This window comes from Bufo bufo, chromosome 2 (assembly GCF_905171765.1).
Source record: "Bufo bufo chromosome 2, aBufBuf1.1, whole genome shotgun sequence".
Taxonomy (NCBI): domain Eukaryota; kingdom Metazoa; phylum Chordata; class Amphibia; order Anura; family Bufonidae; genus Bufo; species Bufo bufo.
The window spans coordinates 678,983,784-679,127,962 of NC_053390.1; the positions used below are offsets into that span (position 1 = coordinate 678,983,784).

General features: G+C 43.1%; 1 protein-coding gene across 1 annotated transcript; it reads left to right on the plus strand.

Annotated features, from left to right (window-relative positions):
• Positions 1 to 31,571: 31,571 nt before the first annotated feature.
• On the plus strand, positions 31,572 to 109,167 carry ANXA10 (annexin A10). Its single transcript, XM_040419896.1, has 12 exons — positions 31,572 to 31,688; positions 37,373 to 37,454; positions 58,019 to 58,113; positions 67,811 to 67,924; positions 73,400 to 73,490; positions 76,799 to 76,878; positions 79,154 to 79,207; positions 84,094 to 84,187; positions 96,102 to 96,197; positions 99,164 to 99,222; positions 103,105 to 103,227; positions 109,099 to 109,167. The coding sequence occupies exons 1-12, from the start codon at positions 31,572 to 31,574 to the stop codon at positions 109,165 to 109,167; spliced, it is 1,074 nt and encodes a 357-aa protein (XP_040275830.1).
• Positions 109,168 to 144,179: the final 35,012 nt, after the last annotated feature.

The following is a 144,179-nucleotide window of genomic DNA, read 5'->3' on the forward strand; positions in this document are numbered from 1 at the left end:
AAGGCATTTTCAGGAGATCTGGTGATGTACCTGGCTCTCCTTAGGGCTGCTAGGCTGAAGTTTCCGCCCAGCAGTGTATTATTGTAAATAAAAAAGCCCTTGCCCTGCGCGATCCAGCGCAGGGCAAGGGAGCACATCGGAGCATTACATGCTCCGATGCTAAAATCAGGGGGGCTGCCTGGGTGAAAATATGGGTATGTCCGGGTTCAGATCTGAACCCGGACAACCCCTTTAAAGTGAAATTTTAATATAAAAAAAGGACTGTGCGTACAAACAATGGGGTTATCATAGAAAATATAACATACATTATACAGACATATACATACAGTGCAAAATAACAGTTTGTAAAATAAAAGGGATAAAAACAGAACTTAATACATTACGCGACGGTTAAGTCCGGTTGCCTGGGGAAGAAGAAATATTGGTCAGTCCATCAAACTAGTAATCCCCAAAGAAATTACAGTTTACTTTTCTCCCTGCATGTGTTAAAAAGGGTCAGTATCATCCCCCCATCATCCCCCCCCCCCCCCCCACACACACACACACACACCTGTGAAGTCAGAGGAGGCCAGGGAGTATGGTAATGACCTTTTATGACAGTTTTTACTACCACTTTCTGGAAGCCAAGTCTGCCTCAAACTGTTTATATAGAAATATCTTTTCTGTCCTAATGTCCCGCACACTTGCGTACTAAACATGGCGGAGGTAATAGCAGGATAGCTGTAGTTATCTAATTGCTCCCTGTTACTGAGCTGGGATCTATTTGATTTTGATACCATGGAAGCATATACATGGTCTGAGTTCTAAGGAGGAAGCACGTGGCTCAAATATGGATTTGTCCACGTATTTCTTTGATGTATATTGCAAAATAGGGGTTTCATGTGTGACCTCGGTGGAAAGGATACTAGCCTTTTCCTGACCGCTCTAACGGTTCTGGTCTGTATAACGTTGGTATGTGACATATTCACATTTTATGATGGGGTCTCGGGTTTCTGTGAAGTTGTTCCATCATACTGGTTTTTATTGCTACAATCTCCGGACCTGTCTCTGGAAAGGACATGGAAGCGGTGATGACCCCTACAGGAATGTAAAGGGAGGGGTTGCCTACTACTAACAATAATTTTAATATCTGGATCCCTCTATCACCACAAGGCACAACACTAATGATGCATGTAGATATGGATGACATTTAGGCCCCTTTCACACGGGTGTTGAGGGAAAATGTGCGGGTGCGTTGCGGGAACACCCGCGATTTTTCCGCGCGAGTGCAAAACACTGTAATGCGTTTTGCACTCGCGTGAGAAAAATCACGCATGTTTGGTACCCAAACCCGAACTTCTTCACAGAAGTTCGGGCTTGGGTTAGTTGTAGTGTAGATTGTATTATTTCCCCTTATAACATGGTTATAAGGGAAAATAATAGCATTCTCAATACAGAATGCTTAGTAGGTGATCAATTGAGGGTTAAAAAAAAAATTAAAAATTAACTCGCCTTCTCCTCTTGTTCACGTAGTTCCCGGTCTCTTCTTTAATGATGAACTGTGGGCTAAAGGACCTTTGGTGACATCAGATCACATGCTCCAATCACATGGTCCATCACCGTGGTGATGGACCATGTGATTGGAGCATGTGATCTGACGTCACCACAGGTCCTAGCCGGTAGTTCATCATTAAAGAAGTAAAGAAGAGACCAGAACTACGCGAACAAGAGGAGAAGGTGAGTTAATTTTTATTTATTTTTTTTAACCCTCAATTGATCACCTACTAAGCATTCTGTATTCAGAATGCTATTATTTTCCCTTATAACAATGTTATAAGTGAAAATAATACAGTGAATAGACTGTCACCTAGCAACCATGCTTGAAAATCGCACCGCATCCGCACTTGCTTGCGGATGCTTGCAATTTTCACGCAACCCCATTCACTTCTATGGGGCCTGCGTTGCGTGAAAAACGCCGAATATAGAGCATGCTGCGATTTTCACGCAACGCACAAGTGATGCGTGAAAATCACCGCTCATGTGAACAGCCCCATAGAAATGAATGGGTCGGTATTCAGTGCGGGTGCAATGCGTTCACCTCACGCATCGCATCCGCGCGGAATACTCGCCCGTGTGAAAGGGGCCTTAAAGGGAGGATTCTGGAGGTATCTGTTCCCCATTGTGGCTGGGAGACTGGAACTTCAAAAGATTAGGGACACCAACAAAGGAGGAAAAAATGACACCCTCTTCGGTGCAGGCTCCCACAGACCATGGAATTATGTTTCTGTTCTACAGTTTATTATTTATATTATGTCTCAAATACAACTCGTTTCAAGGAACAATAGTCCCCTTTGTCAAGTACCAATGTAAATTTCCCGTCGCCTCCTGTTACTTGAGAAAGGGAAAATTTGTTCCCTGAAACACGTAATTTCGGGGTCTGTGGGAGCCTGCGCAGGAAAGGGTGTCATTTTTCCTCTGGATTTGTGTGTGGTCTACATCTTTCTGACATACTAAAATACACCATATTAAAAATAAATCCTTTTTAGGGTATGTTCACACGACAGATTTAGAAAATCCGCAAATTCAGTCTTTGTGGGTGTTTTTCAGCACATTTTTTGCATGGTTTTTCACATGTTTTTGATGTGGTTTTTGAATTATTTTTATTTTTTTGTTTACTTTAGTTGAAAACTGCATTTTCAGCTCATGTTTTTTGCTGTGGATCTACTCCAAAAAGCATGCAAAAAACATGCGGACATGTACGGAGCTATTTTTGATGCTTTCCATTCATTTCAATGCAGATTCTGCCCCAAGATACGGAATGCTGCGTCTTTTTTCCATGTGGCTTCCCATTGAAATTACCAGGAGGCTGTTTTGACCCATTTTTGAGCTGATTTGGAATTCGCAATACTCTGTATGTACTGGCCCTTACTATTTTCCTTTTCATCCTGAAGTTGATCATTATTATTATCAGCCATACTTTTTTAATAAGCATGCATTTCTTTGGAGTCAAAGATACAGTCACAATACAATTTGTCATAAGATTAATTATTAACCAACTCCTTTTCACTGGACTTGAGGCTTGATTGGTTGGTTTCATATCTGTCATAGGTAAAGCAAAGATTACATTTTATTTGCACTATTTGTACAAAATTAGTTTGTTACTTGGGCATGATTGATCGTTTGGCACACATACCTGGTACCAAGAAGTGCTTTCTTTTGTTTTAGGCAAACAAAATATGATACGTGTGTCAGATAATGAGGGTGGAGTCGGCACCTTCCATTCATAGGTTTCCACCACGCCTGCCACAGTCAGAGCCTGTACGTGTATTCATCTCTTCACTAGCTGCACAAGACAACCAAGGCCACAATGTTCTCTGGGGGCTATGTAAGTTGCACTATTGATAACATACTGTACATCTGAATAACATGCCTTTAAGTCTGCATCTGAATATCTAATAATCATAATGGGGGGGAGGGTCTTTTAAGAATAGTGTCCTGTGTAACAAGTCTGACAATCTCACACATGAATCAGAGGAAAGGCTATAAAATCGGTCTCTCCACTTGCACAAGGTACACCATTATTTTGTAAATGGAACTGCCATACTCTGATCATGCATATATTGCTGACTGTGACTATGCAACCACAACCCCTTTATAAGGATATAGCATATTATTGGAGTTTTTGGAATTTGGGTTAAACATGGAACGATACGAGTATGGCTGATGTTCCGATTTTTGTAACCTGTTTTTTCTTGCTTTATTTATACACATTTTCCACTGTGTCTATCAGAAGTGCAAATTGTATATATGAGTTATTTTTATACATAATGTCTTATTTTTAGCATTTTTGTCAACATGGTTATATCTAAACGTAATTCTTTACATATCTTAATGATTCTATGTACAGAGGTATGCCATTGTGCGCGCCAACTTCTATAAGGGTGAGGGGAGGAGCAGAAACATGAAAATAAGTGCAGAATAGTGCATATAACTGACAGAAACAGAGCTGAACAGACTCCATTAACTACAAGTTCGTTCAGTTTTCATTCAGAATTCAGGTATTTTTACGGACAGAGAAAGTCCTGCATGCAGGACTTTTTTGTCCGGTCTTTTTGATGAAATCTGTCATGGAGGGCCCAAACAGAGCCTCCAATGCACATATGAACAAGCCCTAAGCTATACTATAAAATCATAGATGTACTGTATGTTAGAAATTGTATAGCATGACAACATTTATGAAATTGGAGCCTTTGCAAAACAATAAAAAAAATAATCTATCGATCTAGACACTATGGGTAACACCACCAGGCTTTTTCTACAGTGGCTTTTATTATGAGGCCCAATTTGGTTCTGATGTTAAGGACCCTATTTTTTACAATGTCACCCATAACAAAAGGCCTAATGAAAAATGTACCGGTATCCATGCATTTATCCATTGTTATCTCTTTTACCTTTAAATAAAAGCCTACTGGATACTTAGTAGCCAATTACGGTAGATATTATAAATTAGTTATTATTTATTTAAATTATTGTTAATTATATTAATATTAAATTATTAAATGTTAAATTTTGCTAGAGAAAATTAACATTGTCCCAAGCCTACTAGATAATTATATGTACAGTCTATAGGAATCTATTAGGAGCTTGTGTATACTTGTGCATTTTTCGTCAGTGAGTTTGTGCTTCAATAATGTAATTAAAAACTTCAATATAAATCAGGCTGCATAATTTCAGGCTTCTGTGTACACAAACTGTATGAAGGTTTACCCAAAGACTAGGCTGCATTGGAGGATTTTCTAGAATAACAAGTAAAAAATGAAATTTTAATTAAAGTTAGCAGCAACACTTACTATATGGATACCCATATACTTTCAGGGTTTGATCAGGTTTTTCATGCAGTTTTGAAGCCAAATCTAGGTGTGGATCATAAAGTATGAAGGACAGGTTATACTTCTCTTCTTATTTGAATCCACTCCTTAACCTTAACAAAACCTGATCGAAACCTGAACGTGTACTGACAGCCTAAAGATATGAAATATTTGATGATAAGTCCTTTCAGTCGGCCATATCAACAGCATACTGTAAGGTAAATGCACTTTCTAATGGGTTTGGTAGACAATGACTTTGTGATAAGCTTTGTCTGCAAATACAAGTATAGCTAATCAGCAGTTATGACGACATTTAGTATGAAATTATGTAACAAATATCTGCCTATGTGAAATGATTTCTAATTGGCAAATTAGTGTGACAATACTAATAGTCTGAAACTGAAAAAAAAATGTTAGGTAGTAGGTAGGTAGTTCTATGCTATTCTTCCAAAAACTAAAAAAGGACGACAAATGTGAAAAATTTAGAATATATGAATAAATAATCAAATTAACAAATTATCTGCTGAATGAACTAAGGATGGCCATAATACTAAGAGTGGGTTCACACTAGCATAAGGGATTCCATTATGGCTTTCCGTTATAACATGGCATAACAGAAAATAGCGGAATCCATAAGACGGAAGGACGGATCTGTTCTTCTGCCTATAGACTTGTATGACGGAATTCAAAACGGAAGCCTTTAAAAGTCTTAATAGAAGTCTATGGGAATCAAAACGGATCCGTCTGGGTCCCGTTATGCAAGAAGGAAAACAAAGTCCTGTCGACAGGACTTGCATAACGGGACCTGTCTTGCATAACGGGACCCAGACGGATCCGTTATGCTTTTCCATAGACTTCTATTAGGACGGAAAGCAAACGAAATGCCTTTTAAAGGCTTCCATTTTGCATTCTGTCTGGGTATTCCGTTATTTTCCGTTATAACCATGTTATAATGGAAAGCCATAACGGAATCCCTAACGCTAGTGTGAACCTACCCTAAGATAGCTGTGGGCCGACAGGTCTTTCTTTCAAATTCCCCATACACATGCAAGCTCCTCTTGGCTGAGCACGCATGTGTTCTCAATGAAGAGAACAAAAGATTGGGCATGTTTAAATACAACAGACCAACCCTTCTTCCCTCCCACCATTGAGAGAAAGACAACCCCATACACGTTAAGTGATTGGATGATCCTGCTAAAATTGATGGATTCGGCCAATATTCATCTAATAAGAATGGTCACTTGGTCACCTTAACAAACAGTCACAAAACTCCTAAAGGCTACTTATCAGGGGATTTGTAGTTTGTGCCTATGACACTGGCTGACCTGTTACATGTGCGCTTGGCAGTTGGAGGCATCTGTGTTGGTCTCATGTACATATGTGTCTGCATTACTGAGAAAAATGAAGTTTTAATATATGCAAATGAGCCTCTAGGAGTAAAAGGGACATTGTCGGTACATTCTAGAGGCAAAGCAGTCTCTGCAACTGCCGCACCCTCTCTACTTTGATTGACTAAGCGCAATGCCATTTACACTGACTGACCCTGTAAAAGTGCAGAGAGAGCAGAGCCTCTAGGTGTAATGGCAATGCCCCCTGTTGCTCCTAGAGACTCATTTGCATTTATTTAAACATATTTTTTCTCAGCAATATGGGCACATATGAACATGGGGCCAACACAGATGCCTTCAGCTGCCAAGCGCACATGTAACAGGTCAGTCAGTGTCATAGGTGTCATAGTGTCACAGATGCCCTTTACCCATTCCCAACTGCCTTATGCATATACATGTCGGCTATCGAAACTTTAAAGATGGCGCCCACTTGCAAGTGCAGCAGGCACCATATCGGATAGGTGTCTGCTGTTTCAAACAGCAGTCACCCTGCGCTAGTCTATGCAATCAACAATAACGTAAATCACATACATTCAACCCCTCAAAAGACACCAATGCTAATTTTATATGGGCAAATTATCCCGCTTAGTCAAAAAATAAAAAATTGGAGCTTGTAATATAAATCTTATTGTAATTGTTGCCTTTTTTCCATCTCTCTGGCAGCAATGTTAAGAGGTTTCTATTACACTTGCTATGGCAAGCATAGATCTCTACTGTAATACTGTTTCTTTTTTAAATATAATATATAAGAAAAGTTCCTTGGACATGGCCAAAACGAAAACCTCCATTGTTTACATTGCTGGTTGCATTCAGGGAACCAGAAAATAATGTGCAATAGAAGTAAGGCTTATATTACACAGTGACACTTCATGAATAAATGGCTTCATTTATAGAAATACGGAGCCCCCATAAAGAGCAATTCTGCAAAAAATGCATGTCACACTGCACAATTCTCTCCATATTAATGGCCCGCAGAGCTCTGTTTATCCTGCTGAGCTAATCCCCATATAAACACGTTCTACAATAATGTTCTTATAGAAAAATCTTTCTGAAAGCTGCCAAATACCATGCATGAAAGGTAGCCACATTTCAATGAGAAGTTATGAATCTCATTCAGTGCACTCTGAAATTTAAAGGTCCTACTGCAGATTATTTTTTTTTTTAAACCACAATATCTCAGTATTTTTTTTTTTTTACAGCATTACGGCCAATATTTTTTCATAGGAAACAGAAGGGAAAAAATGTACCAATTTTCTACTTTTTCCTGCAGTTTTTTGGTAAAGTGAACAACTGAATAAGGAAAGGGGTTTTTATAGTGTAAAAGCAAAGCTACGTGTATCTAACAGATTGGTGCAGCGGGATCATAATCTCATAACCGTAGACTTGGATTGTACAAACAACAAAGCTGTGAATGCTCCTGTTTTTCCACAGAACAGAAAAATGAGAGTTGCTTTTTGTCTGACAAATGAAGATAAATGAACAATTTTAACTTTGATTTTGAAAAATAAAAATTAAATGGATCTTTGAAAACGATATTGAAACATGATGTGAACCAAACCTGAATCTATGAACACGTGTGTGCAGATGCAGAACGAGCTAAAGGATTCAAAATTTGTACAGTATTTCTGTACTCAGGCCTTAGGCGCACGTTGTTGGCTGATTTCTGCATTTCGTCCTTTATTTTCAAGTCTTGCTTTGACTGACATCCCTGACTGTAGACCTGCATCTTTTCTTTGGGTTTAAAACAGGTGTTAGGCTGGCGTCACACATACTGTAGGTTCTTTTATGGCATTTTTTCGGTAAATTGATGTCTTTGGTGCATTTCTTTCCTGGATTTCTTTGCAGTTTTTAGGCCAGCTACAGATGTGACATACAAGTCTATGAGAAATATTAAACACAGCACATACAGACATTTTTCATTGTGGTGTTTTTAGTTTTTTTTTTAACAATGCTTTCTTCCCATACAGCATCACAAAGGAATTGAAATTACAGGGGGGTACATACTTTCTTCTAATAAATAGGTTAGGCATTCACAAAACACCATTAAAGGTTGTGTCACTTCAGTAAATGGCATTTATTATGTAGAGAAAGTTAATACAAGGCACTTACTAAGGTATTGTGATTATCCGTATTGCTTCCTTCGCTGGCTTGATTCATTTTTCATCTCATTATATACCGCTCATTTCCATGGTTACAACCACCCTGCAATCCATCAGTGGTGGTCATGCTTGCACACTATGTGCTGGCCATTCCGTTCTGCAAATAGCGGAATGCACACTGCTGCACACCGCAAAACACCCAATGGTCGTGTGCATGAGCCCTTAGTTTTAGTTATGGGCCAGATCCGACACTTCAGTTATTTCCGTTCTTGAGTTTCTATAACAACAATGAGAAAGCAGCCTAAGGGCTCATTTACACGAACATAAGGGCTGGCCATTCATATGCAAATGCAACAATTTTCTTACATAGAAGCATACGTGAGTGAATCACAGGCAGGTGCTGCCAGGCAGCAGGGGGCAGACCCCCCCACCCCCCCTGTATTTAACTCATTGGTGGCCAGTGCGGCCGCCCCCCCATCCCCCCTCTGTTTTTAACTCATTGGTGGCCAGTGCGGCCGGCCCCCCCCCCCCCCCCCCCTGTTTTTAACTCATTGGTGGCCAGTGCGGCTGGCCGGCCCCCCTCCCTCCCCCCCCCTGTTTTTAACTCATTGGTGGCCAGTGCGGCCGCCCCCCCCTCCCCCCCTAATTAAAATGACCGACCCCCCATCATTGGTGGCAGCAGAGAGTTCCGATCGGAGTCCCAGTTTAATCGCTGGGGCTCCGATCGGTTACCATGGCAGCCAAGACGCTACTGCAGTCCTGGCTGCCATGGTTACTTAGCAATTTTAGAAGCATTATACTTACCTGCGATGTCTGTGACCGGCCGGGCGCTCCTCCTACTGGTAAGTGAAAGGTCTGTGCGGCGCATTGCTTATAGCACAGACCTTTCACTTACCAGTAGGAGGAGCGCCCGGCCGGTCACAGACATCGCAGGTAAGTATAATGCTTCTAAAATTGCTAAGTAACCAATGTTTCCCTATGGGCATGGTTCTCACCTGAGCGTTTTACAGCGTGTACGAACGCGCTGTAAAACGCCCTATGCCCCAAAAAGTACAGGAGCTTCTTTGGGGCATATTGTCGCGCGTACTGTGGCAGCTTTTATTGGATTAATCACACAAACGCGCGTACTACGCACGTTTCCAAAATACAAAAACGCCCCAAAATACGCCTCAAAAACGCCCGATAAAAACGCCCGATAAAAACGCCTGTAAAAAGCGCTTATCGAATACGCTCAGGTGTGAACCCAGCCTCAAAAATTAAAACCAATGGAACCATAAACCTATCCATCAAAATCTACACTGCAAAAGCCATATGGTGCTCATCTCTTTTTGAGTCCTGCCATGTGCCCCCACAGCAGTTCACCACCACATGTGGGGTGTTCCCGTATTCAGGAGAAAATGGGTAACAAATTATGGGGTGCTTTTTCACCTGTTACCCCTTGTTAAAATGAAAAATTTGGGGCTAAACAAAATTTTATTGGAAGAAACTAAACTTTTCATTTTTACAGCCAAGTGTTTCCAAATTCCGTAAAGCGCTTAGGGGGTCAAAGTGCTCAGTACCCCCATTAATATATTCTTTAAGGGGTGTCGTTTCCAAAATGGGGTCACTTTTTGAAGGTTTCCCCTGTAGGGGTATGTCAGGGTCTCTTCAAATACAAAATGGTGCCTAAAAACCATTCTAGCGAAATCTGTCTCCAAAATCCATATGGTGCTCCTTTACTTCTGACAACTGCCACGTGCCCATAGAGCAGTTTACCGCCACATATGGGGTATTTATGTAAACTGCTGAATCAGAGTAATATATATTGAGGTTTATTTTGCTGTTACCCCTTGCTGTGTTGCAATAAAAAAATGATTAACATAAAAGATCTACCAAAAAAGTGAAATTTTGAAATTTCACCTCCATTTTCCTTTAATTCTTGTGGAACATCTCAAGGGTTAACAAAGTTTGTAACATCAGTTTTGAATAACTTGAGGGGTTTAGTTTCAAAAATGGGGTCATTTATGGGTGGTTTACATTACATAAGCCCCTCAAAATCACTTTATATCTGAATTGGTGCTTAAAAAATGGTTTTGGAAATTTTGTTGAAAATTTGAAATATACAGTACAGACCAAAAGTTTGGACACACCTTCTCATTCAAAGAGTTTTCTTTATTTTCATGACTATGAAAATTGTAGATTCACACTCAAGGCATCAAAACTATGAATTAATGTGGAATTATATACATAACAAACAAGTGTGAAACAACTGAAAATATGTCATATTCTAGGTTCTTCAAAGAAGCCACCTTTTGCTTTGATTACTGCTTTGCACACTCTTGGCATTCTCTTGATGAACTTCAAGAGGTAGTCCCCTGAAATGGTTTTCACTTCACAGGTGTGCCCTGTCAGGTTTAATAAGTGGGATTTCTTGCCTTATAAATGGGGTTGGGACCATCAGTGGCATTGAGGAGAAGTCAGGTGGATACACAGCTGATAGTCCTACTGAACAGACTGTTAGAATTTGTATTATGGCACGAAAAAAGCAGCTAAGTAAAGAAAAACGAGTAGCCATCATTACTTTAAGAAATGAAGGTCAGTCAGTAAGCCGAAAAATTGGGAAACCTTTGAAAGTAAGGGCTATTTGACCATGAAGGAGAGTGATGGGGTGCTGCGCCAGATGACCTGGCCTCCACAGTCACCGGACCTGAACCCAATCGAGATGGTTTGGGGTGAGCTGGACCACAGAGTGAAGGCAAAAGGGCCAACAAGTGCTAAGCATCTCTGGGAACTCCTTCAAGACTGTTGGAAGACCATTTCAGGGGACTACCTCTTGAAGCTCATCAAGAGAATGCCAAGAGTGTGCAAAGCAGTAATCAAAGCAAAAGGTGGCTACTTTGAAGAACCTAGAATATGACATATTTTCAGTTGTTTCACACTTGCTTGTTATGTATATAATTCCACATGTGTTAATTGATAGTTTTGATGCCTTCATAGTCATGAAAATAAAGAAAACTCTTTGAATGAGAAGGAGTGTCCAAACTTTTGGTCTGTACTGTAGCTTCTAAACTTCTAGCATCCTAAAAAAATTAAATGACATTTACAAAATTATGCCAACATAAAGCAGACATATGGGGAATGCTGATTGATAACCATTTTATGAGGTATTACTATCTGTCTTAAAAGTAGAGAAATTCAAATTTAGAAAATACATAAAGATGAAATATATCGACTCAAATTTACCACTGTCATGAAGTACAATGTATCACGAGAAAACAGTCTCAGAATGGTTATTGCCACATAAAGTAACACTTGCAAAAAATGGCATGGGCAGGAAGGTGAAAACTGGCCTGGGGTAGAAAGGGGTAATGGTGGATGTGCCTGTGGTTGAGAGAACAACAATGAATTGGAATGACAGCAAGAGGTGAACCTCTGCACGGATGGCGTGTAGTGGTCCATTCTGTACTGGTGTTCCATTGACCTCACACCATTGCTCTCAAAGGCTATCATAGTGCACACCAAGACGGCAGTGGAGGATAGAATGGAGGTCTATCCTCTTCAACGATGAGTCCCACTTTTGTCTTGGAAACAATAATAGCCAAAGATTGAGATGGAGAGCATATGGACCACGTCAAGAGGAGGCCTTCACAAAGTAGCGCCACACCAGTCCTAATCTCTGGATTATGGTGTGGGGAGCTGCCAGCAGCGTATCTTGATGATTTGTGTGCCCAAGTGCATTCAGCAAAGCAGAACATTGTATTTCTGCAAGGGGCGCTCATATGTACTTGATACTGAATTAATCAAAATGTTTTGAATATTTTGTTTCCTTTCTTATCATTTGTTCCCTTTACGTCACATGACCATTTGACATGATGCAATGGAGAAGGTCACAACTCCGACCAGCGATTGGCTGCAGCTTCGTCAAAATGGAAGTTGACATCATGGGAGTGCAGCGGGGGCAGCCAAGGTCGAGCACAGAAGGAGAGGAGTGCCAGTTCCAGGAACTGTTAAATAGGCTCCTTTTCGCAGGTCTACCCTAGAAGGGGAGTGCACAACTACTTTAAAGAATTACTCTCAAAAAACTTTAGAATTTGGCACTTTATTAATAATAAAGTATAGTTATTCACTCTTTTATGGTTCCTTGATGTACTACAGTATGTGACAAGCACTTAGACTCACGGAATCTTCCAGTGTCTAATGTGTGAACTAGTCTCTAGTCATTCCAATGAGACTAATATTGTGTTACAATAAAAAGTGTTTCCCCCCATCAATCTGCACTCAATACCCCATAATGAGAAAGTCAAAACAGAATTCAAGAATTTAGCAAATTTATTAAAAAGGGAAAGACTAACATTTTGCATGGGCCTCCCATTTCTCTTGATCATTGTTCAGATATTTATATACCTTGATTGGAGTCCAAAATATATGTCTATATAAGGTCTCACAGCTGACAACACATATCAGAGCAAAAACCAAGCCAGGACGAGGAAAGAATTGCCTGTAAAACTCAGAAATAGGACTGTGTGGAGGCACAGATCTGGGGAAGGGTACAACAATATTTGAAAGTTTCAAAGAGCACAGTAGCCTCCATAATTCATAAATGGAAGAAGTTTGGAACAACCAGGACTCTTCATAGAACTGGCTGCCCCACCAAACTAAGTACAGTAATTGGGAGAAAAGGACTCAATGGCTGAGTTCCCTATATCCTGTTCGCAGATGAGAGAAACTTCCAGATAAGCAACCATCACTGCAGCATTCCGCCAATCTGGGCTTTATGGCAGAGTGGCCAGAAAGAAGCCTCCGTCTGGAGTTTGCAAAAAAGGAACATATAGGACTCTCATACTGTGAGAAACAAGATTATAATGTCTAATGAAACCAAGATTGAACTTTTTGGAATCATCACTAAGAATCATATCTAGAGAACACCAAGCACTGTTCATCACCTGCCATATGTCACAGTCGTTACCTCTGGCTGTGACCTTCCGTCCTTGCTCGTTCGGCGCTCCTCGCTGAATATTCGTTCCTGTGTTATTTGTGGTTCTTTATGGGTTAACTCCCCTGTGTGCTTATTAGGAGTTAATCCTCTCTGTCTGCTGCATGGGTGTGGCTTCTCTGCTGCACCCATGGAACCTGTATATAAGGCTGAGGTTTCCTCAGTTCTGGGTCAGCTCTCCTGGTGTGTGTTGTCTTGTCCTGCTCCTTGTTTGTACTCACTCTCCCATGTTGCTGACCCATGGGATCCGTGTCTGTCTGTCTGTGCTCTGTGGGTTTCCTACTTGTTCATTCCCGTCCTCTTTGATGTCCTCTTTCCTGTGTTTCTGTTATCTGCTCTGCCAGTTATGTTTTAGTTACCTTGTGTGTATTCATGTCTCTGTTCAGCAAGCCCTTGCTGCACCTTTCTTTGCAGCAGAGTGCCATGGGTAAGGCCATGCAGTTTACTACTGGTGGAGCAAGTTCTTCTCTGCTCATTGTCACTCCTGTTTCCTTGCTATGTACTCCTGCTTGTGTTATTAGTTGCCCTGTTTGTATTTGCCTGTCTATGTTATGTATGCCTATGTGCCGTCGGTACCTTCTGGTACCTGTTGTCCATTCGTTCCTGCTGTCACTGTCTAGTTCACGCTCCAGAGTCGACCCTGGCAACTTCCTGCTGCAAAGCCTAACCCTACCATCTGGGGCTCTAGTGAATACCAGGAGTTGTTTAGTCATGCCCCTCTGGAGTATTACTAGACAGTGGCGCAGTGGGGGGTTTTCTCCCACTGTGCTGACGGTACATAGAGCTCATGTTTTGTCTGTGCTGCCTTCCCTGGTGCAATAAACTCTTGTGTGTCTGTACCTGATTTCTGTTTGTTTATTGCTTGACGACGCGGTGGTCTCTCCTGGGACCTCCAACTCGTGACACCATACCTACAGTAAAGCATGATAGTAGCAGCTAGAGATGAGCGAATCAAAGCTGAAGAAGTGGAATTCACAACGAATGCGAATTTCCTCGTGCTTCGTGGTAACGAATCGCATTTTTCCTAAAATGGCTGCTGCACGTGTGAGGACATGTAGAAATGCGGAATCCTCTGGTAATGTGGAATCACCTATAATGTCATGCATGCATGCAGTGAATCAGAAGCCAGCCCTGTGATGTCACAGCCCTATAAATACAGCAGCCATCTTGGACTCCAACATTTTCCAGCGTTCTGAGTGCAGGGACGGACGTGAGAAGGCGCTAGGGACAGCAATAGGAAAAACCTGATTGTCAAAAGAAAAACGGAAAAAAAACGATTTATAAGTGCAGGGAAAGTATAGGGAGGAATCATTGCATAGCATCTTAGTGCAGGGAGAGACGTGAGAAGGCGCTAGGGACAGTGCTAGAAACGCGATTTACAAGTGCAGGGAAAGATTATTTAGGGATTCAAATAGCCATTATACAGCTGAAACTAATTAAAATCAGCCTATGGGGCAGACAGGCTAATCAGGAGTGCACGACTCGCTGGAGTGCCACACCTCTAGTGCTGTAAATCTGCAAAAAAAGGGGGGTTAGTCAGCACTTCCCAATGTGCAGGTGCACACTGCCATGACTACAAACAAAGAGAAAAAAGACAGCACTCTGCAAACCAGATAAAGTAAAATAATGCCATAGTCACAAAAAACATTCAAGTGCTAATGCTACACTTATTTATAAAGTGAGATGCTTGGAAAATGCATTTTGTACAAAACCATTTGAGTCCAACTGCCAAACGTCAAGGCGATCTCTGTAATCTTAATTAGTTTCAGTATAAAGCTGTGGCCTGCTCTCACTACATTCATTGGAAGCCATCTGGGGCCAGGAGAGGTAAGGAGTGGGCTCGGCATGCATGTTGGTACCTGCATCCCCTGGAAGTAATGGAGGCCTTTATGACACTAAAAATGGTAAAAGGCAGAGTGGACCCAGCATGCATGTGGAACCAACTCTTCTTGAACTTTATGGTGGCCATTATGGCGCATAACAGGTAGTATTTAGTGTTAGGTTCCTGTCTTACAGAGATCGCCTTGACGTTTGGCTCAAATGGTTTTGTACAAAATGCATTTGCCAAGCATCTCACTTTATAAATAAGCGTAGCATTAGCACTTGAATGTTTTTTGTGACTATGGCATTATTGTACTCTATCTGGTTTGCAGAGTGCTGTTGCATTGTCTTTTTTCTCTATGTTTCTAGCCATGGCAGCGTGCATCTGTGCATTGGGATGTGCTGACTAACCCCGCTTTTTTTTTTTTTGCACATTATACAGCTCTGTCATTCCAGCAGTTTGTTCTTGGGGTGCAAGTGTTATGTTGAAAAGCCTTTAGTGGCTTATAACTGTGGAAAAAGAAAAATATATTCTCAGTTTACTTCTGCAGTTATATGTTGTGAAAGCGTTTAGTGGCGTATTTCAGTACAAACAGAAAGATATATACGCAGTTCACTTCTGCAGCTATATGTGGTGAAAGCATCCAACGGCGCAGAAGCTGAACGTGCTCCTGTCCAAGTTGCTGGTGCTGCAGTCCCTCCCTTTCTAAGTGGTGGACTCTGTACCTTTCAGAGAACTGATGGCTTAGGCCGAGCCGAGGTGAAGAGTCCCAAGCCGTCTATTCTTTGCCAAAAAGGCAGTAACAGCCCTGCACAAATATGTAGAACAGAAGATGGGACAGTCCTTGACTCTGTCGGTGTCTGCCAAAGTGCGGAGTGCAGCGCCGACGTGTGGAGCTGTAACTATGGTCAGGGACAATACATGTCCTTTACGGCCCACTGGGTGAATGTGGTTCCTGAACAGCCACACCAGCAACTTGGCCAGGTCACGCCACTTCCGCCTCCACGTTCTCATGCCGTTGGTCCTGCGACAATGCCTGCCTCTGTCTCCTCATCCTCTACCATGTCCTCAGCCTCCACTGCAGGGACAAGTCACAGTGCCCCTCCAGCATACCACATGTGCAGGGCACGACGGTGTTAAGCTGTTTTGCACCTGGTTAGCTTTGGCGAACGGAGTCACACAGGGGAGGAACTGCTCCATGTAATTCATCAAATATTGAATCGTGGCATTCTCCGCGACAACTAAAAATCGGAACCATGGTGACCGACAATGGGAAAAACATGGTGTCGGCGCTGCATCAAGGAAGGCTGAGCCATGTGCCCTGCATGGCACACATGTTTAATCTGGTTGTCAAGCGGTTCCTGAAGTCTTCCGCCCATCTGCAAGACATTCTAAAAATGGGCAGGAAACTTTGCATGTACTTTAGCCACTCTTACACCGCAAAGCACCCCCCCCCTCTTGAGCTGCAGTGGCAGAACGGCATCCCCCAACATAGGCTGATATGTGACGTTTCCACCAGTTGGAATTCCACCCTCCATATGTTGGACCGACTATACGAACAGAGAAAAGCCATCAACGATTTCTTGATGATGCAAGCAGATAGGAGTACTCCCCTGTGTAACTTCGATGTCAGCCAGTGGCAGATCATGCGTGACACCTACCGTTTGCTCAGGCCGTTTGAGGATGCCACATTATTATTTGTGAGTCACCAGGACTACGGGATGAACAACGTCATTCCACTGCTTCATGTCCTGGGACAGATTGTGGTAATAATGGTCAGGGCAATGGAGAAGTGACGTCTAAATCTCACAGCCACATGAGCCCTGTGGGGGCTGAACTGGAGGAGGAGGAGGAGGACATTAATGCACAAGCAATGTGTAGTGAAATGGGTGGTTTTTCTACTCAGGTGACAGGAGAGGAGGAGCAGGAGCAGCCAGAGGAGCTACAGGACGATGAGGAAGACGAGACCGAGGACCCAGACACACCGTGGCAGTATGCAGTGGAGATGGAGGCAGGGAGTCCCTCCTAGTCACTTGCACAAATGGCCCGATGCATGCTCACTTGCTTGCATAGTGACAGCCGAATTGTGACCATTCGGCAGAGGGATGACTTCTGGCTCTCCACCTTGTTGGACCCTCGCTACCGGTCCAAAATGGGGGCCTCTTTTACACCCACTGAGAGGGAGGACAAACTGAAATACTACAGAGACATCCTATGTAGTCAGTTGGCCACTGCCTATCTATGCCAGCGTCCATCCTCTTGCAGGTTTGACCTGGGGGGCCCTCTGCACTCACGTTTAACTGCCATGGCTGCTGGGGAAGGGTGGGGTGGCAGGAGCAGTACCAGCTCCATCAGCAGCAGCTTCAGACTACAGTCACTGATGAGTAGCTTTTCTTCACCCGCATAGTGAAGAAACTACTCACCAGCAGCAGCAGGTAGACCTGGAGCAGGACCTGAACCAGCAGGTGGAGGCATACTTGGACAGCACCATGCCAACCCACACTGACTATGCCAACCCACACTGGACTACTGGGCAGCCAAACTGGATTTGTGGCCGCTAATAGCAGAGTTTGCCCTGATAAAGCTGGCCTGCCCGGCCAGTAGTGTGGCATCAGAGCGGGTGTTTAGTACGGCGGGGGCCACAGTTACCCCGAGGAGAACTCGCCTGTCCACCTAAAATGTGGAGAGACTGACCTTTGTCAAGGTGAATCAGGCATGGATCAGCCAGGATTTCAACCCACCAATGCCTGATGCATCAGATTACATCATCCATGCCGCTTCACCCAAACCTTGAAAAAAGACAGATTTCTTCTGGCTACCTGCCTCATCTACTACTTTGATGCTGCCAACCGCCTGATGCCACACATCTGATGCCAAATGCTCCTTCTTTCATACACCTTCTCAGCAGGTACTGGCATTGCCACCCACCTACCCACTCTGTCACGGGTCACTTTGTGGTCTCCTGATGGTGCTGCTGCCATATCCACACTATGTCACCTTGCCACTTTGTGGTATCCTCCTGATGCTGCTGCTGCTTCCATATCCACACTATGTCACCTTGCCACTCTGTGGTATCCTGGTGCTGCTGCTACCATATCCACACTATGTCATCTTGCCACTCTGTGGTATCTGGGATGCTGATGCTGCTGCCATATCCACACTATATCACCTTGCCACTCTGTGGTATCCTGATGCTGCTTCCATATCCAAACTATGTCACCTTGTCACCCTGTGGTATCCTCCTGCTGCTGCTGCTATATCCACACCATGTCACCTTGCCACTCTGTGGTATCCTCCTGATGATCCTGCTGCCGCCAACTCCAGACTCTGTCATTGTGCCACTTGGTGGCCTTCTCCTGATGCTGCCAACTCCATACTCTGTCATTGTGCCACTCGGTGGCCTCCTCATACTACCGCCAACTCCAGACTAGGTCATTGTGCCACTCGGTGGCCTTCTCCTGATGCTGCCAACTCCATACTCTGTCATTGTGCCACTAGGTGGCCTTCTCCTGATGCTGCTTCTGCCGCCACCTCCAGATTCGGTCATTGTGCCACTGGGTGGCCTCCTCATACTGCTGCCAACTCCAGACTCGGTCATTGTGCCACTCGGTGGCCTTCTCCTGATGCTGCTGCTGCCACAACCTCCAGACTAGGTCATTATGCCACTCAGTTCATTGTTGTATAGGTGAAGCACCGCACACCATTGCTGCTGGTGCCCGCAAGGACTTGTAAGTCGTAGTAAAAAAGTAGGAAATTGCAGTACACAGTTTCTTTTGTCTGCAATTAGTTATTTATTATATTACATCATATAAAGTTCATGATCCAGTTCCTTCTACAAGGGTTTTACAGTAATCACATATATAAGAAATAGCACCCGGACATTTCGGACAGTGACGGCCTTCCTCAGCGGTCTATTATCATAGTGTGTCTGCTGTTCTGAATAAAAGCACAAAATCTCTGTATAGGAAATAAGTCCCCTCAAGCGCTGCAAATCCTAAGACAATGTGGGAAAAAAGTCAGTTGAATAAAATGATAAAAGAAAGGATTGCGCTACAAGAGAAGATTCTTTTGAATAAGAAAATAGGAACATTCAAAAGACTCTTCTCTTGTAGCGCAATCCTTTCTTTTATCATGTCTGCTGTTCTGGGTTAGTGCTGGATCACCTAGTGCCGCTCGGTGGCCTCCTAATACTGCTGCCAACTCCAGACTCGGTCATTGTGCAACTCGGTGGCCTTCTCCTGATGCTGCTGCTCCCGACTCAAGACTTTGTCATTGTGCCACTTCAAGACTTTGTCATTGTGCCACTCGGTGTCCTCCTTATACTGCTTCCACCTCCAGACCCTGTCATAGGTCCACTCTGTGGACTTCTCATGCTGTTCCCACCCTCCCCATTTGATGACTGGTCCACTATTTTGTCTTTCGGCCTGGCTGACATCATCATTTATTTGACCTTTCTTCTGATGTGTCAGAAGGAGGGAAAAATGAGATGCACAACGGATCCTGTCTGTGTAGCAGCTATAAGGCCTGTTTGATCCCATCAGAATTGGCTTATGATTTGGTAGCCAAAAGCAGGAGTGGGTACAAAACACAGAAGACATGCAAATATCCCATTCACGTGTCATCTCTGTTTTAGATACACTGCTGTATTTTTTTGCATTAGCAATACTGATGGATTATTGAGCAAAGGCTGACCGAGTGAAGGCGTATGCTCCACAGACAGGATCCATTTTTTGTGTGTTATTGTTTTGACGGATCAGAGGAAGGGCAAATTAATCAGTGACGTCAACACAAACTTACTGCTCACACCCTCTCCACTCTGTCAGGGGGGCTCTACTTGTATAAGCGCTTAATAGAACAGGTTCTGTAGACATGTATGTGGAATCAGCTGACGAGGGTGTAAAAGGACTGCTAGTGATGATCGAGCATGCTCGGCCGAACACCAGTTCGGCTCAAGCATCTCGATGCTCTGCACATGGCGGTATTCAGCCGAATACCGAATGTGCTCGAGCGCAATGCTCGAGTCTCCACCCCGCACGTTTCTTGGCTGCTACACAGCCAATAAATGTGCAGGTAAGTACTGCCATCACTGTAATGCCATAGCCATGTTGCGCTATATAGCACCAGATGACACATGTTCGGCTCATTCTTAGTAAGGGAGCGCCGTGCTGAAGAAGGGACAGACAGTGTAGGGAGTGATTTAAGATTATTTTTACCACCAAAACTTTTCAGAGACCCAAAAGTCCTTTTAAGGACTATTGTGTATGGCAGCAGCAATCTATATTTTTAGCGCAACCTGCGCTAAATTGCTAAAACTTTACAGACCCAAAAAATCCTTCTAAGGGCTATTGTGTGTGGCAGCAATATCTATTTTTAGTGCATCCTGAGTTAAATAGCTTACAATAGTTAGGCAGCTGCAGACAGCGACATTAGCTGCGCCATATCTTCAGTGTAAAGTGTGTGCATTAAAAAATATATGTTACATCCAGTGTACTTTTTCCGTAGACGGTGTCCATTGCGGACAGTGACATTAGCTGCGCCACATCTCCAGTGTGAAGTGTGCGCATCCCAAAAATATCTGTGACATCCAGTGTATTTTTTCCGTAGACAGTGTCCGCTGCGGACAGTGACATTAGCTGTGCCACATCTACAGTGCAAAGTGTTCGCTGAAAAAATGTATCTGTGACATCCATTGTACTTTTTCAAAAGACGGTGTCCGCTGCGGACAGTGACATAACCAAATGCCACATCTGCAGTGTAATGTGCGCTGAAAAAATGTATCTGTGACATACAGTGTACTTTTTCCGTAGACGGTGTCTGCTGCGGACAGTGACATTATAGGAGTAACAGTGGCTACACCTAATGAGTAGATACGGATATGGTGCTCACTCCGCAACCCACCCCAAGTTGCCAAGAGAAAAATATATGATCTAAAATGACTGTTGGAGGGCACACAAAAAAATCTGGTTCAACACAGACTTAAATGAATAAAAATATTTTTAAAGAACATGGAATCCTAGAGTATATAAATACACCATAGATATTAAAAACAAACTGTACCACACATATAATTGGTGACAATATACCCAGATCACCATGCACACATATATCTGAGGTGTATATATAAAAATGTATATGTAATAAATAGAGCACGTGTAGTTGCGCCACAATTGAAGCGCATAAGTCGACAGTATATGTAATCCAAATAATGCTGAGTCTCTTATGATTTGCCACTAGAAAATATATCCTTTGTGACATATACAGTCAGGTCCATAAATATTTGGACATCAACACAATTGTAACATTTTTGGCTCTATACACCACCACAATGGATTTGAAATGAAACGAACAAGATGTGCTTTAACTGCAGACTGTCAGCTTTAATTTGAGGGTATTTACATCCAAATCAGGTGAACGGTGTAGGAATTTCAACAGTTTGCATATGTGCCTACCACTTGTTAAGGGACCAAAAGTAATGGGACAATTGGCTTCTCAGCTGTTCCATGGCCAGGTGTGTGTTATTCCCTCATTATCCCAATTACAATGAGCAGATACAAAGTCCAGAGTTTATTTCAATTGTGCTATTTGCATTTGGAATCTGTTGCTGTCAACTCTCAAGATGAGATCCAAAGAGCTGTCACTATCAATGAAGCAAGCCATCATTAGGCTGAAAAAACACACCAAACCCATCAGAGAGATAGTAAAAACATTAGGCGTGGCCAAAACAACTGTTTGGAACATTCTTAAAAAGAAGGAACGAACTGGTGAGCTCAGCAACACCAAAAGACCCGGAAGAACACGGAAAACAACTGTGGTGGATGACCGAAGAATTCTTTCCCTGGTGAAGAAAACACCCTTCACAACAGTTGGCCAGATCAAGAACACTCTCCAGGAGGTAGGTGTATGTGTGTCAAAGTCAACAATCAAGAGAAGACTTCACCAGAGTGAATGAATACAGAGGTTTCACCACAAGATGTACTATTGATGAGCCTCAAAAACAGGAAGGCCAGATTAGAGTTTGTCAAACGACATCTAAAAAAGCCTTCACAGTTCTGGAACAACATCCTATGGACAGATGAGACCAAGATCAACTTGTACCAGAGTGGTGGGAAGAGAAGAGTATGGAGAAGGAAAGGAACTGCTCATGATCCTAAGCATACCACCTCATCAGTGAAGCATGGTGGTGGTAGTGTCATGGCGTGGGCATATTTGACTGCCAGTGGAACTGGTTCTCTTGTATTTATTGATGATGTGACTGCTGACAAAAGAAGCAGGATGAATTCTGAAGTGTTTCGGGCAAAATTATCTGCTCATATTCAGCCAAATGCTTCAGAACTCATTAGACGGCGCTTCACAGTGCAGATGGACAATGACCCAAAGCATACTGCAAAAGCAACCAAAGAGTTTTTTAAGGGAAAGAAGTGGAATGTTATGCAATGGCCAAGTCAATCACCTGACCTGAATCCGATTGAGCATGCATTTCACTTGCTGAAGACAAAACTGAAGGGAAAATGCCCCAAGAACAAGCAGGAACTGAAGACAGTTGCAGTAGAGGCCTGGCAGAGCATTACCAGGGATGAAACCTAGCATCTGGTGATGTCTATGCATTCCAGACTTCAGGCTGTAATTGACTGCAAAGGGTTTGCAACCAAGTATTAAAAAGTTAAAGTTTGATTTATGATTATTATTCTGTCCCATTACTTGTGGTTCCTTAACAAGTGGGTGGCACATATGCAAACTGCTGTAATTCCTACACCGTTCACCTGATTTGGATGTAAAAACCCTCAAATTAAAGCTGACAGTCTGCAGTTAAAGCACATCTTGTTCGTTTCATTTCAAATCCATTGTGGTGGTGTATAGAGCCAAAAATGTTATAATTGTGTCAATGTCCCAATATTTATAGACCTGACTGTAGTTGCGTATTTTAAGGAGATTAAACCATTCGTCCTTAGAGTGATGTCAACACTTAGCAATTTTGGTTGATTCACTAAGAGGTCATATCTCCATATCCGTGGCTATCTGTGAAGAAATAGGGAAGCACGTGCCTCTGCAATTGCTGTTGTTTGTATATTAGCAGTCATACATATAGAGTGACGTATACAAAAAGTATCCTCCTATATATTGTAATATTTACGGCTTTACACCGCATATATCAGATGACAAAGTAAAAAGCAGACTTGGTCTCCTCACAGTTCAAACAGCACTCCGTGGTCTACTTCTTACACTCAAGTAGATAACTTCTTACACTCAAGTAGATAAAAATACGGACACATACACACAAAGATCTTTAGTGTATGTTACCAGTCCGATGGGTGTTGCGGCTGCACAGTCTGAGTCTCACTGTGAGATGAGAAGTCGGCGTTGAGTCGTTCAGTGTAGAGTCGCACAGTGTTCACACTACGTGGCGACCCACGTGTGCTAAGGTTGATCACGTGACGACTTGTCTGTCAGCAATTGCGCCGTAGTGTGCCGTAATACCAGCCTCTGAATGGTTGGATGTGGGAGGAAAGGAAAGCCAAGGATATTATTTGTTAATTATAGGTCTTTGCTGTGAGTCTTTGCTGTATTAGCTGCCTTTTTTCTCTTACTGTATACCAAACGCATTTAGGAACTTAACTGTTCCTTCTTCAGTGGTTAACCGTGTACCTTTTCAATAGACGGTGTCCGCTTCTGACAGCGACAATACCAGTGCCACATCTGCAGTATAACGTGTGTGCTGAAAAAATGTATCTGTGACATCCAGTGTACTTTTTCAAAAGACTGTGTCCGCTTCTGACAGTGACATAACCAGTGCCACATCTGGAGTGTAACATGTGCGCTGAAAAAATGTATCTGTGACATACAGTGTACTTTTCCCGTAGACGGTGACAGTGACATTACCTGTTGTACCTCTCCTGTATAACGTTTACTCATCCCAAATACCTTTGACATTGCCTGTAATTTTTCATTAGCCGCTGGTGACAGCATTGACATCATATGCTGGATATCTCCTGTGTGACGTTTCCATATCCCAAATACCTTTTTAAATTTGTTTGCGCATACACTTCCAAATCCTACACTACTGTACGTGTGACAGACTTTCAATCATATATAACATTTAATATGAAGAAGGCGAGCAGTAAGGGACGGGGCAGTGGCCGTGATGCTGATGGTGCACGCAGAGGCCTTGGCTGCTGCCAGAGCGCAAAAAAAACAACCATCCACAATACCTAGCTTTATGTCCCAGTTTGCAGGGCGGCGCAGGACACCACTCTTGAAGTTAGACCAGTGTGACCAGGTGGTCGGTTGGATTGCAGCAGATAATGCTTCCAGTCGGTTAAGCACCACCCTGTAATCCACCAAGTCCAGTCTCAGTAGCCAAGAGTCTGCTCAACCCAATCCAATCTTCCCCTGTGTTACGTCCTGGCCAATCCCCTGTCGAAGGCGCAGGCCCGGATGCTTCCCGCCCTACACCTGGACCTTCACAAGCACATCAGCGACCACATCCACTTCCGTGTCCAAGCGCAGCGTACAAATGTCCTTACCCCAGGCATTTGAACGCAGCACCAATACCCAGCCACCCACCCACCCACAGGCCATAGCACTAAATGTGCAGATTTCAAAATTACTGGTCCTGGAAATGTTGCAATTCAGGCTTCTGGACACCGAGGCCTTATGCAGCCTGATGTCGGTGGCATTACGCAGTATCCAGCCGCCACTATTTTTCAAGGTGTGCCATGCCCGCCTTACACCAACATGTGCCCTCACAACGCAGATACTGGGAAGGTTCACTTAACAATGGACACATGGACAAGTGCTTTCGGCCAGGGACTCTACATTTCCCTGATGGCACACTGGTTGAATGTTGTGGCAGCCGGGAGCGAGTCATACCCAGGGATGGCACAGGTGCTACTGACAGCAAGGATTGCGGGCCCTACGTCAATCAGGGTTTCCGCCAGCACCTACATTAGTGGCTCCAACTCCCACTTCTCCTCCTCCGCCTCCTCCTCCACTTCCATCTCCGAATTATTCACATGCAGCACCAGTCAGTCATCAGTCGGTAGCTGGAAGCAGTGGGGAAGCGGCAACAGGCCGTGCTGAAGCTGATATGCTAAGGGCACAAACAGCACACCGCTGCAGAGCTGCGGCAGGGGATAAGAGGCCAGACTGCGCTGTGGTTCTCGCCACTCAACCTAGAACCAGGCATGGTTGTGTCTAATAATGGCCAGAACTTGGTGGCGGCTTTGGAGCTCGGCAAGCTCACACACATCCCATGCCTAGCCCACGTCTTAAACTTAGTGGTTCAGCGGTTTCTCAAAACCTACCCCAAATTTTCTTGAGCTACTGGTGTAGGTGGGCAGCGTGTGTGCACATTTCCGCAAGTCATCGACAGCTTCAGCTGGTCTGTCAACACTGCAGCAGCGCTTGAAATTGCCAGCTCACCGGCTGTTGTGCGACGTGAGCACGTGGTGGAACTCGACGTTCCATATATTAGCCAGGCTTTGTGAGCAGCAGAGGGCAATAGTGGAATACCAGCTGCAACATAGTCGTTGCCTTTCCAATCAGCTTCCGCTATTCACAAGCGAGGAGTGGGCATCCCACTTCTGTGTCTACTCAAACGCTCACTGCTCACAATTACGGATGAGCACCCGAGCACTTTGGTGCTCGATCAACACTAAGGACTGTGCTTATTCTTGACACTAACATCGACCTGTAAGGCTGAATTGATACTTCAGTTATTTGGTCAGTTTTGGCCCCGTGACTGCCCAAATAAGTGAAGTATGCAGTGATTCTGAAAGAGCGACGCCTGTCATCTGCATGTCATACTGACTCACAGTATGATTTCACAACCACAGCAAACTCCCTTTGCATGTTACTGCAATGCACAGTGTTCTACACCCCTATAAAGGCTGTCTATAGCCCGGAAAAAGCCATTTTTTAAATTTAATTTGCCACAAATAAATTCGGATCAAAGCAAAAAAATAAATAAAATTCGGCGAACCGGCCAAATCGAATTTTTTTTAAATTCGCTCATCTCAAGTAGCACCTTTATGGTGTGGAGTTTTTTTCAGTGGCTGGGTTGAGGGAAAGTTGAATGGAGAAAAGTACAGGAAGATTCTTAATGAAAATCTGATCTAGAGCGCCTTAGACCTCAGACTGGACAGAAGATTCACTTTCCAAAAAGATAATAACCCTAAGCACGCAGCCAAGACAATGCAGGAATGGCATAGGGACAACTCTGTGAATGTCCTTGAGTGGCCCAGGCAGAGCCCTGATTTGAACCTAATCGAAGATCTCTGGAGAGACCTGATAATAGCTGTCCACCGACTGTCCCCATCGAACCTGACAGAGTATAAGATGATCTGTAGAGAATAATGCCAGAAAATCTCCAATTCCAACTGTGCAAACCTTCTGGCATCATATCCACGAATACTGGGGGCTGTAATGGCTGCCTAAGGTGCTTCAACTAAGTACTAAGTAAAGAAAAGAAAGATGGGACAATATGGTTTTGCATACATTTTTGGTGTCAACCTCAGCTTGTTTCAGCACAGTCTTTATCCAGGTGTCCCCTGGTTGAAGGCTGCTCTAAAGCACACTTTGGAGTTGTTAAAGCTGCTCTCAATCAGAGCCAAATGTATTTGCTCTACTGCTCCAAATTGTCTTAATCTTAGGATTTCACATGCATGGAAGAAACAGCACTGATACCAGGCAGGGTCAAAGCAGTTCTCGTTTATTATAGGAAGTTAAGCAGTATATATGTACATCAGAGGGGGCATCCCCCCTGAGGCTCGTGGCATCGTTCCTTTGGCTAGAATACATAAACAAAGAAATAGAGAACACTTAGCTTCTGCACATTGTGCACTATTTTACAACCTTTGGTATGCGAACCATGTAAACATCTAGGTGGCAGCACCATATTGTAATGGCTTTACACTAACATCAGTACAGCATACATCATATATGACACATCAAGGAGGAGGGTCCTCTTGGGTAGGGCGAAACCTTTGTGCCTTGGTCTCAACTCGAATACATAAGGCATTGTCCGAGAGAGGGAGGATAAGGGGGCCATCTTGGTTGATCAAGAATGATATCCACATCTCTATCAGTTCCCCCTTGGATCTCATTCTTTCCCTAATCTAAGTAGGTTCTACAATCTGTCCCATTGCACCTGTTGGTTGTTTCACCACTTTGGAGACAACCTATTGCTATTGGATAGGCTCCCTCGTAATGGAAATATACAATTGGAAGTCAGATTCTTACCTATCCCTAATACAGAATATATGGGGGCGATGTTGAGTGGTGGATGCTTAGTTAGGTTTCAGTCTTCAACTTCTCGATTATTGTGAACATAAAAAACTATTAATACTGAGAATCTTTGGGTAATACTATTCATGTGCCACTGGGCTGGAAGTATCGGACTGCAACAGCTTTGTTCTTCCTTTTACACAACTTTTTCATGTCGTAGAAACCTTTTTTTACTATATCATTTGAAATCCATATTCTTTGAGTCAGGATCAGCAGTCACACAAGGGGGAACAAGAAACATCATCCTTTCAAGTCTCCAGACTCAACATTTTCTTGCAATGACCGGCATAGATCCAATTTGAGCTTCACTGATGTGCTTGTGGTCAACAACACTTGGAATGGACCATCAAACCAGGGTTTGAGGACTTTTCTAACGTGTCTTTTTACCACCACCCAATCTCCAGACACAAGTGGGTGGGTTCCTGGTGCTTTACATTTGGAAGTGAAGCAAAAACTCGAGAATGTATTTTAGTCAAATGCTTGTGCAAACTAATCACATATTCTGTCAGACAACCATGCTGCATCTGGAGCTGCTGTGGGAAATACAATCCTGTCCTAGGGGTTGACCCAAAAAGGACCTTATAGGGACTAAGGCCTGTCTTACGGTTAAGGGTATACCTTACTGAATAGAGGGCTACTCTGTCCATGGCTTACCAGTCTCTGCCATGGCTTTTTGAATCTTTAACTGTCCTGTTCAGTTCTTTTTTCCCTACCCTACCGCTGCTTTGTGGATGGTATGAAGCATGTTCTACACCCAAAACCTTCATCATCTCCTGCATCACTTCACCTGTGAAGTGAACACCTCTGTCACTTTCAATGGTCTTAGGTACCCCATACCTGCATACAACTTCGGACATAATCTTCTTTGCTGTGGTCTTAGCTACCGCTTCTGGCCATCCTGAAAACAAGTTATCACACACCAATACATACTCATACACGCCCACCTTGGGTAGTTGAATGTAGTCTGCAAGCGTTGAAACAGATACAAAGGGCAAGATGTGTGTTTATAGGGTACCTTAACCACCTGCCCACGTTGTTCTGGGCACAAATAATACTGGTGTGTCACTCCATGGGTTGCCTGTGCCATCGTGGGGTAGAGAGACCTGGGAAGGCAGAGTTTCCCTTGGAACTGTATTAGGCCTTCCTCATTTGCAGTCCCTCCTTTTGACATCCACTACTCCCTTTCTTCCTTTCCCACCTGGTTCTGTAAGGTCTTAAGAACTTCCAGGGAGACAGGAGGAGTTTTTTCAGGGACCTGAGCTGTGTCCACTAAGGCAGGGGTCTGCCTTGGCAATTTGGCAGCTATTGTTGCAACCTGATCTGCCTTGGCTTTTCCCTTTGCCTCCTCCGAGTCTGTTTTACAGTGGCCTTTTGTTGTTATCACCACCACTCAAGTTAGCAAAATGAGGGCTTCCATTAGAGACCTCACCACTTCCCCATTTTGATGGTTTTACCTGAAACGGTCAGGAAGTCTCTGGCTTTCCAAATGGGCCCATAGTCATGGGCTGTCCCAAAGGCATACCTGAAATCAGTTTAAATGTTGGCTATTTTTCCATCTGCATATCTGCAAGCAGGGCCGCTGATAGAAATCATGGGGCCCCGTACAGCATACATGACGGGGCCCCCTTCAGCTCCACCCCCTGATCCCTCCTTCAGCCACACCCCTGGCCCCGCCCTTGGCCCCTCCCCAGACGCCGCCTTGAAACAACATGCAGATTTGTCTACAAGTGATATTTATGGCGCTGGGGGGTTGTCTGTGAATGGCGCTGTTATGGAGGGGATCTGTGAATGGCACTGTTATGGAGGGGATCTGTGAATGGCACTTTTATGGAGGGGATCTGTGGATGGCACTGTTATGGAGGGGATCTGTGGATGGCACTGTTATGGAGGGGATCTGTGGATGGCACTGTTATGGAGGGGATCTGTGGATGGCACTGTTATGGAGGGGATCTGTGGATGGCACTGTTATGGAGAGGATCTGTGGATGGCACTGTTATGGAGGGGATCTGTGGATGGCACTGTTATGGGGGGATCTGTGGATGGCACTGTTATAGAGGGGGATCTGTGGATGACACATACCGTATATAGCATCTTATGCTATGTGTCATCCACAGATACCCCTCCATAACAGTGCCATTCACAGATACCCTCCATAACAGTGCCATCCACAGATCCCCCCCATAACAGTCATCCACAGATCCCCCCATAACAGTGTCATCCACAGATCCCCCCATAACAGTGTCATCCACAGATCCCCCCCATAACAGTGTCATCCACAGATCCCCCTCCATAATGGTGCCATCCACAGATCCCCCCCATAAGTGTCATCCACAGACCCCCCGGCCCCCCCCATAAGTGTCATCCACATGACAGACCCCCCCCCCATAACAGTGCCATCCACGGATCCCCCGCCCTCCCTATAACAGTGCCGTCATGACGTCATCCATATAGATCCCCCCCCGCCACTCACAGTAGTATACATTAATAAATCGGTGCAGCCGTGCAGGCTGCAGACAGTAACTTTAATTTTAGCACAGGCACAGCGCTCATCTCTTTACTAAAATACTACCTTACATTCAGCTCCTGCCTCCTCCCTCCACCCTCCAGCCTCCAGTAACAAGTGCGGACGGCAGCGCTCACTCACTGACGTCACGCGCCTGCGCCGCCTAGTGGGAGGAGCAGGCGTGTGACGTCAGTGAGTGAGCGCCGCCCCCACACTGCCTGCTGTTACTGGAGCCAGCCCACTGACAGCAAAAAAATTAAAATGGCTCGGGAGTCGGCAGCCCGGGCCCCCCTGCCAGCCGGGCCCGGTACAACTGGGCCAGCTGTACTGGCCTATCAGCGGCCCTGTCTGCAAGCCATCTCCAGAGCCCTTAGCTCTGCTTTTTAGGCAGACATGTGCGGTGTTAATGACTATGCTTTTTTAGTGTCTTGTTTAGTCACCACTGCCCAACCTGTGTAGTATCTGCCATCCTGGCCATACCTCAATCCATCCACAAAGAGCACATGATCTGAGTTATCTAATGGCTGATTTACCATATGGTCAAATCCCGCTGTCTCTCATGACATCATCTGCAAACACAACAAAAAAGGTCCCAGCAGACGTTCTTGCTTTCAATCAGTTATATTCTTTTATTGTAACTACAAAGTAATAACAGGACGCGTTTCGGCCCGTCCAGCCTTTCTCAACTGCATGATGCAAAGATTTTTGGGTTGTACTTGCATGACGATAGATGTAATAGCATGAGGAGCAAGCACTGTCACTTTGTGGTTCAGGACTATCTCAGAGCTTTTATCAAGCATGGTTTGTACAACTGCTACAGCTCTGATGCAGAAAGGGGCACCTCTGGCCACGGGGTGAAGACGGGCTGAATAATATGACACATGGCGTTGTTGCTAGGCATCCAGTTAGGTGAGGACAGCTGAGGCATGGCCATTCACTTCTGTAAAATACTATCTAAATGTATTAATCTGATCTGGCCCAGTGCAGGGAGCACAAAATTGCCAGCTTTTGGCGTAAAAGGCATCTACCACCTCATCTGTAAGGTGGAAAGGACTAAAGGACAAACAACCATAAAGAGGCTGCATCAAACATGCGTATCCAAGGTCTGCAATAAGAAACAGGGCCAAAAAGTGTCCTCAGTGCATTCATGTTTCTGGGCAAAGGGATGTCCTCCACAGCTTTGTTACGTTCTGGGGTGAGATATTTAATCCCAGGAAGGTAACAGTAATGCAGCAAAACTGAAGTTTTGTTTTTGACACCTAGCAGCCATGATCAGCCTAAAAGGACAAGAGTGACAGGGAAGCCTGTACACAGATGTCCCTGGAGGGGCAGCAGAACAATAAGTCATCAACATATTGCAGGAGAACAACCTCTGGATATAGTGGTACTGAAAAAAAAACATTTGCCAAATCAATCACAGTGGAGTGGGTAGAGGTAGCAGGAACCTCAGCCAACAAGGTGTGGATTGGACACAATGGGGGTGTTAAAAACTGTGGCTTCAATGACAGCATGTAGGTCATGTACCATACGGTACTGGATGGGTTTGCCCTTCTCACTTTTCTTTTTCACAGGGTACAAAAGAGTGTTATAAGGGGATACAATCTCCTTGATAACCCCCCCCCCCTTATTTTTTTTTAAAGTCTCGAACTGTTTGAGATATGGCATCTGACTGTGCCATACTCAAGAGATACAACAGCTTCCTCGGAAGTGGAACACCAGTTTTCATCTCCACTTCCACAGGAGGGACTGGAAGCTTGACAACATCCATGAGTCCAGTAGCCCACAGATGGCCCGACATTCCCGCAAGCAGGGCTTCCGTCTTATCTTCTGGGAGTACTGACAAAGTTCCTGGTCATTGAGGGCACCTGTTGGTTTCGTAGTGCCGTCCTCCTGGTATGAGATGCTCGCACGTACTTTTGCAAGCAAGTCTGCACCCAGGAGGCAACAAGGGGTGTTATCACTGACCAGCAACCGGGCAAGCACTTTTTGGTTAAGGGCAAATCTAACACGGATGGGTTCTGTTAAAAGGGCATTGTACTACTTTCCCATCCACTCCTACACAAGGACGGGTGTCCGTGGAGATTAATTCAGGGGAGGACATATTTGCTGTGCACAACTGTCTGGACGGGACTACTTCTTGATCACCTAGAGTAAGGGATATCATTGGGGCACCGATAATGGATTTCCTGTTTCCTAATCTTGGTCTAACTTTTCCCCCTCACCTATCTTTCTGTCGTCCTCACTGCCTCATGGGTGTCTGTGGAGATGGACAGTGATCCGGGCACGGTCAACACAGAATACGATCCTCTTGTGTGGTGTGGACGAGGAGTACCACACGCAGCACAACTCTCTCTCCAATCTGGGTTCTGGGTCCCGCAGACTCTGTAGGTCCATTTCCCAGGACCATTATAGGGTGGCAGACTTACTTTTTCCTTTCTCTGTTGGAGAGGTGATTTAACATTATCATGATAACATTCATAACAATACTTCCCACTTTCTCTGTCTCTTCACCTCCTCTATACACTTTCCTCACTACTCACAGCCAGACTTCTGCCTATTCTGTGAGTTTGTTATCTTTCAGCCACCCTTTATTTCCCTACATGCTTTTCTTTCTACTCTGGATTCAGTTCACCATCGGGTGTGTGTGTGGCCGGACGTTGGATTAGTTAAGATTTCCACTGGTGAGGAAGTTACCTCAGTTAAGATGGCTGCTGGGGGTGCGGTAGGGTCTCTCAGCGCCATCTTGGAAGGTAGCATCATACATTTCTGTCCAACCAAATTTCTTATACTTAATTATTTTCATGTTGATGCTTGCATTGGTTTTCATAATATCTAGAAAAGAATGTTGTAAATTGAAGGCTGAATGTCCTGTGTTCACTCCTGTGAGAAACTTTGTAATAATTTCACTCCTTTTTGGCCTAAAGCCAGAGCACACACCTCCCTGTGTCTCTGTGATGATTTCTTTCATTCTTGACTTAACTCTTAATTTGGCCTCGTCATTAGTAGAGGTGATTTCGCTCACAGACATAACAAATAACAGACATAACATTCAACACAGAACAGACATAAAGAAGCATTTCCCATACATTAACACACACACAAGTCTTTGAGCTTATTAACAAATAATATTTTCTGGAGCTCCATACACAAACACTCAGTACCTCACACACATTGCCTTGTTATTATCTCTTAGTATTGCAGACATTGTACTCTCTATCACACATTCCAATATCGTGATGTCACTCCACTCACAGCTGCTGCCCCCACTGTCTCCCTTCATACACCTCAGCCATCAGCTGTGGGTCGGTATATTCACCGGGCAACAGAGACACGGTACCTCCCATGGTACACAGACAGACAAGACACGACACTCCCTGAGATGGATGGCAGTCACAACCGAACTTGACTCTTGACAGCCCTTCCTCCCAGGGGAGACACACAATCAACAAGTATATAATACAAAAAAGCCGGCACATCCCCCTTTTTAACAACAAGCAGGGCTCACCTCTACTGGCAGGATTTTTCCCTGGCTCCCACATCTGGTCTGCCAGTCGGGTGTCACCGCCAGCTCTCTGAGAAGGTCTGACAGACGTTCTTCTGTACCTCTTGCATGATGTTCTTTGTTTTGGTTTCACTTTGTCATCTCTTTTCCTTCTCCCAGCTGTCACCTTTTTACACTGATTGCCTCCCTTTATATTCCCTCCCATACTGCCTGACTTTGCGGTTTATACTACTTCCTGGATTGTATTCACTGCTGGAGGTTGCAACTGCTGATTCCTCAGATAAGTCTTTTCCCTTTATTTGTGTTTCCGTGCTGGCTTGATTCTAGGTGACCCTGACTCCCCCCGTATTAAGTGCAGGGAGCCGGTGGTCGTGTCCCCTCACTATTATAGGGTTTTCAGGTGTAACACAGTCGAGGTACGAGCGCATGCAATCGTCTATCATAAAGACCTTTGCATGGGCATAGCAGTCAGGGAGAGCTCTAGGGGTTTTATAGGGCTCACCCATATGTTCCTTAGTTTGGGATCAAGTCGGATGTTTATTTATAACTTCCAGTTTTCTGCAACACCATCCGTGACACCGGGACTAATCCATCTGCCACAGCCTCTGGAGGGTCTCTAAAGATTCCCAAGTTCAGGCAGAAATTTATTGTAGTCCCTCCCCCCTCCCCGGAGCTCCTTGAGCTCCCCTCCCCTGCCAGGGAATTTATCTTGCTCTGCTTAGTTGTTAACTGTGAAGGTGCCTGACACAAAAACACAGAAAAGAAGTATCCACAGTAGAGAAAATCTTCCTTCTCAATCTAAGGTTCTAAGGACTCGAGATTTCAACATCAGCCAAAGCTGCTTACAGTGTAACCATCATCCAGCAGAACAGACAGCCGTGACTTAGCGAAACAAAGCAACGAGAGGCAGGCAAGAAAAACAAGCTTTCTTACCCTCTCTTGGGGCCGCAGTCCCCTTCTGAAGTTCCTTTCATTAGGTCTCGGAGGCCATCTACGTCGGCTACCAATGTTACGTTCTCTCGAGCCCCACGTTGGGCACCAAACTGTTAAAGCTGCTCTTAATCAGAGCCAAATGTATTTTCTCTACTGCTCCAAATTGTCTTAATCCTAAGATTTTATATGCATGGAAGAAACAGCACTGATATCAGGCAGGGTCAAAGCAGTTCTCGTTTATTAGATGCAGTTAAGCAGTATATATGTACATAAGAGGGGGCATCCCCCCTGAGGCTCGTGGCATTGTTCCATTGTCTAGAATACATAAACAAAGAAAGAGATAACATTTAGCTTCTGCGCATTGTGCACTATTTTACAACCTTTGGTATGTGAACTATGTAAACATCTAGGTGGCAGCGCCATATTGTAATGGCTTCAGTTCCCACTAACATCAGTACAGCATACGTCATATATAACACAACAAGGAGAAGGATCCTCTTGGGTTCTGAGTTAGATCCATCCTAGCATCAGAAGACATCATGGGCATGGTATCCTTCCATTATGGTGTATTACTTTCTTATCCAGGATTTTGACTTTATGGGTCTAGACCAGCAAGATGCTTGTACATATGAGTGTGCTTTAGACAAGATATTGCAATGTTAATTTATGCTGTCTGCAGTGGGCTTCTATTGTTGATCATACTGCTTATATTACTGTTGACATCTCTGCATAACTCAGAACATATCTATGATTTTTTTTATATATATATATATATATATATATATATCATCTATTGTCATACCATTTAGGATTTTGTAGGCTATTGGTTTTATGGCTGATCCCCATAATATGTATCCTATGTATAAAGTTCTTTGGAAAGTCATCAACCAAGGTCTTTTTGCGTTTGGAAAAATCTAATACTTCAGAGACCCTGTAAGTTAAGAGCTCACACATTTACAGCTTTCACATGTGACATGTTCAGCTGGGGCCATATGTACACCTCTACGTTAAAGGGGTTGTATGGATGTAGCATTATGGGGATAGTGAACAAAATACTGAAAAGTGAATAACTTTATAATATATTTTAGTTTAAAATCTGGACTCTCACAGGATGTTAGAAAATAGTGTTATATATGGAGTACTTACTTTGCCATACATAGCCCATAAAGCTGCCCCTCACTCAGCTGAATTTACCGTGCATAGCAGTCACTATTTGGATGGCATTCCAATGATTCTGTAGCCACGCCACTTTAATTATTTAATTGCGCATTGTAATGGAATAAGTGTTCCATGTTACATTGCGGGTTATTTATGCAGATGTAAATGTATTAATACAGATGTAAATGTGACATTGTAGTTACCTTTCTCAGCATGTTAAGAATCAACTGTGATTGGTATAATGTACTTTAAGCAATGGAGGCAAATGTCGCATTGACTGCTATGCTCCACTGCACTTTTTTATTTGCACTTCTAAAATGTTTTCCATTATTCTAGTAAATTACACGTACACCTTTCTTTGGCTTTTATACTCCTGAGTGTTTCGCGTAAAGGTCAGTAATCAGTAAAGTAATGGATAGTTGTCCGTCCATCTGTCATTCTAATAATAAACCGATTGCAAGATATAGAGTACACAGAAGGGTTTTCACAATAATATGAATTGTGAATCCACTAAACAATGTTGTAACCTAGTAACCCCTTTAACACTACCATTTAGGCCCCTAATTTCTATTTTTTCTATCAAAATTGGGATTTGCATCCAAATTAACTGTAGATAAATGGTTCCTGGTGTTAGAGTTATGTAGCAGACAATATTGTAACACCTCTGGCAGGATACCCTGTTAGCATAGGTAGGATACCATTAGTGTAGCTCTCCGTTCCTCATGATAGTGGCTGCTTTTTTATATTTTATATTTATAGTTTTATAAATGGAATGACCAATATTAACTCATTTCTTCAAGTAGGCCTATGACTTTTCTTTCTGACACACTACCTGTCACGGCTTGGTGGTAGTTTGCCGTGACACTTTTGCCGAACATGCTGGTTGCTGGTGCCAACGAGTTGTATTGCATGCGTGAGCTCTTTCCCTTTTAGGCTGTTGCCCTTCCTTTCTGGTGTGCATGGGGTTAAGGTGTGAGCAAGGTGGAGCTGGGTGTGGTTTCAGGTCTCTTCATATACTGTTGCTGTGAGACTGAGATAATGGTTATGTCTGCCTTTGTATGAGAAGGAGCTTGCTCCTTTCTTGGATGCTATCTGAGGGGGTTTTTTTTGTTTTGTTTTTTCGTTTTTTTATCAGATTAGACCACCAATTGTTCATCAGACTCCAATCCTCATCAAACCTAAAATCAGACACCCATTCCTCATTAGACCTCAGATCAGACCCCATTCCTTATCAGACCTCAGATCAGACCCCCAAATTAGATCCCATTCATTATTAGACCTTAGATCAGACCATCATCAGACCTCAGATCAGACACTCATTCTTCATTAGACCTCAGATAAGACCCCTATCAGACATAAAATAAATGGCATGTCCCTCCTGTTTTGGACGGCACTGCCACTTTACAGACCCAGCAGCTGTTCATGCACTCACCACTCCGTGGTCATCTCTGGCTGGGAAATGGTTGCATGATGAAGGTGTTACACAGGATTGAATCCGATTTCTTAAGTGCCTGCATAATTAATACAGAAAATGGAAGATGGCCACTAGAGAATTAGATGCCTTGATGGCCTTATAGATGTCCTACCTCTTTGGAAAATGTAGTTTGCTAATGGCTACTCCTTCCTACTATTCCCTACTTTGTTCCACCATGTCAACTAATGGGACAGCTAGAGAAAGTCTCCAGTGTGAGAGCTATAGTATCTGTTTCAACTGCGATAGCTAGATTTTGTGTGGGCTATGCTTAACCAATGTACCATAGAGAAACAGTGCACCATTCTTGTTTAGATGTATTTTGTTCATTTTAAACTGTGAAATCTCCCTTGTTTTCTTGTGTAATTATTCTTTATATTTTAAAATATCAGCAGGTCCAGGGGACAATATTTCCAAACCCCAACTGTGATCCAATGATGGACGCACAGCTCATTGGAGGAGCTATACAAGGATTCGGTCTGTATTATATTGTAATGTTCACATAATTTTACACAACAAACTGTCATACACTCCAACATTTCAAAATGAAAATGGTACAAGCCTCCACCACATATACACACAAAAACTTTTACACGTGCTAAGATGCTAAGCATATCAGGGAATATGCTCCTTGTTTTCAGGATGTAGGTGGCGACTAGAGATGAGTGAAGTTTTGGAAAACTTGTTTTCGTTGCTTCGCCGAATTGTACCCAAAAATCTGCTTTGTGACTAATTACTTTGTCACGAAGCGCATTTTTTTATAAGTAGCGGGTGCAATGACAGGGAGCTGTGATAGCGCCGCTTCCTATCATTGTATCCCTCAGATGCCATGTTCATACATGATAAAAGATGAAAAATTTCAGTCCTGTACCATCAAAATGGGTACAATTGGAGGGTCTGAACAGAGCACCTGAATTAAAGGAAATGTGTCAACAGAAAAGTCACATTTTTATGTTAAACTTAATTTTAGAATTTTTGCTGATTTTTTTTCCATGTCATTATCCAGATATAAAAAAAAAGTATATACTGGTAATCCTGCAAATTTCACACTGGCCACTAGGCCTAATAATAGGTCATGATTAACTTTTCTGTATAGATAACTTTTCAGTAGCTATTATTATAATCACCGGCAGAATTACAATGGCAAGTAATACCTCTATATAGATAACACAGAAATAAACATTCACAATAGGTGATATCACAGCTTATCAGCTCCCTCCTGACCTCGGCACAGGTCACAGAGCATGCCTAGAAAGCTCTCCCTTAGGCCTCTTTCACAGGGGCGAGTTTTCCGCGCGGGTGCAATGCGTGTGGTGAACGCATTGCACCCGCATTGATTCCGGACCTATTCATTTCTATGGGGCTGTGCACATGGGCGGTGATTTTCACGCATCACTTGTGCGTTGCGTGAAAATCGCAGCATGCTCTATATTGTGCGTTTTTCACGCAACGCAGGCCCTATAGAAGTGAATGGGGCTGCGTGAAAATCGCAAGCATCCACAAGCAAGTGCGGATGCGGTGCGATTTTCACGCATGGTTGCTAGGAGATGATCGGGATGGGGACCCGATCATTATTATTTTCCCTTATAACATGGTTATAAGGGAAAATAATAGCATTCTTAATACAGAATACTAAGTAAATTAAGGATGGAGGGGTTAAAAAATAAATAAATAATTAAACTCACCTTATCCACTTGTTCGCGCTGCCCGGCTTGTCCTCTTTCTTCTTATTTGATGACCTGGGAGGAAAAGGACCTTTGGTGACGTCACTGCGCTCATCACATGGTCCATCACAGAATCCACCACCATGGTGATGGACCATGTGATGAGCGCAGTGACGTCACCAAAGGTCCTTTTCCCCCCAGGTCATCAAAGAAGAAGAAAGAAGAAAAGCCGGGCAGCACGAACAAGTGGATAAGGTGAGTTTAATTTTTATTTTTAATTTTTTTAACCCCTCCATCCCTAATTTACTTAGCATTCTGTATTAAGAATGCTATTATTTTCCCTTATAACCATATTATATTGGAAAATAATAAAATCTACACAACACCTAACCCAAACCCGAACTTCTGTGAAGAAGTCCGGGTTCGGGTCTGGGTACTAAACATGCCGATTTTTCTCACACGCGTGCAAAACGCATTAAAACGCTTTGCACTAGTGCATTTTTCCGCAAAGCACCCGCATCCTATCCGGCCCTCACCAGAAATGTAAAAAAAATATATATATGTTTAACATAAAATCATGATTTAAGTAGGCCATTTTCTGATGACACATTCCTTTTCCTTGTATTTGCTTTATGCTCTTATTGTTGGGCAGTCCATAATATACATATTTGACAAAAATTAGCACAGTCTCTAGTGCTATTCTTTCCATGAGAAATACTGAATCCCTGCCGGAATCCTGATGGATCCCATAATAAGTCAAAGGTATTTATCCAGATTATTTGAGAAACAGGTCCATCATAGTTGTCATGAACAATAGTCATGATTGCAAAAAAAAATCTCCCCCATATGTTTGGTATTGCCGCGTTTGTAACGACCCAGACTACATAAATATCATGTAAATTATCCTCTACGGTGAACGCCATAAAAAAAAATTTTTAAAAGACAGAATTGCTAATTTATTCTTAGTTGCCACCGAAAAAACGTAATAACAAGCGATCAAAAAGCGCCATTTATTCCAAAATGATACCAATGACAAATACAAGTTGTCTCACAAAAAGCAAGCCCTCACACAACTCTATATAAATAAAAATAAAAAAGTTATGGGTCTTGGGAAGCGGCAATGCAAAAACATTTTTTTCTTAAAAAAAAAGGGGTTTTATTGCAAAAAAGTAGTAAAACTGAAAAAAAAAACGGTATGTATTTTGTATCACTGTATCGTAGTGACCCAGAGAATAAAGATATTATGTTATTTATACTGAAAAATGAACACCATAAAATTTATAACGTAAAAACGCAGTGGCAGTATTGCTGTTTTTCCCATCTCCCTCCCAGAAAGAGTAATAAAAGTTAATCAGAAAGTTATGTGCAGTACGCCAGTCCTGCAGGGTAAGCGAATGTGAGGTCACGGGGGTCAGTTAGCAGACCGAGGGTTACTCTTGGTACTTACAATTTGTAGAAGACCCTGGGCAGGCGTACAGCAGTGATGGAGAGGCTGGCACATGGATCCTCTGGGGCACTCTCTGTATATAGGGACCAGGCCGGGTGGTAGGTGAGGTGCCCTGGGTGTTGGAAGTTTAGTGTGCCGGTGGCAAGATCCCTTATAGTTCGTGACGCCAGTGCCTGTAACGGTGGCACACCAATTTGTTGTAGGAATAATTGAGGTACACACAGTTGTAGTGAACCAGAACTCCTTTTTACTGAACAGTTCAACTATTTACAGGCTTCAGATAAAGTTCCATATGCAGGATAATGGTATCAGGCAGGCGTGACATAAATGACAGGTAAAATCCTAGCAAGATAACTCAGAGGGAATAAACTCACAGATTAGGCTGTACTTTCTGCAGAATCCTGTCTGACTTTCTCCAAGGCCCGGATGCCTAATAGCTGGCTTTATCCTTGGGAGGGGAACCTTCCTCAGGTATGAATCCACTTGCTGCAAATAGCCTTCTGCCTTACAGCTTTCTACTTTGCTGGTTAAAATTAGCACTGCTCTGTACTTTGTAAGATGCAGGATAACTTCAGGAGGGAACCTCTTCTCCTGGACTAACTTCTGAGCTTTGCTTACTCAGGACTTCAGGCAGGCTAGACTGAGCTACTTAGCCACCTGGACTGGACTGAACTAACTCTTCCCTGTCTGGGCCTAACTATATATACTACACCCCTAGCAGGCCTGGTACACAGGAAATAACATTAAATTATACATTACAATGCAATATAAAATACAATAGCAATTTCCCACAGGAGGTGGGGCAACATGACCCTTAGTAGTGCCCACCGTTACGTAGTGGGACACTACATATGTGTACCACAAAATGGCCATTAAAAACTACAACTTGTCCTGCAAAAAACAAGCCCTCATAAAGCTATATAGACGGAAAAATAAAAAAAGTTATAGCTCTTGGAACGCAACAATGAAAAAAGGAAGAAAAATGCTTGGTCAGTAAGGCCCAAAACACGCTGGTCACTAAGGGGTTATTCCTTCTATAAGTTATGAATCGAAAAAAGCAAAGGTGGTGAGCTCACCTGAGGCCAATCAAGGATGCATGGGCGACGCCGGGAACCTAGGCGTGAAGGTACGTATCCAGATAAAGAAAAAAGAAAGTCCAGCTTCCAAATAATGTGGAATCTTTTAATAATTCAGTGCGATAAAAACCAAAAGCAATCCAGGTCTACGCGTTTCGGATCCTACAGTATAGATCCTTTCTCATGACCATGAGTAAGGATCTATACTGTAGGATCTGAAATGCGTAGACCTGGATTGCTTTTGGTTTTTATTGCACTGAATTATTAAAAGATTCCACGTTATTTGGAAGCTGGACTTTCTTTTTTCTTTATCTGGATAGGTTATGAATGAACTGCTAACAGTTTACAGTGAAGGTCCAGCTGAGTGTTTTCAGTAGGGGGTGTGTCCCTGCACAGTCTTACAGCACTAATTGGTTAGTGTCATACTGTTTGGGGACACACCCACAACTGGTAACACCCAGTTGGACCTTCATTGCAGACCACTATCAATTAGAATAATGAATGGTACAACATAGATTCATAAGAATAGATGCTCCAGAATTATTATTACATGAGGAATGAAAGCATTTGCTAAAAGTGACATGTCAGGGGAGGGGACAAGTCCTCTTTAATGATAGATATTGCAATGAAACAATCAATGATACAAATAGTGTTGATCGCAAATATTCTAATCGTGAATTTTTATTGCGAATATTGGCAATTCGAGAATTCGCGAATATCAAGAATATAGTGCTATATCTTCGTAATCGCGAATATTCTAGATTTTTTTTTTTCATCAGTACCCTTGATCCCTCACTGCTTCTTGCTTGTGGGCCAATGAGTAGACTGCAATATCTTTGACTTTAGGAGTAGTGTTGATAGCGAAATTTCGTATTGCGAATTTATATTGCGAATTTTCCGATTGCCAACTTTTGCAATCAAGAAAATAATGACTGGAGATCACGAATTCTCAAATTTGCGAATATTCGCCTAAATATTCACGAAATATTGCAAATTTGAATATTGCCCCTGCCGCTCATCACTTTTAGTAAAGTCTTCATTTCAGCACCCACTTCATTTCATCAGCACAAGATGCCTATCAATAATGACTCTGAAATGGGTCTTACTTTAATTGTTTCTGTTATTTAGTGCACTTTTTTGATAAGTGATCATTTTAAGCACTTTAACAACTGTTCCACACAACACTCCATCTACAAGGAATTTAATCGAGTTTAATTACTAGCCACTGTATGCTTAAGGCAAAAATGTTGCTCATCTGAGATACATTCAGTTTATAGTTTAAATGATGCATCTACATTGAATTTTAATCGGGTATATACGAATACTAGGCAGAGTTATAGGCAATTATAAATTTAGACATCTCATTAGCAATTTATTCTCAGCACAGATCAAAAGTTGTGAGCTATAAATTAACCAGCTATTCTTTTATGCAAAGATAAATGTGAACGTACAGTATATACTAAATTTACTGCAACACAATCTGATGTCTGCACTGCATAAACTATCCTGCGCACAGTGCGCTCTCAATCATTATTGCAAATGGTACAAGAAGAGGCATTTTGTTACTTACCTTCCTCCTTAATTTCTTCCAATCTACAGAATGACTTTGCTCTCTACTATGTTTCACTATATCATTTTGATCAAGGGAGAACTTTATAGGTCGTACTATGAAAGATTAAAGTTTATGCAGCTTTAGGCCTCAATTATGCATTTAATCTTCCACAGGTAAGAGCACTGTAAACTGCATCTTACCGAGTAATTGTCCTAATTTAAACCAAGGTTCTGCACACTTTAAAGCATCGTTCCTCAACTCCAGTCCTCAGGGCCACCTGCCGGTCAGGATTTGAGAATATCCCACAGAATGAATACCTGTGGTAAGTCCTGATGCATTGACAATAACTATATCACCTGCTCAATATCAAGGAAACCTTGAAAACATGGCCGGCAGGTGGGCTCTGTGGACTGGAGTTGAGGAACACTGCTTTAAAGGGGATGTATCATCAGGGAATGACATTGTTTAAATCAAGCTTTTATGTTAAACATATTTACTAAAAATGTTAAACTTTGCTTCTGCTTGACGAAAGGTGTGGTCCCATGGGGACACATAAAAGTCCGATAGATGCAGTTCCCACCACTGGTATCCACCTTTTTACAAGAACCATAGTGAATGGAAAAGTGGCTGCCTACACGTGACTCCCTCCATTTTCTGCTCTGAAACTTTCAAAAGTAGCTGCATAACAATGCCCCTTCTGGAGACAGGTTCCATAGGTTGGACAAGCACCCAACAGACATTTTTATGGCATATCCACTAAAGCCTGTATTAGAAATTCTGAGACTCAAAGGAAAAATTTAAATATTTTTAACAAAACAGCGATTTTCGCACCTGTGATAGTTTCCAGCAATCATTCAAAAAATCATTCGATTCTTGCTGATTCTGATCTTTCATCATGCTTAAAAATTGGCAGTCATTAAGCTTATATCTGAGCATATCATAAGTCGTCCCCTGCTTTCTTTGTGTGTAATATGTGCATTGACGAATGATTAGCGAGTTTATACAGATCGAATTACTGATTACTACAGCGATCATTGCTCTGTGTAATGTCAGCGCTTTCAAATGCCTGCGCGTCGCTAACTATTCAATCATCATTTGTACAAAATGTACTTGTCTAATACTTCCCTAAATGTCCAGATGGAAATACTATCATGATAATGTGATCATATTATCAGTTATCATATTATCATTAGAGAGTGTTGTAGAAATATTAATAGTTGTAATCTGCTCGCATCAAACTTTGTGTAAAGAAATAGGTAAATCCCTCTTCCCTCAGCCACAGTCAGAGACAGACCCAGGTGTTACCATCTTGATTGAATTCTTGCTGAGCAACTCCTCCCGCCCTGCTCAGTGTGTGTCTTTTATTTACTAACAAAAGGTGTAAAAGGGGCTGGCCCAAGACAAGGATACAGGAAGTGATGACATACAGGAAGTGATGACATAGGAAGACAAGACACCATCATTTAGAATAACCTAGCTAGCTAACAAACACATGTATACTATAACCACTGGAGCGAACTTTATCTAGCCTTGCTCAGTGATCAATGCCAGATAAAATTACTATGATCCTCATGCATGTTTATTTACAGGACAACGTCATTATCTCCAGCGGCTGATCAGGTGCACTAGAGACAACAAACGCACGTTCCTTTTATACAGGACATACACAGGAAGATATCCACTCCAATGGTTTACCCTGACACTGAGAGACATGATGACAATACACAATATATTAAATACACATCCTAATAAAATTTCCACAACAAGAGTAAAGGTGAATTTACACACCCAGATGAGCAGCAGATTGTTGAAAAGGAAGCTTTCCTTTCCGACAGTCGGCTGCTCGCTCAGTGGAGGCGCAGTGATCACCTCCACAGTATGAGGATGAGCAGCTGCTATTGTGATCACTCGTCCTCATACATGTCGGGGGTTAATAATTAAATTAAGAATTATTAATTATGGTCATAAAAATAATTAACCATAAAAAAAAAAATTGTAAAATTTGTCATAAATTCTTAAAATCATGACCTGGTGAATTGTAGACAACCTAATTGATACAATTCACATCTGAGTCCGACTATTTCCTCAGATAAATAAGTTCTTTTTGACGTGAGATGACGTTAATGATAAACATGTAGTTCTGCATTATACAATAATACACAGGTATAAAAATATGCAGATTTATTGGTTACAAGGTTATAAACATATATAAGTAAATAAACACAATGATACATGCAAATGAATATATATAGCGTTAATATAAAGCATTACAAGCTTAACAATACATGTGAGTGGAAATAACTTGTCACATTATAACCAAGATATTATTAGATTAGGAGGATATCAAAATATGAACATAAGTTATATACATCACTTCTGTTCAGATAATGCTATATACATTGCATATGCTAAATACATTCTGCCCCTCCTAACCAACTACACATCACATGACTTCAAGATGGGCAAATCCATTCAAGGATATAACTTAGAAGAGACAACTGTATCCTTCCGCCCCATCCTGGACAATTTTCACATATATAACTTTGGTAAGACTTTTAAGACAAATAACAGGGATCTAGGATCTTGCTACACCATATCTTAAATGGGAAAAACTTGAAATAAGTCTTTCCTGTGGGAATCCATCACTTAGCTTGGCGAAGAATGTTCTATCAATAGGAAGGCTCTTGTGACCCGAAACGTCGCAAGTTTGCCATATTATGGGTGAATAAATTGTTTATTTCACTATCATTTTGGAGTGCAGTCCGACTTCTTCCGTCTCTACAATACTTGGGGTATTGCCGCTGCCCTTTGCTGGACGTTGCACCCACACCTTGGCTGGTGCTCCCGCTGGATTTTCTCCTTCTTCTATATATATATATATATATATATAAGCAATCATTTAATGCTTTTCTAGATTATGAGTCTAGATTCTTCTGCAGGCAGAATGAAGTCTCACAATATCCTAAAGACTACATCTCAATATGGAGATAATCAATTAATTTAATTATTTATTTGCCAATCTAGATGGTATAATTTCACCCACACTATCAAATTAGTCTTAATAAAATGAAATATAATTTTCTGTGTCTCTTACCAAGTCCTAGTAGGAATCTTACTTCTGCTCCTAGGAAAGCTGGGTGGTCCATCATAGCACATCTCACCATGGCTTTCATCTTGATAGACCCCTCTAGAGAGCGCAACTTTTCTTTTTTCCCCTTCCCTTCTACCTTCTGTGTATGGCTTATGATCACAAACTTATCAGACACACCTTCCTAGTTTGGAACTTTCAAATCATTGTCGGATGGGCGTGACCATTGATAAAAAATGTGACATCATAACCCTACCCAGAATGCACTTTTGCTACTGTTGTAATGTCATCTACTCATACCTAGGTGGCACTGCTGTGTAAGCTATTTGCATCATAGTACAGTCGTGGCCAAAAGTTTTGAGAATTACATAAATATTGGAAATTGGAAAAGTTGCTGCTTAAGTTTTTATAATAGCAATTTGCATATACTCCAGAATGTTATGAAGAGTGATCAGATGAATTGCATAGTCCTTCTTTGCCATGAAAATTAACTTAATCCCAAAAAAAACTTTCCACTGCATTTCATTGCTGTCATTAAAGGACCTGCTGAGATCATTTCAGTAATCGTCTTGTTAACTCAGGTGAGAATGTTGACGAGCACAAGGCTGGAGATCATTATGTCAGGCTGATTGGGTTAAAATGGCAGACTTGACAAGTTAAAAGGAGGGTGATGCTTGAAATCATTGTTCTTCCATTGTTAACCATGGTGACCTGCAAAGAAACGTGTGCAGCGATTATTGCGTTGCATAAAAATGGCTTCACAGGCAAGGATATTGTGGCTACTAAGATTGCACCTCAATCAACAATTTATAGGATCATCAAGAACTTCAAGGAAAGAGGATCAATTCTTGTTAAGAAGGCTTCAGAGCGTCCAAGAAAGTCCAGCAAGCGCCAGGATCGTCTCCTAAAGATGATTCAGCTGCGGGATTGGAGTGCAACCAGTGCAAAGCTTGCTCAGGAATGGCAGCAGTCAGGTGTGAGCGCATCTGCACGCACAGTGAGGCGAAGACTTTTGGAAGATGGCCTGGTGTCAAGAAGGGCAGCAAAGAAGCCACTTCCCTCCAAAAAAAACATCAGGGACAGATTGATCTTCTGCAGAAAGTATGGTGAATGGACTCCTGAGGACTGGGGCAAAGTCATATTCTCTGACGAAGCCTCTTTCCGATTGTTTGGGGCATCTGGAAAAAGGCTTGTCTGGAGAAGAAAAGGTGAGCGCTACCATCAGTCCTGTGTCATGCCAACAGTAAAGAATCCTGAGACCATTCATGTGTGGGGTTGCTTCTCATCCAAGGGAGTGGGCTCACTCACAATTTTGCCCAAAAACACAGCCATGAATAAAGAATGGTACCAAAACACCCTCCAACAGCAACTTCTTCCAACAATCCAACAACAGTTTGGTGAAGAACAATGAATTTTCCAGCACGATGGAGCACCGGCACGGAGGCACATAAGGCAAAAGTGATAACTAAGTGGCTCGGGGACCAAAACGTTGACATTTTGGGTCCATGGCCTGGAAATTCCCCATATCTTAATCCCATTGAGAACTTGTGGTCAATCCTCAAGAGGCGGCTGGACAAACAAAAACCCACTAATTCTGACAAACTCCAAGAAGTGATTATGAAAGAATGGGTTGCTATCAGTCAGGAATTGGCCCAGAAGTTGATTGAGAGCATGCCCAGTCGAATTGCAGAGGTCCTGAAAAAGAAGGGCCAACACTGCAAATACTGACTCTTTGCATAAATGTCATGTAATTGTCGATAAAAGCCTTTGAAACATATGAAGTGCGTGTAATTATATTTCACTACATCACAGAAACAACTGAAACAAAGATCTAAAAGCAGTTTAGCAGCAAACTTTGTGAAAACTAATATTTGTGTCATTCTCAAAACTTTTGGCCACGACTGTATAAAGGGTTAACTTATGTAAGTCTGAATAAAATGTATTTTATACATTTGACCTTAGAAGCTTTAATTCAAAGCTATAGTGATTAATTCTGACACTTGTAGCAATTAGAGACAGACCTCTAGGCGTCTCTCTGAATGTTTCTCACACTGTTGATTTATGGATCATAATAGTATGAATGCCCTTTGTTTTCTCACAGAGATATCAGTACCTCCTCTGTCATACCAAAGATGTGATTGTTACAAAACACACATCTTTACAGACACTCTTTTAGAGACAAATATTCTCCTAATGAGAAATATATATAATATACTGGATACATGTTGTCTTCGTAACATATAACAATATAATATAAACAAATATATATATGTCCTACTGATTGTCTTATGCTAAGGACTAACTAAGGCTCATTAAATGAATACATGAATATTAGATATTTTGCTTCATTAATAAATACCTAATTGTATAGGTAATTATCACCAGCTGCATAGAGCTTATCTTTATCTCCCGTCATAAATTTATAAGTAGACAAGGAGGATTCTTCTCAGACTGGTACATTCATGAGAAGAATAACACTAGAAACAGAAACCTTTGTACGACCTTACTTTGGCCTACTCAAGATATACAAAATTGTAAATATATTCGAGCATGACTCTTAAAGGCAATGAACATCCATCTTGACTAGAATGAATTGGATATCACTGCATTTACCTATGAAAAGGCACAACATACAGCCGCAGGCAGCAAATCACTGTTTAGGCTGCACAATCTGCTCCCCAGAAACAATAATTTATGTGCCTGCAAGAACGACAGGATCAACCGCTGAACAAGTGTTTTGCTTGTTCATGAGGTGATCAGTAGCACCCTTACACGGGCAGGTTGTCGGGAATGAGCATTCGCAGGGACGTTTGTTCCTGATAATCTGCCCAATAATGCGCCCATCTACAACCACCTTTACACGGGCCAACAATTGAACAGATCATCGCTGACAAGCGTTACTAGTAACATTCGTTAGGGATTATCTGGCAGTGTAAATTTAGCCCACAGAATGAATGCCACAAAAAAATAAAATAAAACACAGAATTGCTATTTTTTGCTTTTTCAGAAACATGTGCCCCAACATTACAATGATTTAATCTACCGAAACTAACCAAAGTAACCAAACAACCAAATGTTGGCAATTACTGTAACTTCTGATTTAGGGTGGGTTCACATCAGCGTTATGTATTCCATTATGGCTTTCCGTTATAACATGGTTATAATAGAAAATAACGGAATCCATAAGACAAAACGGAAGCCTTTAACCCCTTAGGGACCGGGCTCATTTTCACCTTAAGGACCAGGCCATTTTTTGCAAATCTGACCAGTGTCACTTTATGTAACATAGTAACATAGTACATAAGGCCGAAAAAAGACATTTGTCCATCCAGTTCGGCCTGTTATCCTGCAAGTTGATCCAGAGGAAGGCAAAAAACCCTGTGAGGTAGAAGCCAATTTTCTCCACTTTAGGGGAATAAAAAATTTCTTCCCGACTCCAATCAGAATAACTCCCTGGATCAACGACCCCTCTCTAGTAGCTATAGCCTGTAATATTATTACGCTCTAGAAATACATCCAGGCCCCTCTTGAATTCCTTTATTGTACTCACCATCACCACCTCCTCAGGCAGAGAGTTCCATAGTCTCACTGCTCTTACCGTAAAGAATCCTCTTCTATGTTTGTGTACAAACCTTCTTTCCTCCAGACGCAGAGGATGTCCCCTCGTCACAGTCACAGTCCTGGGGATAAATAGCTGATGGGATAGATCTCTGTACTGACCCCTGATATATTTATACATATTAATTAGATCTCCCCTCAGTCGTCTTTTTTCTAAAGTGAATAACCCTAATTTTGATAATCTTTCAGGGTACTGTAGTTTCCCCATTCCAGTTATTACTTTAGTTGCCCTCCTCTGAACCCTCTCCAGCTCTGCTATGTCTGCCTTGTTTACAGGAGCCCAGAACTGTACACAGTACTCCATGTGTGGTCTGACTAGCGATTTGTAAAGTGGTAGGACTATGTTCTCATCACGGGCATCTATGCCCCTTCTGATGCAACCCATGTGGTGATAACTTTAAAACGCTTTGACTTACCAGGCCATTCCTGAGATAGTTTTTTTTCATCACATATTGTACTTCATGACACTGGTAAAATGGAGCCAAAAAAATTCATTTTTATTTCTAAAAAAATACCAAATTTGCTCAAAAATTAGAAAAATTAGCAAATTTCCAAGTTTCAATTTCTCTACTTCTATAATACATAGTAATACCTAAAAAATAGTTATTACTTTATATTCCCCATATGTCTACTTCATGTGAGGATCATTTTGGGAATGACATTTTATTTTTGGGGGACGTTACAAGGCTTAGAAGTTTAGAAGCAAATCTTGAAATTTCTCTGAAATGTTCAAAAAACAACTTTTTAAGGACCAGTTCAGTTCAGGTCTGAAGTCACTTTGTGAGGCTTACATAATAGAAACCTCAAGGTATTCAAAACTGATTTTAGAAACTTTTTTAACCCTTTAGATGTTCCACAAGAATTAATGGAAAATAGAGATACAATTTCAAAATTGCACTTTTTTGGCAGATTTTCAATTTTTATAATTTTTTTCCAGTTACAAAGCAAGGGTTAACAGCCAAACAAAACTCAATATTTATGGCTCTGATACTGTAGTTTACAGAAACACCCCATATGTGGTCGTAAACCGCTGAACGGGCACACGGCAGGGCGCAGAAAGAAAGGAATGCCATACGGTTTTTGGAAGGTAGACTTTGCTGGACTGGTTTTTTGACACCATGTCCCATTTGAAGCCCCCCTGATGCACCCCTAGAGTAGAAACTCCAAAAAAGTGACCCCATTTTAGAAACTACGGGATAGGGTGGCAGTTTTGTTGGTACTAGTTTAGGGTACATATGATTTTTGGTTGCTCTATATTACACTTTTTGTGAGGCAAGGTAACAAGAAATAGCTATTTTAGCACCGTTTTTATTTTTTGTTATTTACAACTGTGGCGAAACCAACCTCGCCACTGGGTTTTGGAGAGGACTGGCTGCTGGCCTCTTGCCCCTGGATTATGGGCCATATACTAACTTTTAAACCCCTGAACCTATTCAAGTGAATTTTGGATAGGTTTGTCCCCAAGTTATACTGTTTAAATTGATGTTAGTTATATGTATGGCCAATGTAAACTCACAAAGTTGTAACAATTTATAATAAGTGTAACTTGTCAGCTTGGGAGGAAAATGCTGGGTGTGTTTCTATTGTGCCATTGTCCCATTGTGTGTTTAAATGGTGATGTCTGTTCTGTTGTCCTCACATGTGTATTGGCGATCTCCCTTTGTCCTCAGAGATAATTGGATTGCTCCTCAGGTTGTCTCCGGGACAGAGAGGAGGAGACCATGATGCATTGTGGGGATATGTTGTATCTGTCCTATGTCACAGTCTTCATTCTGGTCCTCTGGGGGCGTGAACGATTGGTTGCTGTAGTTACATTGTATGTGTTGTAAATTACTGATTGGTTGTATTTCAAACCCCTGTGGGCAGTACTATGTTTGTGGTTTATGAATAAAAGAGGCTGTACGTGAAGTACAGTCAGACCACTGCTTGACCCTCAACACGGAGCCTTGTCTCGTTATTGGGGGGATTCACTGTATGCTGTTAGAAGACCGATTGGCAGAAGTGTAAGCTGATTCCTGTTTGTCTGCTACCAGCTATTCGTGAGGTTCCAGTTTGGAGTGCTACTTTGTATCCAGTTCGGGAGTTTGGTGTATCCTGCATTAGCTGTGCCTGTCTCTCAGAAAGGGGCTTATCGCCTAAACGGATTTTAACCCCTTGTCTGCTGAAACGGTCCGTTACAACAACATTTAGCTGACAGGTTAGATCATGTGGTATTTTTATAGACCAGGTTGTCACGACACGGCGATACTTAATATGTATACAATTTATTTATTTTTTATGTAAGTTTTACACAGTGATTTCACAAAAATCATGTTTTAGTGTCTCCATAGTCTGAGAGCCATAGTTTTATCAGTTTTTGGGCGATTATCTTGGGTAGGGTATGATTTTTGCGGGGATGAGATGAGATTTTTACGGTATTCACCTGAGGGGTTAGGTCATGTGATATTTTTATAGAGCAAATTATTACAGACGCGGCGATACCTAATATGTATACTTTTTTTTATTTATGTAAGTTTTACACAATGATTTCATTTTTGAAACAAAATCATGTTTTAGTGTTTCCATAGTCTGAGATCCATAGTTTTTTCAGTTTTTGGGCGATTATCTTAGGTAGGGTATAATTTTTGCAAGATGATATGACGGTTTGATTGGCACTATTTTGGGGTGTGTATGACTTTTTGATCGCTTGCTATTACACTTTTTGTGATGTAAGGTGACAAAAAATGGCTTTTTTTGCACCGTTTTTATTTTTATTTTTATTTTTTTACGGTGTTCACCTGAGGGGTTAGGTCATGTGATATTTTTATAGAGCAGGTTCTTACGGACGTGGAGATACCTAATATGTATACTTTTTTTTATTTACTTAAGTTTTACACAATAACAGCTTTTTTAAAACCAAAAAAATTATGTTTTAGTGTCTCCATATTCTGAGCCATATTTTTTTCATTTTTTTGGTGATTGTCTTAGGTAGGGGCTCATTTTTTGCGGGATGAGGTGATGGTTAGATTGGTACTATTTTGGTGTTTGCTGTTGTACTTTTTGTGATGTAAGGTGACAAAAAAATGGTTTATTTAGCACTTTTTAAAAAAAATTTTTTACGGTGTTCGTCTGAGGGGTAAGTCATGTGATATGTTTATAGAGCTGGTCAATACGGACGTGGCGATACCTAATATGTCAACTTTTTTTTTTCCTAATTTTTACCAATTTTTTTTAACTTTATTTTGGCAAAATGACGTTTTTGTTATTTTTACTTGAAACTTTCAATTTTTTGGGGGGGGACTTTATTTTTTCAACTTTTTTTTTTCACTTTATTTTTTTTCCCTCTTTGGGACTTCAACTTTCGGGGGTCTAATCCCCTTTACAATGCATTCCAATACTTCTGTATTGGAATGCATTCGCTGTATGAGTAATACAGTGTGTATTACTAATACAGCTTCCGCCGATGCCTAAGGAAGGGATCGCGCTGCCTTCCATGCCATCGGGTCCCCCCTACAGCCGCATGGGGAGGACCCAATGGCACCGCCGCCCCTCGCCGCCGCAACATGTAAAAGCCGCAATGATTCGACCTGCGGTTTGCGGCAATTGCCGACACGTGGGGGTCACAGGATCACCCCCCGCGCGCATTGTCCCCGGGTACGTCATGTGTACGTCATTGTCCCCGGCATTACGTTTTGATCCTCCATAATACAAGTCTATGGGCAGCATAACGCATCCATTATGCAAGAGTCCAGTCCTGCACAACGGAAACTAGGACGGATCCGTTATGCTGCCCATCCACTGAGGAAGGGGTCATTCAGAGAACCCCGAAACGCGTATGGTTAAACACCTTGTACCGGCATGCTGGAACAGTAGCTCCCCTGGACTTTTGAAACTGAATAGCTGTGATTGAGAGCGACGAACACCGGAGGAATTCCTGCAAAAAAAGCCACAAACATAGTTTTCGTGAGCGGATATCCAGGTGACATCGTGCCCACAGCGTATCTCTTCAGGTCCGGACGTAGGATAAGGACATACCGGCCAGGTAAAACAAAGCAACATAGTTGCTCAATTAGGTGGGACGCCACCGTTGTGCACAATTGCACTTTGTTATTACTGACTAAAGACCGACGAGTGTTCATAAGACTTTGTTACAAAGCATGGGATTGCGTTTTCTCTTAGACTGGAACAATGACTGCAGTATTTAAAATTTAAACCGCATTTGCCATTTTAGAATATATGCCTACCATTGCTGCTATTTGATCAGTGTCTTTGAGTGAATTTAAGTGATTTTATTGTATTTTTTTATATTTTAATGGTATATTTTATTGTTATATTCTATTACTATTGTGGGAATATCCCTTAAATAAATAGTTTGATCAATTTACTCCATATTTGAGTGCCTGGTTTAACCTTTATATTTTTGCAACTTCTGTATTGGAATGCATTGGCTGTATGAGTAATACAGTGTGTATTACTCATACAGCTTCCGGCCTGTGAGGTCACAGGAAGGCAGCGCCGATGCCTAAGGAAGGGATCGCGCTGTCTTCCATGCCATCGGGTCCCCCCTACAGCCGCATGGGGAGGACCCAATGGCACCGCCGCCCCTCGCCGCCGCAACATGTAAAAGCCGCAATGATTCGACCTGCGGTTTACGGCGATCGCTGACACGTGGGGGTCACAGGATCACCCCCGCGCGCATTGTCCCCGGGTACGTCATGTGTCCGGAACAGGTTAAGAGGCATTACGTTTTGATCCTCCATAATACAAGTCTATGGGCAGCATAAAGGATCCATTATGCAAGAGTCCAGTCCTGCACAACGGAAACTAGGACGGATCCGTTAAGCTGCCCATAGACTTGTATTTTGACGGAATGCAAAACGGAAGCCTTTAAAAGGCATTTTGTTTTGCTTTCTGTCATAATAGAAGTCTATGGGAATCATAACGGATCCATCCCATTTCCGTTATGCAGAACGGAGAAAAAAGTCCTGTCAACAGGACTTTGTTTTCCGTCTTGCATAATGGGAACTAGACGGATCAGTTGTGATTCTTATAGACTTCTGTCTTATGGATTCCGTTATTTTCCGTTATAACCATGTTATAATGGGAAACAATGATGGAATCCATAATGGTGATGTGAACCCACCCTTACTTGTTTAAGGTAATTTCTACATTTCAGGTGGAAATCTCCTTAAGGCCTCTTGCAAACGAACGTATTTTCTTTCCCTGTCCGTTCCGGGGTTTTTTGCGGACCGTATGCGGAACCATTCACTTCCATATGTCCTTATTTCCATTCCACAAAAAATAGAACATGTCCTATTATTGCCCACATTACAGACAAGGATAGTACTGTTCTATTAGGGGCCAGCTGTTCCATTCCGCAAAATAGGGAATGCACACGGATGTCATCTGTATTTTTTGTGGATCCGTTCTTTGCGGACTGCAAAATACATACGGTTGTGTGCAAGAGGCCTAAAGCTACTGCATAATCTTTATTTTCTTTAATCTAAATATACTAGATGAATGGATGGATAGATATGATATAGATATAGAAATAGATATGATGTAGATAGATAGATATTCGAATTCAAGATATTTCCTGAATTTTTGGCCAAATATTCGCCATAAATTAGCAAATTCGAGAATTCATGATCTCCAGTCATTATTTTCTTGATTGTGAAAATCGGAAATGTAATATTTTCGTGATAAAATTTTGCGATTAAAATATTCGCGATCAACACTAAGGGGTAGGCAACTTTCCGATATTCGCGATAAAAATTTGTGATTCGAATATTCGCACTTATCATTAATAGATAGATATGATGTAGATAGATAGATAGATAGATAGATAGATAGATAGATAGATAGATAGATAGATAGATAGATAGATAGATAGATAGATAGATAGATATGATTATCACTGAGACTCTGGTTAGCACTGGGGTCTAGGGGCAAAATCTGCATGGAGGTTCATTGTTCTTTATGTGCCTGTATACATTATTAATTAGTAGTTTGTAGAGATGCATATGTGAATGAGCTCTGTACTTGTATATTCCTTCTGGCCTTGAGAGGTCAATCACAATGGCTACACTGAGCACTACTGAACCCTAGTTTTAGCAGCTCAATTCCCTTTCTGCCACCCCCACATAAGCAAAGGCAATGTTTAGAAGAAAAACATGTTCCTGTTAAATAATTCTAATAGGTGAATCACAATGATCAGATGCTTATTTATAAATCTGGATGAGAAACAATACTCTTACAAATTGTCACAAAGAAGCAGAAAGTGAGTGAATGGTTACTATGGAGCCTATTCACTACGTATAGCAAGGCTGTACTGTATATATGAGTACCATGCCTTTGTGATGGTGTGATGGGGAGAACAGAGTATTTACCATTTCTCGAACAAGATTCAAACAAGGGATACTTTCCTTTCTTTTATTTCTTTCCTCTTGCAGTCAAGGCTCACCCAAGGCCAAAGCAGCTGTGACAACTGTTCAATATATGTACAAATCATAACATTTTCCATAATATTTACACTAGTTATTCACTTTAATTAAAGAAATTAGATCTTGACTTTTGTCTGTAGAGTGTACTGATAGATTTTTAATATTCAGAGTAGTGTAACGGGGGGTTAATAGGAAGGACACCTTGGTACTGTATGTTTCTTTAGGGTCACAGTCACACTTGTGTACACTTGGCAGAAATTTCCTTGCAGAGTCATATGTTGACCATCTGGATGTTTTAAGTCATTTGGTGGTCTGCAAGTACTGTAGTTAAAATGTAGACAGACCTTGGACCTCCAATCTAAAGATGCACCAATTTTCAAAAATGAGTGGCTCATGCTGGATGTAAACTTGGTGAATGGCTAAAGGCTATTATCCACCTTTACACCAACTAGTGGTTGGCCTACTTTGCAACAAAAAAATTTGTGACACAGTCTTGGTGCATGTTGTTGCATCTTAAGTCATGTCCCTTTTCCACCAAGCCACCCTACTTGTCAAGCTAGAAGACTGAAATGGGCAAGCTAGGCACACAGAGCATTATTCTATTTGCTTCATAAATAGGTCTAAAACTTGATGGAACATTATCATCCAGAGATGTGCTTTATTACAGTCACATGGACATGGTAAGGGTCCATTCACGCGTCCGTAAGTGTTCCGCGGGTCTTCAAAACACAGACACTGGTAATGTGCATTCCGCAATTTGCAGAACGCACATCGCCGGCACTATAATAGAAAATGCCTAATCTTGTCCGCAATTGCGGACAAGAATAGGACATGTTCTATTTTTTTGCGGAAACGGAAGCACGCATGTGGAAGTGCGGATCCGCAAATGCGGATGCGGACAGCACATTCCGGCCCCATTGAAAATGAATGGCTCCATTCACACGTCCGCAAATGGGTCTGCATCCGTTCCGCAATTTTGCCGAACGGGTGCGGACCCATTCATTCTCTATGGGGACGGAATGGATGCGGACAGCACACAGTGTGCTGTCAGCATCCGCATTTGCGGAGCGCGGCCCTGATCTTCAGGTCCGCAGCTCCGCAAAAGATAGAACATGTCCTATTCTTGTCCGCAGCTTGCGGACAGGAATAGGAATTTCTATAGGGGTGCTGGGCGGGTGTGTTGCGGATCCGCAATTTGCGGGTCCGCAACACACCACGGACGTGTGAATGGAGCCTAAACCAGTATCTGGAGATGACTCCTATGGTAGGGTTTTCTAGGGTTGCTATATGTACATTGGTCATTGTGCAGAGAGAGAGAATGATGTGCACTGTGACCATTGTAAATAGTGGATCCTGCTTGTAGCTTAATAATATTATAATCTTGCCCTGTGATGATAATGAGATGACTGCTGATAAGTAAACTCTACAGAACAGGAAATATCAGTCTATTCTAGTGATCTGTGGTCAGTATGTTTACTATATCTGCAGTTCCATTAAAAACCAGATAATGATTTCACAAAATATTGTACCAAATTAATAAGCTTTGTACAATAACCTAACTTTTGTAAATGTCATGGTGTCTATAGCAAAACATAAAACTGCCATAAAGGCTTGTGGGGAAAAACTAGTAAGAATACTCAGTAATGATGGGGAGTAACGATATGTACAGCACACGCTTTTTCTGTTACTAATTGTGAATAAGGGCTTGTTCACACGAACGTGTGAAGCCCATACCCGTGCTGTGGACCTCAAATTGCGGGGGGCACGCGCATGGGGATCGCAGACCCACTTGAATGGGTCCGCGATCCTTCCGTTCCGCAAAAAGATAGAGCAAGTTCTATCTTTTTGCAGTGCGGAAGCACGGAACGGAACCCCAGAAAGCACTCTGTAGTGCTTCCGTAGAGTTCCGTTCTTCCGTTCCGCATCTCCGAATTTGCAAACCCATTGAAATGAATGGGTCCGCATCCGTAATGCGGAATGGCCACGGAACGGTGCCCGTGTATTGCGGATCCGCAAATGCAATCCACAATACGGCAATGGGCATCACACATTAGTGTGAACGAGCCCTAAGAAAAAGGCCACATGGAGAAAAGTGCAGTCGCGCAGAATCATATACGGTGAATGATAACTTTGATGAAGTGATATCTAAAGTTAACTATGTTATTCCTCTCCAGGTTGCGACAAGGACGTCTTGATTGATATTCTTACCCAACGCAGCAGTGCACAAAGAACTATGATTGCAGAGGCCTATGGCGGTTTGTATGGCAAGGTATAGAATATCTAAATATCTGGTATTTTCATAGAATTATGAATTTCTTTAAAATTGGGGGTTAATTATCATTTTTTATAACCAAGATGTTTTTCATACATGATAATCGGACATGAAGGTATACACTTTCCAAATTAGGGCTCATGCATACGACCGTATGTATTTTGTGGTCGGCAAAACACAGATCCGCAAAAATACGGATGACGTCCTTGTGAATTTTGTGGAACAGAACAGCTGGCTTCTAATATAACAGTCCTATCCTTATCCATAATGTGGACAATAATAGGACATCTTCTATACAGACATACGGACATACAGAAATGGAATGCACATGGAGTAACTTCAGGTTTTTTTTTTTGCGGATGCATTGAAATAAATGGTTCCGCATAAGGTCCGCAAAATAAACGTAACGGACACTGAAAGAAAATACATTAGTGTGCATGAGTCCTTAAAGGGTTTCTACCACCAGAAATACTGTTATGTAGCTGACTGACATTAGCGATTCGCACTACATAACAGTGTGTTTCTAACATTAGTCCCTGCAGCCGTTTTTGTTAAAAAAGCACTTTTGTTATATGCTAATGAGCCTCTAGGTGCTATGTGGGCGTAGAATCAGCACCTAGAGGCTCCGTCTACTCACCCTTTATCCCGCCCAGGTACTCTGTTCTGCCCGCCCCGCTCCTCTTGATTGACGAAATCCCGATCCTGCGCCGTTCACTTCTGTTTTCTGTGCAGGCGCAGTGAGTGAAGGCCGCTCTCCTGATGCCGGCTTCCTCACTGTGACGTAGTCGGCGCAGGCGCAGTGAGGAAGCCGGCATCAGGAGAGCGGCGTTCACTCACTGCGCCTGCGCCGAATACAGAAGTGAACGGCGCAGGATCGGGATTTCGTCAATGATGCGGTGGATCGTGCCATCAATCAAGAGGAGCTGGGCGGGATAAAGCGTGAGTAGACGGAGCCTCTAGGTGCTGATTCTACGCCCACATAGCACCTAGAGGCTCATTAGCATATTATAAAAGTGCTTTTTTTTACAAAAACGGCTGCAGGGACTAATGTTAAAAACATACTGTTATGTAGTGCTGACATCAGCGCATCGCCAATGTCAGTCAGCTACATAACAGTATTTCTGGTGGTAGAAACCCTTTAAACAGATTCTTCTACGCTAAGAAGGTGGTCACACAAAGGCCCTGAATGACGAATGTGTCTGCTCCTAGGATCTGTCTAGAGTGCAGACATTATGCGCAATTTGGCACAACTAGGGTTTGTACGACTTTTTCCAACTTGCTCAAAAAGGGATGAAGCCTCAACAGAAAGGGCAATTCTGGGGTAAAATTGTATCTGAAAGTAAGCCAACCAGCAGTCGGTATGGAGTTAGGCTACATGCACACGAACGTTGTTTGTTTCCGTGTCCATTCCGTTTTTTTTGCGGATAGGATGCGGACCCATTCATTTCAATGGGTCCGCAAAAAACGCAGACAGCACACCGTGTGCTGTCCGCATCAGTATGTCCGTTCCGTTGCCCCGCAAAAAAAAATAGTGCATGTCCTATTTTTTTTTCATTTGCGGACAAGGATAGGCATTATTACAATGGATCCGCAAAAAAACGGATGCCATACGGAACGTCATCCGTTCTTTTTGCGGCCCGCAAAACACATACGGTCGTGTGCATGTAGCATTAGACAAGTGTCTAACCCTACACCACATTTATCATCCATTCTGACCACTGTGATAAATCAGGTGCAGGTCTAGACAGCAAAGGTTTACACCATCTGCCCCATAGTGTTTTTCAGAAAAATATGGTGTTTTTTTTTAAATAAAAACAATTGCAGTCAGATGTTAGGCTACTTTCACACTTGCGGCAGAGAGATCCGGCAAGCAGTTCCGTCGCCGGAACTGCCTGCCGGATCAGGCAAAATGTATGCTAACTGATGGCATTAGTAAGACTGATCAGGATCCTGATCAGTCTTAAAAATGCCTGATCAGTCGAAAAAATGCATTGAAATGCCGGATCCGTCTTTCCGGTGTCATCCGGCAAAAACGGATCCGGCATTTATTTTTTCACCTTTTTTTCAGTCTGCGCATGCGCATACCGGAAGGACGGATCCGGCATTCCGGTATTCTGAATGCCGGATCCGGCACTAATACATTCCTATGGGAAAAAATGCCTGATCCGGCATTCAGGCAAGTCTTCAGTTTTTTTAGCCGGAGATAAAACCGTAGCATGCTACGGTTTTCTCTTTTGCCTGATCAGTCAAAACGACTGAACTGAAGACATCCTGATGCAAACTGAACGGATTACTCTCCATTCAGAGTGCATGGGGACATACCTGATCAGTTCTTTTCCGGTATAGAGCCCCTGTGACGGAACTCTATGCCGGAAAAGAACAACGCAAGTGTGAAAGTAGCCTTAGCTGTAAGACAATAGCAAAAATAAAATGTGCTACAAACAGTACATTTTAGTGCAATTTTCTTCACTTTTGGGGTGTTTTTTTGGGGTGTCACTAGTGTATTTTTTTTCCAAATGCAGCTCTAAGTGGGCACTTTTTAATGTGTTTTCCCTTAACTTTCTCTATAGAATGAGAAAAAATGCAAGAACAGGCATATAAAATATATGAAAAAATGCTTGCAAAAAACACATCAATGTCATGGTGCTTTTATAAGTATAAGGCTACATGCACATGACTGTATTTTTTCACGGTCCGCAAAACGGGGTTCCGTTGTTCCGTGATCCGTTTCCATTTTTGTTTCCGTGTGTCTTCCTTGATTTTTGGAGGATCACCAGACATGAAAATTTTAAAAAATCTAAGTCAAGTTTGCCTTGAAAATGATAGGAAAAAAACGGACACGGATCACGGACGCGGATGACAATCTTGTGTGCCTCCGTGTTTTTTCACGGACCCATTGACTTGAATGGGTCCGCGAACCGTTGTCCATGAAAAAAATAGGACAGGTCATATTTTTTTGACGGACTGGAAACACGGATCACGGACGCGGATGACAAACTGTGCATTTTCCAAGTTTTCAACGGACCAATTGAAAGTCAATGGGTCCGCAGAAAATCACGGAAAACGGAACAACGGACACGGAACACAACAACGGTCGTGTGCATGAGGCCTAAGGCTACATGCACACGACCGTATGACGTTCCGTATGGCATCCGTTTTTTTTGCGGATCCATTGTAATAATGCCTATCCTTGTCCGCAAACTAGAAAAAAATAGGACAAGCACTATTTTTTTTGTAGAGCAACGGAACGGACATACTGATGAGGACAGCACACGGTGTGCTGTCCGCGTTTTTTGCGGACCCATTGAAATGAATGGGTCCGCATCCTATCAGCAAAAAAAACGAAACGGACACGGAAACAAAATACGGTCATGTGCATGAGGCCTAATAAAAAGTTCCAATCTACTTTCTGGATCAGTTCTTCGTGATTTTCAAGAGCTCTGCTTGCAGTCATTCATTATGAATCTTCACTGTCCACTCCATGGTCCATCTGATAATCACACAGATGTATGGCTTATTAGAAGGCACAGCGCTGGTAACTGTACCGTAAGGCCTCATGCACATGTTTTTTGCGTCCGCAAATTGTGCGTCCGCCCAAAAAAACGGATGTGGCATATGTTTTTTTTTTGGAGGATCCGTTTTTTTCCACAGATCCCTTGTAATAAATGCCTATCCTTGTCCGCAAATGTGAAAAAAGTAGGACATGATGAGGGGAAACACGGACAACGGACGCGGAACACAAACGGATGAACTATCAGAATTTTTTTGCTCACCCATTGAAATGAATGGGTCCCCATCCTATCCGCAAAAAAAATGGAACAGAGGCCGAGAAAAACAACTGTCGTGTGCATGAGGCCTAAGGGCTCTTTCACACAAGTGGATCCCGTGCGTGTCATCCGCAGCGTCAATGAGAGCCAAGCCGCGCTCCGGACAGCAGAGACACGGAGCAGTAACATGACGGATAACGCTCCGTGCCTCTTTGATCTTTTTGCTACAAAATCACGGTGACAACTTTATCTCACTGTGATTTTGTAGTAAAAAGATCAGAGTCACGAAGCGTTATTATCAATCATGTTACTGCTCCGTGTCTCTGCTGTCCGGAACGGGGCTTGGCTCTCTTTGACGCAGCGGATTCCACTCACAGGATCCACTCGTATGAAAGAGCCCTAAGGGTTTGTTCACATGTAGCATAAACGCTAAGGATGTTCTGCAGCAAAATTGTACACAGACAGTCTGCAGCGTTTTACAGTAGCATCAAAGTAAAGCAGATGTCATCCAAGAAATCCATAGTGGAAATTAACCTGTGGTGTGGATTTGAAATACGTGACATGCCAATTTGCATAGCATAGCGTGAAATCTGCTGCAAATCCACAACTCATGCAGATTGTGTTGCAGATTAAATCCAAATTTTACTCCCAAAAATAGTCCCATGTGGATGTACCCTAAGGCCTCTTGCACACAAACGTTTTTTTTTTCCGTTAAAGTTCCGTTTTTTGGGTTCCGTTTTTTGGGTTCATTTCAATGTATCCGCAAAAAAAACGGTAGGTACTCCGTATGCCTTCCGTTTCCGTATATTTCCGTTTTTCCGTTCCCTTCAAAGATGGAACATGTCCTATTATTGTCCGCATAACGGACAAGGATAGTACTGTTCTATCAGGGGCCGGCTGTTTCGTTCCGCAAAAAAATTGGAAAGCACACGGATGTCATACGTATTTTTTTGCGGATCAGTTTTTTGCGGACCGCAAAATACTGAAAAACACATACGGTCGTGTGCAAGAGGCCTAACTGCGATGTGCCTCACACAAGTGTGATGATATGACCCCTGGGAGTAAATAATAAAATTAAATAAAGGGGTTCTCATGACTAATGTAAAAAATTAAAACCAGACGTCATCTAGTACATGACAATCCCTTTCCAACAAAGCCGGAACCAGCCCTGTACCTGACATGGATCCAGAGATCTCCACATTCACTGCTCCAATTGTTCTGCTAAGTTAAGAGAACTGCATGTCGGCTCTTAGCTTGGCGGAGCCGGCGGACGCAGGAGCCCACTCCGCTCAGCTAATCCTGGCATAGTACATGGGTACAGGAGATAGTAATCATCCAGAGAGCATGGCCAGGATCAGCAATGCGCGCTCCTGCCCGTACTGTCAGCAGTGTACAGAGAACAGAGTTTTAAGCACACCAGTGAATGGGGCGCTTTAGGTAGGAAAAAGAGTAGGAAAAATAGAAAATTCACTAATAAAGTATATTAGCGTTAGTTTCATTAGGGCATTAGGGAGCACATATTGAAAGTTTAGATAAAGGTTTAGTTACTCTTTAAGGCTATAGCGCCATATCTTGATACAGATTGTGTGTATCAGTACAATGTTTTATGCAATTCATTGACAGAATATCTATATAGTGAACAGAGCTGGCAACATCGAATTAAGTAACTGGTACACTGTAAGTAGTGCTGTAGAGATTGCCTCCGTATTTGACAAGATTAATGGAAAAATCAAATATAACTGAAGTTTGGTACAAATTTCATTCTGAGTGCACTGTAGCTGCGCATAAACTGCCAATTACATACACATTGCTGGCAGTATAAAAGCAATAAACGGACACATTACAGCACGCTGCACTCACAGAGCGTATCTTCTCTGTGTGATACAGTCCTTACTACAGAAAATCTAGCGAGTATATTACCTCCGTAGGAATCATTTGGAGATTTTTTATAATCTGGCTGCTATAGGCATGAAAATCTGAGTGCAGAAGAAAATGGATATATACAGTATATAGATAATTGATAGGACACATGTAAAATTATAGCAAAAACAATAGTAAGGCAATGAACGTACAATAGTAAAAAATATTGTGGGGCATTTACTAAAGACTGGGGTTTCACACGTTGGTGTTAGTTAAATGCCTCTTAATAAGGCCTCTTGCACACGACCGTATGTCTTTTTCTGTAGTTTGCGGTCCGTTTTTCAACGATCCGTTGTTTAGTTTTTTTGTTTCCGTTTCGTTTCCGTTCTGTAGTTCCGCAAAAAATCTCCGTATGGTTTCCGAATGCTATCCATTTTTTGCGGATCGCAAATGGAAACATTAAATTTGTAATCATTACTGTAACGTACAGTAATGTTTTTAAACAGTAAACACATGTGCAAAGTGGGCATGGATCCGCAAAAAACAGATGACATACGGATGTGTTCTGTATGCATTCCGTATGTTTTGCGGACCCATTGACTTGAATGGAGCCACGGATCGTTATTTGCGGGAAATTAATAGGACAAGTTTTAACTTTTAGCGGAATGGATATACGGAAACGGAATGCATACGGAGTACATTTGTTTTTTTTTGTGGAACCATTGAAATGAATGCTTACGCATACGGACCGCAAACGGAACCCACAAAAACGGAACGGAAATGGAAAAATAAACGTTTGTGTGCAAGAGGCCTAAATCTGTTGCATTTTGTGCTGTCAGTATGCCAGAACAGAAATTGACACCTGACAGGAGAAAAGGTCTGATGTAAAGTGTGCCAGATTTCTGGTGCACATATTATTAAATGAGTCGGGCCTCTGAGGTTCTGCCCATGTCCAGCCTCCTCCTGCCCACGTTCCACCCACTTTTTGGAAAACTGACAAGAGTGTGTCAAAAAAGGCCAAAATTTTTACTGTTTGCATATATCTTAGTGTCTGCAAGGTGCTGTTGCCTTTTTTGGGTGTTTGCTATAGGACTGCAGTCACTGAAGATGTGTTTGGGTTAATTTTACTTTATTTGGAGGTTCTGATGAGTGTGAAGCCACACAAGACTACGTTGACGTGATTGTGGTGTGGTGATGAACTGCACAGCATGATTTTGCCTGGAAACAACTGTTTCAAACCAAAAAGCTGAACTACTAATAGTAATGGTGGTGTTTCGGAGGTGGAACCACACAAAAAGAAAAAACTAGTGCCATGCTCTATCCATTTCTTCTAGGGGAGATAAACTCAGGCATCATATGGGGCCCACCTTCTGGCTCTGTAGTGCTGGGTGTTGCTGTGTAGCTTCTGGCTCTGCTGTATGTGTGAGGCCTAAGAGCACAGTAATCACTAATGATTCTGATGATATTTATAATCATTAGTGATCATTGTTAAGGGTATGACCACACAGAGTGATTGTGCCATGGTTGCAACTAGAGATGAGCGAATCGAAGTTGACGAAGTGGAATTCGAGCCGAATTTCAGGAAAAATTGCATTTGCACCGAATCCGAATTTCCTCACGCTTCGTGGTAACGAATCGCATTTTTTCCTAAAATGGCTGTTGCGCGTGTGAGGACATGGAGCAAAGAACTCTGGGAAGGTGGGATCACCCATAATGCCATGCATGCAGCCAATCAGCATTATTCAAGCTGTAGGAAAAGGATAGGGAGGAATCATTCCACAGCATTTATGTAGAACAGGGTTCAGTAGGGGAGGTTACAGCCTGGGCAATAGGAACAATCCTATTACACCTTGCTGCACTGACTGGGGACCCAAATTGCCATTATACAGATCTGTAATTCCAGCAAACAGTTTATGTTATTGGGGTTCAAGTGCTGTTTGATACAGCCGTTAATCGTGTATTAGTAGCAAAATAAAAATATATTTGCCGTTCAGCGGTGCAGTTATATGTTCTAAAGCCTTCTGTGGCGTGTATAAGTAGAAAAAAAATAAGGGCCCATTTGCCGTTCAGCAGTGCAGTTATATGTTCTAAAACCCTTTTTGTCGTGTATTAGTGGCAAAATAAATATATATTTGCCGTTCAGCGGTGCAGTTATATGTTCTAAAGCCCTTTTTTGTGTGTATTAGTGGGGGGGGAAAGGGCTTATTAGCTGTTGTGTGGTGTGGTGAAGTGAGAAATGTGGATGCTCAACAGACAGGATCTGTTTTTTGGGGGTTATTGTTCTAACGGATCAGAGGAAGGGCAAAATAATCAGGACGTCAACACAAACTTACTGCTGACACCCTCTCCACTCTGTCGGGGGGCTCTACTTGTATAAGCGTTTAATAGAACAGGTTCTGTAGGCATCTATGTGGAATCAGCTGACGACGGTGTAAAAGGACTGCACTTCTTCTTGACGCTAACATCGACCTGCAAGGTTGAGTTGATACTTCAGTTATTTGGTCAGTTTTGACCCCGTGACTGCCCAAATAAGCGAAGTGTGCAGTGATTCTAAGGGTCCATTCACACGTCTGTGTGTGTTTTGCAGATCCACGGATTCGCAAAACAAGGACATCGCCGACACTTAATAGAAAATGCCTAATCTTGTCCGCAATTGTGGACAAGAATAGGACATGTTCTATTTTTTTCGGGAACGGAATTGCGTACCCGGAAGCGCGGGTCCGCAATTCCGTATCCGGGCAGCACATCGTGCTGCCCCATAGAAATGAATGGGTCCGCGATTCCGTTCCACAAAATGCGGAACGAAATTGTGGACGAGTGAATGGACCCTAAGAGCGACGCCTGTCATCTGCATGCCATACTGACTCACAGTATTATTTCACTACCACAGCGGACTCCCTATGCATGTTACTGCAAGGCACAGTGTTCTACACCAATATAAAGGCTCTCAGCAGCCAGGAAATAGCCATTTTTTTGCGCAATTTGCCACAAATAAATTCGGATCTAACCAAATTTTTTCAAAAAATTCGACGAACCGGCTGAATCGAACTTTTGAAAAATTTGCTCATCTTTAGTTGCAACGTAGTCGCACTGCAGTTGAGCACCGCATGATCACGGGCTCCAATTAATTAATTTGGAACTCACTGGGTAGTCCAGGGATGGCCAACCTGAGGCTCTCCAGCTGTTGCAAAACTACAACTCCCAGCATGTCCAGACTGCCTACAGCTATCAGCCTACAGCAGGGCATTGTGGGAGTTGTAGTTTTACAACAGCTGGAGAGCCGCAGCTTGGCCATGCTTGGTGTAGTCAGTCTGCATTGTTAATTGCCACGTGGTACTGCAGGTGTCATACAGTGTGGTACTAATTAGTTAATCGGCGCACACTGCCATATCGTTTGGTCATACCCTTAGTCTATAACATGAAAAATAATCATCACTAGCTGATGGAAATCTACTCCATCAGTCTATGTACTTGGGGTACAGCCACCCTAAAACTCTGCCGATTTTTCAAAGTGGAGTGGCGTGGGGAAAATCTACAGCCCTTGCGGTAAAAGCATTTGAAAAAACCTCATCCACACAATGCAGAAAGTATCGTCAGTGAAATCTGCATATAACTTGACAAGCAGTGCAGATGTTTGACAACACATCAATTTACGCTGCAAATTTCCACTGTGATTTTCACCCTTTGAAATGCAGCACATTTACACTCTGTAGCCCGCAGTAATATCCACAGGATTGGTGCAGATTTTGCCAATGCGGATTTTCGTCCGATGCACTGGATTTTATGCTACGGTCTACAAATAATCTGCAGTGGATGCCCATGATATGAACCATCTACATGGGGAAAAGGCAGACATATGATGGAAAATATTAATTCATGTATGCCATTTTCTCTTCCATTTAGTGCTTGGATTGAAACTTAAAAATGAAGAAAAAACAAAACGTTGTTTCAGCTCACAGACTGGTTTAGGTCACTGGCCAGGACTTGTCTGAGCAATAATTGTTCTCTGTAACTGTTGTCACATGGAGATTACAACTTTTTAATTGATTATTTTATTTTTTTCAAAGAACTTGCTTGAAGAGTTGAGAGAAAAACTGGATGGCCATTTTAAGGACGTTATGGTTGGCTTGATGTACTCTCCACCAGCCTTTGACGCCCATGAACTATGGCATGCTATGAAGGTAATACTACCGGTCACAATGTAACCAATATTCTTTACTTTTTAATCTAAAGCTGAAATACTTAGTTTCACATTTATTATGTAATTTACACCTTATCTGAGTGGGAGATTGTACAGGTTAAAAAGTTGCATCAAAATTTGTGGCACGTTTTTGCTAGAAAAATGGGCACGTGCGAGCAGTAAGGATAGGTTCTTAGATAGGTTCTTGTAAGGACAGTTTTTTGGAGCAAGTTCTGAGGCACATTTTCCTTCAGGTTTTTCAGGGAAAACCAGAAGTGGATCCAGCAGGAAGAAGTATAAGGCTACATTCACACGTCAGTATTTTTCTATATCCCGATTTTCGGTCCGTTTTTTGCGGATCCGTTGTTCCTGAAAATGTTTCCGTATGTCCGCAAAAAACGGAAACGTATAAATTTCAATAAGCAAATAAAGTTGTTTGGATTTCTTTGAAAAAAAATAGAAAAAAAATAAGTGAATAAAAGTTTATAAAATAAAAATGTAATTTCCAGGAACGGAATCCGCATAAAACGGATGACATACGTAATGACATACGAATGTCTTCCGTTTTTTGCGGATCCATTGACTTTGTATTGTACCAGGATCCGATTTTTGCGGAAAAGAATAGGACAAGTTTTATATTTTTTCGGACATGCGGAAAGGAACAACGGAAACGGACAGCACACATTGTGCTGTCCGATTTTTTCCAGGACCCATTGAAAATGAATGGGTACAGAACTGGTCCAGATCTGTTCCGCATAAAACGAAACAGATCAGGAAAGAAAAAACGGACGTGTGAATGGACCCTAAGTCTTTCCTTTATATTTCTGATTTCTTCTGAATCCACTACTGGCTATAGCTGAAAAACCTGAAGTAGAATCGGCCTCCAAAAAACTCTGTGTGAAACTGCCCTAAAGTACTTTTAGGGTACGGCTACATAGTCAGGTTTCCTGATGCAGTTTTAGAAGACAAAACCGAAGTGAATTCAAAAAAAGAGGAGAAGTTGTATCTGTCCTTATCTCTCCTTTTAAGATGCACTCCTGATTTTGCCTTCCAAAACTATATGTAGAAATGTGACCGTGTGGCCGTTTTTAACACTGGCATTACAGAAATCCGGCAGACTGTTCCAGCAGTGGTATTTGTCCAGCCAATTCTCTGCAAATCTGCCGGGTTGTGTCCGGATCTCTGCCGCTCCCCATTATAGTTAATGGAGATGGGGCATTCAGGTGCCGGATCCAGAGAGCTCCAGTAGGCTGTTCCCTGCCGCAACAGCCAGCTGGATCTCTGTAACGCCAATGTGAAACAGGGCTTAGGCTCTTTGCCGGCAAGATAATTTGAAGCGCACCAGATATGTTATGACTTGTTTTTAAAAAATTATGCACAATTCTTGCCATTATCCTATCCAATTTCAGCATTATTAATAAATGTGGGCCATAAGGTTTAACATAATCCAAGCATTATCCAAGAGGACCTATTAGCATTGAGCATATTAAGCTATACAGTACGACAGTAGGGAGAAGGCACATATCATTAAACAAGCACAAAGTTACTTTTGGAAGTATAATAACTTTGAATTCAGTCATTTTGTTATGACAGTACAGCTCATGAGATCAGCCATCTTGTGACTGGCAGCTCATTGTACATACAGGACGCGCCCCTACATGCCAGGCTTGTGTACTCTGTAGTCACAGTAGTCAAAGCCTCTTATCAGTGTCACAGCTCATAGCCTACTTGTTGCTCCTGTGCCCCTGTATCTAATCCCATGATAATTCAGGTGGGCTTAGATATACAGTAGCCCTGTCACATATGATACTGTGCTGCTAGTCTGGTGTTTAATCCTATGACATTTGAGAAATTGCTACTTATCCAGTATATATAAACCTATCTTTGACATCATGAGATTAGATAGATTTGCAGAGTATCACACATGATACATTGGATGGACACTAATCCTATTAAGGCCTCTTTCACACGACCGTTTTTTTTTTCCGTTTACGGGCCGTTTTTTGCAATTCCGTATAAGGTCCGTATACCGAACCATTCATTTCAATGGTTCCGCAAAAAAAAAAAAGTACTCCGTATGAATTCCGTTACTGTATTTCCGTTTTTACGTTCCGTTGAAAGATAGAACATGTCCTATTATTGCCCGCAAATCACGTTCCGTGGCTCCATTCAAGTCAATGGGTCCGCAAAAAAACAGAACACATAGGGAAATGCATCCGTATGTCTTCCGTATCTGTTCCGTTTTTGCGGAACCATCTATTGAAAATGTTATGCCCAGCCCAATTTTTTCTATGTAATTACTGTATACTGTATATGCCATACGGAAGAACGGAAAAACGGAAACAAAAAAACGGAACAACAGATCCGTAAAAAACAGACCGCAAAACACTGAAAAAGCCATACGGTCGTGTGAAAGGGGCCTAAGGGAGAGTTCACACGTCCGCAATTTCGTTCGCAAAATGCGGACGCATTCATTCCTATGGGGCAGCAACACGGAATTGTGGACCCGCACTTCCGGGTCCGCAATTCCGTTCCCGAAAAAAATAGAACATGTCCTATTCTTGTCCGCAATTACGGACAAGAATAGGCATATTCTATAGTGCCGGCAATGTGCGGTCCGCAATGTGCGGTCCGCAAAATGCGGAACGCACATTGCCGCTGTCCGTGTTTTGCGGATCCGCGGTTCCATGGATCCGCAAAACACATTGCGGATGTGTGAATGGAGCCTAATTGTGAGGCTGTGCTGCTCCTCCCATGTATCATATCTAATAATAATTGATACTGTGCGGCTTAACTGGTGTGTGCACATAAGTCTATCATTTAGATAGACTTGTGATACTGTGCCATTGTATCTAATCCTATCATGTGATACTGTCTGCTGAGCTGCTGTATCCAACCATAGCATGTGTGATATTCCTATATGTGTTAAAACCCATACTTTAAACATATAGGGGAACATTTATTAAGACCAGCGATTTATACACTGGTCTTAATGCCGCATGGCATGGGTGGGGAACATACTGTGACTTTTCCCCACCCTTGACGCTTTCCTGACAGGTCTAAAAAAGATGGGCGTGGTGTGGGGGCGGGGAAGAGGGCCGACTGGCACGCCCGTCTCATTCATAATTTTGCATGCCAGTTTTTGGAATACAAAATTATTTAAATTTACGCCAGCAATGGAGCTAACGTAGATTTTAGATTGTCGCATGTCCTGCTGGAGGAAGCGACAACGTTATGTAGAGGCCTGCACCTCCACCTAACTTTGGCGCTTCCTTCAGCAGTGCAGGCACAATTAAGACTAAGCATCTAAGTCTTAATAAATGTGCCCCTATTTATCTATAAGATGCCTAAAGGTAGCAAGAATAGCGATCAGATAGCCCTGGAAGTGTGGTAATGCTGCAAGCTGCTCACTAAGGCCTCATGCACACGACCGTTGTTGTGTTCCGTTCCGCAAAATGAGGTTCCGTTGTTCCGTGATCCGTTTCCGTTTTTGTTTCCGTGTGTCTTCCTTTATTTTTGGAGGATCACCAGACATGAAGGAAAGTAAAAAAAAGTCTAAGTCAAGTTTGCCATGCAAATGATAGGAAAAAAACGGACACGCGGACGCGGATGACAATCTTGTGTGCCTCCGCATTTTTTCATGGTCCCATTGACTTGAATGGGTCCGCGAACCATTTTCCGTGAAAAAAATAGGACAGGTTATATTTTTTTGACGGACTGGAACCACGGATCACGGACGCGGATGACAAACGGTGCATTAGCCGAGTTTTCAACGGACCTATTGAAAGTCAATGGGTCCGCAGAAAATCACGAAAAACGGAACAACTGACACTGAATAAAACAACAGTCGTGTGCATGAGGCCTTAGTCCTCTGACCGTTACATGAGGGGAACGCTCTTGGAGGAGAAACCTGTCAATCAGCAGCTCCTCTCCAATCAGGATCGCTGACAGGACCCTCCTCTTGAAGCAGCGCTCACCATCCTTCCAGTGGAATAAAAAATCAGGTAATAGCACATCTCAAACTATAATTCTGGGACTCTTTTGCCCTCATTTTTAGAAATCTCCCCCTTTATGTGTTGAAATTCAATCTATTGTGCAGAACAGAGAATACAGACACTGCTGCATCCATTTGCACATGAGATAACCAAAAAACAAGGCCCATACAACGAAAAACCATGCGTGGTAACATATCTACAAAACCAAACTACAAACACCACACATATAGTGCAAAATACATCTTTATTGTGTCTCATTAAAAAGACATACATTGCCAAAACTGACCCATTCACACATGTTGAGACACTTTAACCATTATTATTTACAAAAGGTCCAAAGGACCAATAATTGTCTCTTAGCTCCATGTGCTACTAGTTTCTCATCCTAAAACGTAACGTTTTATTTCTTATCATAAAATCATGCCTCTAATTTTCATGTGGTTTAAAACTATCAGCTGTGCCACCCTAGTGACTGCTAGTTGCCCTATAGAATAGACTAGCGCTATTTGTTTGCGGTGCAATGTGATCAATAACGGTGTGGAACAGTACTGTCCGCACCCTTTTAACTAGAGCCTTCTAAGAGAAACTAGTAGCACATGTAGCTAAGAGACAATTATTGGTCCTTTGGACCTTTTGTAAATAATCATTAAAAAGACATACAGCACATAAATATTGACAATAATAAAAGATCAGTGCAGAAGGAACTGAAAGAGTGATACCCCCCAGTCACTTGGTCCCATTGTATGTCCCATTTATAAACATATCATTATTGCAATATGGTAATAAGGCCCTCCCACATAAGTATAAATCGCATCTCCCACCATACAAAGTACCTCATTCATCCATATATGTGGTATTACAATCCATTCCCCAATATTCTATCATGCCATACCACTTGTAAGTACACTTGGGCATCACACAACCAAAAAGTTGTCACAATCCACCCAATTGGGATTTAGTTTGCCTCCTTTGAACGAGGCTTAATAATGTAGCATGAAAAGAGTACAATTCATAGCTGGTACGGAGGTAAAAGCGCATACAGACCAGGAGCTGGGGGGGACAAGACAGACCCCAACGTACGTTTCGGCGCGCTTCTTCTGGGTAAACTTTGTAAACGTTTTGATTCATTTACAGAGAACCCCTTAAAATCTGGAAAATTCTTGTATGTGGGCCATCAGTCAAGGTAACAATTTACGTCATCCCTAGTGTTCCTAGGGCAAAAGAACAGCATATGAATGACTATAATGAGCAGCGACTGTGTCACCATATTGTCATAGGGAATCATATGCCTTCTTTTTCTCAGAAAACAGTCTCATTAAAATGTATAATTCAAGCCCATCTTAAACTGAGTGTCCCTAATTAGTCATCTGAAGGGGTGGGTTTATATGTGCACAGAACATCATGGCATTATACACTTTGTAAAAAGCATTTAATTTGTTTACTTATGTCACGTCTTTTTCACTCCACGCACTTGTTTACAGGGAGCTGGCACCGATGAAAATTGCCTTATTGATATTTTAGTTTCAAGAACAAGTTCAGATATATTTCAGTTGAAGGAAGCCTATTTATTGCGTGAGTATTCCTTTAGTCACAAAATTCGGAACTAATTAGATCGCGGTTGTATTGTCTACGATGTAACGTTCACAGCCGAAACAAACCCATTATTTTTGCACAATTTATCAAAGAGTGAACTGAAGCTGTGGTTGGGTTTGTTAAATGTATATATAGATATATCCTAATGTTATTTGCTCGTAAATAAAACAGAAACAGGAAAAAAAAACATGAGAACAGACCCTAATAATGGCCTATTAGACGGAGAGATTATGGTTTAGATTTTCGTATAATTGCATGAATTTGAGAAATTAGGGTACGGCCATACAGTCGGGTTTCTGGATGCAGTTTAGGAAGCAAAAATCAAGAGCGGATTGTAAAAGGAGAGAAAGTATAAGGTCTCTTCCAGACGAGCGAGTTGTACACTCCGGACTCGGAGCGTGAGTATAAGGCCTTTTGCAAGCGACCGTATGCCCTCCGTGAGCGGGCCATATGTCCCAGAGCGGCAGACATCGTTTGCACGGGATTGCACAGCATCATAGGTTACTATGATGCTGTGCGCATCAAGCCGCCCGCGGGACTATTGTCCTGCACTCAAATGATATTATGATATTAGTAACCTATAATGCTGTGCGTTCCTGTGAGCACGATGTTTGCCGCTCCGGGACATATGGCCCGCTCACGGAGGGCATATGGTCGCTTGCAAGAGGCCTTATACTCACGCTCCGAGTTTGGAGTGTACAACTCGCCTAACACAGCTCCCGTCCTGAACTCCCAGCACAGCCGGGGTCGCATAGCATTATATTGATTTATGATGATGCTATGTAACCCTTAGAGGTCTGGAATGTATTGGATAACACTGACAGCATTATGTCAGTGTTATCCAATACATTCCAGAACTGTAAGGCCCCTTTCACACGGGCGAGTATTCCAAGCGGGTGAAATGTATGAGTGGAACGCATTACACCCGCACTGAATCCTGACCCATTCATTTATATGGGGCTGTGCACACGAGCGGTGATTTTCACGCATCACTTGTGCGTTGCGTGAAAATCGCAGCATGCTCCTCTTTGTGCATTTTTCACGTAACGCAGGCCCCATAGAAATGAATGGGGTTGCGTGAAAATCGCAAGCATCCGCAACCAAGTGCGGATGCGGTGCGATTTTCACGCACGGTTGCTAGGTGACGATCGGGATGGGGACCCGATCATTATTATTTCCCCTTATAACATGGTTATAAGGGAAAATAATAGCATTCTGAATACAGAATGCATAGTAAAATAGGGCTGGAGGGGTTAAAAAAATAATAATTTAACTCACCTTAATCCACTTGTTCGCGCAGCCGGCATCTCTTCTGTCTTTATCTGTGAGCAATAGGATCTTTGACGTCACTGCGTTCATCACATGGTCCATCACATGATCCATCACCATGGTGATGGATCATGTGATGAGCGTAGTGACGTCATCAAAGGTCCTATTGCTCACAGATAAAGACAGAAGAGATGCCGACTGCGCGAACAAGTGGATTAAGGTGAGTTCAATTATTATTTTTTTAACCCCTCCAGCCCTATTTTACTATGCATTCTGTATTCAGAATGCTATTATTTTCCCTTATAACCATGATATAAGGGGAAATATTACCATCTAAAATATTACAACTAACCCAAACCTGAACTTCTGTGAAGAAGTTCGGGTCTGGGTACCACAGTCGGTTTTTTATCACGCGCGTGCAAAACACATTGCACCCGTGCGCTAAAAACTGAACATCGGAAAGCAATCGCAGTCAAAACTGACTGCAATTGAGTACCTACTCGCGCGGGTTTGCCGCAATGCACCGGAACGCATCCGGACCTAATCCGGACACGCTCGTCTGCAAGGGGCCTAAGGGTTACATAGCATCATAAATCAATATAATGCTATGCGACCCCGGCAGTGCTGGGAGGTCAGGACGGGAGCTGTGTTATACTCACGCTCCGAGTCCGGAGTGTACAACTCGCTCATGTGAAAGCGGCCAAAAAGACAGCGACATGTTCTCCTCTTTTTTTTTTTTTATTTACAGATTTTGTTATTATCGTTGCATGTATTAGCGTGTAACAATCAAATGAAAAGCAATAAATTGTTTTTAGTGCACTGAACTAATCTGCAAATGTCAGTCACCATCACATCCCCTCATCTAATCAGAAATCGGTTGTTAGTAGTGTAAAAGCTCTAGGGGAGGCCGTGCAACAATTGCAGAAATGAACGAACTGTAAAATAATTAGTGATTGTTTTGTGTAAATGAACAACTTTTATACAGAAACGACAAAAATTTTTAAAAATATCTGTCCGTTTAATAGGACCCTAAGTGATCAACACAAGGAAGGGCTTGTATGCCCGAAACGTGTAAGCAACAGTGGTTTTAATATTTTTCTACTATGTTCTTAGTCAATAAAATAATTTGTTTTTATTTGAGTCCCGGATCCATCCATGTTTTTCCAACACAAAGGTTGGTTTGTCCTGTTGTAGTAGAGCTAGGTTCACATCTACAATATAATTACATTTATCAGAGTTGGTCTAAGAACAGAAAAATGAAGCAAATTGGAACAAGCACTAGATCCGTCATATGACAGATATCACCAGCACCCGAGGGACCCCACAGGGTCCGTTATTTTTTATTATTATTAATATTAAAGTTTTGTTTAGTTTTTTGCTGTTTTGGCTAATAGGAGAGCAGACCTATCCCCACAGAACTCTGCCCTTCTGCACAAAAGGCTATTTTATTCAAAGATTTACATAAAAAGGTCAAAAAATAAAAGCAGGACAAAACAACACTACAAGGTCCACAATGAAATGCAAAAATATAAATTTGGGTAACATGAAACAGACTTCCTTAAATGAACAATCATAGAGTTTACTTTGCTGTAGCTTCTTATAAAACACAGGCATATGGCTTTTGTACATTTCGGATACTTTGATCCTTTTTTCTATTATTTTGCATGTCTAAGGGGCCTCCGTGCAGCTAAACAAATGTATACATGCAGGCATCAAAGCCATAAGAGAGATAAAAAAAAAGATTAAAGCCCCCCAAAAAAGCGTGATTATTCAGCTTTGTGTAACCCAAATGCTAGAGAAGGGAGCTAATTCTACTGTGGGGGTCTGCTTTGTGCTGGTTTCAGTACAATCTGATGAGTCTTAGATATTTCATGAATATCTGCCTGAAACTGTTCCTCACAGAAACCTTTCTGGTGACGTGCTCGGCACTTCAGATGTTTGATTAAACGCAATGGATGTTTTCACAGAACACATGCATGACATTTAAAATAACATGCCACCATTTGTTTCCTTTGTAGAATATGGCAACAATTTGGATCAAGAGATTTATTCTGAAACCTCAGGGCATTTTAGAGATGCTTTAATAAACTTAGCCCAGGTACTGTATAATGTATCCTACTCCAGATGGTAAACTAGATACTGGACATAGGCAACACGTGAAACATAAAAACACTATTAGAGTTTTTCTCACATAAACTTGGCTCTGGCATTCTTTTAAGGGCTCTTTCTGGAAATCACACTCCGTGAGCGTGATCCTCCGTTCTGGACACTGCTCGTCTTGCAGGAGCGCACAGCATTATACTGAGTTATAATGCTGTGTGCCTCTGCCCGATGTTCTTGCTACAGAATCATAGTGACAGCTTTATGTCAGTGTGATCCTGCAGAAGGAAAGTCCAGAACCGAGGATCACGCTCACAAACGGAGTGTGATTTCTGGACTGCACACGCTCTTGTGAAAAAAAAAAAATCTAAAATAATCACAAGCGTTTTTTTTTTCCGCCTGTGGTTTTTGATGTTTTTTTTTTCTAGCGTGGAGTGCAGGAGGAAGGGGGGGGGGAAGTGTCAGCTGTCAGGAGGGTTCAAGATCAGTGATGGCCAGTTCGTATTGTTCGCCCGCGAACATATGCGGGCTGCCATCTTTTTTCACAAGCCCGGTGAGGCACAGGTAAGCCCTTACCGTGCCTGTGCGCGAGCCGGTCTAAAAACAAGTGCGGTCAGCGGGAGACGGCAGTTCCGAGAACAGCCACCGGGGGCCTTCATCGGGCTGTTCTCGGAACTGCCTGCTCCCGGTGACCGCATTTGTTTTCAGACCGGCTCGCGGCACAGGCACAGGTGAGGGCTTACCTGTGCTTCGCCGGACTTGTGAAAAAGATGGCAGCCCGCATATGTTCGCAGGCAAACAATGCGAACTGGCCATCATTGTTCAAGATGCAATGAGCTCTTCCATCAATACAGACAGAAGCGCTCATTGCTAGAGCACTGGGGAGCTGGCAGTCATTTCACTTACTGACCGCTTATCAGCCTCTGACCAACCCCCCCCCCCGCGCGCACGCGCACGGGTGTGATGCGTTAAGTGAATGCATGGCACCCGCACCCGCACTGAATCCTGAACAATTCATTTCAATGGGTCTGTGTACATGAGCGTTTTTTGTCACGCATCAGTTTTGCATTGCGTGAGAATCGCAGCATGTTCTATATTCAGTGTTTTCACGCAGTCCTGGCCTCATAGAAGTGAATGGGGCTTCAGTGAAAAACGCATTGTATCCGGATGTAGTCTGGATGCAATGCGTTTTTCACTGATGGCTGCTAGGAAATGTGGTTTGTAAACCTTCACTTTTTTTTTCATGCGTGTGAAAAAACGCATCAAAACTGATAGCACACGTGTGGAAAAAATGGAACCACTGAACACAATTGCAGACAAAACTGACTGACCTTGCTTGGGAAATGGTGTGAGTTTCCCTGAACACATCCTGACACAATCCGTATCGTTCGTGTGAAAGAGTCCTTAGGTTTGCAAGCTTTATCCTATGATTTGGTGGGGTGCGGCTTCATGAGAAGGGCGTGGCCTAATATGCAACATTTTGCACCAAAATGACACCACTATTCTGATGCAACCAAAAGCTAGCATAAAGTTAGACAAAAGTGTCTAGCTGTGTGCCATCTACAGGATAAGGAAATCTGCCCCAATACAGATATATTGCCATCTATTGGTAGAAACATCTAATGTATTGTGTTAGTTCTGAAAAATGCATTCCTTTGAGAAAATATATATAATCAAAGCACTAATGTTACATCTAGCAATAGTGATAAATCTATGGTAACGCTGCTATGATTACATTCTGTCTAACTAAACTAACCTCATTTGGTGTTGGCTAACTGATACTGGACATCTCCTTCTATCAAATGCAAGACTAAATCATTATGGAGGTATCTTTCAATGTCCTTATGCTTTGCGTGAGGGACATTAAACCAGAAAGACACTGTTGCATTTAATCTATAGCCTCAGTAACAATAAAACAGACACTATTTGCCAGCCACTTGCCTTTGCCTATATTGGTTCCAGTACCTCCTCCTCAACCTTAGTCATGACAAAGCCTCCACAGATTTGCCCTCTCTCGCTATGGGTACATGTCTACTGTGATAACATAAATATTAAAACTCATTTCCACGTTCAATTTTTTGCTGCAGTTTTTTAAGCCAAAGCCAAGAACAGATCATAAGTGGACACAAGCCTTCTTCGCTTTCTGGATCAGCTCTTTTTTTGGGCTTCAAAAACTCCACAAAAAACCTGAATGTGGAAACCCAGCTTAAAACTGATGTTTCTAAAGTCGAGTATGGGTAGATTGATACATGTATATTATCTCTGTCTTATAGGGAGTAAGAGAGGAAGGATATGCAGATCCTGGAATGGCAGCTCAGGATGCCATGGTATGTGAAGAGCAGTACTTGTCTGACACTCACTTTCCTGATTCTTATTTTACTGTTTAAATATCCTTTTAAATTTTGGCTGCAATATTAAAGTGTAACTGTCATTATTTTTTTATTTTTGTAATGTATAGGGGCAGTGATTCTGAACATTTTTGTAACATGCTTTAATTACTGAAATCTGAAAAATAGCTCTAAAGTGGCCCATTTTGAGTCTTAGCAACACTCCTCTGTCTATAACACGGTCAATGTTGAGTGAGTCTCCACACTTATGTAAACAGAAGACAGAGGAGCATTGCTAAGGCTCAAAATGGGTCACTTTAGAGTTATTTTTCTAATAGAAATGTACGATTTCAGTACTTTAACCTGTCAACAGAAGTCAATTGATTTCAGGTACCAGCAGGTGATTTTATTGTACACTACATAGAGTAAAACCAAATTAAAACACAGGAAGAAACCCTGCATAGTTATTCAGCCTTTCCTAATAATAGGTCATCAATATTAGATCAGCACCCTTGCCACATGCCAGTAAAAGTATGGGCATTCTGCAGTAAGAACAGTGTGTAGATCAATTGGTGCAGGCTAAACTGAGATGTAAGTCTAGCAGATTATGTGTTCTTTGCCCTATGCCCTCTCCAAGGAGGGATGGACTTTATGGCAGTGAATTCCCTGGTTACTCTCACCTGGAGTAGTCAAGTGATGCAGAAACAGCATATGTTGTCCAGTAACAGGTAAAGGTCAGCAACAGAAGGTCATCAGAAGTACAGGGTGGGCCATTTATATGGATACACCTTAATAAAATGGGAATGGTTGGTGATATTAACTTCCTGTTTGTGGCACATTAGTATATGTGAGGGGGGAAACTTTTCAAGATGGGTGGTGACCATGGCGGTCATTTTGAAGTCGGCCATTTTGAATCCAACTTTAGTTTTTTCAATAGGAAGAGGGTCATGTGACACATCAAACTTATTGGGAATTTCACAAGAAAAACAATGATGTGCTTGGTTTTAAAGTAACTTTTTATTTTTTCATGAGTTATTTACAAGTTTCTGACCACTTATAAAATGTGTTCAATGTGCTGCCCATTGTGTTGGATTGTCAATGCAACCCTCTTCTCCCACTCTTCACACACTGATAGCAACACCGCAGGAGAAATGCTAGCACAGGCTTCCAGTATCCGTAGTTTCAGGTGCTGCACATCTCGTATCTTCACAGCATAGACAATTGCCTTCAGATGACCCCAAAGATAAAAGTCTAAGGGGGTCACTGGATATGCGAAATTGCTACATGATGATGTGTTTCTCTCTTTATGCACTGAAGCTGGCACGTTCCCTGAGTTTTTCCAGCAAGATGGTGCACCCACCACCACATTATGGGTGTCAGGTCCGAGCATTCCTAGATGAACAGTTTCCTGGAAAGTGGATTAGTCGTCGTGGGCCAGTTGAATAGCCCCCAAGGTCTCCCGATCTGACCCCCTTAGACTTTTATCTTTGGGGTCATCTGAAGGCAATTGTCTATGCTGTGAAGATACGAGATGTGCAGCACCTGAAACTACGGATACTGGAAGCCTGTGCTAGCATTTCTCCTGCGGTGTTGCTATCAGTGTGTGAAGAGTGGGAGAAGAGGGTTGCATTGACAATCCAACACAATGGGCAGCACATTGAACACATTTTATAAGTGGTCAGAAACTTGTAAATAACTCATGAAAGATAAAGTTACGTTAAAACCAAGCACACCATTGTTTTTCTTGTGAAATTCCCAATAAGTTTGATGTGTCACATGACCCTCTTCCTATTGAAAAAACAAAAGTTGGATTCAAAATGTCCGACTTCAAAATGGCCGCCATGGTCACCAGCCATGTGGAAAAGTTTCCCCCTCACATATACTAATGTGCCACAAACAGGAAGTTAATATCACCAACCATTCCCATTTTATTAAGGTGTATCCATATAAATGGCCCACCCTGTACAATATCAGGAGTATGCATGAAGGACTTTCGTCTCCGCTCAAAAATCATGTTCTGAGCGGACACTGAATGGACCCCATTATAGTCTATGGGGTCTTTAGGCTCTGTTACGCTCAGTTAGGTCTCGGTTATCTGCAGAATCCGTCCTTTCCATTCTCCTGCTCCTCAACGGAGCCGGAGAACAGAAAGGAGAAACAGTGATGTGAAAGGAGCCTAAGTCTTGAACAAACCAGAGTCCAAACAATGAAACAAAAAGCTTCAATAGTCAAATAAGCAAAGCAATAAACAGGTCAGAGAAGTCAAAGAGTCAGCAACAATCAGGAATTAAAGGGCTTTTCCAAGACTTTACTACTGATGACCTATCCTCTGGATATATCATCAATATCTGATATGTGGGGGTCAGACACCCTGACCCCCACCGATCAGCTGTTTGAGAAGACACCAGCACTTGTAGCTTAGCCTTGACCATGTGATGTCATGTTCATTGGTCACATGATCTAGGTGTAGCTCAGCCTCATTGGAGTGAATGTGGCAGAGCTGCGATATCATCTTCAGACATTGGCTGCCTTGACAGAGCTGGACTGGAGTCTGGTGCAGACATAAGTAGAAGAGGTGTCGGGTTCCTGGACAAATGAGCAATAGATGCTGGAAGCTGTAAATGACTTTGTATGGTGAGGTAGGGGCTTCTTCAGGGTCTTGCATAGTGCATACAGTAGAGTACCAGAAAAATAAAATGGAGTTGCCGCTCAACAGGTGTCCAAAGTAGCAGCTCATCCAGGCACAGACAGGAGGCATTACAGAACATTTAGTACTGCAGAGGATCTACTAGACAACCAATAGAGGTGTGTTATCAGTGAAATGGCCATGTGGATTTGTTGGATCGGAGTCTGAGACATTGTATGTCGAGTCTAGTTTCAACTTATGATGGCTCAGAAAAGACCATTGTATGTTAAAAATATTGTATCCTGCAGCCATTGTATCTTGAGGGACCACTTTTATACACAATCAGAAATATTCAACCCCGCCTTCCAAAAAATGTAAGGATTTATAAGGTAAAGTTTTTTCAAAGAGCAAGATTCTGCTTTGGATGACTTCTTTATGAGTTGAGTTATAAATTCAACAAGAAAATGCATGATGTAGTATTTATGTGTAACAGTAGATTTTGCCATGTCAGTTATTCAACCCCTATATAAGGGCTCATGCACACGAACGTATTTTCTTTCCGTGCCCGTTGTGTTTTTTTTGCGGCCCGTATGCGGAACCATTCATTTCAATCGGTCCACAAAAAATAACGGAAGATACTTTGTGTGCATTTCGTTTCCGTATGTCCATATGTCCGTTCCGCTTCACGTACAAGGATAGTACTGTTCTATTAGGGGCCAGCTGTTCTGTTCTGCAAAATACAGAATACACACGGATGTCATCCGTATTTTTTGCGCATCTGTTTTCTGTGGACCACAAAATACATACGGTTGTGTGCATGAGCCCTAATACTGTTGATTTTAAAGCTTTCCGGCAGTTTTTATGGCCTAAAGTGGAGTTAAAACTTAATTTACCCCTTTGCGACCTCCTCAATATATGTACGGCGGAAGTCGCGTCTTTAAACAAGGCACCCATCTGCGTGCAGCAGGCGCCATAGCCGCTTAGCTGAGTTTCTGCTTAGATGCTTTGATCAAATGTGACCACGGCATCTGAGCAGTCCAGAAGTGGGAGCCTCATGCTGGGTATAAGAAGGTTTCCCAAAAATGTAAAATTCCAGGAGACGCCATTGGGAGCATTATAAGAAAGTTTAAAACTTATGGAAGGCTGAAAACCTGCCTGGCTGTGGAAGAAAGCCCAAAATTTCATCAAGAGCCCATAGCAACTTAGAATAACTAAGAAAACCCAACTACAGGATGACATGTTGAAGGCTGGTAAAAGTGCTTAAGTGGCAAGTATAAGAAGTGTACTGAATAAACAAGGATTTCATGTCCGTACTCCACAAGGAACATCAAAAGTCAACTAGAATATGTCAGGAGGAATTTGGATAAGACTGTAGAGTTTTGGGAGACAGTTCCATGTACTGATGGAACCGAATTGGAACTGTTTGGATTTATGGACCAGCAGCATGTCTGGCGTGTGAAAGGCCAGGCTTATGACCAGAAGAATATAATCTCCACAGTCAAGCATGGAGGTAGGTCACTGATGATGTAGGGCTGTTTTTCTGCACAATCTTGATTGTGTACCTGGCATCATGGATTACCAGAAATACTAGGCCATTTTAAAGAGGAGCAAGATGCCTTCTGTTGACAAATTAAACCTTGGTGATTAATGGACTTTCCAGCTCGACAATGATTCCAAGCACACCTCCAAGTCAAACAAAGGTTGGTTGGGAAAAAGATCCTCAAACGTCCTGGAGTGGCCTTCTTAGTCACCAGATTTAAATCTGATTGAAAATCTTTGGCGTGTAAAGAAGGCAGTTGGAACACGGAAGCCAGCAAACATCACTGAGCTAGAGGCTTTTGCACATGAAGAATGGGCAAAGATTCCAATTGAGAGATGTAAAAAGCTTGTTAATGTTTGTTAGAAGTTATAAAAGCTAAAGGATGCTCCACAAAGTACTGAATCTGGGAGTTGAATAAATGTTTTTTTGTCATTTATTGTCATTATCTTTCATCAACATCACTATAATGTATTTTGAGGTGAGGGGATTAAATATTTCTGATTGTAACTTACATCGTAATAGCTTCAGTCTTGGAAGCACCATTGTTCTTGAAGACATTTTCAATTCAATTTTGGATGATCATTCTATGTAATAAGAAAACTTATCTTATATATTGTGAAGCTTCTCAGGTAGTATATAAAATTGGTTCATGTTCTAATGAATAAAAATAGCCTCCACTTAAATAGCATAAAGTTTATCATACTTTCTGTAATGTTCCAGGTTCTGTGGGAAGCATGTCAAAGAAGAACAGGGGAGCACAAAAACTTGATGCAAATGATCTTATGCAATAAAGGCTACCAGCAGTTATGGATGGGTAATGTTTCCTTATTATGGTACATCTAGATAACAATTTGCTTTTAGTAACATAGTAACATATCGGGTCATTTATAAAATTGGTGTAAAGTAGAACTAGTTGCCCATAGCAACCAATCAGATTCCAACTTTCATTTTCCAAAGGAGCTGTCAAAAATGAAAGCTGGAATCTGATTGGTTGCTATGGGGACTAAGCAAGTTCTACTTTACTCCAGTTTGATAAATGACCCCAATAGTTTATAAGCCTGAAAAAAAAACATACGTGCATCCAGTTCAGCCTGTAAACCCCCAAGTTGATCCAGATACAATTTTCCTCATTTTAGGGGGGAAAAAATTCCATCCCGACTCCAATCAGGCAATCAGAATAATCCCTGGATCAACGACCTCTCCAGAAATCTTAAAACTCTAACCTGTAATATTAATACACTCCAGAAATACATCCAGGCCCCTCTTGAACTCTTTTAGTGAACTCACCATCACCACCTCCTCAGGCAGAGAGTTCCATAGTCTCACTGCTCTTACCGTAAAGAATCCTCTTCTATGTTTGTGTACCTTCTTTCCTCCAGACACAGTGGATGTCCCCTCGTCACAGTTCTGGGGATAAATAGATGATGGGAGAGATCTCTGTACTGACCCCTGATATATTTATACATAGTTATTAGATCTCCCCTTAGTCATCTACTTTATAAAGCGAACAACCCTAATTTTGATAATCTTTCTGGGTACTGTAGTCCACCCCTTCCAGTTATTACTTTAGTTGCCCTCCTCTGGACCCTCTCCAGCTCTGCTATGTCTGCCTTGTTCACAGGAGCCCAGAACTGTACACAGTACTCCATGTGTGGTTTGACTAGTGATTTGTAAAGTGGTAGGACTATGTTCTCATCAAGGGCATCTATGCCCCTTTTGATGCAACCCATTCTCTTATTGGCTTTGGCAGCAGCTGCCTGACACTGGTTTCTACAGCTTAGTTTGCTGTTCACAAAAATTCCTAGGTCTTTTTCCATGTCAGTGTTACCGAGTGTTTTACCATTTAGTATGTACAGGTGACTTTCATTATTCCTTCCCATGTGCATAACTCCCATTTGTCAGTGTTAACCCTCATATGCCACTTATCTTACCAAGCCTCCAATCTATCCAGATCCATCTGTAGCCGTATACTGTCCTCTTCCGTGTTAATAACTTTACACAGTTTAGTGTCATCTGCAAAAATTTATATTTTACTGTGCAAGCCTTCTACAAGGTCATTAATAAATATATTGGAGAGAACAGTGCCCAATGCTAACCCCTGTGGTTCCCCACTAGTGACAGTGACCCAATCTGAGTGTGTACCGTTAATAACCACCCTCTGTTTTCTATTACTGAGCCAGTCACATACAGACATTTTCCCCAAAAAATTCCAAGCATTCTCATTTTACATAATACAAAGCATTATGTTCTCTAGTAATTTCAGAGCTGCCATGCTGTGTATGCAAATGACTGACTCCTTATAAGGCCTCTTTCCCACGGGTGTCATGTTTTTGGCCCGGATAAGATGCGGGTGCGTCGTGGGAAAATGTGCGATTTAATATTTTTTTCCACACGAGTGCAAAACATTTTAATGCGTTTTGCACGCGTGGGAGAAAAATCGTCATGTTTGGTGCCCAAACCCGAACTTCTTCACAGAAGTTCGGGTTTGGGTTAGGTGTTCTGTAGATTGTATTATTTTTCCTTATAACATGGCTATAAGGGAAAATAATAGCATTCTTAATACAGAATGCATAGTACAATAGGGCTGGAGGGCTTAAAAAAATAAAATAAAAAATTTAACTCACCTTAATCCACTTGTTCGCGCAGCCGGCATCTCTTCTGTCTTCATCTGTGAGGAAAAGGACCTGTGGTGATGTCACTGCACTCATCACATGGTGTATCACATGATCCATCACCATGGTGATGAGTGCAGTGACATCACCATGGTGACGGGTCATGTGATGGACCATGTGATGAGCGCAGTGGCATCACCACAGGTCCTTTTCCTCACAGATGAAGACAGAAGAGATGCCGGCTGCACGAACAAGTGGATTATGGTGAGTTCAATTATTATTATTTATTTATTTTTTAACCCCTCCAGCTCTATTGTACAGTCGTGGCCAAAAGTTTTGAGAATTACATAAATATTGGAAATTGGAAAAGTTGCTGCTTAAGTTTTTATAATAGCAATTTGCATATACTCCAGAATGTTATGAAGAGTGATCAGATGAATTGCATAGTCCTTCTTTGCCATGAAAATTAACTTAATCCCAAAAAAAACTTTCCACTGCCTTTCATTGCTGTCATTAAAGGACCTGCTGAGATCATTTCAGTAATCGTCTTGTTAACTCAGGTGAGAATGTTGACGAGCACAAGGCTGGAGATCATTATGTCAGGCTGATTGAGTTAAAATGGCAGACTTGACATGTTAAAAGGAGGGTGATGCTTGAAATCATTGTTCTTCCATTGTTAACCATGGTGACCTGCAAAGAAATGAGTGCAGCCATCATTGCGTTGCATAAAAATGGCTTCACAGGCAAGGATATTGTGGCTACTAAGATTTCACCTCAATCAACAATTTATAGGATCATCAAGAACTTCAAGGAAAGAGGTTCAATTCTTGTTAAGAAGGCTTCAGGGCATCCAAGAAAGTCCAGCAAGCGCCAGGATCGTCTCCTAAAGAGGATTCAGCTGCGGGATCGGAGTGCCACCAGTGCAGAGCTTGCTCAGGAATGGCAGCAGGCAGGTGTGAGCGCATCTGCACGCACAGTGAGGCGAAGACTTTTGGAAGATGGCCTGGTGTCAAGAAGGGCAGCAAAGAAGCCACTTCTCAAAAAAAAAACATCAGGGATAGATTGATCTTCTGCAGAAAGTATGGTGAATGGACTGCTGAGGAGTCATATTCTCCGATGAAGCCTCTTTCCGATTGTTTGGGGCATCTGGAAAAAGGCTTGTCCGGAGAAGAAAAGGTGAGCGCTACCATCAGTCCTGTGTCATGCCAACAGTAAAGCATCCTGAGACCATTCATGTGTGGGGTTGCTTCTCATCCAAGGGAGTGGGCTCACTCACAATTTTGCCCAAAAACACAGCCATGAATAAAGAATGGTACCAAAACACCCTCCAACAGCAACTTCTTCCAACAATCCAACTACAGTTTGGTGAAGAACAATGCATTTTCCAGCACGATGGAGCACCGTGCCATAAGGCAAAAGTGATAACTAAGTGGCTCGGGGACCAAAACGTTGACATTTTGGGTCCATGGCCTGGAAACTCCCCAGATCTTAATCCCATTGAGAACTTGTGGTCAATCCTCAAGAGGCGGGTGGACAAACAAAAACCCACTAATTCTGACAAACTCCAAGAAGTCATTATGAAAGAATGGGTTGGTATCAGTCAGGAATTGGCCCAGAAGTTGATTGAGAGCATGCCCACTCGAATTGCAGAGGTCCTGAAAAAGAAGGGCCAACACTGCAAATACTGACTCTTTGCATAAATGTCATGTAATTGTTGATAAAAGCCTTTGAAACGCATGAAGTGCGTGTAATTATATTTCACTACATCACAGAAACAACTGAAACAAAGCTCTAAAAGCAGTTTAACAGCAAACTTTGTGAAAACTAATATTTGTGTCATTCTCAAAACTTTTGGCCACGACTGTACTATGCATTCTGTATTCAGAATGCTATTATTCTCCCTTATAACCATGTTATAAGGGAAAATAATAATGATCGGGTCCCCATCCCGATCGTCTCCTAGCAACCGTGCGTGAAAATCGCACCGCATCCGCACTTGCTTGCGGATGCTTGCGATTTTCACGCAACCCCATTCATTTCTATGGGGCCTGCTTTACGTGAAAAACGCACAGAGGAGCATGCTGCGATTTTCACGCAATGTACAAGTGATGCATGAAAATCACTGCTCATGTGCACAGCCCCATAGAAATGAATGGGTCTGGATTCAGTGCGGGTGCAATGCGTTCACCTCACGCATTGCACCCGCGCGGAAAACTTGCCGTGTGAAAGGGGCCTAACAGTCCTATGCAAGCACACTGAAAAAAGGCTCCCACCTGACACATATAGGACTAGGAATGTATCCTGCTTTCTATTCTAGGATTTGGTTCAAAACCTCAGAAATGGTGGTGTTCAAATCTGGCATAAATGTTGTGGTACTTTATAAATCACATTATTAGGGATGAGCAAATTTCATATGTTGAAATTCGTTCACACTTCGTTTGGTGGTAAAAGGTGAATTGCGTTATGGATTCCATTACCACAGAACATAAAGCAATTCTATGACGGAATGCATAACGGAATGCCTTTAGAGGCTTTCGTTATTCATTCCGTCATAATAGAAGTCTATGGGCTGCAAAACGGATCCGTTTAACTACATTGCTTAGTGTCATCTGCAAAAATAGAAGTGATGCTATTAATCCCGTCCTTGATATAATTAATAACTAATTTAAATAATAGAGAACCCAGCACTGAACCTTGGGGTACACCACTTATAACCTGGGACCATTCTGAATAGGAATCATTGACCACAACTCTCTGTACACGGTCCTTCAGCCAGTTTTCAATCCAATTACAAACTATACTTTCCAAGCCTATAGACCTTACTTTACCTATTAAACATCTATGAGAGACAGTATCAAAAGCCTTTGCAAAATCCAGAAACACTACATCCACAGTCGCCCCTCTGTCCAAGCTACTACTCACCTCCTCATAAAAACAAATCAGGTTAGTCTGACAACTTCTGTCCTTGGTAAACCCATGTTGGTTATCACTTATGATATTATTTACAGTCACATACTCCTGTATATAGTCCTTTAAGAGTCCTTCAAACATTTTTCCCACAACAGAAGTTAAACTAACTTGTCTAAAATTACCAGTGGAGGACCTAGATCCTTTTTTGAATATGGGCACCACATTTGCCTTGCGCCAATCACTAGGTACTGTACCAGTACCTAGAGAATCTTTGTGGTATTGGGTGTAATCCATCTGGACCTGGAGCTTTGTTCACATTTATCTTAGCTTGGACCATATATCTATAGTTAGCCAATTGAGTATATAACTGGATGTACTAACAGCCCCAGCACCACAGATAGTTCCTTTCTCTTCTTTTTTATATACAGAGCTAAAGAAAAACTTTTAGTAACTCTGTCCTTTCCTTATCTTCAGTGACTAACCCCCCTTTTATCATTATTTAGGGAACCTACCTGCTCAGACTTCGTTTTTTTTAGCATTTATATACATAAAATACTACAAATTAATTAAATATTGTACAGAATGGGCACTAATGTGAAGAAGACAATGAGACAAACACCTTTTTCAGTAAATTATGTAATGCAAAGTATGTATATAATATCTGTGTTAAGATAGGTCCTCTTTAAATCCCCCTGTCACCACTCCTGACATTTCTGTATTAATAGCTTCATGAATTCCCCGTGTAATAACAATTCTGGAACATCTATTCGTATGGCTCTATGTTGTACCATTTCTTTACTATTTCTGCTAGAAGTTATGAATGAATTACTAGCAGTCTGCAGTAAGGGTACAGAGGGGAAGTTGGGGGGGTGTACCTGCAGACTCACTATATCCAATTCAAGGGTAAAGAGGGGTGGTAACAAGATGGGGATGTGTACCTGCACAGACTCACTCTATCCAATCAGTGCTGTCATTTTCAGACTGTGCAGGTACACCCCCCCCCCCCCAACTTGTTGCTACCCCTCTGTACTCTTACTGCAGACTGCTAGCAATTCATTCATAACTTCTAGTAGAAATAATAAAGGAATGGCACAACATAGAGCCATAAGAATAGAGGCTCCAGAATTGTTATTACATGGGCAATACATGCAGCTATTAAAACAGGCATGTCAGGAGTGGTGAAAGGTCCTCTTTACTGGGGTATTTTGGTTGCTAAAATTATTCCCTATCCAGAGGACAGGGGCCAACTATTAGATAAGTGAGTGTCCTGTCGCTGAGACCCTTACTGATCACAAGAATGGGGACCCCATATCCCTTTGAGCCCTCCAAAATGAACAGAGCGGCAGGACCAGCATGTTCACTGCTGCTCAATTCCCCTCTATAGGAGTTCGAGTTAGCAGAGTACAATGGTTGTCTATTTCTGAAACTCCCACAGAGATGAATGGATTGGCACTTGGCAGTATGCACGCCCAATCTGCCACTCTGCTTATTTTAGGGGGCTATGAGGGCTACAGGGTTCCCGTTCTCATGATTGGTGGGATAGCGTAGGACCTCCACTGATCTAATAGTTATTTCCTAATTATAGGATGCATTATTTATCATATTATGTTTCTTATTACATTGGTAATAATGAGATTTTAAGGGTAAAGCCATATGGTTAGGTTTCATGATGCAGTTTTGGAAGCAAAAACCAGGAGTGAATTCAATAAAGAGGATAAGTTGTATCTCCTCCATACTTTCTTTCCTTTTATGATTCACTGCTGATTCTGGCTTTCAAAACTGCATCAATTAACCTGAACATGCGGCCTACCCTAAGAAGTGGTGCAATTTAATGATAAATTTGGCACATTGTATTCCTGTGGATATAAGTTTTCAAACCCTTTTATAGTTAATTCCATCTCATAAATGTGCTTCTACATCAAATTACTGTGCAGTACCTGGAGTAAAGAATACACTTCCAGAAGGCACAAGACCAGGGGTGTAACTATTGGAGATGCTTAAGTTATGGTCAGATTTTGCCACGCATTCCCAGTGGATTTCGCACTATACATTGTGAACTATGGAATCCATGGTGAAAATATTTTTTACTGTGGATTTGAAAACAATCATTTCCTCATCTTCATTTATTGTGGCTTTGGATTTGCAGTGCATGCAATTATGGCACGTCTGAACATGAGATTTTTAATAACGCAGTGTAGAAAATGTATTACAGCTTTTGTTCAAATCCTTGTTTTAATGTCTATATTATAGTGTATAAGGTCAAGGCAGTCCTTGTCTGTATTCATTGTTATTTACAGTATTTGTGCTAGTATTTATTGCACATAATAATGATTCCGATTTTCATGCAACAAATGCGATTTATAATAATGCCGCATAATACACTATTCACACTGTATTTATTCTATTCACATAACAGAATCTCCAAATAAATACAGTATCTAAAAAAAATACATATAAAAGTAATCTGCACAGAACAAGAAAAAAGAGAGAAATAGCATATCATTTATAATTGTTAAAATAGTATTTGATTTATACTTCTCAATTCAAGGACTTTAAATCTCCAAAGTGTTCCTTTTCATCTTGCCTAATGGCCTCAGTATTCTAACTATACATACTAGATTTATTTTATTCCATCAGTGGGTAGTTTTTAATCTGAAAGCCTATAGAAAGCAAATTTTCAGCTTTTTTTTTACTGTTTTTCTTGGCTGCTATTAAAAGTGAAATAAAAAAATTGTTCTGCAAGCCACGGATCCGCAAAATTACTGGTTGTTCACATCCTGCACTTCCTGCGGGTCCTATTATAGACATGCCTATTCTTGTCTGCAAAACGGATAATTTGCTGAACAGCCATGTGGATGCAGGCAGCACACAGATGATTTTCATATGCTGTCTGCATTTTTTGCAGCCCGGTAGAAATGAAAGGGTTGGTATGCAATCCACAAAAAATGCGGATAAAAAAACAGACCCAAAATACGGTTGTGTGAATGTAGCCTTAAAGATAAAGATGCCCACAGAAGAGCATTTCACTTATCAGTGTAATGTGTGATGGTATGATTGAGGCACTCACCATCTTCACTCTCTGGTCGGGTGATCGCCTGACTGAAAAACTTGAGAGGCTGTTTGCTGTGCAAACAATCAAAAGAGGAAGTTAAAGAGCCAGGACAGGAAGTAGAATACATGGAGTGACTTCAAAACATTATATCCACAAAATCATTTACCTATAAGAATTTTTTTTATAGAATATTCACATATGGGTTCTTAACCCTTTCGCTACCAGCACCATACATGTATGGAGCTGGAGCGATGAGTAAACATGACACCCACTCGCACATGCAGCAGGAGCTATGGCCAGCGGGTCTCCTCTATTTCAAACAGCAGAGACCCGCAGTTAATGACCGCGACTGGCAATAATGCCGCTAGTGGTCATTAAAGCCTTTAGATGCCATGATCAATTGTGATCACGGCATCTTAAAGCTAAAAAACCTGGAAGCTCGAGCTTCAGAGCTTCTCTGCGGCCAATGAGGATGCCAGTAATTGATTTCAATACGCTGGGTCTCTCTGAAGAGACCCAGGGTATTAGAGCTGCAATTCTTATTTTGGCCAGCAGGTATGGAGTGTGGTAATATTGAAGGAGAAAAAAAAATAGTCAGTCTTGTAGACTTAAACATGAGCTACAAATACATAAAAAAGTAAAAATTGATGTATATATTTAAAAAATATATAATAATTTAAAGCACCCCGCTTTCCGTAGAATAAAAAAATAAATACATAAATAACAAAAAATATAAACATCATGGGCATCACCGCGTCCGAAAACGCCTGTACTATTAAAATATTAAATTATCTTTCCAATACGGCGAATAGTGTAACAGAAAAAAGGGTCAAGATGGACGATTCGCCATTCTTTCAGCGCTTCTCTTGCCCAAAATTTTTTTATAAAATGTGATCGAAAAGTCACACACACTCCAAAATGGTAAAAATAAAAACTACAGATCATCCCACAAAAAATGAGCTCCCCCACACAATTCAGTAAATATAACTATAAAAAAAAGTTATGGTGTTCAGAATATGGTGATTAAAAAAAAAACATTTTTTTTTTCAAAGTTTTCATCTATTTTTACATTATTTAGGGTACTTTCACACTTGCGTTGTGAGAATCCGGCAGGCAGTTCCGGCAACGGAACTGCCTGCCGGATCCGTAAATCCGTATGCAAATGAATATCATTTGTAGACTGATTCAGACACGGATCCGTCTGACAAATGCATTGAAATACCGGATCCGTCTCTCCGGTGTCATCCGGAAAAACGGTCCGGTATTTATTATTTTAAAAAATTTTAAGGTCTGCGCATGCGCAGATCGGAAGACCGGATCCGTCAATGCGGCAGTTTTAATGCCGGATCCGGCACTAATACATTTCAATGGAAATTAATGCCAGCAAGTGTTCCGGAATTTTGGATGGAGAAAATACCGCAACATGCTGCGGTATTTTCTCCGGCCAAATACTGTAAGAGGAACTGAACTGAAGACATCCTGATGCATACTGAACGTAATGCTCTCCATTCAGAATGCATTAGGATTAAACTGATCAGTTCTTTTCCGGTATTGAGCCCCTAGGACGGAACTCAATACCAGAAAAGAATAACGCTAGTGTGAAAGTACCCTTAGACATAAAATACCTATACATATGTGATATCGTTGTAATCGTACTGACCCAGAGAATGAAGGGCAGAACAATGTTAAAAAACAGTGAAGACTATTGCTTTAACTATTCTATTATACAGCACTGTTTCTAAAAAAGTTTGTGAGTACAATAAAAAAAAAGAGATTCTTGTACCTTACAAACATTAGGCAGATGGTTGCTAGTTTTCCTCAAGGCTGATTTAAAGCAAACCTGTCAGGTGATTTCTACCTGAGACCAGGATATGATAAACAGAGAAGCTGAGTTATGTGATATATAGGTTTGCCTGATTTTGAGCAGGATATCTGAGCAAAAAGAAGACTAAGACCTGCCTGCACACATGACAGCCCTATGGGTGTACACACGGATACAGGGAGGGCTGTCAATAATTAGGTGTGGCTGAGGTAAGTATCACTGGTGAGCCATCTTCAGGTCAGACCAGCCATACATTACAGAAAGTGTTATCTAAATATGCGACATTTGCCGAGACCCTCAGGGGGAGAGCTGGGAGGAGGTGAGAGGTAATTGTGGCACTGGTAGGAGTGGTAGTGGTTCACGGTGGCAGAAATTTTATTCAGATTGCCAGTCTGTTTCAAAATGCAATGGGTGCCAGAGGTAATTAACCCACTCCACTAGCAGTAAAGTCTTAATGCCATAAACGTGCAGTACCTTACTTTCTGAGTCAGTATACAGCTTTGATGGTTCTAAACCTTCTGTGGATGTCTATTCTCTTTCCCTCATGGATAGTTTCTCAGTTAAGTTGTTCTCTGGTAGAGTTTCTTGGATGAGGCTTCTCTTTGGGCCTACTTGGCAGGAGCTCACATATGTAGGTCTTGCCTCTATCTTTACTGACTAGACAAACACTAAACAGGTGGTGCAACTAGCCCATTACTCTGGAAACTAGGTTAGGACAGCCATTTAGGTGTTTGTTGTCCACATATAACCATAAGGAATACATATTACATAAAGCAATAAGTGCTCTTGCATTAAATCTCAATATTTAATACTTAGCAAACAACCTTTAGCAGTGCTGCAACATTTTATTTATTTTGTGATCTAATAGATTTGGATGAGCATGTTCTAACATACAGTACAGACCAAAAGTTTGGACACACCTTCTCATTCAAAGAGTTTTCTTTATTTTCATTAATATGAAGGCAGCAAAACTATGAATTAACACATGTGGAATTATATACATAACAAACAAGTGTGAAACAACTGAAAATATGTCATATTCTAGGTTATTCAAAGTAGCCACCTTTTGCTTTGATTACTGCTTTGCACACTCTTGGCATTCTCTTGATGAGCTTTAAGAGGTAGTCCCCTGAAATGGTCTTCCAACAGTCTTGAAGGAGTTCCCAGAGATGCATAGCACTTGTTGGCCCTTTTGCCTTCACTCTGCGGTCCAGCTCACCCAAAACCATCTTGATTGGGTTCAGGTCCGGTGACTGTAGAGGCCAGGTCATCTGCCGCAGCACCCCATCACTCTCCTTCATGGTCAAATAGCCCTTACTTTCAAAGTTTTCCCAATTTTTCGGCTGACTGACTGACCTTCATTTCTTAAAGTAATGATGGCCACTAGTTTTTTTTTACTTAGCTGCTTTTTTCTTGCCATAATACAAATTCTAACAGTCTATTCAGTAGGACTATCAGCTGTGTATCCACCTGACTTCTCCTCAACGCCACTGATGGTCCCAACCCCATTTATAAGGCAAGAAATCCCACTTAATAAACCTGACAGGGCACACCTGTGAAGTGAAAACCATTTCAGGGGACTACCTCTTGAAGCTCATCAAGAGAATGCCAAGAGTGTGCAAGCAGTAATCAAAGCAAAAGGTGGCTACTTTGAAGAACCTAGAATATGACATATTTTCAGTTGTTTCACACTTGTTTGTTATGTATATAATTCCACATGTGTTAATTCATAGTTTTGATGCCTTCAGTGTGAATCTACAATTTTCATAGTCATGAAAATAAAGAAAACTCTTTGAATGAGAAGGTGTGTCCAAACTTTTGGTCTGTACTGTATATCTCTATATATCTCTATATACTCTCATATTCAGTCAAACTATTTTTAAAGAAAAATGTTTTAAGCATGTGATTCAAGTATCAAGATATTATAAAGTGGCTATACAGCAGCTGAGGGGCCCTTAGGGAGGTGGGGGACAGCTCTGCTTGACCCAATCCCCTTTGCATCAGTTCAGCAAGAACCTGTGTAGGACTCTTCAGAGGACCTACCTTGTCAACAAACAAGGGGTTAAGGAATTTGTTCAAGGGTGATAAGTAGGTTTTCCGACCTGTGTGGCAAAACCTGGCATAATAACAGGGTGCTTAGTTGTATCATTGCTGTTGGACACTGTCTCTTTACTGATGTACCCATTGTTTTGGTAGTCACATATTAACTGATGTATTAAGCAGTTGGTATAGAAACAAACTACAATTTATAATTTTCACTAATGATATTGAAAAAAAGATCTGAACTGTACATATTGCAAAATATACATATATATATATATTTTTTTTTAAGTTTTTCAGGAATTTCAGAATATATCCGGACAGGACATAGCAGCAGCCATTGAAGAATGCTTCGATGGATACTTTCAGCAGCTACTCTTGGCAATAGGTTAGTAGTTAGAAAATCGAGAAAATCATCTTCCGTTTATAATGCCAGTATATAATTAGTGTGATTAAATCAATCTCATGTCCAGTATTTAAACTGTAGAAGTGGCCAATTATACCATATAATAGCCAGGACTTGAAATGTGAATAGGATGTAATTTATACAGTATGTTCAAGCCTTAACACTGCACTCTGACTAATGCTCTGTATCCATACAGAGAAGAATCATTTATATAAATGTAATTTCCTCTTGGGAGAATACTCTCTTAGTCTGCAAGTTGCTTGAGGCGGAATGCATTATTATGAAATGTCATCGTACATAAGAACTCCCGCTTCTCTTTCTACAAATCATATTTGTTGGGTCAGATGCTACCATGGAAAGAGATATGTGTCAAAATACTAAATCTGATCCATCTGCATTTACATTGTCACCTTCATTGCACCACAACGTTTATAAATAGGCTGTAATTAAAAATGTTCGCAACACACTGATGATTTCCCTTGGGTAAGTACCTGCATAGGGAATGGTGCAACACTTCTGCATCACTGCTATATCCACTATGCAGGTATGAACATATCTACACAGGACAGATCCCAGTAGGAACCAATTAATTACATCGGCCATATAGTTAGAGATTTCAGAGTAAAAAAAAATATATTGTGCAGAAGACCCTGCTGACATCTAGGTTTAAAGGGGTTTCCATTCTTAAGGCCTCATGCACATGACCGTGCCGTTTTTTTGTGGTCCGCAAACCGCGGATCTGCAAAAAACGGAAGCCGCCCGTGTTGCCTTCCGCAATTTGTGGAACGGGCGCCGGCAATATAAATGCCTATTCTTGTCCGCAAAGCGTGGACAAGAATAGGACATGTTATATTTTTTAGCGGGGCCGCGGAACGGAGCCACGAATGCGGACACCACACAGAGTGCTGTCCGCATCTTTTGCGGCCCCATTGAAGTGAATGGGTCCGCATCCGAGCCGCCAAAACGGCGGCTTGGATGCGGACCCAAACAACGGCCGTGTGCATGAGGCCTAAGCCAGTTTCAGATGAGCAAGTTCACTGTGAGAAGCAAGCTCCGTGTGCGAATGTGATTTCCCATAATGCTGTCAGTTCCTGTCCGACATCATCAGTAGAGAATTCTACTGACATATTGCCATCAGTACATAACATTATAGCAGATAGGGACACACAGCATTATAAATCATTATAATGCTGTGAGGTCCCATTATAAGAGCAGGACAAGAAATCATGTTCCCACACGGAGCTTATTTCTCACAGTAAACTGACTCGTCTGAAACTGGTCTTATGCTCATTTTTAATCTGTGTTTTGTACCTAATGAAAAAAATCATGCTCCTCGCCACCCTGTTCGAGCAAGCTGGACCACCCCATGGTCTTCTGATCCCTAGCCCGTAAACTTCCAAACTGGGTGACACACACCAATCCAGTCTATGACTGGCCTCAGCAGTGACATGTCCCCAAGAGTCATTTCTCCCAGCAGTGACATACTGCTTGTGGACACGTCCCCGCTGAGGCTAGTCATTGGCTGCAGCGACACACATGGCCCTAGCCAAAAGTTTACTGGCCAAGGATAGTAAATTTTTGTACAAGTGCCAGGACACTGGAATGAAGTGGTAAGGACCCACTCCTTCGGCTAGTTAAAAAGCCCTAAGGCTGGAAAACCTCTTTGAATGCCACAAGGCCACTTGCAGTTTAGCACCACTGAATGGAGCCAAAATGTGAAAGAACACCAAGGCGTTTTGTACAGGAACCACATCATAAACTGCTATTTAAACAGGTCCTTAAAGGGGTTGGCCACCTTTTGGGGTTTTTTGGCACACTACATCCTGGTCAGACCTGCAAAAAAGAACATAATTTCCTGCTCCCCATCTTTAGCTACCTCGTTTGGTCTCCTGCTTTCAATCGACTTTGATATTGCAGCAGCCAATCACTGCCCGCAGCAGTGACCTGCTTCTATTGTGTCAGGTTAATTGATCACATGATGCAAGGGGGCAGGTCGCTGCTGCAACTAGTGATTGGCTGCAGTGCTGTCAAACCAGAGCGAGGCAGCTGATGAAAGGTAGTGAAGGAGCTGGGATCCATCAGCGGGGAGCAGGCAAGTAGGTTTCCATTTTGCTGGTCTAGCCAGGAGGAGGGTTTGCAAAAATTCCCCAAATGGCAGCCAACCCCTTTAAGGTGCTCACTAGTGTTGAGCGAACAAAGCATTTAAAGCGGAATTCAGTCCAAAGTATAGGAAAACTTCAATTTGCAACTTCACCGCAGCATGGTCGCAACCCGTCCACAGCATGGCCGCTCCATGTGGCCGTACCCTAAGGCACAGTGACCTGGGTGTACCTGATTTATAGTAATTTGTGACTAATTAATTCACAATGAATCTAATTTCTTGGAAAAATTTGGCGAAGCTGCTGAATGGAATTTTTCAAAACTTTGTGTGCCACACATAATCAATAGCTATCAGCTAAACATTCTACTGGTAGAGGGTTATATCCTGGAAGAACAGAAACATTGGGCGTAATTTGATTGTGCTCAGTCTAAATGATCTTGGGGGTCAGGAGCTTCCCATACACATAAAATTGTCATCCTTTCCCGCTGAAAACGGCAGGTTTGAATGACAATAGTCTAATGTGTATGGTGGCCTTAAGGTGCCAGCTGAGTGTACGGTGGTCCGGGGTCAAGGTAGCATTTGTTGCCTTGACAACACCTATTATTTTGCTTGCAGCTATTAGGCATTAGTGTGATTACTACTTAAATTTAATTACAAAACTGAATACAATCAATTTACCAAACATTAGCAATAATGGCTGTGGACTATGTATGATGTCTATGTCTAATGGCCTGCTTGTGCTCTAGCTGGTGTACTTATACATGGTTACATACGGTGCTTATTGATGCTGTAAACCTTTTGGAGCCAAATATGAGGTCATAACATTTATCTTTTGTATATTTTTCAGTGTCTTGTGTTCGAGACAGGCCATCGTATTTTGCGTACAGGTTGCACTCTGCAATTCATGTAAGTGGCTATTCTTTAGTATACATTTATACAAGCTAATGGGCAAACATTGCTTCCTAGTTCAGAGGTGATCTGGATTGGATGAGGTTTTCGGGATCCATGGCTCGAAAGCATCATTCACATGTGGCAGGCTTGCTGCACAAATTTCTGTGTCAAATTTATTTGAATCAACTTATTTGCTGCAGAAACATCCCCTCTCATATGTACAATTTTCTTGGAGCAAATATTCCACGTGTGACATTATCCTTACAGCAATGTGTTACTCATCAACAATATAACTATAATTAAAGCTACTGCCCACTTCAGACAACCCAAAGGAATACTGCAAGTCCTCCTGAGTGGAGCTGATTGCTAGAGGTCTCGATGATTGGGTCTGACTGACAACAGATGAATTAAAACAGTGTTAAGCCATATGTTTTACCAGGTGGTACAGAATCTAAAAATATAATACATTGGATACAAGTCACGTGGCTCATCCAGTCCATTACTACACTGCACTAGCTGTAAAATGATATTTTAAGGATAATAGTGACTTGTTCTGAGCAGATATAAGCAATACACAATTGCTTTAGAAAATTCTAGTTTGCAAATTCTACATCTACAGTATTCACCTAAAGCATGGACTTTGCTGCCACCTGGTGTTAAAAGTTGTAATGAACACAACAATTACTTGACTGCAGATTTTTGATCTTAAGGCATTTATAACCCTTCTAGATCTCTGTACAGACGGCTCTTAAAGATCCATACAATATCTGACAAGTACAAAGCTGTGATATGGCACAGATGGAAGTTTTTGGGGTTCTACTAAACTTATATATCAATTCAGTATGGAGGAATACAGCATTTTTTAATCCAGCAGAAAAAAAAAGAAATAAATTGTAATATGCTCCCTCATATTTCATACTACAGAGCTATGCTATGCTCTTGAAGAAACACTTTAGGCATCATGCACTTATGCACAAGTGCAAGATGCCTAAAACAAAAAAGCAAAAAAAGAAATAAAATAAAAATATATATATTATATACTTTCCAAAAAACGAGGCAGCACTTCCAGATTTAGTTGAAAGGGTGAAGACCCCAAACTTAATTAAAGTTTGGGGTCTTCACCCTTTCAACTAAATCTGGAAGTGCTGCCTCGTTTTTTGGAAAGTATACATCGTGGAGGAGAAGCCGTCCTCCAAGAGGATCTGCACCCAGTGCACATTGTCTGACTGTGCTGCTGCGGTATTTGCAAATATATATATATATATATACATACATGTTCTTTGCTCATTACATATGTATCCCCATCAGCGTGTTATATGAACAATTAATAGAATACGTCATAAAACTATGAGACTTGATCACTGGGGCCCACTTCTGATCCCAATTTTAATCAAATATCCAATAGGAAAGCCGAAATTGGTTTGTCCCTTACAATGTTTTATGAGAAAACCCTGTTAAGGAGTGAAAACCTCCTATCATCAAGTGATTAAACATACTGTATGGGGTTGGCCAAGATTTAAAAAAAAAATCACTTGCTAGCGACATCTTTTAAAAGTGGCTCCCTATGAGTTAAAGTCCAACTTTTTAACAAACCTTGCAACATGACAATGGAAAAAAGCCAAGCCAAATAACCATCTGCTGTTTTAGAGTCCTTGCCCTTCATCAGTACAGAGTAGGATTCTGTCTGGATCAGTGTGATGCCTTAGATGCAGCTGGCTCTCCTTAAAGAGACCAACTGTCTATGGAGACTTTAAGGAGACCCTGCCTAAGCTTTGTCCAAGGCATGGTACTCAGCCAGCCAGATTCCTACTCTGTACTGATAAGGGGCAAGCACCACGAAACAGCTGTCTGCGGATGGATATTTGGCTTAGCTATTTTCCCTTTTGTCCCAAGGCTTGCTAAAAAAAAAAAAAAAAAATTAATTTAAAAAAATCGGACTTTGACTCATAGGGAGCCACCTCCAAAAGATGGCACTAGCGAGGTGGTTCTCTTTCCCTGGGAGATACCTCTTTGCATATTTTTACCCATAGCGCTTTGCCAATAAGTTTCCATACACAGTACCCTGCCTAAGCTAAATATACTGATAAAATATCCTCTAACACTACTTTACAATACAGCTGTCTTCTATGGACCAATATATAATATAGGGAGCACTTAAAGGGGTTATGCCATGATTGATGTCAAAAATAGAAATCATATAGTACACGACAATACCTTTCTAACAAAGCTAGAACCAGCCCTGTACCTCACATGGATCCAGAGATCTCCAAATTCACTTCTACAATTGCTCTGCAAGATTATCTTCAGCCTGGCAGCTCAGGGGGCATGTCCTCTGTGCTGCAGCTCTCTCTCTCTATCTCTCTCTGTAACTGACACAGCTTCTAACAGAACATGTGACTGGTTGCAGTTGAAGATTTAAACTTAGCACCTCAGCAGCTCAGTGAGAAAGACAAAATATTAAGGAAAAGATCAAAAAGCAGGTGGCACTATACAGATACATTTTGCAGAATACTAAATTATACTAAATTTTTAATTACATTCAATTACAAAAGTATTCAGATCAAGGAGCTGGTTTGAAAAATTTAGTATATGTTTTGTGACACAACCCCTTTAAGCAACCAACAATACATAAAGCCTCTTCGTGACCGTTATACAATACACAGAGTTTTAGCACTTATATAGCAGGCAGAATGAATCACACTTCATCACAGATGGCATTGTGTTTTTACAATGATACTTCAGAAAAGAAAAAAATTAGAGCAGAGAAAAAAAGAGTGATGTAGAAAACTTTCTGTGGATTCAAGTTCCAGACCCAAGAGACAATTTTCCTGCCAATAAGTAAATACAGAAACTGATCTAATTATCTAATTAATCATCACCCAACCACATTTACAGACATTGTCAACGTATTTGTAATTAAGGGGAAGAACGGACTGTGTATCACTGAGGTACAAAAGTCTATCTTTCTGTACAGATAGTGCTACCTGGTGTGGCTCAGTAACAGTACGCTTTAATTACTTGTTGTGGTATCCTCTTGAACTTGTTTAGGACAACCATTTGCATAAGGCCTGTTAGTCAACCGAGAGGCTCCCACTCTTGAACTTGGACTGTTTAATATCATGGTCACACGTTCATCTGAATGGGCGTTGTATTACTATTGCAGAGGAGTAGCTGCCTCAATGTAAACAGCTGATTAAAGGGGGTATTCCATGAATAATGTAAAAAATTTATATCAGACATCATATAGTACATGACAATCTCTTTCTAGCAAAGCTAGAACCAGCCCTGTACCTCACATGGATCCAGAGATCTCCACATTCATTGATCTGCTAGATTTATATCAAGCTGATGGCTCAAGGGGAGTGTCTTTACTGCTGAAGCACAGGAGGCGTGTCTCAGCTCTCCCTATCACAGCTCAAGAGGTGTATCTCAGCTCTCCCCATCACAGCTCAGGAGGTGTATCTCAGCTCTCCCTATCACAGCTCAGGAGGTGTGTCCATGCTCTCCCTATCACAGCTCAGGAGGCGTGTCCATGCTCTCCCTATCACAGCTCAGGAGGCAGTTGAAGGATGAAACTGAGAATGTGCGACCATCTCAGTGAGCCGGACAAAGAAATAAGTAATTAAGTGGCACTATACAGATATATTTTATTAAATAACTCAGTGGCTATACAAAATGTTTAATTACATGCAATTACAAAAGTATTCAGATCCAGGTGCTGGTTTGAAAACTGTAGAATATTTTTTGTAGGATAACCCCTTTAATGGAGGTTAGGGAAGCTGAACTGCAGGGACAACCTGGGCTTCTAAGAAAGGGTTCTTCAGTTGTAATAATTGTGGTAAAGTTGCTGTACAATACTGTCATATGTAACATGGATTTGTCCCTTGTTCACTTTAGGATTTTGGTTTCCACAATAAAACAATTATAAGGACCATCATAGCTAGAAGTGAAATAGATCTCCTGACTATTAGGCAGAAATACAAGGAGAGATGTGGAAAATCCCTCCACCATGACATTAAGGTAAATTTATTTCTCTGGTCATACTGCTTTTTCTATCTCCCTTTATCATCAGTTAGTGCCTAAATAAATCACTGTAAGTACCTACCATGTTATTGCACAAGGACAATGGAGTCTCTCACATGATATTCACTCCATCTTTTTGGTTTCTGCATTGACCTCTGGAAGCCATTGAATGACTTGCCTCAGTCAGTGAATAGCTGAGCAGGCATTTCCAGTGGGTGAAGCCATGACAGGAAGTGGACAACAGCAGGGACCAGAGCAGCACTGGAACAGGCAGCATAAGTCCTAGTTAACATGTTAGTTTGTCTGTGCTTGGTCAGTGATGTCCATCAATGATTGTGAGCCAAAACCAAGTGCAGGTCAAATACACAGAACAGGTGCAAATCTTCCCATTATACCTTATTTCTTTGTAGACTCAACTCCTGGGTTTAGCTAGGAATCACTGATGGAAATCACTGACCAAAACGCAGACATGCTGATTCTAGTGTTGTCTTTTATGTGTGCATAATGTAGTTTCTACAAATTTATCATTTACTAGTTACAGGGCTGGAAATGTGCTGTGGGCCCTCGTATTGGCAGGCAACGAGAATACCCCTACCCAGCCCTGCTCTTTAGTCAATGATTGAAACCTTCTCCCTATGCACAGTAATACAATGCATTCGGAAACTGTTCAGACCCTTTCACATTTTATGTTGTAGCCTTGTGCTAAAATAAAATAAAAATCATTTTTGTCCCCTTTAATCCACTCAATACCCCATAATATGAAAGTGAAAAACGAAAATATGTTGCATGGACATTGGGTATTCAGACCCTTTGCTATGACACTTGAAGTTTTGTTCTGGGGGTTTCTTTTTTCTCTTGATACTCTTTGAGATGTTCCTACATCTTGATCGGAGTCTACCTGCGGTAAATTCAGTTAATTGGACCTGATTTAGGAAAACACACCTCAGTCTGTATAAGGTCAAACAGCTGACAAAGCAAAAACCAATATGTGGGGAAAGAACGCCTGTGGAGCTCAGGGCTATATTACATACAGCTATGTAGCAGGCAATTGTCAGGAGGAAAGTGTTCCTTCCCGGCAGTCGCCTGTTTATTAGTGGAGGAGACTGCTGTTATTACATGCAGCGATCTCCTCCACAGCATAGGGAGGCGCAATCGTTATGCCATCGCTCATCCCCATACTGACTAATTGTGATTACACAGCATGATCTGCTGCCAGCAAACAATGATTTTTAAGTATGCTTAGAAATCCGGATTGCCTAAATAACAAGCGTTTGCTCGTTCATCGAGTAATCTGCGGCAGTAATACACTGCCAGATTATCGCTAACAAGCGTTCCTGTTGAATCCAGTAATGCCGGATCTGGTGTACACAGGCAGGCTGTTCTCTACCGGAACAGCCTGTCGGAAACATTCACCGGAGATGTGAACGTAGCCTTAAAAGTAACTCTAATTCTAGTTAATGCAATATAATTTTATTTCCACAGTGTTGGTGTTCTCATACTATGAGACATCTATTCTGCTTTCTATCTCTCATTAAGTAGATAACAGAGTGAATTTTGAGTGTCCCCTATATCAGCTAAACATACTAGAATAGGGCATATGACAAGGGCCTGTCTAACCCCTTTAAGTCAGCACTTTCTGAACTCCTTAAGCTTACTCCTATCTGCAAATAATGCGGAAGAATTACATTAAGATTTTATGTAGAGAGGATACAAAGAAGCATTCTTTTTCTCCAGATCTTCATTCTATGGCTTCCTGCACTGTTTATTGTCGATACAACAAATGCCATATGGTGTTCATCACATATTTAATTCACAATAAAGATTTATGGGTTGCTTTTTTGTCATTTCCTAATATAAAACATCTCAGTTGCAGCACATTTTAGCTAGAAGGGGTAATAATCCTATTTGCCCATGTTGCTGATTTGCAGCACGTCGCATATGTAAAATGTCAAATGCTATTAAAACAGCAAATTTACTTTTTTTCCCATCTGATTTAGTAAGACTTTTCAGCAAATGTCTCTTTTGGCTTTTTTTATTTGCAAAGAGATGTTACGCTAGATATTAAAATCCACACTATATACGCAAGAACCCTGCTAATTTCATGTGGCACTGCTGATACTTGTCTACCCATTCATTTCTAAAGTTTATGTCTTCAATAAGAGGCTAAAATAAACTTTTTATTATAATGGAAAAATAGTATAAAGGACACACTATAGGGAAATGAGATACTGACTTCTATAAGGGAACCAGGTATCAACATTATGCTTTCCTCACTGAAGGAAGAATAAAGTAGTGACAAAAACCCTCATTTTATCAGCTTGTCACCCATGAGCCAATATTAGGTTGTTGCCTAGAACTTACTACAGGGTAGCCCACCGAAAAATAGTCCGTCTGACGATGAATGATCAAGTGGATTGTTTTTTGTTTTTTTTATTACCTACAAGTCACAAAAATGCTCAAAGTGTTCCTCGTTCACATCTATGCATCTTTGGGCACGTTGGATTATGTTGGCTGCTACTGCTTTCAGCTCTTCAACATTGAAGTTGAAGATAGTGTTTGTGATATTGGAGGGAGGCTACTTTCGTTGGCCACCCTATAACCGTATTAGTACCCAGACTATAAGAGGCACCTAGAATGAAAATAAGAAAAAAATACATTTCATCAGACCTCAGATCACACCCCCAATCCTCATCAGACCACTATTCTTCATCACACCTCAAAAATCAGACCCCCAAGCTCCATCAGCCTCAGATCAGCCCCTCCTCAGACCCCCTAGCCCCCATAAGCCTCAGATCAGACCCCCATTAGCATCAGATCAGAGCCTCAGGTAAGACCCCTATCAGCCTCAGATCAGTCCTCCATCAGACCTCAGATCCAACATTACACAATAAATATATAAATACAGACAGGTCCATAAATATTGGGAAATTGGCACAATTCTAACCTTTTTGGCTCTATACACCACCACAATGGATTTGAAATGAAACGAACAAGATGTGCTTTAACTCCAGACTGTCAGCTATAATTTGAGGGTATTTACATTCAAATCAGGTGAACGGTGTAGGAATTACAACAGTTTGCATATGTGCCTCCCACTTGTTAAGGAACCAAAAGTAATGGGACAATGGCTTCTCAGCTGTTCCACGGCCAGGTGTGTGTTATTCCCTCATTATCCCAATTACAATGAGCAGATAACAGATCTAGAGTTCATTTCAAGTGTGCTATTTGCATTTGGAATCTGTTGCTGTCAACTCTCAAGATGAGATCCAAAGAGCTGTCACTATCAGTGAAGCAAGCCATCATTAGGCTGAAAAAACAAAACAAACCCATCAGAGAGATAGCAAAAACATTAGGTGTGGCCAAAACAACTGTTTGAAACATTCTTAAAAAGAAGGAACGCACCGGTGAGCTCAGCAACACCAAAAGACCCGGAAGACCACGGAAAACAACTGTGGTGGATGACCGAAGAATTCTTTCCATGGTGAAGAAAACACCCTTCACAACAGTTGGCCAGATCAAGAACACTCTCCAGGAGGTAGGTGTATGTGTGTCAAAGTCAACAATCAAGAGAAGAAGAATTCACCAGAGTGAATACAGAGGGTTCACCACAAGATGTAAACCATTGGTGAGCCTCAAAAATAGGAAGGCCAGATTAGAGTTTGCCAAACGACATCTGAAAAAGCCTTCACAGTTCTGGAACAACATCCTATGGACAGATGAGACCAAGATCAACTTGTACCAGAGTGATGGGAAGAGAAGAGTATGGAGAAGGAAAGGAACTGCTCATGATCCTAAGTATACCACCTCATTAGTGAAGCATGGTGGTGGTAGTGTCATGGTGTGGCATGTGTGGCTGCCAATTGAACTGGTTCTCTTGTATTTATTGATGATGTGAATGCTGACAAAAGCAGCAGGATGAATTCTGAAGTGTTTCGGGCAATATTATCTGCTCATATTCAGCCAAATGCTTCAGAACTCATTAGACGGCGCTTCACAGTGCAGATGGACAATGACCCAAAGCATACTGCAAAAGCAACCAAAGAGTTTTTTAAGGGAAAGAAGTGGAATGTTATGCAATGGCCAAGTCAATCACCTGACCTGAATCCGAGTGAGCAAGCATTTCACTTGCTGAAGAAAAAACTGAAGGAAAATGCCCCAAGAACAAGCAGGAACCTAAGACAGTTGCAGTAGAGGCCTGGCAGAGCATCACAGGGATGAAACCTAGCATCTGGTGATGTCTATGCGTTCCAGACTTCAGGCTGTAATTGACTGCAAAGGATTTGCAACCAAGTATTAAAAAGTGAAAGTTTGATTTATGATTATTATTCTGTCCCATTACTTTTGGTTTCTTAACAAGTGGGAGGCACATATGCAAACTGTTGTAATTCCTACACTGTTCACGGTGACACGGTGAAAGCTGACAATCTGCAGTTAAAGCACATCTTGTTCTTTTTATTTCAAATCCATTGCGGTGGTGTATAGAGCCAAAAATGTTAGAATTGTGCCGGTGTTCCAATATTTATGGACCTGACTGTATACTTACCTCTCTTGCTCCGGACAGCTCTGCAACTGACTTACCGCTCCCCGGTCTTCTTCCAGCCAGCACTGCACTGTGAACTGACATAGGCACAGTGTCAGGTCACAGTGTGTGCCTAGGTGCACTACGTCCTAACACTGTATGCAGTCAGAACACAGTAAAGAGCGGAGCCCAGAAGAAGACCAAGCAGGCTGTTTTAGAGTTAGCGTAGCATTTCCCTCACCGCTCCCCATACCTCCCGCATGCTGATGACCACTTCCATAATGGAAGAATAGCAAAGAGAAGCACTCATAGGGAGGTATGAGTCAGGTACCAGACGGGCCAACCTGTAACTTGAGTTTAGTGGATAAAGAAAGAAGGTCTGCATGCTGCTCGGATCAGGAACATACTTAAGGGAGGGTTGGCATACAATATATGTATCCACAATAAAGATATTGTATCCCAACCCTACCTGATGCTTTCAGTTACGTGGATACCTTTGGTCTAGTATAAATGCTTCCAGTGAAACATCAGGACTAGTCTTGAGTGAGACGAGCTTTGGATCATAGATTCAACTTTGCTTTTAATACCTCTCTGTACACCATACATTTTAATTAAAATCAAAGTTTTTTTATATTGGGCAGACTAGATGGGCCAAATGGTTCTTATCTGCCGACACATTCTATGTTTCTATGTTTTAACAAATCGTCTTCGGAGCTATGATTTGCCCGAGACTAATCAGGACTAAGGAGACCTTGCGGCTCTGATGCTGTATGCCATCAGGATGGTTATGGGTGCACCACTTGACATGCCAGTACTCCATTGCCCAGAAGTTTGGACCCAAGTCCTGCAGGGAATCATGTCATTTTCATAAAGTACTTGACATTTGTGAAGTACTTTTTTACATCTTTTTTAATAACATACTTAGAAAATGTTTCCTTTATATGGGGCATATCAGTTTTTACGATACAACAGATAGGATGGTGAAGGTCACCTTTTTAGCATCATATAGATATGCAGTAAATTGATATATCCTTTAATCCTGCATGACTGCATAATTATAGAGATTTTCTTTCAGGAATCAAAGCAGGGCATAGCTATAAGGCTTGCAATTGTAGCAGTCGTATCTGGGCCTGGAACCTGAGGGAGCCCAAAGGCACCTTCTACCGTTTAGGCAGAGAAACATATAATAAATGGCATTGGGGCCTAGAATCTTTAAGTTGCGACACTAAATCTAAGAATGCTAGGTGACGACACTTGGGGAAACTGTAAGCTTTGAACAGTCCGCATATAAATCATATCAATGAGGATAATGTAAGAACCAAAATAACCTATTATAAATTCCTTTTCAGCACTTTGCTTCAGGACACTATGAGAAGGCCTTGCTTGCAATTTGTGCTGGTGATGGACAAGACTATTGAGAGACAGCTCGGGGAAAAATTTAACAAAGAAGTGAAAGAATAACTTGAATGATGAAAACATGAATAGGAACATGTTCATAATCTTGATGTGCCTAATAAAGAGTCATAGAAATTCCCATGAATACTAATTTATGAAAATCTGTGTTTCCATAGCAAAGATTTAACGATATTGCCTTGCAATTATCATGTCCAGTTGGCACTGTGCCATGTCTATACAATCTAATTTAATAGGCTTTCCTTTGAATAGCTTTTTTTTTTTTTTTTAAATAGTAGCTTTCAAGCCATGCTGGTGTTGGAGTCCGTTTATCTACTGTAATAGTTGTAAACTACGGTATTACAATTGCTCCCTTTACAAGTAGGAATGGTGATGAGGAACTTCAAATTTACAGCCTTTGTCATGAGAATCCAACTGCAGCATATAGGCTGCCCTTCAATGTTGTTCGACGAATCACAGCCTGTATCTAATGATGGGGATGGATTATCTAAAAGCCTTTGTGTACACTGAGTGATTCTGATTTTAGGTATCTGTTAGGCTATACTAAGCGGAATTCCAGTAGACATATGAAATCACACTCACCTTCTCCGAACCAAGCCCACCCTCATGAAACTTGTGACTTGCTATCAGCAATCTAAATTCTGAAAATCACTTACCCCAAGCTAGGTCTCAGTGATTAATCTAAAAATTTTTTTTAGCAAAATCGACATAATCTTAATCTTGCCTATGTCAATTATTTCAATTATTCTGGTTCCAGCTGGAATTGCTTTACCCGGAGTCTCCCCTCCCCTGTCTCAGGCTCCTCCACTCACTTTAATTGTGTCCGCCTCTCTTCCACTGCTCTAACTGTATCCGCTTCCCCTCCACTGCTCCAACTGGGTCCGCCCCCCCACTGCATACACCTTCTCCCCATTGCTCCAACTGAGCCAGCCTCCCCCCAATGCTCTAGCTGAGCCTGCCTCTCCCCCAATGCTCCAACTGCATCTTCCCCCCCACTGCTCCAACTACATTCGCCTCCCCTCCACTGCTCCATCTGCACCCATGGGCCCCCCCCTCCCCACTGCTCCAACTGCCCCCCCCCCCCCTTCCACTGCTCTAACTGTTGACAATGAACTATGAGGGCAAAACACGAAACAAAACAAAAATTTTATAATCATTCATTAAAGGGATTCTCTGGGAATTAAAAAATATATAAATACTTAAATATTACTTTATTATAAACATATTCCCATACACCTTTCATTAGTTATAATGCCTTGTTTTGTCTAGGGAGTAATCATCAGGGGAAATAACATGTCTTCTGTCCTATTAGTACATATAAAACCTGTCCTAATCCCACAACAGAAAAAGATACTTCACAACACTGAGGTAAAGAGCTGCCTCACCCTCCCCTCTGCTCTGCTTGTCAGGGATTATCATCCAGAATACAGTTTAATATGATCTTCATCTGAATCTCTGTGGGAATGAAGCTGATGAGGAGACATGAAGTACAGATAACACGGACAGGACTGACTTGTGGTAATGGAGACTGCATACAAAAGCTGCTGCTCATTCCCCACATCCCTAACTCCTCTCTGTACTTCATGTATTCTCAGACTCCATAATCCCTTACAAGCAGAGCAGAGAGGAGGATGAGGCAGCTCTTTACCTCAGTGTTGTGAAGTATCTTTTCCTGCTGTGTGATTAGGACAGGTTTTATATGTACTAATAGGACGGAGGCTATTTTATTTCTCCTGATGATTGCTCCCTAGACAAAAAGGAGCCATTATACCTAATGAAAGGTATTTGGGAATATATTTATAATAAAGTAATACAGTTTTTAAGTATTTTTATTTTCTTCCTGGAGACCCCTTTAATCATAATCAAGGTAAAATGTTCAATTAATCGAGATTTTGATCATAATTGCCCAGCTCTGCTGCAGGCAGTAGCCCTGATAGGAAATCAAAGTTACAGTATAGATCGTTCTAAAATGTGTAAAGGATGCTGAAGAGCCACCTATTTAAGGTGATAGATATGGATGAGCGAATCGACTTCGGATGAAACATCCGAAGTCGATTCGCATAAAACTTTGTTTCAATACTGTACGGAGCGAGTGCTCCATATAGTATTAGAATGTTTTGGCTCTGATGAGCCGAAGCTGGTACTTTGCGAAGTCTTGCGAGACTTTGCATAATAACTTCAGAAATTGATTTATACTGTAAAAAAACATTTCCCGAACTCGGGTTTGGTTCCAAGTGGTACCTTGGAACCGAACCAGAGTTCGAGAAATGATTTTTTACAGTATAAATCAGTTTCTGAAGTTATTATGCGAAGTCTCGCGAGACTTTGCAAAGTACCAACTTCGGCTCATCAGAACCAATACATTCTAATACTATATGGAGCGTTCGCTTCGTACAGTATTGAAACTAAGTTTTATGCAAATCAACTTCGGATGTTTCATCTGAAGTCGATTCGATCATCCCTAGTTATAGACACTGCGTAAACACCAGACCACTACAGGGAGGGAAAAAGATGAATGACATCAATAGAATATCATTAACATACAAACTGGCATCTGTCACCTGCATTTTTGGATGTTTACATCATTGTTGACACTGCCCTCTCAAAATGGCTGCTGATGGAGGGTTCTGTCCATCCACCGCTTCCTTTCATTTACACTTGGGGAGGATGGGGGAGATAGCTACTATTTACTGATTAATTAATGTTATTTCAACCTCAGTGTCACAGTGTCAGCTGTATGGACCTGAAGTCAGTGTTTCTCTATTCTTTCCTTGAGGCTAACATCAAAGCTCTAGGAATAAAGAAACAGAATTCCAGTCCAATTGCTTAAGTTTTTAAACTTTAAAGGATATGGACACCTTTGTAAAAAAAAAATTGTTTAAACTAATTAATTTATTTTGTGGAGAAAATCATTTCTCCAATTGGTTCTATTTATCTATCTTTTTTCGTTTTTGTTATACAGCCTGCTGTGCTTCCTATGCACAGCAGGCTGCTCTCAGTCAGTTTACAGAGAATCCGTCATATGACGGATTTTCTGTAACTCTTCCTGTGTGCACACGAGAGCGCGCACTGTCTCTCTCTCCCTCTTATTTCCCTGCCCCCCCTTTAGGGTGGCCGATGATGCAACAAGCCCACCCGCCAACCCCCCCCCCCCAAGTCAAGGTTTGCAGAGAGGCATGGAGGAGATAACCATCGGGCTGCTGTGGCAGCGGCCCGATGCTTGAAGGGTAAACTGAGGGAGGGAGCTCCCTCCCCCATCGGGCCGCTGTGCTGCTTTGGCAGCGTCCCTATGGTTACCATGGCAACTGGACGCCTTTACAGGCAACAGGATTGCCATGGTATAGCTGAGCCTGATCAGGCTTACTGTGAATGACAATACACTGCAGTACACTATACAGTGTACTGCAGTGTATTGTATAGCCATCAGACCCACTGGATCATCAAGAACCAAGTGGGTCTGAGTCAAAAAAAGTGTAAAAATAAAAATGGAAAAAAAAATCTAACTTATTCCTATATCCGCACATATAATTGGTTACAAATGTGAAAAATAAAAAACACTAAACATGTTTGGTATCGCCGCGTCAGTAACGACCTGATCTATTTTACCTTTGATCTATTTTATCTTTTACCGCACGGTAAACACCATAAAAAAAAAAAAAAAAAAAGAAAAACTATGATGGAATTGCAATTTTGCCCACTGCACTTCCCAAAAAATGGTATAAAAAATTATCAAAATAGTCATATGTACCCCAAATTAGTACCAATCAAACCATCATCTCTTCCAGCAAAAAATTAGCCCCTACCTAAGACAATCGCCCAAAAAATAAAAAAGATATGGCTTTCAGAAAATGGAGACACTAAAACATGATTATTTTGTTTCAAAAATGCTTTTATTGTGTAAAACCAAAATATATTTAAAAAAAACTGACATATTAGGTATCGCCTCTTCCGTAACAACCTGCTCTATAAAAATATCACATGTGCTAAGCCGTCTGGTGAACACCGTAAAAAAAAAAAAAAAGTGCCAAAAAAGCAATTTTTTATCACCTTACATCACAAAAAGTGTAATACCAAGCGATCAAAAATTCATATGTGCCCCAATATGGTACCAATCAAACCATTATCTCTTCCAGCAAAATATGAGCCTCTACCTAAGACAATCGCTCAAAAAATAAAAAAAAATATGGCTTTCAGAAAATGGAAACACAAAAACATGATTTTTTTTCGAAAATGTTTATTATGTAAACCCCAAATAGAAAAAAATAGACATATTAGATATCGCCACGTCATTACGACCTCTATAAAAATATCACATTATCTACTCTGTCAGGTGAACATTGTAAAAACAAAAAATAAAAACAATGCACAACTACCTCTAGCAAAAGATTTATATACTGCAGGAATAACCCTAATTATATATATATATATAAAAGAAATTCAGGGCACTCTGTAAAACGTGATAAAAATGTGTCCTTTATTCACACATTTCACACAGCGACGTTTCGGTTCTCTCACAGAACCTTACTCAAGCCAAGTGAATTACAAAGTGCAAAAGTGCAAAAATGTATACATCACATAATTAATTAATCACCAATTTATGCATGTTTAAAAGTACACGCCCCTCTGTCATTTCCAATCCCAGTGTTGTCTTGCAGCCTGTTCAGACTAGACGCTAAGTCCATGTCAGCCAGATCTCCATTACAACTTCATTAAATTCTGTGGTATATCAGTGTCCATGATTGCATATAATAGTTACATACTTGTGCATCACTAAATGTGTACAATATTTCATGTGCTAACATAAAGTGCTAAGTGCTATTCATATTGAAAACGCTTGGCCATAACATATATAAAGACTCACAAGGGCATATCTCAGGCTGAACACTCCACCAAGAGCTGTAGAACGGGCACATACGCGGCGTGCACCAGCCAGACCTGTGCGTCTTCCCACTCGCAATGTGCATGTGCCGCCTTTCCATGTGTCTGCTCACAGCCAACACCATCTTAAATAAGGGCAAACTAATGGGCAAATGAACAAGAATGCATAATTAAAGGAGAACACCAGACTCCACTTCCACAAATAGACTGAGTAGATCGCATACTGGTCATTACCTCCACTGCCATGGTGCACGTCGCAGCGCCCCCTAGGTTGGTGGGATCACAGTGCGCACACCGCAGTGGACGGATCCAATTATACATTTAACCCCTCATGGGCATCAGTCGCTATGTGAACCATTCAGTCAAATACGTCCCAATAATAATACAATATGTTCAGCCGTTGTATGTCCGTGTAGTCCATCTTCTGTGACAGTTATCTTCACAACTACAAAACAATAATCATGACAGATAAATATTCAATTGTTACGGTTATTTACCTAATAGTAATATAAATATCAGTATATAAAGTATAGTTAATTCACTTGTCATAATAGCTGGAATATGTAAAAAGCAGGGTAATAGAGTGAAACATCCTAACCTATCATCCCCCCGGTCACTCTAAAGTCAACATTTAGACCTTTTAGCGAAAAATCCACCTCAACTCATTTTTTTTAAATAGAGATAATCTGCCTCCGCCTCTTTTAATATTTTGATATGGTCCAAAATCATGAACCTCAATTCACTTTCCTTTTGGGTTTTTTTCTGCAAAGTGTTTTGACACTGGTAAATCCCTTCTCTTGTTTCTAATGGTCTGTCTATGGTTATTCAATCTGGTTTTCATATCACAAGTAGTCTCTCCTACATACAGCATTTTACAAGGACACCATAATACATAAATCACCTAGGATCACATGTAAGATAATGTTTAATATCGAACCTCTCATTTGTTATAGGGTGTATAAAGACAGAGCCCTTATTCATTAACTTACACTTGACACATCCTAGACAGGGAAAACAACCTGTGCGTCTAGGTCTAAGAAATGTCTGTCTCATGCCTCCACTCTCAGGTACCGCAGAACTCAATACCCTGTCCCTAATGCTGCGTGATCTCTTATATGCCATCATTGGGGATCTCTAAGAGCAGCTATTGAAGGATAGCTATGCTTCAAGATACCCCAATGCTTCCTTGCAATGCGTTCAATAGAGGGACTTAACTCATTGTATGTGGATACCAATGGCAACCTATCCTTTTTATGTTTTACATTTGGTTTCAAAAGTTCCCCCCTCAGTGTTGCTTTGGCCCTCAGTGCATGTCTATGCACTAGGTTCCTGGGGTAACCTCTAGCCGTAAATGAATTTTCCATATTCTGTAATGCTTGATCTGCATGTTCTTCTACATCCGCTATTCTCCTCACCCTTAACATTTGACTGTATGGTAAGAGTTCACCATTTTCCTAGGGTGACCACTGGTGTAGTGTAACAATGTATTTCTGTCTGTTTGCTTGATGTTAAGATCTGTATGCAATTGGTCCTGGTCAATATATACCTGAGTATCTAAGAATTGTACTCTTACTCTAGAGGCTGTCACTGTAAATCGGATCTGATCATCAATGGAATTCAAGTACTGATGGAACTCCATTAGGCCCCTTTCACACGGGCGAGATTTCCGCGCGGGTGCAATGCGTGAGGTTATAAGGTAAAATAATAGCATTCTTAATACAGAATGCATAGTACAATAGGGCTGGAGGGGTTAAAAAAATAAAATAAAAATTTAACTCACCTTAATCCACTTGCTCGCGCAGCCCGGCTTCTCTTCAGTCTTCATCATTGCTGTGCACAGGAAAAGGACCTTTGATGACGTCACTGCGGTCATCACATGGTCCGTCACATGATCCATCACCATGGTGATGGATCATGTGATGGACCATATGATGAGCGCAGTAAAGTCATCAAAGGTCCTATTCCTCAAAGATGAAGACAGAAGAGAAGCCGGGCTGCGCGAGCAAGTGGATTAAGGTGAGTTAAATTTTTTATTTTTTTTTAACCCCTCCAGCCCTATTGTACTAAGCATTCTGTATTAAGAATGCTATTATTTTCCCTTATAACCATGTTATAAGGGAAAATAATAAAATCTACACAACACCTAACCCAAACCCGAACTTCTGTGAAGAAGTCCGGGTTCAGGTCTGGGTACCAAACATGCCAAGTTTTCTCACGCGCATGCAAAACGCATTACAATGTTTTGCACTCGCGCGGAAAAATCGCACATTTTCCCGCAACGCACCCGCATCTTATTCGGGCCAAAAACATGACGCCCGTGTGAAAGAGGCCTTAATGTCTCCATAGATCCAGTCCAAATGAGGAAAATGTTGTCTATGTACCTCCACCATGACAAAACTTGGTTGAAGTGCGGAGATACAAAGACAAAATGTTCCTCAAGTGAACATACATAGATATTTGCATAAGTGGGTGTGGCATTTGAGCCCATTGCAGCACCCACCTTCTGCAAATAGAACTTGCCTTGAAATGAAAAGTAATTACCTGTTAAAGACATTTCCAAAAGATCCAAAATAAATTTCCTTGTTTCATTTGTATAGACAGAATTGTCCAGTACTCTCTCAACTGCTAGTAAGCCCCTAGCATGACTAATGGAAGTATATAGTGATACAATTTCGAATTAAGCCAATATTGCCCCCTTGTGAATCTGTATAGCGTTCAGTTTATTTATAAAATCACCAGTGTCTCTGATATATGACCTTGCCACAACCGCATTTTCCCTCAACACTTTATCCCAAAAAATAGTAATATTAGAAAAAATAGAATTCTGGCCAGATATAATTGGACGCCCTGGAGGGTCCTCCAGCCTCTTATGAATCTTGGGCAGTACATATATCACAGGGGTCACTGGAGATGTTATGGTCAAAAATTCTTTAAACTGTTTATCTATAATATTACATTCCTCAGGTTTTGTCAATAATCCCTAAATTTATCTAGCGATATCGAATCTAGGATCACTATTCAATTGTTCATAAGTACCTGGTTCATTCAACTATCTGTAAATTTCTTGTATACCTTTGGAGGTGTCCATAACCACGATCCCACCACCCCTGTCAGCGGGTTTAATGGTGAGATTGGGGTTATTGGGAAAACCCTCCAGAGCCATTATTTCTTTAGAAGCAATATTGAGTTTAGACTAGTGTTGATCGAGCATGCTCGGCCGAACACTAGTTCGGCTCGAGCATCTCGATGCTCGGCACATGGCGGTACTCGAGTCTCCTCCCCGCACGTTTCTTGCCAGCTACGCAGCCAATAAACGTGCAGAGAGGTACTGGCAAGCATTTTCATGCCGTAGCCATGTTGGCTACTGGCATTACAGTGATTGACTGGCCGGAACGCGTCATCAGGTGCTTTAAAGGACCCGAATACACATGTTCGGCTCAGTCTTAGTCAAGGAGAGCTGAGCATAGGAAGGGAAAAACTGTGTAGGGAATGTTATTGGAAGATTTTTATTACAAAAACTTTTCAGAGACCCAAAAGTCCTAGACTAATGACATCTCCAAGAGCTAATTGGAGTGAGGTGTCAGCCAACTGGAGTCCAATCAATGAAATTAGATTGGAGGTGTTGGTTACAGCTGCCCTGCCCTATAAAAAACACACACCAGTTCTGGGTTTGCTTTTCACAAGAAGCATTGCCTGATGTGAATGATGCCTTGCACAAAAGAGCTCTCAGAAGACCTACAATTAAGAATTCTTGACTTGCATAAAGCTGTAAAGGGTTATAAAAGTATCTCCAAAAGCCTTGCTGTTCATTAGTCCACGGTAAGACAAATTGTCTATAAATGGAGAAAGTTCAGCACTGCTGCTACTCTCCCTAGGAGTGGCCGTCCTGTAAAGATGACTGCAAGTGCACAGCGCAGAATGCTCAATGAGGTGAAGAAGAATCCAAGATAGGGTTGAGCGAACCCGAACTGAAAAGTTCGGGTTCGTACCAAACTTTAGGATTTTTTGACCCCGAACCCGAACATTTCCGTAAAAGTTCGGGTTCGGTGTTCGCCGCTTTCTTGGCGCTTTTTGAAAGGCTGCAGAGCAGCCAATCAACAAGCATCATATTACTTGCCCCAAGAGGCCATCACAGCCATGCCTACTAATGGCATGGATGTGATTGGCCAGAGCAGCATGTGACCCAGGCTCTATATAAGCTTGAGTCACGTAGCGCAGCACATCACTCTGCTGTTACAAGTGTAGGGAGAGGATGCTGCTGGACTTGTGATTTCAGGGAGAGCATAGGAGAGAATCTAACTCAGTGATCTACAGACAAATAGTTGTGTGGGTGCAGGGCACTATCGTTTTATCCTGCCCTGAGCTCATTGACCAAAAAATACTAACTTTTAGAATTCTGTGGGTGGCGGCGGCGGCGGCCATTTTATGCCTGCTCAGTGCACCAGCACTGCATCTGAGCTTTTGGGACATTGCAAATCACCATTTTTTGGGGGCAAACTACAACATCTGGATTAGTCAGTGTGCAATTTAAGGTAGAAATACACCCATCATTTTCTGTGGTTTTAAAAACACACTATATTTTTCAAAAAACTGTATTTTCCAGATCTGCAAGTGTTAAATTCAAGTTTAATATATACAGCTTTCATATTCTGTTAGCAAAAAAAGACTTTTTTGGCAATCTACAACATCTGTATTAGTCAGTGTGCAATTTAAGGTAGAAATAAACCCATCATTTTCTGGGGTTTGAAAAACACACTTTTTTCCCCCCCAAAAACAGTATTTTCCAGATCTGCAAGTGTTAAATTCAAGTTTAATATATACAACTTTCATATTCTGTTAGCAAAAAAAAGACTTTTTTTGGCAATCTACAACATCTGTATTAGTCGGTGTGCAATTTAAGGAAGAAATACACCCATCATTTTCTGGGCTTTGAAAAACACACTCTTTTGACAAAAAAACACACTATTTTCAGGCCTTGCAGCATCAGCACGTGTGAAATTACAGGCTTATATACTGCTGTCAAATTCAGTTTTTAAACAAACACTCATTTGGGCACAAAAAATTTAGTTGACAGCCTTTGATGCAGATGTCATTGTGAGATACACCCTTAATACATTAGGGTTACATTCAGAGATTTTGAATACCGCCATTTGGTGCACCAATATTGAATTCAGGCCTACACTGGTTCAGGCCCTGTGAGATACCCCCTCTACATACAGGGGTTTGAATTAGGCGTTTGAAATACAGCCATTTGGAATACAGCCTTTTTGTGCAAAGATATATTGACTTCAGGCCTAGAGAGGTTCAGGCCCTCTGAGATACCACCTCTACATACAGCGGTTTGAATTAGGCATTTGAAATACAGCCATTTGAAATACAGCCATTTAGTGCAAAGATATATTTACTGCAGGCCTACACTGGTTCAGGGCTTGTGAGATACTACCTCTACATACAGGGGTTTGAATTAGGCATTTGAAATACAGCCATTTGAAATACAGCCATTTAGTGCAAAGATATATTTACTGCAGGCCTACACTGGTTCAGGGCTTGTGAGATACTACCTCTACATAGAGGGGTTTGAATTAGGCATTTGAAATACAGCCATTTGAAATACAGCCATTTTGTGCAAAGATATATTTACTGCAGGCCTACAGAGGTTCAGGCCCTCTGAGATACCACCTCTACATACAGGGGTTTGAATTAGGCATTTGAAATACAGCCATATGAAATACAGCCATTTTGTGCAAAGATATATTTACTGCAGGCCTACACTGGTTCAGGGCCTGTGAGATACTACCTCTACATACAGGGGTTTGAATAAGGCATTTGAAATACAGCCATTTTGTGCAAAGATATATTTACTTCAGGCCTACAGAGGTTCAGGCCCTCTGAGATACCACCTCTACATACAGGGGTTTTAATTTGGCATTTGAAATACAGCCATTTGAAATACAGCCATTTTGTGCAAAGATATATTTACTGCAGGCCTACACTGGTTCAGGGCCTGTGAGATACTACCTCTACATACAGGGGTTTGAATTAGGCATTTGAAATACAGCCATTTTGTGCAAAGATATATTTACTTCAGGCCTACAGAGGTTCAGGCCCTCTGAGATACCACCTCTACATACAGGGGTTTGAATTAAGCATTTGAAATACAGCCATTTGAAATACAGCCTTTTTGTGCAAAGATATATTTACTTCAGGCCTACAGAGGTTTAGGCCCTCTGAGATACTACCTCTACATACAGGGGTTTGAATTAGGCATTTGAAATACAGCCATTTTGGGCAAAAAAATCTTTTATTGAGGCCTAGTCTGGTTCAGGCCGTGTGAGATACATACTGTCATTCTATTCTACTATTAATTAAACACCCTTTTAGGGCAATATCCTAAATGTAAAAAATATTAGGAGAGCGTCACATAAGGGACGTGGCCCAGGTTGTGGTGCTGCTGGTGGAGCTTCTGTTGAAGGGAGAGGACGTGGTCGATCTGTGCCAGCTACACGCACAAGTAAAACCCAATCCTCAGGTGCGAGTAGGCGACAAAACCTTCAGCGGTATTTGTTTGGGCCTAATGCTGCTCTACAAATGGTGAGGCCTGAACAAGTACAGGCGATAGTAGATTGGGTTGCTGACAGTGGATCCAGTTCTTTCACATTGTCTCCCACCCAGTCTCCTGCTGAAAGACCACAGTTGGCACCTGCAGCCGATGTCCATCAGTCTTTCACCTCAACCCCTTGCAAATCAGCCAAGCAGTCTGAGCCCCAAGTCATGCAGCAGTCTCTTCTGTTTTTTGATGACTCTGCTAGCAGGCTTTCCCAGGGCCATCCACCTATCACTGCCCCAGAAGTGGAAGAGATTGAGTGCACCGATGCCCAACCACTTATTTTTCAAGATGAGTACATGGGAGGACCATCGCAGCACGTCTCGGCTGATGACGAAACACAGGTGCCAACTGCTGTGGCTTTCGAAAGTGTGCAGACCGACAAGGAAGTCAGAGGTGAAGACTGGGTGGAAGATGATGTGGAGGACGATGAGGTCCTCAACCCCACATGGAATCAAGGTCATGCGAGTGACCGATGTAGTTCGGCATGGTCGCACAGAGCCACCAGCACAGCAGAAGACGGAGCAGGGTGCAAAAGTGGAGCGGCCATCCTCTAGACCAGGGGTGGGCAATTATTTTTTCGATGGGGCCACATGAGAAACTGAAAATATTTTGGAGGGCCGGGCCAAAAGGCTAAACTCAATACTGCATAAAATCACCGCGTCCTGGCACAGGCGGGCGTGATGACATCATCATGCCTGCCTGCGCTGGGATTTCACTACCAAATAGACCTCAGGCCTGTAGCCTATGACAAGTCTTGTCGCCATCTGCAAATTTTAAGGCGCATTGGCGACCATTTTGGTCGCCATCTGGAGCGCTGTATTGCATCAGTGACATGAACACTCTCCACATATAATGTTATATTACATCAGTGACATCACCGCTGTCCACATATAGGCGATATATTACATCAGTGACATCACCGCTCTCCACATATATGTGATGAGCGGTGATGTCACTGATGTAATGTATTACTTACCGGTATATGTGGACAGCAGTGATGTCACTGATGTAATATATTACTTATGTGTGGAGAGTGGTGATGTCACTGATGTAATATATCACTTATAAGTAATATATTACATCTGTGACATCACCGCTCTCCACATATAAGAGGCATATTACATCAGTGACGTCATCCCTTGGCGCTGGGGTGCGCAGCCAGGGCCGGCCTTAGGTGTTCAGGCGCCCTGTGTGAGCTAACCTTGTGGTAGTGTTACCTGCAGTCCTATGTAAAACCACAGATAACACTAGTGCTAAATAATGTAGTAGTGTTACCTGCAGTCCTATGTAAAACCACAGATAACACTAGTGTAGATCATGTGGAAGTGTTACCTTCGTCCTTAGTGTGCCTCCCTGTGTCTATCGCACAGACTCCATGCTGGCGCTGCCTCCTCTTCCATCTTCTTCCCCGCACAGAACGTTCTGAAGCAGCTGCGTCAAGACATAGGAACACTGTGGGCAAGGTGATACACACAGGGAGAGACATACACACAGGGACGGGGACACACACAAAGGGACAGACACACTCACACACACACAAAGGGACGGACACACACAAAGGGACAGACACACACGGACGGACACACACAGGGACGGGGACACACACACAAAGGGACAAACACACACACACAGGGATGGACACACACACACACACAAAGGGACAAACACACACACACAGGGATAGACACACACACACAAAGGGACAGACACACACACAGGGACGGACACACACACACACACACACACAAAGGGACAGACACACACACACAGGGACGGACACACACACACTGGCACACTCAACATCAGCAGCAAGTCCAACCCTTAATGACCCCCACAATCCCTGGGGGGGGGGGGGGGTGATGTAGTAGCAGGCAGGAAAGCACACACTGTCCCCCTGTCCTATATGAGCCCCCCCCACCCCCACCAAATACCTGTAAGTTCTGTTAGTTGCTTGGCTTTGGCTGTGGCTGCTGGCTGGGGCTCCGCCTCCTTCCTCTTTCTGCCTGTGCGGCAGCTGCATCACGCTCCAGCAGCCACTGGTCTGCTCTGTTAAAGAGACAGGCAGGCCAGGCAGCATAGCGGAGCGCAGAGCGGCCGCGGGCCCCGCCCCCTCCTCACTCCGGACAGTGACTCCGTGCTGTTACAGGGCCGGCGGCGGCGGCAACAAAAATGCCGGGGGCCGGATTAAAAGGTCCGCCGGGCCGTATACGGCCCGCGGGCCGTAGTTTGCCCAGGTCTGCTCTAGACAGTACGCCTCCTTCCACCTCTGGAGTGACAGTGCCACCTGGCACCCCACAAACAGAGGATCTGCCAGCAACACCAACACCTTGGTCACCAAGCATCTCCACAATGTCACACGGAAGCGTTCAGCTCTCCATATCCCAAACGCTGGAGAGGAAGAGGAAGTACCCCCCTACCCACCCGCGATCCCTAGCCCTGAATGCCAGCATTTCTAAATTACTTGCCTTTGAAATGCTGTCATTCCGTCTGGTGGAGACGGATAGTTTTAAAGGCCTTATGGCGGTGGCTGTCCCACAGTACGTCGTGCCCAGCCGCCACTACTTTTCAAGGCGAGCCATCACTTCCCTTCACAACCAAGTAGGGGATAAAATCAGGTGTGCACTGCGCAACGCCATCTGTGGCAAGGTGCACCTGACTACGGATACGTGGACCAGTAAGCACGGTCAGGGCCGTTATATCTCCATAACAGCACACTGGTTAAATGCAGTGGCGGCTGGGCCTGAGGCGGATAGCAGTTTGGCGCATGTCCTTCCACCACCGAGGATTGCAGGGCGCTTCAGTTTGCCTACTGTTGCTTCCTCCTCCTACTCCGCTTCCTCATCCTCTACCAGCTCCTCATCCGGTCAGCGTAACACCTTCACCACCAACTTCAGCACAGCCAGGGGTAAACGACAGCAGGCAGTTTTAAAACTTATCTGTTTGGGGGACAGACCCCAAACTGCGCAGGAGCTGTGGATGGGCCTTGAACAACAGACCGATGAGTGGTTTGTGCCAGTCAGCCTCAAGCCCGGCCTGGTGGTGTGCGATAATGGGCGAAATCTCATAGCAGCTCTGGGACTAGCCGGTTTGACGCACATCCCTTGCCTGGCGCATGTGCTGAATCTGGTGGTGCAGAGATTCCTTAAAAATTACCCCGACATGTCAGAGCTGCTTTCGGCGTCCTCACCCTTCTGCTGCTCACCTGTCAGTGATGCAGCGTAACTTTGGCCTTCCCGCTCACTGCCTCATATGGGACGTGCCCACAAGGTGGAACTCCACCTTGCACATGCTGGCCAGACTGTGCGAGCAGCAGCAGGCGATAGTGGAGTTTCAGCTGCATCACGCACGGGTGAGTCGCTCGGCGGTACAGCACCACTTCACCACCAATGAACGGGCCTCCATGCGAGACCTGTGTTCCTTGTTGCGCTGTTTCGAGTACTCCACCAACATGGCCAGTGCTGATAACGCCGTTCTCAGCGTTACTATCCCAATTCTATGCCTCTTTATAAAAACGCTCCTGGCGATGATGGAAGGGGATATGGCACAGGAGGAGGAGGAGGAATCATTTCGTAGGGTTTACGGACAGTCATTCCCAAGTGGCTCCGAGGGTGGGTTCCTGCATCCACAAACCCAAGGTACACAATTGTCCAGCCAGGGCACAGTTCTGGAGGATGAGGAGGTAGAGGATGAGGAGGAGGAAATGCTGGAGTAGGAACCATGTGTCACCGCCGGACATCTGAGAAGCTCTGACAGACATTCTTCAGAACCTCCTGCTTGAGGTTCTTTTGTTTTGCTTTCGTTTTGTCATCTCGTTTCCCTCTCTCAGCTGTCATCTAGTTGCACTGATTGCATCCCTTTAAATCCCCTCCCATACTGCATCACTTTGCGGTTTATACAACTTCCTGGAGTGTGTGCATGCTGGATGCTACAACTGATGCTTCTACAGATAAGTCTGTTCATTTATCTGTGTTTTCCTGTTTGCTTGATCCTAGGTGACCCTGACTCCCTCCGTATTAAGTGTAGGGAGCCGGTGGTGGTGTCCCCTTCACTATTATAGGGTGTTCAGGTTTCATACAGTCGAGGAACGAGGGTATGCAATTATCTACCATAGAGATTTTTGCATAGGCTGAGCAGTAAGGGAGAGAGCTAGGGCTGTTGCAGGGCTGTTGCAGGACCCTTTGGTTCCTTAGTTTTGGATCAAGTCAGTCGGATCTTCATTTGTGTCTTCTAGTTTTCTGTAACACCTTCCGTGACACCATGTTCACAGCAGGGTTGCACCCAGACCAGCTCATGGCCATCACTGGTGCGTGGATGGGGGGAAACAGAGGACACAGACGATACACCTCCCACAGAGGACAGCTTTTCGTTGCCTCTGGGCAGCCTGGCACACATGAGCGATTACATGCTGCAGTGTCTCCGCAACGACCGCCGAGTTGCCCACATTCTAACTTGTGCTGATTACTGGGTGGCCACGCTGCTGGATCCCTGTTACAAGGACAACGTACCGTCCTTAATTTCGTCACTGGAGCATGATCGTAAGATGCACGAGTACAAACGCACGCTGGTAGATGCGCTGCTGGTGACATTCCCAAAAATTCCCTGGTGGCACAGTGGAAGCACAAAGCGAAGGCAGAGGAAGAGGTCGCCAACGCAGCTTGGGCACCGCCAGCACCTCAGAAGTCAGGGTTAGCATGGCCGAAATATGGAAAAGCTTTGTCAACACGCCACAACAACCAGCACCACCAGCTGATATGGAACATCTTTGCAGGAGGCAGCATTTAACCAACATGGTGGAGCAGTATGTGTGCACACGCCTACACGTACTGAATGACGGGTCTGCCCCCTTCAACTTCTGGGTCTCCAAATTGGGCACATAGCCTGAGCTTGCTTTTTACGCCTTGGAGGTGCTGGCCAGCCCTGCAGCCAGTGTATTATCTGAACGTGTGTTTAGCATGGCAGGAACCGTCATCACAGACAAGTGCAGCCGCCTGTCCACAGCCAACGTGGACAAGCTCACGTTCATTAAAATGAACCAGGCTTGGATCCCACAAGACTTGTCTGTACCTTGTGCAGAATAGACATTTATACCACCATCAAACATACATTCTTGTACTCAAGTCAAGTGCAATGATTCTTTGTTTTATTTTATTTTTTTATTTGTCCCAATATTTTGGGGGTCCCCTACCCCAATAAAAAATAAAAATAAAAACATTGTTGGCTACCTCCTCCTCCTCCATTGCTGCCTCCACCTACAACACCACTGTCACGAACCGGCAGGACAGGTAGTGAATCCTCTGGACCAGAGAGGCGATGGCGCGGGTAGTACTAGAGGACCGGTTCTAAGCAGTTACTGGTCTTCACCAGAGCACGCCGCAAGGCGGGGTGGATTTGCCGCGGCGGTAACTACCAGGTTGTGTCCCCTAGTAACAACTCAACCTCTCTGGCAGCTGATAAGGCGTGGTACACAGGGAGAAGGTAAGAGCGTAGTCGGACGTAGCAGCGGTCAGGGCAGGCGGCAAAGGTTCAAAGGCGAGTGGACGGTAGCAACGGGTACGGCAACAGGTAAGGCAAACTAACATCGTAGGGAACGCTTTCTCTGAGGCACAAGGCACAAAGATCCGGCAGAAGGCTGTGGGAGGAGAAGGTATAAATGGGCAGTGCACAGGTGCAGCCTAATTAAGTCAGCACTGCCTCTCACAACCTTAACCCTTAATAACCCCTTTGGACCAGGCACCAATCACTGGTGCACTGGTCCTTTGAATCTAAGAGTCCCGGCGCGCGCGCGCACTAGAGAGCGAGGACGATGGAGTGCTGCCTGGGGGCATACGCTGTGAGCGCTCCGAGGCCAGCAGGGGACCCGGAGCGCTCAGCGTAACAGTACCCCCCCCCCCTTTGGTCTCCCTCCCTTTTTGGTACCGAAGAACTTGCGGATGAGACTGGATGTTCTCCTCCGGCTCCCATGACCTCTCCTCAGGACCGCAGCCCTCCCAGTCGACCAAAAAAAATCTTTTCCCCCGGGAGATCTTGGTCGCCAAGATCTCCTTGACAGAGAATATATCGGAGGTACCGGCGACAGGGGTGGGAGAAACAAGCTTGGGAGAAAAACGGTTAAAGACAGCAGGTTTAAGAAGGGAGACATGGAAGGAGTTATGGATTCGGAGGGAGGGAGGAAGATGGAGCTGATAAGAAACTTGATTGATACGACTCTTGATTTTATAGGGTCCCAAGAAACGAGGGCCCAACTTGTAACTTGGGACCCTAAATCGGATGTACCTAGAGGAGAGCCACACCTTGTCACCCGGACGAAATTCCGGTGGAGATCTGCGTCTCTTGTCAGCTTGAACCTTCATACGGGCGGAAGCCCTGAGGAGAGCAGCGTGGGTTTCTCGCCAGATGGAGGAAAAATCCTGTACAAGACTGTCAACGGCAGGTACAGAAGAAGGAGTGGGAGACTGCGGCAGAGGTGGAAGAGGATGACGGCCAAAAACTACAAGGAAAGGAGACTTGTTAGAGGCAGAGGATTGTTTGTAGTTGTAGGAGAACTCCGCCCAGGGAAGTAGATCAGCCCAGTCGTCATGGCGTGAGGATAAAAATTGACGCAGATAGTCACCCAAAATCTGGTTCACCCGTTCTACTTGTCCGTTAGACTGAGGATGGTACGAAGAAGAAAAGTCCAATTTGATCCCGAGCTGAGCACATAGAGCCCTCCAGAATTTGGAGACGAATTGTACCCCACTATCCGAGACAATATGTTTGGGAAAGCCATGGAGACGGAAGATGTGTTGGAAAAATTGTTTGGCCAACATGGGTGCAGAGGGTAGACCGGGCAGGGGTACAAAGTGAGCCATCTTGGAGAAGCGATCCACCACGACCCAAATAACAGACTTGCCATGGGAGGAGGGAAGATCTGTAATAAAGTCCATGGCGATGTGAGACCAGGGAACTTCAGGAACAGGTAGAGGCAAGAGGAGACCCGCTGGTTTCTGGCGAGGCGATTTATCCCGGGCGCAAATCGTACAGGCCTGGACGAAGTCCGAGACATCTTTCTCCAGAGAAGACCACCAGTACCTTTGGGAGATTAGTTGGAGAGACTTTAGCACCCCTGGATGACCGGCAAAAGGGGAGGCGTGGCCCCACTTAAGAATTCGCAGCCGCTGACGTGGAGGTACGTAGGATTTGCCAGGAGGAAGAAGGCGCAGGTCCACGGGAGCGACTGTAATAAGGCGTTCTGGAGGGATAATATATCGAGGTGTTAACTCGTCGCCCACCACATCAGAGGAGCGAGACAGAGCATCTGCCCTAATGTTCTTACAAGCCGGACGGAAATTGATCTCAAAGTTAAAGCGGGCGAAGAACAGAGACCAACGAGCCTGACGGGGATTTAATCTCTGAGCAGACTGGAGATAAGCCAAGTTCTTGTGGTCCGTGAAGATGTACACAGGATGTGTGGCGCCCTCGAGTAAATGTCTCCATTCCTCCAGTGCCAATTTAATAGCCAGCAGTTCCCTGTCCCCAATGGAGTAATTTCTCTCTGCGGAAGAGAATGTTTTAGAAAAGAAGCCACAAGTTGAAGTCTTGCCCCGGGAAGACTTCTGGGTGAGGACAGCTCCGGCTCCCATCGAGGAGGCATCCACTTCAAGAGAGAAGGGCTTGGTGGAATCTGGTCTAGAGAGAACGGGTGCAGAGGCAAAGGCGGATTTCAGGGACTGGAAGGCTTCCTCGGCTTGGGAAGGCCAGGATTTGGGGTTAGCTCCTTTTCTAGTGAGGGCCACGATAGGAGCTACCAGAGTGGAATAATGAGGGATGAATTGCCTGTAGTAATTCGCAAAGCCCAGAAATCTTTGTATGGCTCAGAGACCAGAGGGACGTGGCCAATCCAGAACCGCCGAGAGTTTAGCTGGGTCCATTTGAAGTCCTTGGGCTGAGATAATGTATCCCAGGAAAGGCAGGGAGGTCCGTTCAAAAAGACATTTTTCAAGTTTAGCGTACAGGCGATTTCTCCTAAGACGAGTAAGAACTTGTTGCACATGGACCCGGTGTTGATCCAAATTGGAGGAAAAGATGAGGATATCATCCAGGTATACGACCACGCAGGTGTAAAGTAAGTCCCTGAAAATATCATTGACGAATTCCTGGAAGACAGCTGGTGCGTTGCAGAGGCCGAAGGGCATCACCAAATACTCAAAATGGCCGTCCCTTGTGTTAAAGGCGGTCTTCCATTCGTCTCCCTCTTGGATACGGATCAGATTATAGGCCCCTCGAAGGTCCAATTTAGTGAAGATCTTAGCCCCTCGGAGACGATCAAATAGCTCAGAGATTAGAGGCAGAGGGTAACGGTTCTTGATGGTAATTTTATTAAGACCTCTGTAGTCAATGCAGGGGCGGAGGGAGCCGTCTTTTTTAGTCACAAAGAAAAAACCGGCCCCAGCAGGAGAAGATTTTCTTATGAATCCTCTCTGTAGGTTCTCACGTATATAGTCGGACATGGCAAGAGTCTCAGGAGGTGAGAGAGGATAAATTCTGCCCCGAGGTGGAGTAGAACCGAGTATCAGGTCGATCGGGCAATCATAGGATCGGTGAGGAGGAAGAACCTCAGCTTGTTTCTTGCAGAAGACATCCGTGAAGGAATGGTATGGCTTGGGCAGCCCAGAAGGCGGAGAAACTTGCGGGTTCTGTTTGACCAGAGCAGGCTTAAGACAGCGGTCCGAACAGGAGGAGCCCCAACGCAGGATCTCACCGGTGGACCAATTCAGGACAGGGCTATGACGTTGAAGCCACGGCAGACCCAGGAGGAGTTCGGAGGAACAGAAGGGAAGGACAAAGAACTCTAAAGTCTCGGTATGAAATATTCCGATGTCCATCAACAGTAGAGATGAAAAACGGCTTGGGTAGATGGATTACTGGAATACGGTACTTGTCAACCAAGGAGGCGTGAATGAAATTGCCAGCTGAACCGGAATCCAAGAAGGCGGCTGCGGAGAAAGAGGACTTGGAAGAGATGATCAACTGCACGGGTATGATGAGACGTGGAGAGGAAGAATCCACACCTAGCAACGCCTCTCCCACGCTTACTAGGTGCGAGAGTTTCCCGAACGCGGTGGACGGAGAGGACAATCTCTAGGGAAGTGCTCGGTACCGGCACAGTACAGACACAGGTTCTCGTTTCTGCGGCGGCTTCGTTCTTGCGGAGTCAAGCGTGACCGATCCACCTGCATGGCTTCCACGGCGGAAAACCCAGTAGCGGGTTGAGGTGGATGCGGAAAAACGGGAGCCAGACGAGGAAAGCGTCTAGGACGAGCTTTTTCCTTTTCAAGGAGGAGTTCCTCTTGTCTTTCGGCGAAACGTTTGTCTATCCTAGTGGCCAGCAAGATGAGGTCACTAAGAGTGGAAGGAAGCTCACGTGCAGCCAGAACGTCCTTTACTTCACTGTTAAGTCCTTTCTTGAAGGTGGCGCAAAGGGCTTCATTGTTCCAGTTCAGCTCAGAGGCCAGGGTGCGGAACTGAATGGCATAGTCACCCACGGAAGAACCTCCTTGGGTCAAATTTAGTAAGGCAGTCTCTGCGGAGGTAACCCGGGCAGGCTCCTCAAAAACATTCCGGAACTCTAGGCAGAAGCTCTGGACGGAAGCGGTGGCAGGATCTGCGCGGTCCCATAGTGGTGTAGCCCAGGCCAGGGCCTTCCCGGACAATAAACTGAGTATAAAGGCTACCTTGGCTCGCTCAGAAGGAAACTGGTCGGACAGAAGCTCGAGGTGGAGAGAGCACTGCGACAAGAACCCACGGCACTGCTTAGGATCTCCATCATATTTGTCTGGTAAGGACAAACGGATTCTGGAACCGGTGGTAACTGCAGGCGGAGGTGATGCAGCAGGAGCAGACGGAGGAGCTGGCTGTTGCAGAGAATGCAGGAGCTGCTGCAACATAGCGGTCAACTGGGCCAGCTGTTGACCCTGCTGGGCCACAATGATGGTTAGGTCCTCCAGGCTTGGCAGGGGAACATCAGCGGGATTCATGGCCAGATCTTACTGTCACGAACCGGCAGGACAGGTAGTGAATCCTCTGGACCAGAGAGGCGATGGCGCGGGTAGTACTAGAGGACCGGTTCTAAGCAGTTACTGGTCTTCACCAAAGCCCGCCGCAAGGTGGGGTGGATTTGCCGCGGCGGTAACTACCAGGTCGTGTCCCCTAGTAACAACTCGACCTCTCTGGCAGCTGATAAGGCCTGGTACACAGGGAGAAGGTAAGAGCGTAGTCGGACGTAGCAGCGGTCAGGGCAGGCGGCAAAGGTTCAAAGGCGAGTGGACGGTAGCAACGGGTACGGCAACAGGTAAGGCAAACTAACATCGTAGGGAACGCTTTCTCTGAGGCACAAGGCACAAAGATCCAGCAGAAGGCTGTGGGAGGAGAAGGTATAAATGGGCAGTGCACAGGTGCAGCCTAATTAAGTCAGCACTGCCTCTCACAACCTTAACCCTTAATAACCCCTTTTTACCAGGCACCAATCACTGGTGCACTGGTCCTTTGAATCTAAGAGCCCCGGCGCGCGCGCGCCCTAGAGAGCGAGGACGCACACGCCGAGACGCTGGAGTGCTGCCTGGGGGCATACGCTGTGAGCGCTCCAAGGCCAGCAGGGGACCCGGAGCGCTCAGCGTAACAACCACATTCACCGCCTCCTCAACCTCCGACTCCATATCCACCTCCTTCTCTGAGTTGCAGTTTAATTTGTAATTTTTTGTTATTTTATTTTATTTTAAGTTATTTCCCTATCCACATTTGTTTGCAGAGCAGTTGCCATGCTCTTAAGCACATTTTACTGCCTTTTACATCCCTCTAGCCTTTTCAAGGACTATTTTAGAGCCATTTTAATGCAAAAAAGTACACATTTTAGTGCCCTAAATTGAAAAAATTCTTATTTTCAATTGTCGGGTGACATTTTACTATTTTTGGCATATACAAACCCCTGCTGTGCCTGGGTGACAGGGGCCTAAATCTCTCAAAATCCTCTGTTCTTTTGCTGGGTGACAAGAACCCATTTTTGACGTGAATGAACTCCTGCTGTGCCTGGGTGACATGGGCCTTAATCTCTCAAAATCCTCTGTTCTATTGCTGGGTGACAAGAACCCCCTTTTGCCGTGAATGAACCCCTGCTGTGCCTGGGTGACAGGGGCCTAAATCTCTCAAAATCCTCTGTTCTATTGCTGGGTGACATGAAGCTAGTTTTGCCGTGAATAAACCCCAGCTGTGCCTGGGTGACAGGGGCCTAAATCTCTCAAAATCCTCTGTTCCATTGCTGGGTGACATGAACCCCCTTGTGCCGTGAATGAACCCCTGCTGTGCCTGGGTGACAGGGGCCTAAATCTCTCAAAATCCTCTGTTCTATTGTTGGGTGACAAGAACCCACTTTTGCCGTGAATGAACCCTGCTGTGCCTGGGTGACAGGGGCCTAAATTTCTCAAAATCCTCTGTTCTATTGCTGGGTGACAAGAACCCCCTTTTGCCGTGAATGAGCCCCTACTGTGCCTGGGTGACAGGGGCCTAAATCTCTCAAAATCCTCTGTTCTATTGCTGGGTGACATGAACCCCATTTTGCCGTGAATGAACCCCTACTGTGCCTGGGTGACAGGGCCCTAAATCTCTCAAAATCCTCTGTTCTATTGCTGGGTGACAAGAACCCACTTTTGCAGTGAATGAACCACTGCTGTGCCTGGGTGACATGGGCCTAAATCTCTCAAAATCCTCTGTTCTATTGCTGGGTGACAAGAACCCACTTTTGCCGTGAATGAACCACTGCTGTGCCTGGGTGACAGTGGCCAAAATCTCTCAAAATCCTCTGTTCTATTGCTGGGTGACAAGAACCCCCTTTTGCCGTGAATGAACCCCTGTTGTACCTGGGTGACAGGGGCCTAAATCTCTCAAAATCCTCTGTTCTATTGCTGGGTGACAAGAACCCCCTTTTGCCGTGAATGAATCCCTGCTGTGCCTGGGTGACAGGGGCCTAAATCTCTCAAAATCCTCTGTTCTATTGCTGGGTGACATGAACCCCCTTTTGCTGTGAATGAACCCCTACTGTGCCCGGGTGACAGGGGCCTAAATCTCTCAAAATCATCTGTTCTATTGCTGGGTGACATGAACCACCTTTTGCCGTGAATGAACCCCTACTGTGCCTGGGTGACAGGGGCCTAAATCTCTCAAAATCCTCTGTTCTATTGCTGGGTGACAAGAACCCCCTTTTGCCGTGAATGAACCCCTACTGTGCCTGGGTGACAGGGGGCTAAATCTCTCAAAATCGTCTGTTCTATTGCTGGGTGACAAGAACCCCCTTTTGCCGTGAATGAACCCCTGCTGTGCCTGGGTGACATGGGCCTAAATTTCTCAAAATCCTCTGTTCTATTGCTGGGTGACATGAACCCCCTTTTGCCGTAAATGAACCCCTACTGTGCCTGGGTGACAGGGGCCAAAATCTCTCAAAAATCCTCTGTTCTATTGCTGGGTGACAAGAACCCCCCTTTTGCCGTGAATGAACCCCTACTGTGCCTGGGTGACATGGACCTAAATCTCTCAAAATCCTCTGTTCTATTGCTGGGTGACAAGAACCCACTTTTGCCGTGAATGAACCCCTGCTGTGCCTGGGTGACATGGGCCTAAATCTCTCAAAATACTCTGTTCTATTACTGGGTGACAAGAACCCACTTTTGCCGTGAATGAACCCCTGCTGTGCCTGGGTGAAATGGGCCTAAATCTCTCAAAATCCTCTGTTCTATTGCTGGGTGACAAGAACACCCTTTTGCCGTGAATGAACCCCTGCTGTGCCTGGGTGACATGGGCTTCGTTCTCTCCAAATCCTCTGTTCTATTGCTGGGTGACATGAAACCCCTTTTGCCGTGAATGAACCCCTGCTCTGCATTGCTGACAGGGAACTAAATTTTGTGAAAACATCTGTTACTGATCGGAAGATGCGCGACTACAAGCACACGCTGATGATGGCATTCCCACCTGACAGCGGGGGCACAGTGGAAGCACAAGGCGAAGGCAGAGGAGGAGGAAGAGGTCGCCAACGCAGCTGGGGCACCTCCAGCACCTGAGAAGGCAGGGTTAGCATGGCCAAAATGTGGAAAAGGTTTGTCAGCCTTGGAGGTGCTGACCTGCCCTGCAGCCAGTGTATAGTGTGAACGTGTGTTTAGCATGGCAGAGAGCATTATCACAGGCCGCAGCCAATGTGAACAAGCTTACGTTTATTTAAATGAACCAGGCATGGATCCCACAGGACTTGTCCGTACCTTGTGCAGAATAGACATTTATACCAGCCTCAACCATCCATTCTTGTACTCAAGTGCACTTATTCTTTGTTTTATTTTGTTATATGTCCCAATATTTTGGGGGATACCCCAACTAAAAAATAAAAAATAACACAAATCCGTGTTGGCGACCTATTCCTCCTTCACCGCCGCTTCCACCTACACCGCCACGTCAACCTACACCGCCACATCCACCGCCTCCTCAACCTCCTACTCCTAGATCCAGATTGTTATTTTAAATTTTTCTGTATTTTATGTTATTTTAAGTCATTTCCCTATTCACATTTGTTTGCAGAACAGTTGCCATGCTCTTAAGCACATTTTGATGCCTTTTGCAGCCCTTTCCAGGACTATTTTAGAGCCATTTTAGTGCCCAAAAGTTCGGGTCCCCATTGACTTCAATAGGGTTCGTGTTCGAGGTCAAGTTCGGGTCCCGAACCCGAACTTTTTTTTCAAGTTCGGCCGAACTTGTCGAACCCGAACATCCATGTGTCCGCTCAACTCTAATCCTAGAGTGTCAGCTAAAGACTTACAAAAGTCTCTGGCATATGCTAACATCCCTGTTAGCGAATCTACGATACGTAAAACACTAAACAAGAATGGATTTCATGGGACGATACCACAGAGGAAGCCACTGCTGTCCAAAAAAAATATTGCTGCACGTTTACAGTTTGCACAAGAACACCTGGATGTTCCACAGCAGTACTGGCAAAATATTCTGTCGACAGATGAAACCAAAGTTGATTTGTTTGGAAGAAACACACAACACTATGTGTGGAGAAAAAAAGGCACAGCACACCAACATCAAAACCTCATCCCAACTGTGATGTATGGTGGTGTGGGCATCATGGTTTGGGGCTGCTTTGCTGCGTCGGGGCCTGGACGGATTGCTATCATCGAAGGAAAAATGAATTCCCAAGTTTATCAAAACATTTTGCAGGAGAACTTAAGGACATCTGTCCACCAGCTGAAGCTCAACAGAAGATGAGTGTTGCAACAGGACAACGACCCAAAGCATAGAAGTAAATCAACAACACAATGGCTTAAACAGAAGAAAATACGCCTTCTGGAGTGGCCCAGTCAGAGTTCTGACCTCAACCCGATTGAGATGCTGTGGCATGACCTCAAGAAAGCGATTCACACCAGACATCCCAAGAATATTGCTGAACTGAAACAGTTCTGTAAAGAGGCATGGTCAAGAATTACTCCTGACCGTTGTGCACATCTGATCTGCAACTACAGGAAACGTTTGGTTGAAGTTATTGCTGCCAAAGGAGGTTCAACCAGTTATTAAATCCAAGTGTTCACATACTTTTTCCACCTGCACTGTGAATGTTTACATGGTGTGTTCAATAAAAACATGGTAACATTTAATTCTTTGTGTGTTATTAGTTTAATCAGACTGTGATTGTCTATTGTTGTGACTTAGATGAAGATCAGATCACATTTTATGACCAATTTGTGCAGAAATCCATATCATTCCAAAGGGTTCACATACTTTTTCTTGCAACTGTATATATTTTTAGCGCATCCTGCGCTAAATAGCGTCTAATAGGCCACTGCGGACAGTTAAATTATCCGCGCCATATCTCCTATGTAAAGTGTGTGCATCCCTAAAATATCAGTGACATCCAGTGTACTTTTTCTGTAGACGGTGTCCGCTGCGGACAGTTAAATTATCCGTGCCACATCTCCTGTGTGCGCATCCCTAAAATATCAGTGACATACAGTGTACTTTTTCCGTAGACGGTGTCCGCTGTGGACAGTTAAATTATCTGCCCCACATCTCCTGTGTAAAGTGTGCGCATCCCCAAAATATTAGTGACATCCAGTGTACTTTTTCCGTAGACAGTGTCTGCTGTGGACAGTGAGATTAGCTGCGCCACATCTCCATTGTAAAGTGTGCGCCTAAAATTTTTATCTGTGACATACCATGTACTTTTTACGTAGACGCTTTGGACAGTGACATTACCGGTGGTACCTCTCCTGTATAACGTTTCCTCATCCCAAATACCTGTGACATTTCCTTTAATTTTTTATTAGCCGCTGGTGACAGCATTGACATTATCTGCAGGATATCTCCTGTGTGTCGTTTCCACATCCCAAATACCTTTTAAAAAAAAATTTGGGCATACACTTCCAAATCCTACGCTACTGTACGTGTGACATACTTTCAAGCATATATAACATTTAATATAAAGAAGGCAAGCAGTAAGGGACAGGGCAGTGGCCATGATGCTCATGGTGCACGCAGAGGCCGTGGCCCTGGGCGCATTGAAACTGTGCCTGCTGCCAGAGCACAAGAAAACCAGTCATCCACGATACCTAGCTTCATGTCCCTCCCAGTTTGCTGGGCGGCGCAGGACACCACTCTTGAAGTCAGACCAGTGCAACCAGGTGGTCGGTTGGATTGCAGCAGAATATGCTTCCAGTCGGTTAAGCACCACCCTGTCTTCCACCAAGTCCTGTCTTGATACTCCTTCCTCCCACCATTGAGAGTCTGGCTAAACAAGTGATCCCACACTTGGATATTCCGAGGGCCTCTTTTCCTCACCATTCCATGATTTGGCCCTCTCGCAAAGCACGCTTGAAGAGGGACAGATCTTGCCCAAACTCATGAGCATTCACAGTCACAAGAAGATGATGGTGGGGGACAGCAATTACTGTTTAATGAGGTGGATGATGATGAGACACAATTGCCAATAACTCAACAGTAATTACTGTCTCAAGAGGTTGAGGTAGAGGATGAGACACAGTTGTCAATCATTTAGGTTGTGGTTAGGTCAACAAGTCAGGAGTATGAGCAGAGTGAGGAAGTGGAAGAGGAGGTGGTGGACGATGAAGTCACTGACTCAACCTGGGAAGATGGAAAGCCGAGCGAGGACAGCAGTCCAGAGGGGGAGGGATCTGCAGCACCGCAACAGACAGGAAGAGGCAGTGGGGTGGCAAAAGGTAAACAGGCCCGCAACTGTTCCACGGAGCACCCCCTTGCAGAAATCTCCCTTGCCAAGGGGTAGGTGTTCGGCAGTATGGCGCTTTTTTGAGTAAAGTGCGGATGACAAAAGAATTGTAATTTACAACCTGTGCCATACAAAAATGAGCAGGGGCGTGAACACTAGCAACCTTACCACCACCAGCAAGATCCGCCACATGGCATCAAAGCACCGTAATAGGTGGGCCGAACGCCTGGGTCCACAATCTGTCTGCGGGTCACACCACTGCCTCCTCTTCCCCTGTGTTACGTGCTGGCCAATCCCCTGTCCAAGAAACAAGCCTGGATGCCTCCCGCCCTGCAACTGGACCGTTGAAAGCACCATCAGCGACCACATCCACTTCCGTGTCCCAGCACAACATACAAATGTCCTTACCTTAGGCATTTGAACACAAGCGCAAATACCCAGCCACCCTCCTACAAGCCATAGCACTAAATGCGCAGCTTTCCAAATTACTGGCCCTGGAAATGTTGCTATTTAGGCTTGTGGACACTGAGGCCTTCCGCAGCCTGATGTCAGCGGCCGTCCCGCGTTATGCAGTCCCCAGCCGCGACTACATTTCCCTGATGGCACACTGGGTGAATGTTGTGGAGGCCGGGAGCGAGTTGTACCCTGGGATGGCACAGATGCTACCAACGCCAAGGATTGCAGGCCCTACGTCGATCAGGGTTTCCACCAGCACCTACGTTAGTGGCTCCAACCCCCGCTTCTCCTCCTCCGCCTCCTCCTCCACTTTCACCTCCGAATTATCCGCTTGCAGCACCAGTCAGTCATCAGTCGGTAGCTGGAAGTAGTGTAGCACTGCAGTGGGGAAGTGGCAACAGGCCGTGCTGAAGCTGATGTGCTTAGGGAATAAAAAGCACACCGCCGCAGAGCTGTGACAGGAGATAAGAGACCAGACTGAGCTGTGGCTCTCGATACTCAACTTAGAACCAGACATGGTTGTGTCTGATAATGGCCATATCTTGGTGGTGGCTTTGGAGCTCGGCAAGCTCAAACACATCCCATGCCTAACCCACGTCTTAAACTTAGTGTTTCAGCAGTTTCTCAAAACCTACCCCAATTTTCCTGAGCTACTGGTGAAGGTGCGCCGTGTGTGTGCACATTTCCGCAAGTCATCGACAGCTTCAGCCGGTCTGTCAACGCTGCAGCAATGCTTGAAATTGCCAGCTCACCGGGTGTTGTGCGACGTGAGCATGCGCTGGAACTCGACGTTCCACATGTTGGCCAGGCTTTGTGAGCAGCAGAGGGCAGTAGTGGAATACCAGCTGCAACATGGTCGTCGCCTTTCCAGTTAGCTTTCGCTCTTCACAAGCGAGGAGTGGGCATGGATGTCTGACCTCTGTGAGGTTTTAAGAAACTTTGAGGAATCAACACAGATGGTGAGCGGTGATAACGCTATTATCAGCGTAACCATCCCACTTCTGTGTCTACTCAAACGCTCGCTGCACACAATTAAGGATGCCGCTTTGCATGTGGAAGAGGTGGAAATGGGGGAAGACATTACACAGGGTGATAGCCAGACCATCCTCAGTTTGTCTTCTCAGCGCGAATTGGACAATGAAGAGGAGGAGGAGCAGGAGACAGTTGCCTCCGCTACAGAGGGTAGTACCCATGGAAGTTTAATTCCATATGTTCGGCATGGGTGGGCAGAAGAGGATGAGGAGATTGAGAGTGATCCTCCTGATGAGGACAGCGAAGTATTGCCTGTTGGTACTCTGGCACACATGGCTGACTTCATATTAGGCTGCCTTTCCCTCGACCCACGCGTTATACGCATTTTAGACAACACGGATTACTGGTTGTTCACCCTTCTTGCCCCCCCCCCCTACAAAAAGAACTTCTCATCTCTCTTTCCTCTGGTGGAGTGCAATACCAGAAGATTTGAAAATAGCTCCAAAACTTTTCATCTGAAAACGCTGGCGGCAGAGTTCGTAGTTCCTTGGCCAACCGAGGAGGGGAGATAAGGGGAACACAGAGCAGTTCCAACAGAGGCAGGGCAACACTCTCCAAAGTCTGGGACAGTTTCATGATACCGCGCCAGCACCCTCACCCTGATGCGTGGCCTAGTGTCACAAGGAGGGAAAAATTTTGGAAGATGCTAAAGGAGTACATAACAGACCGTGTCAGCGTCCTCAATGATCCCTCAGTGCTTTACAACTACTGGGTGTCCAAGCTGGACACGTGGCACTTTTTAGAGGGTCAGCTCACCAGCAGGCCCTCAGCTACAATGTTTTACAGGGTCAGCTCACGAGCAGACCCTCGCATATAATGTTTTAGAGGGTCAGCTCACCAGAAGGCCCTCGCATATAATGTTTTACAGGGTCAGCTCACAAGCAGGCACTCACCTACAATGTTTTACAGGGTCAGCTCACCAGCATGCCCTCGCATATAATTTTTTAGAGGGTCAGCTCACCAGCAGACCCTCACATATAATGTTTTACAGGGTCAGCTCACCAGCAGGCCTTCACCTACAATCTCTTACAGGGTCAGCTCACCTGAAGGCCCTCGCATATAATTTTTTAGAGGGTGAGCTCACCAGAAGGCCCTCATCTACAATGTTTTACAGGGTCAGCTCACTAGCAGGCCCTTGCATATAATTTTTTAGAAGGTCAGCTCACCAGCAGGCTCTCGCATATAATGTTTTACAGGGTCAGCTCACCAGCAGGCCTTCACCTACAATCTTTTACAGGGTCATCTCACCAGCAGGCCCGCACCAAAAATCTTTTACAGGGTCAGCTCACCTGCAGGCCCTCACCTAATTATACCTAATAGGTAATTTGCGCGCATGCTGCCTTGCTTGGATGTTGTAGCCGTAGCCGTTTCTCAGGCTCCCTCTCCGGAATCTAACCATGATTCCCCGTTACCCGTGGTCACCGTGGTTTGCGCTGAAAATAACATTGAAAGTTGATAGGGCAGACCTCCAAATGGATCGTCGCCATCACGGAGACGTGCGATCGGCCCCAGGTTATCTAGAGTCACCAAAGCGGCAGCAGGACCTCGCCCATAATTTTTTAGATGGTCAGATCAGCAGGCCCTTGCTCCAAATGTTTTTGAGGGTCACCAGAAGGCCATCAATCATAATTTTTCAAGGCTGTGTATTATGCCCTCCTTTATGTGTAACAAAGGGTGTATTGAAGTGTAGAGATGGTTTTGCGGTTCGCCCGGTTGTCGTTTCGCGGCAAACTTTGCTCGTTCGCTGTTCGCCGAACAGGAGAACATATGGCGATGTCTGCCAGTGCCATATTCTTTGCATTGTGAAGAACTTTGACCCATGACACATCCATCAGGTGGGACAGGACAGCCAATTGAGACATTTCAGCACATGGACACACCCCCTACCTAATAATCCAGATCTGGCCGCCATTTTACATTCAGTTTTTTGCCAGTGTAGGGAGAGGTTGCTGTGTGGAGCAGGGACAGACTGTTAGAGACACCAAACGCTAGCTAATAGGGCCACAAAAGTCCTTTTAAGGACTGGTATAGGTGTGCTATCGATAGGTGTGACATACTGAGGGGTGTACAGTGCACAGGAGGCAAAAAGCAGACTTCAAATGTATCTGGAGCGAGCCATACAACATGCACTGTCACATCTCGCATTCCCAGGATACCGGCACATGGCTCCGCAGTGTGGACTTTTTTTAACGTGTCACCTGCTGATAATAGTGTTGCCATCTGCAGCCTGTGCTGTCAATGCATAAGTCGTGGTAAGCCCAACACTCACCTAGGGACAACCGCCTTAAGAAGGCACCTGGCTTCCCATCACCGAGCCCAGTGGGAGCAACGCCGTCGGAACCCACAAAGTCATACTCCTGGTGCTCTACATCCTGACTCTTCTCTTTCTGCTTCTCCTCCCATTTGTCCTCCACTCCACCTTCCACCGTGTCGTCGTCACGTTCATCTGGCACAAGGAAGGCTTCCATGGCCCAAATGTTCGAGTGTAAAAAAAACAATGACACCAGATAATCCTTTTGCCCAACGGCTGACCGCTGGCTTGTCGGAACTGCTAGCCCGCCAACTACTGCCATATAAATTGGTGGACTCTGAGGCCTTTAGAACATTTGTGGCCATTGGCACACTGCAATGGAAGGTCCCTGGAAGGAAATATTTCTCCCAGAAGGGCATTCCTGAACTATATGGCCACGTCCAGCGGCAAGTTAATATATCTCTGGCACACAGTGTCAGTGCCAAGATACATCTGACCACAGACACGTGGTCTAGCAAACACAGGCAGGGAAGGTACATAACTTTTACTACCCACTGGGTGAACCTTCTGACGACCGTCAAGCATGTAACCCGTGGCACCTGTGTGGATTTGGTGTTACCGCCACAGATTGCATGCAGCCCTGCCTCTTCTTCTCCTCCTCCTCCTACTCCATCTACACCTCAGCTGACTCCTCCTTTTCCACTGCTACTGCCTCTTCCGCTGCACCCCCCAAGCTCCCCAGAATCTATTTGACGTGCCAGGTGAGACGTTGCCATGCTGTGCTGCAGCTATTGTGCCTGAAAGCCAAGAGCCACACCGGTCCTGCACTGCTTTCAGCTCTGCGGTCACAGGCCGATCAGTGGCTAAACCCGCTTAATTTGACAATTGGTAAAGTGGTGTGCGACAACGGTGCCAATCTGCTGAGCGTGGTGAAACAGGGCAAAATGTCGCTGCACGACTAAGTTCAGGACGTGTGTCATGCACGGTATGTGCATGACACACGTCCTGAACTTAGTCGTGCAGCGATTCGTTGCCAAATACCCCGGGGTCTAGGACATCTTGCAGCAGGCCAGGAAAATCTCTGGCCATTTTAGAAGATCTTACACGGCCATGGCTCGCCTTGCTGACGTTCAGTGGCGACACCACTTGCCCATCAGACGTGATTTGTGACTGCCCGACACGCTGGAACTCCACCTTGTATATGCTTGATAGGCTTCTCCAGCAGAAACGTGCCGTTAACGAATACCTGTACGAACTCTGCGGCAGGACAGGTTCTGGGGAGCTTTTTTTTTTTCACCGTGCCAGTGGCTGCTCATGCACGATGCATGCAGGCTGTTGCGGCTATTTGATGAGATCACCAAACTGGTCAGTCGCAGCCAGGGCACCATCAGTGACATTGTACCTTACGCCTTCTTTCTGGAGCGTGCATTGCGTTGTGTCATTGATCAAGCCGTCGAGGAGAAGAAAGATGAGGAAGTCTCCATCTGAGACAAGTCAGAAGGAGTCTGAAGAGGAGTCAGAGGAGGATGGTGCCTGGGGAGGAGGAGGAGCAAGAAGAGCAGGCTTTCAACTTTTCTGGGATCCCTGGTGTTGTCCGTTGATGGGGGGGAGGAGACCGAGAACAACATTCTCCTGGGCGATGAGCAGGAGCCAGGCCGCTCCACCACTTCCAATTTAGTGCAAATGGGGGCCTTCATGCTCCAGTGTTTGAAGAGGGACCCCCGTATTAAAAGCATAAAGGGCAAGGACCAGTACTGGGTGGCAATGTATTTAGACCACCGGTACAAACACAAAATGGCGGACATGTTACCAGCATCACAGAGGGCTGTCTGAAGGCATCATTTCCAGGCCTTGCTGTGAGCGATGCTGCATTCTGCTGTTGCGTTCGCTGGCAAAGGAATTTCCACCCACAGAGAAACAGTTGCGAGTACCAATTCTACTGTGCATGCAAGAAGAGGGAAGAATGTTTGAAGATGTGTTGGTTACTTCGGATATGAGATCATTCTTGCAGCCAACCCATCGACAGCCGCCCTCCGAATACAGCCTCAGGGAACGCCTAGACCACAGGTGTCCGACTACATCAAGTTACCGGCCGATGTGGACGCTCTGAGAACCCCTTAACTACTGGGTGTGCAGGCTTGACTTGTGGCCAGAGCTGGCACAATTTGCCATGGAACTCTTGGCTTGCCCCTCGTCGAGTGTCCTGTCTGAAAGGACTTTCAGCGCAGTAGGGGGATTGTGACCGATAAGCGCACTCGCCTAGCTCACGCCGGCGGCCCCATGCCGGCGGCCCTCTCTCCTTGTGGGTCGTTTTGTGTAAAGTTCTGGTCCTCTAAAAAAAAAGTCCAGAAGTGAATGCACTGTTGTTGTCCGTTATCTCCTTATCTTTCATAGCTCTGCTGTGATCCTTGTTTTTCTTAGGCATCTTTTTTTGCTGGTAACTTGTCAGCTATCCGTGTATTCTCCCATGTGTATACATGGCCCGATGTATAATCATGTTGATCTCTGTGCCATTTTATCCTCTTTATTTCTTCCACATCCTTCTGCATTTTATCCAGAAACGTGCATTGCCTTTCCAGAAAAACATCCACGTCATTAGTAGACATAACAGATTTTAAAAGAGCAGAGCTATGAAAGATAACTGACAACAGTGCATCCACTTCTGGACTTTTTTTTAGAGGACCAGAACTTTACACAAAACGACCCACAAGGAGAGGGGGCCGCCGGCATGGAAGATCCAGGAAAAAACAGATCACAGAAAATTTTGAGATCCAACACCCCCAAAATGATGAATGTTACCAAGAGAAAATTGATGCTAATGTGGTGGTAAATATTTCCTCTTATGTATTAGATGAATATGAAGTAAAAGTGTTGAATAAGGGCCTTTCCTTCTGACCCCAACACAGGATGGACTGGTTTCAGTAGGAGTTGGACTTTAGCCACTTCTTCAGGAGTCTTAAACTGAGGGTGTGGTTCGACTCTAACGCCACTGAAACACAGAGTGGGGTAATTTTGATTTCGCAGTGTGCCCAATTAACATTGAAACAGTTCGATCTGCATATGAAAATTGATTTGTTCCTATGGTAAATTCACTTGCTATGGAAGCTTTTTTAGAGCATTTAACAATGATATAATGGTCTTGAGACAACATGAACAACAAGGTGTATTGTCTAAACCCCATATTACTTCTAGAGAAATGGCTCTGGAGGGTTTGTCCAATAACCCTGATCTCACCATTAAACACGCAGACAAGGATGGTGGGATCGTGGTTATGGACACCTCCAAATATATACAAGAAATTGACAGTTCAATGAACCAGGTACTTATGAACAATTGAACAGTGATCCTAGATTCGATATCGCTAGAGAAATTGAGGGATTATTGACAAAACCTGAGGAATGTAATATTATAGATAAACAGCTTAACGAATTTTTGACCATAACATCCCCAGTGACCCCTGTGATATATCTGGCCGGAATTCAATTTTTTCTAATATTACTATTTTTTTGGATAAAGTGTTGAGAGAATATGCGGTTGG

Excerpts from the sequence above, each read along its gene's own strand:
- ANXA10 (XM_040419896.1), top strand. The coding sequence starts at position 31,572 with ATGGCATCTGACTGTGCCATACTCAAGAGATACAACAGCTTCCTCGGA. Across the intron at positions 58,114-67,810 it reads ATGGCGGTTTGTATGGCAAG|AACTTGCTTGAAGAGTTGAG; the intron begins GTATAGAATATC and ends TTTTTTTCAAAG. Across the intron at positions 73,491-76,798 it reads GAAGGAAGCCTATTTATTGC|AATATGGCAACAATTTGGAT; the intron begins GTGAGTATTCCT and ends TTTCCTTTGTAG.